Here is a 144,179-nt window from a genome sequence, read left to right on the forward strand (position 1 = left end):
TCAGTGAGCCCTGTGCTGGTGGGGTGGGATTTCTTAAAGAAGCTGCCCAGTGACTTTCTCTGTTTCTTCTGGGTTGGTAGTACTGCAGCAGCTCCACCATCTTCTGTTTCCTCCGTTCCAGCTGAAGTGGACGGGTGCTCAATTTGCCCCAACATCTCAGACACTGCTCTCATTTTGATGGCATCAACGTGTTCTGCATTAATGTATTGTACTACATCTACCAGGGTTGCAACATCAAGCAGTTCATTTGTAATCTGGTGATTGTACTTTTCATCAAGGTATGTCATGACTGTCATCTTAAGGTCTTTTGTAAGTTGTGTTTCATCCTCAGATGGTTTCAGAATCTGTGTTCTGAAAAGGTGAAGCATCGGCTTGAGGTAGGACACACTCACGTAACACTCTCCAGAAAGTGAATCTGTGAATTCCAGTAGTGGGTTCAGGGCCACATGCACAGACTCCAGAACATCTAGATCTTGCCAGGAGGGAACCAAGTGCCTGGTCTTCTTATCTGCACTGAGGACCTGAGAGATAGCTTTATGTTGCTCCAGAACCCTCCCAACCATTTTTTGGCGTGAGCCCCACCTGGTGGGTGACTCTGTCACTAACTTGTGCTGGGGGAGGTGAAGCTCCTCCTGAGCAGCAGCCAATTCCCTTTTCTTCTTACAAGAGAAACTGAAGGCGGCCACCACTCTCTTACACACGGCCACAGCTCGCTCCACCCTCTTGTCTTTGCCGGCTTTTTCTGTGGATAAAAAGGTAAATAATAGCACATATTAACCTCAGAAATTAATTTAAGATTTTTGATTTTTTTTTCAGTCACAAATAAAATTCACTGCCCTGAAAACCCACTTACTTGCTATGATTGTACTTTTTTTTATTGTACTTTTACTTTTTTAAATTTTTCTGACAGACTGTCCAAATTTTTTTTTCTTATATTTAAAAAGGTGACAGAGGCTGGTGTTATCAACATCATTGTTATATTTGACGTTTTCATCACTTGTTCTTTTTGTCTTGAATTGCCCTATTTGGTGGAATCATAATTTAATGTTCTTTATAGGAAAAAGAGCTGAGGTTCTGTATTAGCCAATTGGGATCCTGATAGAATCCCAAAATTCTAAATTTTATTTGGCACATTTTGTCAACTTGATTTACACTGAAGAGTGACTGAATATTTGCCTATTATGCATGCCAACAGCAACTATTACTTCAAATAAATAGGCTGACATGAAGAATATTCTTTCTGATGTTTATTTTTTAACAATAATCATGGAAGTGATTTAGATCTCTAGCTTTTAATATATTTACATGGGCTCAAAAACACAATTAAAAAAGGCATTTTTAATTTTATTCTGCTTCCCAACTTACCGATAGCTGAGTGAAGTCGATGTCCGAAGCACTGCAGCCGGGTCCAGTTATTCAGGGATGTGGCCTTCACTATATTTGTCCCACTATCGGTTGTGATGCAGACTTGTTTGTCTTCACTCAGTCCCCAGGATGCAAGCGCTTCTGACAGTCCTAATGCAATTACTTCACCCGTGTGGTCGTCGGGAAGGTAGGCAGTTTGAAGACATTTGCTTTTCAGATTCCAGTCTTGGTCGATATAGTGGGCAGTAAGGCTAAGGTAAGGTTCTGACGTGCGACTTGACCACATGTCAGATGTAGTAGCGAAGAACGATACAGTTTGTAGCTCCTTCTCAACAGCCTCACGGCGCTCTCTATATAGCTTTGGAAGCGCTGTCTGAGAGAAATGTTTAAGTCCAGGGAGTTGGAAACGAGGATCCAGTACCTTAATTAGCTGCTTGAATCCTTCATTTTCGACCGTGTTTATTGGTAGCATGTCTTTAGCAGGACAGTAGGCTATGGCATTCGTTATGTCGCTATGTCTCTTAGCTTTTTTGTCATATGGTAAGACGCTGGAGAAAGCCGACTCAATTGACTGTTGCTGCTTCGCAGGGATTCCCCTGGTTGTTTTCGATGACAAATTAGCACTTTCAGTCAGAGATTGAGCGTGCTCTAGTGGGTGGCACTGCTTCAGGTGATGAAAAAGGTTTGTTGTATTTCCAGACTTAGTGGGAACATGCTTTCGGCACAACTTACAGTGCGTGCTACTCTGTTTTTTGTCAGACTTCAAATAGCCGAAATATCTCCACACTACGGAACTTTTCTGGCCCTACTTTTCGACAATCTCTTCGGCATTCGAACCGTCATCCGTGTTCTCTTCGGTAACGTGGTCACCCGAGCTCTCGGTCGATTTTTCTCTACTTGGTACACTCATTTTCTCCATTACCCGGTCGACACGGTGGTTAGCTGCTTCGCAAACAAATACGCACGTGCGGCTTGGCACTTGTACGTAACAAGGCACGTGACGTGGATTGGCTCTGTGCTACTTAATTTGGATTGGCTGTTCCTTTTTTTTTTTTTTTTTAAAGAGGAAGAGAGAGAGATGAGGTCTATCGCGATAGTTGTATTTTCCTATCGAGAAGAAGTTATATCGCAATACATATCGTTATCGTTCTATCGCCCAGCTCTACTGCAAACGTTTTGGGTTGTCGGTTAGATAACCCAGGAACTATTTGGCATTGCAAAGCAGCGAATGTCGACCTGAAGTCTGCTGCATGGAAGTTTACTGTTTATTGATAAAGTGGTGGCTAACTGGCAGAACATCCAGACTGTGAGCAGCTAGTTGCCCTGTTTGGACATTTTGGTGGCCTGAAAGTGGACAGCAAACACGCAGTGCCCAAAGTGGCCCAGACACACCCCATATATTCTGCAGCTGTTCTTGAGAGCTTCTGCGCTGCTTCGGAGTTGAGGCCTGCTTGCCAGAGTCTTCTCTGCTGGACACGTGACTTTCCAAAGCTACTACCCCGTTTGTTTACTTCAGATGGAGCGAAGCGACCATTAAGTTTGGGGTCACAACGATCCCCAGCTATGATTCAGTCCTGCGACTTTTACTTTCCCTTATGTTGTTTTAACGGCTTAAAATAAGATAGTTATTGTTAATTGATGAAATTACTCTGAAATTTCAGTTGAACAACTAAACAAAAGTGGACTTTTTTTTTTTTAATTAGAATCAGTGAACAGACACTTTTAAGTTTAAGTACTCAGTAGGTTCATTTTGTTTATGGTGAAAAATATTTGCGTATTGCTATGAGATGTAAGTCATTCAAGCATATGATCCTAGTGCATTATTAATTTGTATTTATTTTCTGGGGGTAATTTAAGTTACATAATCTTGAGTTTCAATTCATACTGTAATAAGAGAAAAGAACCCAGGGCCCCAATCTACGTCATTATAAATATATGGTAGATGGGCCACACACACTTATGGAGTTATAGCATGGAAACAAAGCAAAATTACCAAGCATACACTGCAGGCAGACCGATATAACTTGCAAAGCATGCACAAATTGAAAAACAAAAAGCTTTCCAAAGGTGATAAAATAAAGATGATTTGAAGAAAAAGAGTGATGTAATAAGTCCTTGAAGAGGGGGAAAAAAAACTTAGAAGTCAGAAGAGCTTTAATTGAATGACCTGCATCCAACTTCTTTCAAAAGTCTGGGTTTCATAAAAATGGATATTGCATATGTCTGAGTAAATATATCTATATTTGCTTGACATTTTTATTTAATGTTATTTAATTTTTTTTTGTTTAATGCCACGAATAACCTTTTTTTCTGTCGTGTTGATTCTGAATAAGATTATGAGTGACTCGGGCTGACACTGTAGCAGGGGTTGTCATTAAAGCAACTATCATTTTCATCCATAAACGCGACAAGACCGTTGTGCATTATGTGCCCTTTGTTCTCACCAGGTGACATCACATGTGGAGCACAAGTGCCTGGAACCAACGCTACCTCAGGGCAATCCCCAAAGGCCTTTTGTTTTTTTTAACCTCCAGAAACTCTCCTGCTTGGCCTGACCTACTCCCCCTCAGGTATTATTCATTTTCCTTCCCCCTTTTCCCCCCTCTTTCATATATATAGGCATGTGTATGTACACATAGGGTTTCTATACAGGAACACTTAATACTTGATATACTATATGACTGCATCTAAATATATCTGTCACGGTTTGCCGGGGCAAGCCGTGTGGAATATGAAATAGGACCCAAAATGCGGCAGCTCTGGTGCAGATGAGTGTTTATTTACAGGGGTGTGAGTACAAACAGCGGTGGCGACAAAACATGAAACCGGAAACCTAAACTGGGTAAACTAATAAGACAAACCAGAATGAGGATGCAGGGAGGTCCGGAGAAATACATACGGGGAGACGCAGGGAGACCGAGGGGAAACAACACAGACGAACCAGCGATTACCAAGACAGAAAATACAACTTAAATACACTCAGAGAACACAGGGAGATTACACACAGGTGGGAGACACAGCTGGGAGTGATTAACATGACGAGACCAGGGAGGCAAACTGAAAACACTCACATAAGACGCAGACCTTCACAATAAAACAGGAACACACGGGGGGGAACAGGGTAAACACCAATTAGAGAACAGAACCAAAATCGCGAAGAGAAAACACAAAACGCTGGGTCAAAAGGACCCAGGATCATGACAATATCACTGTGCATGCTGTCATTTTTATAGTTCATGATAGAATCATATGGGTAAATGTTTTACGTAGTTTGTTGTTTGTTTTGATATGGGGAATGTGTTGAATGTTTCACTTTACAAGGATTACAAGAAATTATTTATGGTCCTTTTTATAATTTAATGTAGAGTGGCTCACCAAGTTTATGGATTGTTATAAACGCATTTTTATTAAGACAGTAAGAGATTGCTACTGTAAAATATCAATACATCAGTATGTGCATGTATGTGTTTGCCTCTACAATCCCAAGAAACTATAACTCTCATTAGTACCATAGTGGATATTATTCCTCATTCTGCAGCATAACATGGAACTAAAACTAACGAGGTTGCCGAACGGATGCTAGCCAAAGTGCAGTACCCATTTACATTGACACTCACACAGATACACCTCCACATACGTCTTAGTTATTGTTGACTTTGTATTGTGCTAAAGACAATTTCAAAATGTTTTTTCCCATGTTTTCAATGCACCATGCTGTGTTTTGTCTCTTTGTGCTTGACTTGTGCAGAGTGTCTGGACATGAATGAAGCCATTGAAACACTGTTTATCCGAGACAATAATGGCCACCTTAACTCCCACACAACTGCTTCGGGACAGGAAGCACCCCAGTTCAAGAGTTCTCAGCATGAGAGTCAAATCCCATGTAAATACAGACATTTAATTGGTGCAGATCGCCTCAGAAGTTGTCTGAATGTGAGGGCACATATTTACGACCCTTAGAAAACGGTCACGGGGTTTTTACAGCCTGAAGCAGCCAAGAGGAAGTGACGTAGCGTGAAGAGGACGGGCATGCGCAGTGAGAGAGAAGACGAGCGGAGCAAAAAAAAAACCACACGTGTCCGGACAAGGGAGGATGCTAGGAAAGACCCGAACAAAGTGTAAACGAGGGGTTAGCGAGACAGTGTACGGTACCGCAGCGAGTCTAGGCTGGGTTTCCGTCCGTGTATGAACTCTGATTCCGGCTACAGCGGCCTTACGGGTGCAGCGCCGGGGCGAAGCGTCGGCGGAGATAGCGCTAGCCGAGGGGCTAATCGAGAGCTAAGGGCTAGCGGCCGCTCCCCTCCAATCTGCCTCAGTTTCCCGGCGTTACCGGTAGAGTTTGACGGTGAAGAACGTTTAGAAAGCGAGACAGCACGGCCGGCTGTCTGGCGAAGGACCAGCGAGTTTCCGAGAGAGGAGTTGGGCGGCTTCGCTTCGCCTGGCCTGGGGACTGCCGTAGCTCCGATAGCCCGCGGGACCGCCATTTTGGGCCTCAACGTCGGCGGTGTTTGGAGTACCCTGCCACCCAGACGACGCTCCGGATGTTCACCCTGCTTCAGCGGGCTGTATGTAAAAGCTTCGCCTACCCGTGAGTTCATCACACCCCATTTCAGGAGGGGCAAAGGTACTGTTTCTGTGTTTTTTCTTTGTTTTGTGTGGACCGGAGAATGGACATTCTATTCCGGCTGTGGAAGTTCTGGACAGCCCAACAGACTGTAACTCCGGTTAACGACACCTACCCCTAGAACTATCTGTCCGTCCCACCCCAGAGACAATTTACTGGATTAAACTGTAAAGACTGAAATGTTCTTTTGGTGTGTCAGCCATTTTAGACTGGATAATTGCTGTGTTAACTTTTACTGTTCTTCTGTATTGTGAGTGCTTTCTCTGTGACTAGGGTGGGTTGTGCGGAGTCGAGGACTCCTAACACTGGGTCCCACCAGTCTGTTTTGATTTATTTTACCTCATTTTATTTCTTTCATTTCTTTGGTCCTGGGGAGGCTCCTTGCTGTTTTCCCTTTGCTCTCCAGGGCCCTGTGGACATTGTTAACCAAGTTTGGTTTTTTTTGAGGGCTCTCCAGATAAATAAAAAAAGAGCCACGTGGTTTAAAAAGTCGTTGTTGAATGCTTTTGTCCGACCCAGGTTGCCTTGGAGTAGGGGCACCCGAGTTATTTGGTTAGGCACAGGACGACGGAGTTAAGTGGGACCGTGCTAGTATTCCGTGTGCAGGCGCTGCTATCATTGCAGGTCCGGGCCTGGAGTCCTCCTTTTGTGCCTACTGTTGCCAGGTAACTAACCCCATTCTTACTGAAGTAAGTGTCCGGGTCAATCGCGCTAGAGGGGGTTACGGACTTAGATCCCACCACCCGCTAGTCGTTCAAGGCAGCCTGTGCGCCCTTCTACCCCTACATAGCAGGGCTAGTAGCCCCTCACAATTGGCGTCACGAACAGGATTCACCCATTGGCTCGGGGTCGTTATAGAGGAGGAATAGAGTTAAGGCAAACATGTCTGAACTAGAAGATTTGAAAAGGAGCTTTGATGAACTACAAGGGAGGCTTGCGGAGCAGGCGGGTGCCTTACAGCAGGCACGAGAAGAACAGAGAGAAGCTCTTTCTCTCGCAAGGGCAGTGATTGATCAACAGGCCCAAGCTTTAAAAGCCCCGGCGGTAATCTATGTCCACCGAGACCGCAAACTGGCAGATTTTAGTGGTTGCCCTGGAAAGAGTGGAGATGATTGTGTGGAAGAATGGATCGCGGCAATGCGGTCTGCGTTCCAAGTCATGAAGGTGCCAGAGGCGGACCGTGTAGAGCTGGTCAAACAACACATAAAAGATGAGGCCAGGGCAACTGTTAAGTTCATGTTGGATGGGGCAGGAGAGTCTGTCGAGGGCATATTTGAGGTTCTCCTTCAAACCTATGGAGACAAGGTCCCCATAGGTACCAGGTTGAAGGAGTTCTATGAGAGAAGGCAGATGTCCAGCGAGACGGTCAGAACTTATGCCTATGACCTACAGGAGAAGCTGGCTTTGATTAAGAGGCGAGAACCCAACCGCGTTCCCGACTCAGAGACAGTGTTGAAGGAGCAGCTAGTGCTGGTCTTGCGGGATGACCTTTTGAGGCGAGAGATGAAAAGGAGGGTCAAGGAGGAGAAAGGCCTAACCTTCATCGGGCTGCTGCAAGCCGCAGTTGACTGGTCGGAGGAAGAAGAAGCCCAGTCCCCTCTCGCCTCCCAAAGTAGGCTCAGAACTAGAGGTGCGGTGAACGCTGCAGTACCGGCCGAAGATAAACCATCCCCCCTCACCCTGGAGATGCTCCACGAAGAGGTTAGGAAACTAGCTGCTCGTCAAGCTGTACTTAGCACTACAGAGCAGGGAAAGAGGGAGCAGCCAGCAGAGTGCACAGCGCAGGCGAACACCCCTGAGGGACGGTGAAGGGCGATATATTTGCTACAGCTGTGGGGAGCCTGGCCACACTAGCCGGCATTGTACCAAAAAGCTAGACGCCGGGGCTCTGGCCCCTATTCCCATAGACCCGGCGCAGGTGGCATTTTCTGGCAATCCAAACGCCAAGGGTGTGGCCAAGAAACACCCCACCACACCGGCCATAGGGCGCCAAGCAGCCGAGTGTCTTCTGACAGAGGTGGAGGAGAGCCTCCAAAGGAGTGCTCTTGGGAGGTGTCGCACAGTCCACCTTAAGATAGGGGGGGTGGACACCACCTGCCTCTGGGACACGGGGTCAAATGTGACGGCTATTATGGAGTCCCATTTCCGTAGGTGTTTTGGGCCACAGGAGTTGAAGTCAGCAGACTGGATTGAGCTCACAGCCGCAAACGGGCTCGATATTCCTGTCTTGGGCTGCTTGGAGGCGGAGGTTGAATGCGCCGGGAGAGTGGTTGGTAAGAAGTGCATTTTTGTACTCACCGACACTCACCCTCAGGTAGACAAAGCTAATGGGCTCCCAGGGATTGTGGGGATGAATGTTATAGAAGACCTCGAAGCGCTCTTTATCGCAGATGGGGGTCACGTCCACATGGATCCCCACGCTCCAGACGAGACAGAGGCCACCATCCGTCGGTTGATAGCCCGAGCGAGGAAGGAGTTCCCGCGCACAGGTCCAAGTGGCAAAATCGGGTTTGTCAAGGTGGCTGGCAGGGAACCCGTTATCATCCCCCCGAGGAGCGAGAAAGTGGTGGAGGGCCGTTGCGGGGTCTCACCTAGGGTTGAGTGCCAAGTGCTGGCAGAGGCGGCAAAAGAGATAGAGCTGCCGCGGGGACTGTTAGTTGCCAACACTATTGCGACAACCAGTGGTGGAAGAATCCCTCTCAGAGTGATGAACACAAGCGAGAGGGCTGTCAAGCTGATGCCAAGAGCCAGGCTTGCCGTTGTAAGCAAACCACGAGCTGTGCTCCCCAAAGAGCTTGTACGGGTAGAGGAGAGAGGGGGGGCACTCGTGGTTAAGCCGCTGGGTCAGGGTGAGAGTATAGCGACAGGTGGCGAGGCTGGGCAGTTGCCGGTCCCTGTACAGGCTAACACCCGGGACCTCACGGAGCTACAGCGTCAAAAGCTTTGTCGGCTGTTAGCCCAACACCAAGACGTATTCTCGGCAAGCGAAGTCGATTACGGCTACACCACCACGGTGACACACAGTATCCCCACCGAGGCACCCCCAATCAAACAGAGGCACCGAAGGGTCCCACCCCATGTCTTTCAAGAGTTTAAGAGGCATGTTCAGGAGCTCGTTAGCCAGGGGATCCTTAAAGAGAGCTCCAGTCCATGGGCCTCACCTGCGGTGGTGGTTATTAAGAAAGATGGAAGTGTTCGATTCTGCTGCGATTACAGGCGGCTGAACGAAGTGACGTGCAAAGATGCCTACCCACTTCCCCGCATCGAAGAGTCGTTGGATGCGCTTGGCAATGCGCTGTTATTCTCGACCCTGGACCTGACCGTAGGCTACTTCCAAGTGGCCATGAGCGAAAGGGACAGGGGAAAAACGGCTGTTACAACACCATTTGGCTTGTTTGAATGGACTCGGATGCCATTTGGCTTGTGCAACGCCCCAGCCACTTTTCAGCGGCTGATGGGTATGGTACTGGGGGACCTCAGTTTTGATATACTCCTTGTCTACCTGGATGACATTATAGTCTTCTCCCGGGACTTTGACAGTCACTGCGAGAGGCTTGAGACAGTGTTCGAACGTTTGAAGCAGCACGGGTTGAAGTTGAAGCCGACCAAATGCTTCCTTCTGCGGCCGGAGGTTAAATTCCTTGGCCACGTGATTTCTGCTAAAGGCGTCCAGGTAGATCAAGAAAAGGTCAAGGCCCTGGAGGCATGGCCGGCTCCAAGGAGTGTGCGAGAGGTGAGGCAGGTGCTTGGATTCATGAGCTACTACAGGCGGTTTGTGCCAAGGTTTGCACAGTTGGCCAAGCCTCTGCATGCCCTGGTTGGGAAAGGGTTGAAAAACACGTCGAGGGGCACCCAGACGTTTGTTTGGACCGGTGAGTGCCAGGAGGCACTGGATGAGCTGAAACGGTGCCTGGTATCCCCTCCAATCCTGGCCTATCCCAACTTCGGCCTACCCTTCATATTGACCACAGATGGGAGTCTGCACGGACTCGGGGCTGTGCTCAGTCAAAAACAGGAGGGCGTAGAGCGTGTGGTAGCCTACGCGAGTCGGGGGCTGAGAGGCTCCGAGAAGAATGACAAGAATTACAGCGCATTTAAACTGGAACTTCTGGCGCTTAAATGGGCTGTTACCGAGAAATTCAGGGACTACCTGATGTACGCCAGGTTCACGGTGGTCACGGACCATAACCCGCTGCGCTACCTGGCAACGGCTAACCTGGGGGCTGTCGAACAGCGGTGGGTAGCACAACTCGCTGAGTATGACTTTGAGGTGTGTTACAAGCCCGGGCGGCAAAACACGAATGCAGACGTCCTCTCCAGAATCCCTAACCAAGAGGAACCCGAGCAGGAGGACACGGGCAAGGACTTTATCAAAGTGGGCCCAGAAGAAGTGCGTGCGTGTCTGTGGCCTGCTAGGTTGGAGGAGGATGGTAGGGCTGATCTGAAAGCCAGAGTGCAAGCGACTGCTGGGAAAGCTCTTGGTGGGCACAGCTGGGAGGAGGTCGAAGTGGCTCAGAAAAACGACCCGGTCGTCGGGCCCGTGTATCGGGAGGGGCACGGGGATGAGCCATGCCGATCTCCACGCGTTAACACCTGACGCGAGGCGGCTTCACCAACAGCTTGACCGCCTTAGGCTTTATAAGGGTGTGCTGTATAGGCATGTCAGCAACCCTCGTGATGGGGAGGAGATCAGGCAGCTCATTGTCCCAGGGGCCTTACAACGTAGGGTATATGAGAACCAGCATGAGCATGGGGGGCATTTCAGTGCAAAGAGCACCCTCGCGGTAATGAGAAGGAGCTATTACTGGCCTACCATGAGTAGAGATGTTTAAGATTGGGTTCAGCAATGCAGGCGGTGTGCATTGGCAAAGGATGTCTTTCCCAACCACAGGGCCCCCATGACCTGCAGCAATGTCACCGCACCCCTGGAGGTCCTTGCTATGGACTATACGGTGCTAGAAAAGTCTTGTGGGGGATATGAAAATGTCCTTGTCCTTACAGACATGTTCACCAGGTTCACCGTTGCCGTCCCCACCAGAAACCAAACTGCTGAGACGACAGCAAATGCTTTGCTGAAACATTGGTTTACCTATTACGGGTGCCCGGCCCGGTTGCACTCCGATCAGGGGAGGAGCTTCGAGGCTAGTGTTATAAAAGAGCTGTGCAGGGCCTATGGGATTGCCAAGAGTCGCACCAGCCCTTACCATCCGCAGGGGAACGCGCAGTGTGAGAGGTTTAATAGGACCATGCACGACATGCTCAGGACACTGCCACCAGAGAAGAAGCGGGATTGGAAAACATACTTGCCAGAGTTGGTTATGGCCTATAACTCTCGTGAGCACTCTTCCACGGGTTATGCGCCCTTCTATCTCCTGTTCAGGAGGGACGCCAGAATGCCCTTGGACCTCCTGGGAGGGAAAGACATGAGGGAACCAGAGGCGGACAATCTGGACGACTGGGTCCGGGACCACCATGAGAGGCTGAGGACCACGGTATAGAGTGTTACTGAACATGTGGGTTAATATGTGTTATTCTGTGTTTGTTACAGGGATGAACTGCTTGAGTCGTCGCTGGTGTGGCAGGGTTTAGCTGGGGGGAAATGTGAGGGCACATATTTACGACCCTTAGAAAACGGTCACGGGGTTTTTACAGCCTGAAGCAGCCAAGAGGAAGTGACGTAGCGTGAAGAGGACGGGCATGCGCAGTGAGAGAGAAGACGAGCGGAGCAAAAAAAAAACCACACGTGTCCGGACGAGGGAGGACGCTAGGAAAGACCCGAACAAAGTGTAAACGAGGGGTTAGCGAGACAGTGTACGGTACCGCAGCGAGTCTAGGCTGGGTTTCCGTCCGTGTATGAACTCTGATTCCGGCTACAGCGGCCTTACGGGTGCAGCGCCGGGGCGAAGCGTCGGCGGAGATAGCGCTAGCCGAGGGGCTAATCGAGAGCTAAGGGCTAGCGGCCGCTCCCCTCCAATCTGCCTCAGTTTCCCGGCGTTACCGGTAGAGTTTGACGGTGAAGAACGTTTAGAAAGCGAGACAGCACGGCCGGCTGTCTGGCGAAGGACCAGCGAGTTTCCGAGAGAGGAGTTGGGCGGCTTCGCTTCGCCCGGCCTGGGGACTGCCGTAGCTCCGATAGCCCGCGGGACCGCCATTTTGGGCCTCAACGTCGGCGGTGTTTGGAGTACCCTGCCACCCAGACGACGCTCTGGATGTTCACCCTGCTTCAGTGGGCTGTATGTAAAAGCTTCGCCTACCCGTGAGTTCATCACACCCCATTTCAGGAGGGGCAAAGGTACTGTTTCTATGTTTTTTCTTTGTTTTGTGTGGACCGGAGAATGGACATTCTATTCCGGCTGTGGAAGTTCTGGACAGCCTAACAGACTGTAACTCCGGTTAACGACACCTACGCCTAGAACTATCTGTCTGTCCCACCCCAGAGACAATTTACTGGATTAAACCGCAAAGACTGAAATGTTCTTTTGGTGTGTCGGACATTGTAAATGATGCGTTGAGACTGTGTCAGCCATTTTAGACAGGATAATTGCTGTGTTAACTTTCGCTGTTTTTCTGTATTGTGAGTGCTTTTCCTGTGACTAGGGTGGGTTGTGCGGAGTCGAGGACTCCTAACACTGGGTCTCACCAGTCTGTTTTGATTTATTTTACCTCATTTTATTTCTTTCATTTCTTTGGTCCTGGGGAGGCTCCTTGCTGTTTTCCCTTTGCTCTCCAGGGCCCTGTGGACATTGTTAACCAAGTTTGGTTTTTTTTGAGGGCTCTCCAGATAAATAAAAAAAGAGCCACGTGGTTTAAAAAGTCGTTGTTGAATGCTTTTGTCCGACCCAGGTTGCCTTGGAGTAGGGGCACCCGAGTTATTTGGTTAGGCACAGGACGACGGAGTTAAGTGGGACCGTGCTAGTATTCCGTGTGCAGGCGCTGCTATCATTGCAGGTCCGGGCCTGGAGTCCTCCTTTTGTGCCTACTGTTGCTAGGTAACTAACCCCATTCTTACTGAAGTAAGTGTCCGGGTCAATCGCGCTAGAGGGGGTTACGGACTTAGATCCCACCACCCGCTAGTCGTTCAAGGCAGCCTGTGCGCCCTTCTACCCCTACATAGCAGGGCTAGTAGCCCCTCACATGAACAACCAGGTTCCCACCCACCGTGCAAACTCCTGTTTTCTACAGTTAGAGAAATGGTCCCCAGAACTCCTTTTATCCACATTTGAAAGAGATACACATATTTACACCCAAACACACAAGTTTACAAGTTTAGTGAGTATTTTGTGAGGTTGTATGAAGCCAACTGAAAAGTCTTCTTTGAGCTCAGGCTTCTCTTTGTCAGTGACTCACAGACACTGATATGATAGAGAAAATCTTGGCTGTGCGTATTAGTCTGATTGTGTATGTGTGTGCATGCATGCAAACGTGCATTTGTGTATGTTTGATATGTGTGTTATCTCATTAGGTTGAAAAATGGTAGTAACACATACACACGCTTAGTTCATCCCTGAGGCACAGCACATCTCTCTGTCTCCTACTCTTCTCTCTTGCTCTCTTTCCATCTCCATATACACCCTATTTCAGCATGTGGTTCATCTCCCCTGACTTAAGCTGCTCTTCCGTAAGACTGGTCTGAACATGTGTATTGCACATTCCCTAAAATTTACTTAAACACACACAATCGGACACACGAGAAAAACAGAGAAAAGTCGCATTAGCTCATAAGGCAATGGGTAACCGCTGAGCTAGACAGCACATGTTGACTACCTTAGAAGAGAAAATCTACTTAACTTTGCCAATGCAAATTGAGTCAGAGTCAGGATGCCTGTAATGCAACATACAGCATAAAACATTACTTAAAGGTGCACACATTTATTTACATCTCTCCTTGCAAGACTTCAAGATTCCTTCCTCAGGCCTTAAAATATTAATATTTTAAGCATTATTTTCTTGCTAATAACAACAGAGGTACTGAAATGCAGAATAAAAGATCCAGAATTAAAGAAAAATGCTAAAATATTAATTTTACAACTTCAATTAGACTTCTCTGCAGAACTTGGTTAAAGTTTGTTGCTCCTTGTATTAGTTTAGCTTAACTTAGCTAGATAAAATGTCTGCAATTAATTTTCTTGTATGCCACATTTTTACACTAAAAACAGAATCATGTTTCAAATTGTCTGAGTTACACTATAGTATGATTCCAATTAGAGTCATTGCAACCAAAATACCTACCAGCCTGCACAAGATTGCCAATTCTGGTTTGAGGATAAAAGTGTTATATACCATTAGCCATAATGAGCCCTCAGTCAGCTTCCTTTCTTTCTTTCTTGTTTCTTTTTTTCAGAAAAAAGAAAGAGGCAAGCATTTCAATTAGTCAGAGAAAAATGTTAATGCGAAAGCTGTAAGAACCCGATATATTGTGTTTGTATTATATATGTATGTTTATCTTGTTTGGTTATTTATTATTTATTTAATTATGGAAGTACCTTTATCCTGAATCCCTAAATCTGATGTGTGGCGACTGCACCATGCATAGAACCTATTGTCAGATTAAATCTGTTATCCACTATCGTTGACTAGACTACATATGGTTGTAGTTAGTGTGTGTTATTTCTGGCTCAAGAAAAAGAAAACAATTTTGTTTGTAGAAAAACATTACTTTCTGTAAATACCAGCTATTTCTCCAAATGAACTTGAACTAAGATGAATCATGCAGCACTGGTACAAAAATGATCACAGTTATTTATTCATCTATTCATGTTTAGATATACACAGTTAATTTCTTTGTTGGATCACAGATTCATTTGGCATGTCCTCTAAAGTCCCATAAATAGTGGACATCAAACCCAGCCAAACAGGATATGACCTGACTAATTTGAATAACATTTCAAATTATCAGCCATCCTGCCAACTTTAAACTGTAAATCTCTATTCATGAAAATAAATTGCATAAAAGATAAAAAACAGTTTTAGATTTATTTCACATTTTCTTTTTTATTATACAGCTTCTGTAATCCCTAACTAATTAATTTTGTGTTTACTTTTTTTTTTTACCAGTAAATAAATTTAAAAAATATATAATTCCCTTCAGTATGGTTATCTGTTAAAACAGTTACCAGAGCTACAGGATGGTGTACTTGTTCTCAGTATGTTCATGGATGCCTGTCGCTGGGATCATGTTAACATGATGATTGATGATGCTTTGCATCGGTTATGAACGCCATGCTGCCAGTGGTGCACTTTGCCCCATAGCAGAACTAAGTGCCAGAGCATGACCTCTACCACATGCTTCCTGTAGAGGACCTCAGCCAAAGCTGGCATTCTGTCCACCACGGGTACATGTTAGATCCATTAACTTTCCCAAACAAGCAAGAAAACCCAACTAACTCTCTTACATACACACACATATTTTTGGCAAAGCGAAAGTATTTTGCACAGCAGTGCATTCTGACTGATTCTGCTTGGGGGAAAAAAAGCTTTTTATACTACAAGAAGTGCATAAAATCATTTCTGGGCAGCCATTGTTGGGAATTTTAGCGGGTTACAGTGAAGGTCCCTCTTACAAAGATACAACGTAAAAAGCTGGCTCAATTTTTTTTCTCAACCTTCATTGCTTTTCAGATATAATATACTGTATGCTGGAAGTGAATTGCATACAGTGTAATAAAAATGCATTCGCTCACCCTGACTGGTTTATCAGCTTCCTTCATCTCGTACGTACAGTGGGGCAAAAAAGTATTTAGTCAGCCACCAATTGTGCAAGTTCCCCCACTTAAAATGATGACAGAGGTCAGTAATTTGCACCAGAGGTACACTTCAACTGTGAGAGTCAGAATGTGAAAAAAAAATCCATGAATTCACATGGTAGGATTTGTAAAGAATTTATTCGTAAATTAGGGTGGAAAATAAGTATTTGGTCACCTCAAACAAGGAAAATCTCTGGCTCTCACAGACCTGTAACGTCTTCTGTAAGAAGCTTTTCTGTCCCCCACTCGTTACCTGTATGAATGGCACCTGTTTGAACTCATCATCTGTATAAAAGACACCTGTCCACAGCCTCAAACAGTCAGACTCCAAACTCCGCCATGGCCAAGACCAAAGAGCTTTCGAAGGACACCAGGAAAAGTATTGTAGACCTGCACCAGACTGGGAAGAGTGAATCTACAATAGGCAAGCAGCTTGGTGTGAAAAAATCAACTGTGGGAGCAATCATCAGAAAATGGAAGACATACAAGACCACTGATAATCTCCCTCCATCTGGGGCTCCACGCAAGATCTCATCCCGTGGGGTCAAAATGATCATGAGAACGGTGAGCAAAGATCCCAGAACCACACGGGGGGACCTGGTGAATGACCTGCAGAGAGCTGGGACCAAAGTAACAAAGGTCACCATCAGTAACACACTACAACGGCAGGGAATCAAATCCCGCAGTGCCAGACGTGTTCCGCTGCTGAAGCCAGTGCATGTCCAGGCCCGTCTGAAGTTTGCCAGAGAGCACATGGATGATACAGCAGAGGATTGGGAGAATGTCATGTGGTCAGATGAAACCAAAGTAGAACTTTTTGGTATAAACTCAACTCGTCGTGTTTGGAGGAAGAAGAATAGTGAGTTGCATCCCAAGAACACCATACCTACTGTGAAGCATGGGGGGTGGAAACATCATGCTATGGGGCTGTTTTTCTGCCAAGGGGACAGGACGACTGATCCGTGTTAAGGACAGAATGAATGGGGCCATGTATCGTGAGATTTTGAGCCAAAACCTCCTTCCATCAGTGAGAACTTTGAAGATGAAACGAGGCTGGGTCTTCCAACATGACAATGATCCAAAACACACCGCCCGGGCAACAAAGGAGTGGCTCCATAAGAAGCATTTGAAAGTCCTGGAGTGGCCTAGCCAGTCTCCAGACCTCAACTCCATAGAAAATCTGTGGCGGGAGTTGAAAGTCCGTGTTGCTCGGCGACAGCCCCAAAACATCACTGCTCTCGAGAAGATCTGCATGGAGGAATGGGCCAAAATACCAGCTACTGTGTGTGCAAACCTGGTAAAGACCTATAGTAAACGTTTGACCTCTGTTATTGCCAACAAAGGTTATGTTACAAAGTATTGAGTTGTATTTTTGTTATTGACCAAATACTTATTTTCCACCCTGATTTACGAATAAATTCTTTACAAATCCTACCATGTGGATTCATGGATTTTTTTTCACATTCTGTCTCTCACAGTTGAAGTGTACCTCTGGTGCAAATTACTGACCTCTGTCATCATTTTAAGTGGGGAAACTTGCACAATCGGTGGCTGACTAAATACTTTTTTGCCCCACTTTATGTTTCACTAAATTCATTTATGTCATATACAACAAAATATTCCGAAAAGAGACATTTCACCTTCACATTGGAAGCACAGCACTACTTAATTACTGTAACTTACTGGTTAACGTGTTTACTTAATTTTATAATACAAATGTAATCAGAGGTGGAGAAAAGAGATGTGTAAAAGAGATATAAGAGGTGTGTGAACAGGGATGAGTAGACATGCACATATAGTAACTGGTAATGTTTCACAAATGCAAAAGGAGGAAAAAAAACAAGGTAGATGGTATGTGTTCAGACAGGAGGAGAAATGATGATCATCAAATGATGAAATGTTTCCGCCATGGCTCCCACACACATCAGCAGCCTATTTGTATCACTTAGGGCACGAAGCGCAAAAACAGAAAATACGCCTCTTCAAACACATTAAGTTAACTCACTGCAGCACTGGGGCAGGGGCCAGACACAGGCTGTGTCTGTCACACACACTGCCTCTCCACACCTTACTGATCTGATAACAGCAAGCAGAGACATTATATTCAACATAATATACTGCAACAAAACATCTGCAATAAAAAGCAGCAGTGCAAATGGTAACTGTCACCATTCACCCCTGACTGCTTTAAGGGGAAAATAGTGATTTAAACCTGAGAGAACTTTAACTGCCAGTTTATGAGGTTCTGCCTGACTTCTCATGTGCTATTGCAGTTAGGGTTAGGGTTTTCTTGCTTTGCGGTGCCATTTAAATATACTTTATCAGAACATGTCTGATCAGAAGTGAAATATTGCCATTAAGTAAAATCACTTTCTCATGGTTGTAATTACAGAAACTCCTGAACAGAAGTTTAAGTTAAATGTTTATTTTTTCTTCATTTAGAAACCACAGTCTTTCAATTTAGTTTTAATCATGTGTAATTCCCTCCAACTACGACATGCGATACATGGTTTTCTCATGTATCGCCAACAGCAACATGTGACCTCCTAACCTCCTTTAATAACCTCTTTTCTCCCAATCAGTTCTGTTATGAGCCAAGATTATGCACTAAGAATAACTGTGAATATGCACTGTACTCGTAGTGTTACTATGAGAGCATTTGTTAAGAATAGAATGGAAAAGGATTGAAGGAGTAAATGAGATTATATACCCCATTCACCCTGAAATCAGATTAAGAGCATTTTATTTATATGTTTTATTTTTTTACACACTACACACATATACATGCATTTCCATACTTCTGGATTAAGTTGGAGAGAAGAGAAAGTGGTTGATACGTGAAATAAATGAACATGGATGTAATTATTATTATTTCTATTTTTATTATTCCTTGGTTATAGACAAGGTGAAGTGTAGATTTTAACATAAAAACATCCATGGTTGATTGCCACATCTGTAAGACAATGAGGACGGCTGGTAACACATTTGTGTTACCAGCCATTGTCAGCAATGATGGACAGCACAGCTTGATGTCGGGTAAGCCTTGTGTTCTCACTGGGTTCAATTTGTTTTAATACTGCTGAGAACTGCCATTTGAATGGAAAATGCGTGATTACAGAGATCAGATTAGACTTACTAGGTCATGCAGGTTATTCAAAAGCAAACTACTTCATGAAACATCCACGACAGCAGTGACTTTCAGATCATTGGCTAGAGGCTGGCTTTCCTCATATTCAGGATGCAGTAAGTACTTTTGACTTTTTGCATTCTAAATAATAGAGATGCATTAAGACATTATATTGCATTGCATTTTATTATTGTAAGAAACAATAGTTATTCAAAATACTCAGGTTAGCTTGTATTTATTTAGCTGCAAGTTGCAAAACATTTTATCATAGAACTGTTTAGGACCATATACATACACCTCACTGGAGATGTTAGGTGTGTGGTCTTTATATTGAACTACACTATTAAGCCCACAGAGGTGTGTTCCAGATTACCTGAGACCAACAGTGCCACCAAACAGAGAAAACATTACTCACCAAAACTGTGCAAGCATCCAGTACAACCAAAGTGGCCTGTTCCAGGACAATTTCAGGTAAAGGTTATGGCACTGTGTCTGTCACCTTGGTCTGCTGGCAAATGGAAGGTTGGGGTCCATGTGTTTGTGGTGTGATACAGTGGGGTGCAATTCCAGCCACCTACAGCTGTCTGTATGTGTGCAGTGAAGCCTGAGATTAGATTTGACCAATTTGAACATGTTATCACACTGCTGAGCAGCATTTGGTGTCTGTGTGTTTGTGTGTGTGCTAAGCTGCTGAAAGTCCTGACTAATATCATAGGCAGTAAGGAGATTGGATACTGTCTGACTTTGTTTATTTCCTCCATTCCTTCCTCTTGGGAAATGAGGAAGGCTGCTGAACCATACTGTCTGATGAATGTTTGTTACATGTTCACATATCTGAGTTTAGTTTAACTTATCAGCTCAGGGTGCAGAGAAGGTTCTGGCTCAATTTTGTGTAGTAATCTGAAGCCTGAGCCTAGAAATACTATTCCTAAAACAGGGAATCTTTGAATTTTGCATTGCATCGAACATGAGTTTTGAAATGTCAAAAAATGTCATTTCTTATCTTAAAAAAAAATCTATCAATACTGGCATATGTAAATCAACATGTGGTTCTGGATGTCTCTATTGAAGCTAGGAGCTTGACACAGCAGCAAGTTAATTACTGTATTTTCCGCATTATGAGGCATACTTAAAATCCTTTAATTTTCTCAAAAATCAATAGTGCGCCTTATAACACTGTGCGCCTTTGTGTATGAATTCTGGTTGTGCTTACTGACCTCAAGCCGATTTTATGTGGTCACGGCGCTCAAAAATCTGTCAAAAAATGTTTTAGTACGACTTTGGTAAGCTATGTAGCTGCACTGCTTGATGGATTGTCAGAGCATTACGGCTACCATAGTCAGGAGCGGAGTAATCTGGGTCCAAAACTCTTTCCACTTCAGGTCCCAAAATTAAAACGAACACTGCGGCATCAATGAGAGGTAAAAACTGTCTAAATTCTTTCATCTTTAACAAAATTAGCAAGATTTGAAGTTAGAAGTTAGAAGTTAGCAGGAAGTTAGCTCCCTAGTTTCCACCTAAACTTGATATGGTATGTTCTAAATGAGAGATTTCTGAAAAAAAATAAAACTTACAGCTCTGCTATCACTTCCAACATACATGAAGACAGAAAACTAAACAACAGTGACTTTTGTAAGGTTACTGAAGTTGGACTAGCTGGTATTTAATGATGTGCTATGTCAGTGGTTCCCAAACTTTTTTCGCTGCACACCCCTTTGTTTTACAGAAAAATGTTCGCGCACCCCCCCCCCCCCCCTCGCGCGCGCACACACACACGCACGCTCTAACACATCCTCCAACCACACACACCCATATTTTGCTCAATTGTGGTTTATTTCACACCTCAAACATTTAGTAAACAATTAAGCAAATACAAGTAATCTGCAGGTAGTAAGAAAATAAACTACTAACTCTTTACGCTACACGGGTATTTTTTGAAAACGCAGCTGTTTCGTCCACACGTAAACGGCGTTTCGAATCACCGAAAACGGAGATTTTTTAAAACTAATTTTTTGCGTTTAGGTGTGGATGAGGAATACAGTTCGTCTCGCACCGTCAAAGGTATGTGCCTTTTTTCACGTCAGCTGTGCACCACGTTATTGCTTACATGAGAGGAATTGCAGAATGGCAGCTATTCAGATTAACAGTATTTTGTCTCCATCTTCAGGTTTTACATGCTTACATATAAACACGCAGTTACTGTCCCTCCATTTAGAAAGGCAGAGGCGTCACGGTGTAATTATTTTACATGTAGTTGTTTTTTTCCTGTGTAATAATATTCAACATTGCTATCAATAAATTTTTCAAAAAAAAATGCCTCTCTGTGCAAAATGGGTTTAAAAACATAAACAGCTGTGGGATACTGTTTGTCCATGATTTAGACAGGGGGAACAAATCGTGGCAGGATCAGCCTGATATTATTTGTACCCCACTGTAACTTTACTGTATAAAGAGCTAACATCTCCAAAATGTCAGGAGTAGTTTAGTCATTACAAGAAGTGTTTGTGAACTAAAAATCACGAATGTGGGATGCTGTTTGTCCGTGATTTGGAGAGCCCAGCTTGTGCTCCCAATGAACAATGAAGGGAAAACCAATTCTGCAGGGGAGACCTACCTTGGCACTTGTGCAGGTGAAACCAAAGGGAAGATATGCTTCACCATATTTTCTAGTCTTTGGCTTAGAATGAAGTTGGTTTGGAAACATATTCAGCGATGCTTCATCTCCTGCTTTGCGTTTGTGTGGGCGCCCAATGGTTGTTTTGTTTTTTTCCCCTTTTCATGCTGCGCCCCCCCCCCTGCAATGGCTCTGCGCCCCCCATAGGGGGCGGGCCCCACACTTTCGGAAGGTCTGTGCTATGTGATCGCTAATGACACAGCTAGGATAATGTAATGTTAGCATAACATAAACACAGTGAAGCTGGAGGATGAATGCTAACTTTTTTCGACTCGATAAAAGTTAACATGAGGGTTCCCAATGGTTAGGAACAAATGCAATCACATGGCAGGATGCTGTAAACGAACCAAACTTCAGTTAGGAGAACAACTGAGATAACCCATCCACAATACGAGGTTAGTCATTAATATACTGCAACAACATGGGAATAGAGCAGCTGCAAGAGAATTCAACATTAATGAATTAATGGTAAGGAAATGGAGGAAGTAAGAAGAAAGAGTTGAGTAAAATTTGACTTATCTGACTGTTTTGTTTCCCTTAATGCATCTTATAATCTGCATTATATGTATGAAAACAGACCCGTTAATCTATAGTGCGCCTTATAATCCAAAAAATATGGTACATTTAGATTTGTTCACAGCTTAACCTTTATGCTATGCTGAATGACTCTTGACTTCATGGATCTTACTGCACATGTGAAGCTTCATGATCTCACTGTCATGAAGAAGACATATGCAGTTAGGGTCATACATATTTGGACAATAATAGAATTATTGCAATATTGTCTGTATGACATCACGGTCCAGCAATCAAGCAATTCAAGTCATGCAGTCAAGATGATTGTAGTGCAGACTTTTATGTTTAATTTAAATGATTTAACGAAGATATTAATTGTTTACATTAACTGTTTACAGACATTTTTAAAGAAATTCTCCTATTTTCAGAGGCTAAAAATAATTATAAAATTAACAAAGTTTTTTAGTTTTGATAATTGTGTTTAATGCTAGACTAGGGCTGCCACAAACGATTATTTTGATAGTCGACTAGTCACAGATTATTTTTGCGATTAGTCGACTAATCAGAGCATGCATCTGCTCTTATATAACTATCATTAGCTTACAGCTTTAAGTGTTTAAGGTATGTGCTAATTAAAAATAAAGGCAAGATGATAGTTTATTAAATTTTAATGAAATTTGCAGATTGTTTCGGTGAAGTTTAATAAACTCCTTGCTATCTAAAATATAACAGGACACTGGAGTATATTCTCGAGCATTTCACACTTCTGATAATCAGTTGTCTGCTTGACGTTTATTCAGCTGTGTAAAAACTATAACTTTAATCTCAGCCAAACCGATTTACTCAGGAATAAATAAAATACTAAAAAAAAAGCCAAACAATAACATTTTAAGTTATAACATATGTAGTGACTTACATATCATGTTTAACCCGAGTAGCGAAAGACGGCCGTGGGTTTGAAAACGATTTGCCCGGAGTCCGGGGTTCTCACCGGCTCTAGTCAGCTTTGCCCCCGGCTAGCTATCGAGGTAGTGGGGAACAGACGTTTGAGTGCTTTTCAAAATATGTGGTGTCTTGATAAACTGAGCAGATATTTGAGGTTTGCACAGCTACATTCTCGCTTGAAAATATGTTAAACGTTTATTTTGTGACCCAGAAAGAATAATAAGAGTAATATTAAAACTAACTAGCTACCGCCATTGTTGGAAACTGAGCTGGGCTGCGCTATGAATTCTGGGACAGAGCTACTTCTTTTTCTTCTTCGGGGTTTAACAGCAGCTGGCATCCTTATACATGCAGTGCTGCCATCTTCTGTTTCAGTACGTTATTACACTCTTAAATCCTACTACTTATTCCTGCGTCTTTTGTGATCTTACAAAAGCTTCAAACGACGCGTCGACTATTAAATTAGTCGTCGACGATTTTGATAGTCGACTAATCGTGGCAGCCCTATACTAGACAATGAAGCCTGGAAAATCATCCATTGCTGTGTTACCTTCCTTGTTGGCCTCTGCTAGGCCTTTACTGTAGTTGGCTTCAGTTGCTATTTGTTTGTGGGTCACTCTGCTTCATCATGATTGACTGATATTGTTGTATGCTTTCGATCATGAGGTGTTCTTTCCCTTCTCCATACTTCCCCCAGTCTCAATACTTAGATGTTTGTCTTCTGTGGTCTTTCTTGCCCTTGGCTGTTAATGAGCTACCCAGTGCATGGCTTTTTAAGAATATACCCAGTTTTGCTGTTTTGTCTGATAGATAAGATTTATTTTTCAGGGTAATGATAGCCTTTTTCAGTTGCATCAGCATCTGTCTGGACCTTATTTTAAAAGCACCAACGAAGGGCTACAAAAGTTTAGTATTTGGAATTACCACCTGATTTAAATCTCTGCTTAAATTAAAGCTGAAAGTCTGCACATTAATCACATCTTGGTTTTCTGTTTTTTTAAATCGACTGTTATGGTATACAGAACCCATTATTGGTTGCATTGTTCAAATACTTATGAACCTGATTGTGTGTATATTTTTCTAAATTTTGAACTCTTTTGTTAGAGCTTATTGTGAGAAAAAAAATAATATATTATTCTGTCAGTGAAATATGACATTTTATAAAACTGTGTGAACAATACCATAGAAGTCACTTGTGATTAGGCAGGCATATTAGATGACAAGCTGTCATTTCACTGACTCTTCAGATTGCAAAAAACAACCTAGTAATGACCACTTCCAGTCGGTTCCAGAATTCATCATGACTGATTGAAAATTCTGGTGGTAACATTTTAATCAAACTATATAATTTCATGAATTGTAGCATGTCAGCAAGTGAAATGCCAATAATTATTAGTCACTCCTTTATTTTTCTCAAAATAGTGATGTACACTGAGCATTTATGTACATTATTCAACGTAGAATGACTCTGAATGATACTGAGGCACAGACTACAAAGAATAAGACACTCAAGTAGACCAAAATACAACATTGTCAGTTTAAAAACCATTAAAAGCAACAGACAAATTCAAAAGCATTGCAAAAAGTAAACTGCCACATCCTCATTTTTAGCTATACTTGTCAAAATCATTCAGCAGAATTAAACCTTTAAAAAACTGCAATTCGAGCCTTTAGTGTGTGGGTGAACTTCAATATATTGAATTGTAAATTGCATTGTCTTTTACATTAAACAATTCTTGACATGGTTTTATTTCTTCTAATGCAACCTTTCAATTCATGCCTCATATGAACTATTGCATCTGTATGTTCCAACACGTTGGTAGGTGAGATGGAGCACATTTGTGATACCTTCCCACTTCTATCTGCATGGACATTTGCAGGCATTTCCAATAAATCCCAATAAATGTTTTGTTATCAGATCATCTATGATTGGATTCATATTTAAGCAAATACTGTACAATTTGGAATATGCTAGGACCGTGCACAATTAGAACACTGACCAATATTTAATGGAATTGTTCAACTTGGTAAAAAATGGATTTGTTTCTCTGAGTTAGACAGAAATATGTCAGTCAAGTAAGTTACCATCAGCATGTAGGTAGCTTAAGATAACTCCAGAGCACTGACTATAGCTCCTTTATTACACAGATGTGAAAGTGGTATTCATCTTTTGATCTGTTTGAAACAAATGTCTGCCTGTTCATTTAAAGATTATAAGACTACTCCGTGTTATTTTTAAAAGCATATTTGTGACATTTAAAGCAAGTAAAAACATCAAATCCCTGGTCACAGAAAAGTAGATTTTTGAATGCAGCTTAAGTTCGCACAAAAGAATTGGCAATAAAGCAACACTGTACATTTCATTGGCTTCACCTTTTGCTTCATGTCTATTATGACTGGACATAACAAACTGTTTACAGTGCTTTAGTGGCATAAAAGGTCGACAGCAGTTGGAAGCTGTTTGTCTGTACGTAGTGCATTGATTAACTGTAACAGCATGAATTCCATTTCAGTGAGTATTTCTGCAATCGCTGTGTGGTATACTGTATGGTGTTGCTTCATTCTTCTTTAGTTTCCCCACTTAACACCATTTAAAATATCCAATAGCTTGGTGGAAAAAGGCTGTGAATTTATGTGGGTTTTTAAAATGGGAATTCACTCATGTCTTTTGCCCCCTGGAATCAGAGGACAGTCAGGGGGCGAAAAGAGACAAAGTTGAACAAAAATCTGTTCTATCAAGTCACCCAGTAATTCTTGTTACATGTTGTCACTAGAGATTAGGGAAGAAAAGTGTTTGCCTTTCACTGAGCATTAGAGAGTAAAATACAAAGCACTCACCACTACAAAAGAGTACTAAATGCACATCTCAGAATAGATTTCAAAATATTCTCTTTCTGTATTGTGAGTTTCTGTGTGAGAATACAAAAACATGTCTAGCTCACACAAATAAACAAAGATGAATTTACTACCCAAGGAAAAATTGCACTGTAAGTGAGTGTGAGTGATTTACAAATAGTGCATCATATGCTAACAAAACTATACTGTATTAACACAAGGGATGGATGTAATGAAGTGACACTTTAATAAACTGCCCTGAAAAGTTAAGTTTTCAGTCACAGAAAAGTTCCGGTAGTATTAATTTGTCGCTTTAATGTCATTTCAAAACAGTAATGTTGACTGAGTATTTTTTCCAGTGTCTGGTAAATCATTCCTATAGTTTAAATGAACTGCCACTGACAGACTGGGTTGCTGTGGAGAAGCAGAGATTGGTAAGATTTGGCCTGTAAGGCAGGGTTAGCAGAGGTATATTAACATTTTGGTGCCTACGTATTCTGTGTTCTTCTGTCTGCAGTAAATAAACCTTATAAAGGGCAGGCGATGTATTGCAGGTTTTCTTGATTGCTTAAACACTATAACCAATCTTTTGAACTAAAATTTCAAAACCATAATGCTATTTTTCAAAAAGCACACCCATTTCCTTGAACTATAAACACTATTCCCCTGCTTTAACACATGAGTCAGATGTGGGGAACTGTTACTGCAAAACTCTACACACAAATCCCTACATTTTTCAGTGCTTATACCATGTGGCCATTTAGAAAGCGCTTGCATTCAATAATGTTAACTTAAGTCAGCACAGCTTGAGCTCAATTAGCACACAATTAACCAAGTGGAAACACTACGAGTCAAAATTTATCACACACCAATCGGAAACTCATTCAGGTTTGAAACAATGGATTCAAAGAGATGCAAAGGAAGAGGTTGAGGAGGAAAAGGAGGTCTAGGACACCAAGGAGGAGGTGGAGGAACATAATTGGCCATTGGGCTATTGTAAATGTACCTGGTCAGCGTGGAGGGAATGTCACTCTGTGCGCAGCCATCAGCCAACGAGGGGTACTCCACCGCCATGCCATTCTAGGACCCTATAACACTATGCTTCTCCTTGCTTTTCTTGATGGTCTAAGACAACATATGTTCCAGCGGGACTACAGTGAACCAGCACAGCCAGAGCAGCCTCACTATGCTGTTGTTTGGTGTAATGTCAGCTTCCATCACACTGCTCTGGTTCATGACTGGTTTACCAATAACCCAAGGTTTTCTAACATCTTTCTGCCTGCATACTCTCCCTTTCTAAACCCGATGGAGGAGTTATTTTCGGCGTGGCGGTAGAAAGTGTATGACAGAGAACCTTATGTCCGTGTTCACCTCCTCCGGGTCGTGGAAGAAGCCTGCCTATACATATCAGTAGATGCATGCCAGCGGTGGATCAGGCATGTGAGAGGATTTTACCCCTGCTGCCTGGCCAGGGTCAATATAGCCTGTGATGTGGATGAGATTCCCGGACCTGACCCAGATCACAGACAGGATGCTGCAGGTGGAATAATGTTTTTGCTGTGTGTTGTACTGTATGGTACATGAATAAAAATGTGCCACTGTATTAGGGCTGGGCGATATGACCCAAAATTCATATCTCGATATTTTTTCACTGTCTCAAGAGGGCACGCAGCATCCTACGGGACTGCACACACCCAGGACACCGGGTGTTTAAGCTGCTGCCGTCTGGCAGGAGGTTCAGGCTGCTGAGGTCCCGAACAAATAGACTCAAGGACAGCTTTTACAACAGGGCAATAGCCCTGATCAATGTAAATAGCTGACCTGACTGGATACCTCCCTGGACTTTTTAGGGGGAGTTTACAATGTTTAAAACAATAACAATAATATTTATATTTATAACAAGGTGCAATAATAATTAATGTGCAATAATAACAGTGTGCAATACACATACACTTATTCTTCTTTTTTATACTAAGTTAATATACTGTGTTGTGTTGTTTGTTACGTTGTGATGTGTCATATCGTGTCGTGTTGTGTTATATGTAGTGCCGACGTAGGACAGTTTTTCCAATTTCATTGTACTACTGTACTATGTATGACTGTGCAATGACAATAAAGAGTTATCTCTTATCTCTTATCTCTCTTTTTAGCTGGATGGCGATATAAGATATATATCTCAATATTTTTTTTAAAGTTTTAAGTTTTAAGTTAAGAACAAAAAGAGAGTTCTAGTCACACTGTGTCCCAGATGTCACACGGGCACTTTTATTTACATACAGCGTAGATGTACATGAAGAAATTACTCAAAAATAAATTATCAGCATTTATTAAATAATCATGGTCCATAAATAAAAGAAAACAATGTTGTTTTTGTGCATAACAAAAAGCTCACAATTGTGCAGTCAAAATGTAAACTAATAGACGCTGAGCGTAATAACAAAGAGACAGATTTCACAGCTGCACCACGTCTCTGAACAGGTGCCATTTGTGGTCCTTATACACACACAGTACGTATCACTCCGCGAGGCTCCTCCTCGGTAGCCGTAATCCTCCGACAATCCATCAAGCGGTGCAGCTCCGTAGCTTAGCAAAGTCATATTAAAACATTTTTTGACAGATTGCTGAGCGCTGTGTACCACATAAAATCGGTTCGCGTCAGTAAGCACAACCAGAATTCATACATAAGGCGCACTGTCGGTTTTTGAGAAAATGAAAGGATTTTAGGCCGTGCAGCTCCTCCGGGCTGCATGTCGTTAGCGCGGTTAGCTCGTTAGCGTGGTTAGCTCGCTAACACGTTGACACCGTCCAGCCCCACGCATGGGACGATCCGCGGTAACTCGCTAACGGAGATTTTCCGCTTTCATCTTGTCATTGCCTGCAGGTGAAGCTATGGGGGAGGCGGAGTTGTGTTCAGTGAAGGAGAGGCGAGGCCGAGTGACGTTGCGTAGAGACAAAAGTGGACGAAAGAGAGGCAAACCTGCGGCTCCATAAGTATAATTATAACGTAACATAGACTATATGATATAAACGATATTGTCACATCTTATATCTCGTATGAAAATATATCGATATTTTTCAAAAACTCGATATATCGCCCAGCCCTACACTGTATGTACATTGGATCTTTTGTTTTCATGATGTGAAAAGGTTTTTGAGGGGAAGAACCACAAGCAACATAACTTGACAGTTTTTGAAATATTGTTTTCAATTTATTGCACCAATGTGTAAGACTATGTTGTAGTGTGTGTGTTTTTGAGGCCTTGTGTCTTATGTCTGTGGACAAAGTTTGGTTTTTCAGCAAGAGTGAATGGTTTTGAGTGTAGAGCTTAATTTTGACCTGAAAATACAATTTTCGGGAAATTGAGTGAGACGTTATGGATTTGTGTTTACTGTTTTGAGAATACGAGCCATAGTTTCAAGAAAAGTGTTTAAGCAATCGAGAAAGACTGTAATATATATTAGACTAATAGCTCCATTTGTAAAAGGAAGAGTAAAAATGAAGGTATAAAGAAATTATTTGGCTTTCTTTGTTGTAATGAATCAGATACAGTTGTAAGTCAGGCTGTGGGAAATTATAATGGGCATTTTCACCTTGAGGGGACAACTATATAAATAAAATTGAGTTGAATTGAAATTTTAAATCAAATTTCAGTTAGCGAGGGAAAATGTATATTTATCTAAAATGAAAATACTCAGTAGTTTCACACCTCAGATTAGTGAAATGTATAATTTCAGTAGATCTCAGTGAATTTGCTAACTCATTAAAAAATCAATTTCAGCTTAACCAGATTGCACTGTAAAATGTGGATTTATTTATAAAATACAAAGAACAAATGCATTACAAGAATACACCTGTAAAACCCTGTACTATATATGTAACTGCTGAAGTTGTTTAGGTAAGACATCTCTAGAAAACGGAGTGAAGACAGGATGTGTAAATTCTAAAATTAAGAGAAAAGAAAAGCTGTAAGGGAAAGAGTGAATTCTGATGAGACGTGACGCTCAAATGGTGGCAAGTAAATGATGTGGTGCAGCAGGGATACAGAAGAAAAGTGCATCAGTCTGACTTTCTACATCATTAACTACTACATGTTGCTTCAACTTCCTATGTACCTGTATGTATGTTGTAAGCTAAAGAGGAACCTTCACAGGGAAAAAACACATTACCCCAGCTATATACCAACAAACGTGTAATGAGAGGGGTAAAGGCTGGGTACTGATCTATGGTGATATCAATTCTAAATTAACTTGAGCTTGTGTGTCTTCACATAAAAGTACAAGAGAGGCTTGTGTGGTGCAGGTCTAATTGTGTCAGAATTTCTACTGTTAGTTTTTATCTGTCAGTGATGATAGAGAGCAGCCTTACGTAAAGTCTTTTGACACGGCTTCAATGAAATTGGGAGCTGACATGAGAATAGTGAAGGTGCAGATGATGGAGAACAGCGAGAAGGCCACCAGGCATAACCGGTCCACGACTGCAGCTGCAAATTTCCACTCGCTGCAGATTGCCTCCCCCTCGTCCTGCTCTCTGAAGCGATTCGCAATGTACTGCACTTCTTCCAAAATCCGGCAAATTTCGGGAATCTGCTCCAAAAGCAAAGTCCGTGTCTGGTCTGAGTGGATGTCAAGCTGGGAGGTACCGTTATGATGATTCCCTCCACCTCCATTTCCACCACCGCACACAATCACACCTGAATCAACACTAGGTGGAAACACAGGGTTGTCTGTGCCCATTGAGTGGTAGCTAAAGTATAGGTTCATGTTTCCATTGGTTGTTGTTGCCTGAGTGGATGGCTGCCCTGGTATGGTGCTCATCTGAATGCTGGTGGTGCTAGTGTGGTGAGCAGGAGAATGGGAGTACTTATAAGTTGAAGGACTGGTTGAGCTCACTGGAGTTTTGCTTTCCTCTCCAGGCTTCTTCATACGGAGGAACCAAGCGCACCAGTTGAGAAGAAAGACTCGGACCTGAAAGAAAGAAATAAGAAAGATAAAGATTTAGCTGGAGGAAAGAAGGTGGAAAGATTGGATTGATATGTTAATTTACACTGGAAAGTGTTCCTTAGACTACCATGACCTGGATGACAGAGAATCTACATAGACAGTTTAATTGACACTTACCAAAAAAATAGTCTAAAATCTTCTAAAATGACTAAAGCTAGCAACAGAATTGAAACAACAGTTGGTATGATTTCATCCTGAAAATTTCTATTTCTTGCATTTATTTGGTGGCCTACCAAAAAGGCAAAGCTTCTTAAGAGAATGAGAGCAGGACTAAAAGGAAAAAATCAAAAGATAATAGAAGGATACATCAGAAATGACTTGTTCACAGCCACTCTTAAAATGTTGCCTCAAGTGGTAAAGGGTTTAAGAAAAGTTTTGCAGAGTATAGTTTTAAAAAGTACCTTTAATCATTGTGTAAGATCTTGGTGTCATGTCCTTACACAAACAAACTCGAAAATAAAATGGACTTATACTGGCTCAGCGGCTGTACCTCTATGCATTATGTTAGAGCAGTGGTTGTCAGGTGAAAAATATGATGTGAAACTAAGGAGAGTCAATTTTTTTTTTTATGGTTTTTTTTTTTTACTAAACAAAGAAGGATCTGTTATTGTTATTGTGCTAATGATGCGTACCCTTTTTGTTGCAAGAACTAACCTTTTTCAACTTCTAAAGAGGGGCACATCAAAGCTTGGAAACAGTTTTAGAGAGGTGGTTATTGAAATAATACTGTAATTAAATTGTCTCTTTTTTCCCCTTATTGAACTCACCCATTTAGGCATTTTTCCTCCGTGGGGGTCATGGTGGTGGAATTGCAGAACCAGAACAGTTACCACCACCGACAATCCCACAATCATCATGGTGCTAGCAAAATACTGAGCTGAAGAAGAATACGAACAAATCAGTATATTGCAATTTCAATAAAGGACACATGGCTTGTTAGTAGATATTGTAGTCTGTTACTGAATGATTTATTTATTTAAATATATAAGTGAAATGGTCATTTTAAAATTATTAGATTAGAAAGCATCATCACTGTCACCAAGTAAGGTAGCTGGTTGATTATTCAGTGAAGAAATGATCCCTGTCAACAAATCTAAGGTCATAACACCCCAGGGGCGGTTAAGAGGATGACTAACATCTTTTTTGTTAATGTAAAATGTAGCCAAAAGACATAACAGCCTTGGAGGCACTGGAAGACACACAGGGACATAAAAATGCATATCCTTTCCATGTAGGAAAGCATGTTTTTCAAACACATTCTGATGCAGCTGTGATGTCAGCGATTAAGTAGAAAGGCGGGCTAATGAAATTATACGTTTCCGTGTCACAATATAATTGGAATTGTATGATAACCTCTGATAGTAAATGTCAAAGACATTTTTGTCTTTTATCTATTATCTCTGATATACAGTATCTGTAGTGTGTTAAACATCTACTCTAAAAGGCGTGTTTTCTCTTGGCTTTGTTTTACATCACTGAGCTGCCAGATGATGCAGGGCAGCAGCCCTATCTGCAGCTTCTCCTCCCTTCTTAAAGTCTGCTGCCTTGTCTTCCCCTGTCTGCATCAGTATGGTCTTATGCAACACAACTGTTTATCTCCTACGCTGAATATAATCTTCACATACTGCATCAGCAAGCAAACACCCACCCCACACTCTTTAGAACCCGCCCACAGCCACAACATATCAGTCCATCTGTGCAAAGAATGTTTTCTGCTACAGACTGCCCTGTGATGTGAGTATGAGGCATAACGATCTATTTTGACACTCTAACCTATTGTAGCCAACTGTCTCCTGGGTAAATTATTCTTTTCATCCAGCAACTTTCCATGGTTTTCTCTCTGAACAGTAAATTGAGAAAATAAAATCTCCATACTGACCCACTACCCTCACTGTGGCACTTTATACCTTTTCCACCTTTTGGGCAAGTCATGATATATTATAATTTTCTTACCTATTTATTGTAAAAACAATTCCATCAATTAAAAATAAACTAAAAATAGCACACATTTTAGCTCTTGGATGTTTGAAAATGGAAATATTAGATTGTGATTTAAATAACATTTTCTAGTGTTGGCATCCATAACCAATTTAGAATCACCAGTTAACATCCATGTCTTTAGGTGGACACCAGAGTACAGTCTCTATGCACTACTGTGTAAATGGACTTGGTTAACTGATTATCAACAATTGCAATTGCTTCTATTAAAGCAGAAGTTTTAGCAGTTGACTCAGCAAATGAAGTGGTATGATAAGACCCTAAAAGAACTCCCCATAAACCTTGCAAAGAAGATTTCTTCACAATTATTTTAGAGACTAGTGAAGTCATATAGAAAACCAATCAGTGCTTCAAGTTATTGCTGCTAAATGTTGTTCTACAAGCCACTGAATCGAGGGATGTGCATACTCAGACTGCATAGGTTCCTGTGAAAACCTTCACAATTCACAATTGCTTTAATGTTGTTTTTAAACCAACAATTAAATAATTACCAATAAAAGCATTACGAGGAGCTGAATATTGTCTTACCAATTAGAGGAACTGAGTCTGAAGTGGCAGGCATGATCTCTGCTACCAGTAACATGAACACTGTCAGAGACAGCAGTACCGTTATGCCTAAAAAGGGCAGACACACATTAGATACATTATTTCATCAAACATCTCTATTGCTGTTAAATTGTGACTTGAGAGAACTCAAAATAAATGCAGCTGGTTGTCTTCAAAACAGGTGACAAAAGCTATGAATTTATTTTTGGAATATTTACTATCTTATCCACCGTCAAAGGAGCACTGTCTCATTTCTATTTAGTGCAGCCCTGTCTCACGGAATGGCATTTTGAAACAAGCTGGCATTTTCAGGTCCACATGATTATCTTTGCTGCGTTAACAGTGGTGCTTTTGTTCATCTGCTAAGGAACAGAATTCAAAGCAAATGCTTATTCAAAGCAATAATGTCAGCGCTAGCATAAAGCAAAGACAAATAAATGGGTAAGCAATTGCAGTCTGGTGGGCAGAGATGACCGAAGTAGGGGAGAAAGGCACATTTTTGTCTACATGTATGAATATAATCATGAATCATTGTCCCTCTGCGTGAAACTGTGTATCTGTGTCTTTGTGTGCAAGGATGGCCTGATGTGTATGTGATCCTCTGTACCCAGTGAGATCTTTTCTCCAGAGTCAGCAGGGAGCAGAAAGACCAACAGTGCCAGACCAGAGATGAGCACACAGGGGATGAGCAGGTTTAAGCCATAATAAAGAGTCCTGCGGCGCATAGTGACTGTGAACGTCACATCGGGGTAGGGCTCCTTGCAGCAGTCATAATACAGCTCATTACGCTTTGCTGGTACACCTGGGAGACATATTAAGGGGTAAAAAGGTGTCAGTTTAGAGGTCAAAAACACAGAATTATGAAATAATGGTCCAGTTCTTTCTTCTGCTTGACTGAATATTTTTTTATAAACAGTAAAATAAGCCAATAATGCACATTTCTTCATACTTCATGTATGGCCTTGTTAACAAAAAGGCATTAGTTAAAATGTAAATAAATACAGGCAAAATACTTGTAGAAGTATAATGTTTTACATTTTATGGAAAGCCAACTTGTACTTTTTATAGAAGATGTTGGAAACTTATGAATATGATAATAGTACTTTTTTCTTCTTCTTTCAATTTCTGTATTTCATAAATTTGTAGACTTTAACCAATCAGATTAATATTATTTTGTCCAGACTGGAATTTAGTTAATCATGTTGGGAAGCAGCTTGCTTTGAAAAAAACAAAAACAAAAGAAAATCAACTTGTGCCTAATAATCTCAAATCCATTCCACCTGTTTGTTTAGCAGGAAGTTATAATCAGTATAAAGAATTGCTCATACAGTAGAGACTGAAATAGAAGTTGCAAGTTCATGGCTTTAAAATGACAGCCATTTGTTGAGAGCAGTAATTGGCTTTTGAATCTGTTTGCTGACCAGCTGGCCATCTTTTCATCCTGTTATTGGAATTTGTTTGATCAAAACCAGCTTGATAACTTTCAAATATAAACTATTAAAATTTATGAATACTTCCACATCTATTTTACAGACAAACAACAGTTCCTGTTCCTTACAGCATATTTGAAAGGCACCTTTTGTACACAGTACTAGTTCAACGTATCAAAACAAGTAAGGGTAGACAAAAAATTAAATGAAAACAGTAAAATGACATTAAAAAGCAGTCACTAAAGTTTATTTTATGTTCAAGTTCATTTCATGGTGACTAAAAAGTGAAAATATAGAATATATATCTGAACAGTAACTCTGTTTTTGTAAAAAACAAATAAACAAAAACTAAAAGGAGCGTGTATTTATCTTTAGCTGTAATTTAAATAGTTTCAAATAAAATTATCTTTGGAGATTGTGGAAAGTTAGCTGTAGCTGCAATGCATTGTGCCATGATCATTGGTTGTATTATATGCCGAGCAAGAGTAAAGGACTGCCACAAAATGTTAAAACCTGCAAATGTTAGTAAATGCTTCAGATTACCCAGCTACATCTCCAAAAAGCAGTCATCTGCCATGTTCAACACTATAGTTTTATCTTTGTTGTTGGCATAGATATATTTTGATTTTTAAAAGGTCAGTAACAGAAATCAACATCACATTGGCCTGGCCATAGTCAGAAAAACTACAAGTACAAGAACAATTGTATAGCTAAATGATCAGTAACAATAGCAGATCTATTTCATATGTATAATCATTTTAAGGTGGAATGCAGACAATGTTAGCTTGTCCTCTGGATTAATATCATCAATCAAGGACCCCTGTGTGAGTATGTGTGACTGCCAGGCAGTCATGTGTAGCTTACAATCAACAATCAGTGATGAATAAAAGTCAACCCACAAGAGTGCTGCCTGTGTATGGTTTACCCAGCATTATACCCCTCTAATAGCAATTAATTGATTGTGAAAATGACACAATCAACAATACAGTCAAAATGCACAACTTTTTTCAAGTCAGTAACAGAAAACACTTGATATTATCACTGCGTGTGTGAGCCTTACTTCCTATAGGAATTCAGTTTAAATTGATTGCTCGGATTCAATTTCATTTCATTTAAAACTCTTGTCACCCGCTTGCCGAAGAGAAATAGCCTTTGTTAGTTTCTATTAATTTGATGGATTGTAGACCTGCAGATGCATTTACCAGATCTTGTGTGTGTGTGTGTGTGTGTGTGTGTGTGTGTGTGTGTGTGTGTGTGTGTGTGTGTGTGTGTGTGTGTGTGTGTGTGCGTGCGCGTGCGCGTGTGCGTGCGCTCACTTGTATGGGGTCATGTCCTCCATTCCCTTTAGGGACTTTAACCTGACAGAACACTAACCCATGGGAACGTGTGTCACCCTAGAGACTTAAAAGTGCAGTCCTGAAGGGTCCAGACTGCTTTTTGGGGATAAGAGTTGGTTTTAGGGTAAAGGTTATAAATAGGTGAAGGGTGGGGGTGAGGCATTCAGTTGTGATAGTTCAGATTAGGTTAATGGGCTCAGGAATGGCTTAATTTAATGAGTTACCCCCTGAGACAGTGAAACAATGCGTGTCTGCTTGCTTTTGAGTGTGTGTTTGCACTCTTGCATGAACATGGGCATGTTCTAAGGCACCAGGACAGTGTGTGTTCTTGGCCAGCTAGCTGCCTGGCTGTGCCTGAATTAAGTGAACCATCCCTAGGCCAGCTGTCACCACACACACTCACAACCCCCCATCTATTCCCCCAGCCAGCTGGGTGCACCAACTCTGTGTGTTAGTCAGTTTGTGTCTGGAAATTATTCCATTGGCCTCCGATTAACACCCAAACCTGGATGAGTTCTTTATTTCCATATGGAGACACAAGCAGTGGAATATATACGGTAAAAATATTGATAGGATGAGGGATAAAGTTAGGAGGATGATTTTAAACGGCACTTTGATGGGCAACTTTCCATGTTTTTTGATATGCTTTATCCATTTGAGTCATCAACCCTAACCCTAACTGTAGGCAAAATGCTGGAGTCATTTCCTAGATGCTTCTGAAAGGCTTGAAGGTATGAACTGAGAGAGTTCTTTTTAACTACTTCTGATGGATTTTATTTTTAGCTTTGCTAGCCTACCTGTTGTGATCAGTATTTGAAATTAGCATCACCTGTATTGTACAGAAATGCTGTCAGAAACAGAATTTGTTGAAGATTTATTTAGTACTATAGTAAATAGAAGCTGCATTATTCACACCATCTAAAGACCCCTTCGTTGTGGACTGATTGACTAAGAGAGTGGCATCTTACAAAGAAAGAAACACAGCTGAAACACCTGCTGTGTGTGACACTGATTGGATGTTTCACATAGTTAATGCTGAATCTCAGTGAGAGTCTTATCAGGGTCTTTCTTATTCAGCATCTATGCATGACATTTTGTTTTCGTTCTTACCAACAAGGTCCCACTCCCCATTGGGTATATATGTAGAGACATCGACTTCCATCATCTGGAGATCCAGCAACCAACCATTGTGGGTCCAGGAACCAAATTTCAGGTCACACTTCTGAATATCAAACGGGAACCACCGAACGTCGATGTAGCAGGTACTCTTCAAGATACCTGCAGATAAATTACTTTTAGAAACCAATCAGTTTTTTTATGTAAATATTTATTTTTAAAATAATAAAAAGTTACTTCTACATGACAATTTTTACTTAAACATACTTTAAATAAATGCTTCTCTGATACTAAAATCTAGTATATTCCAAGCCATTTATTATAGGCACTGATATCCTTTTAGAATACAAATAAACATCAGCTTTGCGATTCAAAAAATACTGATCTAGAAACAGATCAAGAGCTTTAGTTAGTGTTATATCAAACATTAGATGGGGTGGGGGGGTGGGGGGGGGGGGGGGAGTATTTGAGTTCAGTGGCCATGGCATCTTTGCTGATGCCAGGCAGGGTAGTTTGAGTGAGTCTGAAATTGCTGATCTCCTGAGATTTTCACCAGAACAATCTCCAGAGTTTACAAAATTTGCTCAGTGAGCAGCAGTTCTGCAAACAGAAAAGTGCATGTAAAAGACTAAAAGAGAATGGTGACACTAGTTAAAGCTGACAGAAAGATGATGGTAAGCCCTTTAGAAAGCATAATAAGTGGAAGACCATGACGCGCTCTTCTCCTGTCAGCCAAGAAGACAATGCTGAGGCTAGAGCTAGCTTGTGTTAATAATCCAAGTTGGTTGTAGTGGTATAACAGTTTTCTCTGCAAACTTGAACTTGTATGTCTGCATGCTATAGTCTGAATATTTTTGCTGACCATATATTTCTTATACCCATAATTTACCATCTTCCAATGGCTGTTGCAGTAAAACAATGCAAGACAGCAATCCAATTCTGTCTTTGTGAACAAGAAAGTGAGTTCAGTGATCTTCCATGGCCCCCCGAGTCACTAGATCTATATCAAATGGAACAACTTTGGTATGTGGAGGAAGTGGAAACAGTCTCTAATGTTCAGTGATTGTAAAATGACATTGTCTTGGGAATCTGAATAGAGATTGTTCACCAGAACAGTGAGGTGAGAATGAGAAGGGTGTTGATGGCAGTGATAACAGTAATGATGATGTTGAGATAATGATGTCCCTAAGATGATGACAATTTGGATTTAGCATGTTGGGAGTAGTGTGGGACGGTAGTGTAAGAATATAGAAATATCTGGGATGTCTCACCTGGTGGAATGTACTGACAAGCTCCTGAAGCATTGACCAGCACATTTGTATGGAACGTGGCATCAAACCTCTCATCAGCACTATAGGGGGACAAGAGTAGTTAAATGGGGCATTTTATCATAACAATTAAATGGAAGAGAAAAACACACAGAAAGAAGAGAATAGAAGTTATTAAGCTGAGTCAGAGTCAACTACAAAAGTAAAGATAGACAAAAAAACATCAAGTGGTAAATGAAGGTGACAGAAGGCAGAGACAAGGGGGATTAGTGAAGATCCAGACAGAGTGTGTTTAATTTTGCTCATCATGTTAAATAAACACGGTCGTCTGTTACCAAGACGTCCTTCAAGCAGACCAGGGATTATCTATTTCGCATGCTCAAAATCTCTGGAACACAAAAACTGATTAATGTTTCTTTCAGAGAGTAAAAATAACCAGAAGAGTATCTGAGAAGTCAGTTGAAGAATACTTTTGCTTTGTTAGGCTGATTTGATTGTGTCATGCTGAAATTGTATCTATTGAGCTTCTGACAACACACATGCTAATAATAAAGTCTTCTACACTGACAGTTTAATATACCAACAACTAATTAACATCTAACAGTCAAATTAAACCATGCCACTGTTAGATAGTGAGCTACCACTGACTCATATTATGTTGAGATTAGTATGTGACATTAACTTCATTCATTGTAGGTGTCTTAACAATTATGGTTGCAATGTGGGATAAAATTAACAATGCCCCAGTCATACAGCTCTACAGACTGGTCAGGACCCATCTGGGAACTGGCAGGTTGCAAGTGGATGATGGAGGTTGATGGAGGGTGTCACTAGGAAAACAGTTGCAGGTGCAGAGACTGGTCAATGACCAGTGGAATAACCATGGAAGTGACAGACTTGTGCAGCTAATCTCTCAGTTGTAGTAAAACTCAAGTGTTACTGTCCCTCAGCTAGTAGTTACCAAGTATTTGAGGTCAAACATGCAAAATCACAGGCAACTGTGAGTAATCAAAGCAATCACTATGACTTTTTGGTGAAGCATGTTCTTTGAAGCCAATTTCACTGTGCGAGCAACAGTGACCTCTATTCATTGTTGTAAAAGTAAGCATGTGAAAAATATAAAAAAGTGTAGCTTTTAATAAATTCTAGACTGAATCTGTGAGTGAATAAGAGTGCGAATGGTTGTCTGTGTCTCTATGTGTTAGCCCTGCGACAGACTGGCGACCTGTCCAGGGTGTACCCCGCCTCTCGCCCTATGACAGCTGGGATATGCTCCAGCGCCCCCCTCGACCCTGGAAAGGATAAGTGGAAGTGAATGGATGGGTAGGGATTAGCTTGAAAAAATCTGTTGACTCATTAAAACACATCTTGATTGAAATATACTTGTCAGATGTCAAAACTTGTCAATGAGGTCATCAAATGGAAAGAACTAAACTAAATTGCCAAGCATCTGAGTATGTTAGCACGGTCATCATGAGTAATTAGCATATAATTTTATCATTTAGCTCAAAGCCTCCTGTGTATAAGTATACCCTATCACGGTTGTAAACACTTTTGAGTTTTGTTTATGCTGGATAATGAGATGGAAAAGAAGGGGAAAAACTACCAAATGGACAAAGCATATGGACTGAAAACAGCCTCCTTGCAAAAGTAATGAACCGGTAAATGGCATACAATTATACCTATTTATCCATGTATTCATAACAAGTATAATATTTAATTCACATATTTCAGTATGCTGTGACCTCTTAAAAAGGAAAACTGAATGAGGTGCACTGGCAACTCAATATATCTCATTTTAAAGGATGAATGAATGTTAATGCAACTCAGACAACAGTTCAAACCGCACTGTTATTTTCCATTAGTAAATATTTACTGCTTGTAGCATGAGACTATATGCAACTGGAGAGTGAGGAACATTTAAACAACATTTCAAATTCTTCTGACAAGCTTTTTGCTTTGTGGGTGGAGTATAGATTTTAGTAAAGTTTTTGGGACTGAATCCAGAAGACGTGTAACAGGACAAAGCTTTAATGGATGCAGATTTATAATGCTACATCCATAATTTATATCTAATCATTTATTTCACTTAAAGGGTGGAAGACAGAGACTGTGAGAATATTTCAGAGTAGCTCTCATCCATTGCCTAGAATAAATGATCTTAGCATTTAGCCTTGTAATGGTATCTGGAATACATCTACCTCACATGGACAAATTAAAGCATTAAAAATTGAAATAAAAACATTTCATTTTTCATTTACTAAACCCTCTCTCAAAATGCCAATATAAATGTTTAATATGAAAGACAATGACTTGAATAATGTACAGCACACAGAGACCCAGGCATTAATGATTCCTTGATGTATAACTTTAACCGCATTTAATTAGATCACATATTAATAAAAGATCACATGAAAACTACAATATGTCTTAAATCCCAATTGACTTTTTATTGAGTTTTTTCTTAATGGGATTCTTCAAAAACTTTACTTTATAGCAATAAATAATTCCAAAAGTGTAATATCCCAGTATTAAAAGTGAAAAAGAAAATGTATAAATCATAAATGGAAGTAAAGTATTACTTAAATTAAATTGGTCATTACTGCACTGTAACTTTAAATATGTTTCTCACATAGCAGTATAGAATATGAAGTCTGGTTTCAATAGTCAGTGGAGAAATGCAATGACACGGTCTGGACTGACATATCATTCTTGTCAAACACTGTTGTAGTGTGTGTCAGCAATTTATCTTTTAGATAACTAGCTATAATATAAAAAAGTAATGCTTCTTTACAGATAAATGGTCTATACTATTTACATGGGAAAAGTAGAAAGCTTAGTCTTTTTGTATTCAAGCTTTCCAGATATCTATAAATGATGAAATATTCAAATCCATGTCTTTGACAGAGAGGAATTGTCATTGTATTCATATTTTATTCATGTGAGGAGATTATTGATTTGTTTATGTGCTGACACAAGCAAATACAAAATTACAACTGTCCCTACTTTCTGGACCTAGTGTTCAAAAATTCTTGACTAAGTCAAAGTCACTAACTTTCTTTAGAAAAAAGAAACAGAAAAAGACTATCCAGGATACAAAAAGTGGTACATTAAAATGCACATTCTCTGAAATAATATCAAAGTCAATCCACTGATCTTTGTCCTAAGGTGTTGTTGTATGAACTACCTTATGATCAAACAGTATCTGATACAAGTCCTGAGCCAGGAATCCTTAATGTCCCACTCAGAGACTCCAATAAGATGAAATTCTTTGAACTGGTTTTTGCTTCATAAGCATAAAAAAATAATCACCCTTTTTGAGAAGTGCAGCTGCATAGGGTTTACCCTTTTTGTTCTCTCAGATAAAAGTCCAACTAAACACCTCTACACCAGTAGAAGGAATATGATCATTGGTATCTTTTCACTTCCTATACTGTCTGCTGCGTCTTCCCCACCAGAGAGGAGACATTCTACATTGCCAGTCAGACTTCATAGTCCCAGACTTACCTTGAGGGTTGAACATGAGCATGGTTGACCTGGGCTTAGACTTTGTAAATCTTAGGGGCTGATGTGAGGCTGATGGGACCAAAGCAAAGATGCTTGATCCAGGTTTTACTCTGACCAGGGTCAGATGAAAGAAAGGTCAAGTGAAGTGTCAACCATGGCTAAAGACTTGGAACTTGTAGCATTTCTGAATATCCACAATCCAGAATATAATCTACTAGAAATGTGCACTTGCATTAGAGTCCACCACTTGGGAAGGAGCGCACTTTACGCTGCCATCATCATCATGCTGTCTGTGATAAAATAAATAAATAAGAATTTATTTTTTGCACAAAGGGCTGAATGGTCTGAAGATTGACTTAAGGTCTATGTATACCATCCATCCATCCATCTTCATCTGCTTTATCCAAGGCCGGGTCGCGGGGGCAGCAGCCTAAGCAGAGAGGCCCAGACCTCCCTCTCCCCAGCCATCTCCTCCAGCTTATCCGGGGGAACACCAAGGCGTTCCCAGGCCAGCTGAGAGATATAATCTCTCCAGCGTGTCCTGGGTCTGCCCCGGGGCCTTCTCCCGGCGGGACATGCCCGGAACACCTCACCCAGGAGGCATCCTTGTCAGATGCCCGAACCACCTCAGCTGGCTCCAGTGTATACCATTGTAGCTTATTGTCAGCTGGCCCAACAGTCCTGATTCCCATGGCTTTCATGTTGTGTTTAAGGGGCATAGTAGTAAAGACAGTAAACATTTGTGACACAAAGTGGGCAGATCCTGACCTAAAAGTATCTTAATTTTGAAAAGATCATTTGATGTGATTCCTTCTGGGAGTGAAGGATACCAATAATTGACATCTGACAAGTTGGTAAATACATTAGATTGTTCCCTATGCAACCAAAACCTGCAATGCCCATTACCTACTAACCCTTAGCAGTGAAGTGGTAAATCTCTCTGACATGGGGGATAGAGGTTTAATGTCGAGATTTGGTGTGGGTGGAATGAGGGTGGTCCTGTCACTTTGAATTTAAAAAAAAATGTGTGTGCTAAAGCCTTGCCACTGCACTGACCTAGTTTCCCATTAGGGATTTGTAAAACTACATCTTCTCATAATTTTAATCTCCTCTCATGCTTGCTTTCTTGATTCATAAAAATAAGAGTAAATGATTTTACTCCAGATTTATGTTGAATCCATGAAGAATGTCATTTACAATCTAGGTCTCTGTCAGGAGCATATTGATCATTATCAGTTATCCCTACTGTAAGCCGCTTAATGTTCTGTATCATCCCTTGTAGACACCCAGAGCTCTTGCTTCCATCCCTCTTTCTCACTCATTCTCTCTCACTCTGTCAGGGTTCCTGGGTCGGTGACCCAGTGTTTTCAGTTCACACTCACTGTTTATCTACTGCCTGTTCCACTTCCTGTTTTATTGTGTTAGCCTTGGTCTGTGTGTATTATGTTCAATCCTCTTCCCATTATCATTAGTTCATTATGTTCAGCTGTGTACTCACCGGTCCCTCATTATCATCATTATCACCAGTCTGTGTATTTAAGCCCTCTGTTCTACCCATTCAGTGTCGGGTCATTGATGATGTTGTTTCTGTCGTGTGTTCCGTCCAGTCAGTCAGTTAGCCAGCCAGCCAGTCTACCAGTCCGCTAAGTCCAGCCAGCCATCCATCCTATCATCTGTTGTCTACATATTCAATAAACCTCGTTCTGCACCACGAGTCCTGCATGTGGGTCATCCCTTCCTCACCTCCGCACACGAGCCCTGACAGAATGACCCGACCCGTGCCAAGAAGACACGCTTTTGACCCAGCGGACTCGGACCTCTACGAGCGGCAGGAGGTAGCGCTCTCCTTGTGGGCTGAAAAACTCAAGGAGAGACAGCGGCTCTTCGCGGAGCGAGAGCACGTCTTCGAGGGCACTCGCTTGGCTCTGGGCGGGCCTCGGAGACGCCGCGTTCCCCCACCTGCTGCCTCACCTGCACCGGAGCATCTGCCGCGGAGAGTGGACGTTTCACGCCGCGCTTCGGCCGCTCCCTCTCTCGCCACTCCGCTCCACGCTCACACATCACCTGCCTCATTCACCGGACCTTCAACCTCGCCACGGCACAGCGGCTCCGTCTTCCACCTCGGCTCAACAGAGGCTCCCGTGCCAGAGGCTCGGACGTGTACCCCGCCCGCTTCCTCCTCCCGGAGAAATCGGCGCACACGCCGCCATAAAACGGACCACTTTCAGCCACTCCCGATGGTGAGCTCCAGTGACTGTTTTTCGCACTCACCATCTGATTATTCACTCAAAACGCACAATAACCCCATCTCTGATTCGTGGGATGTTTCCCTCCTGGAAGATTCTGTGGACTGGGAAGATTTGTTCTGCTCTGCTCTCCCAAAGACTGTAAATAGTGGTGGCAGGAAAACCAGAACAATCCCCAATAAACCTGCTAACATCACACACCCAGTCATTATCTCCACTCCCGTCAGTCAGTCTACCCCCACACCAGTGCCAGCTCCCAGGAGGAGGGCAGCTGCGACCCAGTCTACCGCCACACCCGCTTCGGTTTCTCGAGTGGGGGTGACTGGTGTCCAGCCACCTCCCGTGCCTGTCCCAGCACCTAGGCTGAGGACGGCCAGGATCCAGTCTGACCCCCCTAGAGACTCAGCTGAGGCTCTCCAGCCAGTGCCCTCACGCTCTGGAGGCACGGAAGAGCTAATCAGTCCACCACTTCATCCACCTCCTGACCCAGCCTTTCACGCACTAGCTTTATCCCTGGTTAGGCTGGCTGAAGTGTCCCCTGCTCAGGCACCGGCCTTACTAGCTCAGGCTGTAGCTTTATCTCCCTCATTAGCTCAGTCTGTAGCCCAGCCATTAGCCACACCAACCTCAGCTCCGTCGTCAGCCTCACCTGCTGTTCAGCTTCCAGCCCCGTCAGTTCACTCACCTGCTCTCCAGTCCGCTCCTGTCCAGTCACCCGTAGCTCAGTCTCCTGTCCAGTCACCCGTAGCTCAGTCTCCTGTCCAGTCACCCGTAGCCCAGTCTCCTCCTGTCCAGTCACCCGTAGCCCAGTCTCCTCCTGTCCAGTCACCAGTAGCCCAGTCTCCTCCTGTCCAGTCACCAGTAGCCCAGTCGCCCGTCCACCAACCTGTTCAGTACCCAGAGCCTGCTGTGAGCTACCCTGCTGCCCAGCCAGGGGTTTCCGCACCCGCTGGCCCGGCCGCTCCTCAGCCAGGGGTTTCCGCACCCGCTGGCCCTGTCCTGTGTGTGCCAGGGGCTCCAGTGCCCACTGGTTCTGAGACCGTTTTCGCTGGAGGGCCCGAGGAGCCCGTCCGGCAACCTTCCTCGTCAGCTGGGGGTTCAGGAGAACCGCACCAGCCTCATGCCTCGCTGTCACCTAGCTCTGCTTCGTCCTCGTCTGGCCCGGCCTCGGAGCCTTCGTCCTCGTCTGGCCCGGCCTCGGAGCCTTCGTCCTCGTCTGGCCCGGCCTCGACTTTGGCTTTTATTTCGCCTGCTGCAGCTCCGGCCTGTGCTTCGCCTGATCCTGCCTCGTCTGGTCCTGTGCCCGCCGGGCCATGGCCAGCACGCCTAAAACTGGAGAGCCGCCGCTGCCTTCCGCGCGGCCGGCCCCCTGAACTGCTCCGTCTCCTTCGCCGCCGCCGCTGCCTTCCGCGCGGCCGGCCCCCGGACCGCCTTCGCCTGAGTGGCCGCCGTTGCCTTCCGCACGGTCGGTCCACCGGAACAGTCTCGCCTCGGGCCACGTGGCCGCCCACCCGAACTGTCTCTGTGTGGCCTCCGTCCCTCTGTCCTGGGCCCCCTCCGCCCGCCCTGTTCTGGTTCTTTTTCGTTTGGCCGTCGGGTGCCGGCCTTTGAAGGGGGGGGTCCTGTCAGGGTTCCTGGGTCGGTGACCCAGTGTTTTCAGTTCACACTCACTGTTTATCTACTGCCTGTTCCACTTCCTGTTTTATTGTGTTAGCCTTGGTCTGTGTGTATTATGTTCAATCCTCTTCCCATTATCATTAGTTCATTATGTTCAGCTGTGTACTCACCGGTCCCTCATTATCATCATTATCACCAGTCTGTGTATTTAAGCCCTCTGTTCTACTCATTCAGTGTCGGGTCATTGATGATGTTGTTTCTGTCGTGTGTTCCGTCCAGTCAGTCAGTTAGCCAGCCAGTCTACCAGTCCGCTAAGTCCAGCCAGCCAGCCATCCATCCTATCATCTGTTGTCTACATATTCAATAAACCTCGTTCTGCACCACGAGTCCTGCATGTGGGTCATCCCTTCCTCACCTCCGCACACGAGCCCTGACATACTCAGTCATAGGTAAGCTGTAAATCTGTCACTATCTCTCCCTTATGAAAGAATATTTAATCAACTTAAAGAAGCTGAAACAGAAACATCAGGAGTCAAATCTACCTCTATCTTGTGTCCTGTTGTCTTTTTCCCATCGCAAGTCTACTTCTTTGAAAGCAAGAAGCAGTGTATTGCTGCAAGGAGTTAAGTGAAGCGCTGATGCCCTGTTTAATATCATCTGTTTTGACAGGTTAATAATGATCCACAATTACATAGCTGTCTGTTTTAGTCACATAAACTGGAGCACTATATAAATACCACTTCAGCGTTTCCTCAAGTGGCCTTGCCTTGCACATTTCTTTGATTAATGTTTAGCAAGTGGACATCCTTAAGTAAGAACTAGAACTGTCTTCCACTTTGCAGTTTAAACTGTAACGATTACTTACTATGGCCAATAAAATAAATAAATTTTAAAAAAAAAAACCCTTCCTAAAATTGTCTATGTTGTTGCAACTCCTAAGATATTTTACTGCAATTTTCAAAGGAATTTTAAGTGTTTCAAGACACCTACCAAATTCTTCTCTGAAGTGAATATTATTTCACTATTTATTGACTTTATTTATTTATCTATTTTTCTCAGCAAATGCTTGTAGACAAAATCATGATTGATGTGCCCCACAGAGGCACACTGGGTGTTGCTGTTGATTTTTATTATGTCACAGCTGTTTTGCAAAAGGGTAAATGTTCTGTGTTATTTGTTTACTGTGTAGGCAGCTGTCAGTATATGTTATAAAAGTCTAAAATCAGGTTATGTTTGAGGACAACACTGGTGCCACAGAAAAGGTCAAAATGCAAAGGACTCTGGAAAATGATCAAGTCAGTCACTGGCAGTAATGTGAGGTGCTTGAATTCTTCTTAAATCTGACCAGATCTAGACGATATTGTGAAAGCAGCCCAAGCGCTTTGTATTTCTTCAATCTAGCCAAGCAGGACAATGAGCACAGGAGCCTCATGTCCAGCCAAATATGCTGAAAGAAAAGAGGTTCTGTTCTATTGACCTCTGTATCAGAGAAGCCAGTGAGCCAGTGTTCAAGAGACAGATTATTTCCCCTTTGTGCTATTAAAGCCCAATTCTTTGATAAAGGAAGAAATGAGCTTGTTCAGATGGATGTTTCCAAGAGCCTGTGGTTCATTATTGAATTGAACCTCATCTACAACCACGGTGACAGGGCCTAAAACATGGAATTAAGAGAAGAGAAGAATTCTCCAAATAAATAAAGGTAGTACAGAATATAGCTTAAATTCTCTCTATTCTTCTGAAGCTTGAATCGTTATTAGTTTTCAAACTAACCAAAGCACTGGCAATTTTACCCACTTGGCACAGTGCTTTCAGTAGTCAGAGTCCTATGCTGTTACTGGAAACAGATGCAAAGCCTAAAAGGAGTTATGGTTTATTCCCCAAAGAGGGAATTGGCTCGATCATTTAATTAAATGATACTGTAAGCAGAGTGATATTTCATCTATAGAATCTTTCATTCTGCTGTGTTTTTGGATACACAGATACATGGCAATGTAGTGTAGTGTTGTGTCCACTCACAAAAGAAAGCATATTTTTCTACATAGAAGAAGAATGGCGAAAGAGAGAAAATGTAAAAACCAAAATATATAATGAAATCTAATGAAAAATTAAATGGTAAAAATCAATTTGAGGAAACAGTGTTGATTATTCTAGTGGGCAGTATGATGTAATTAACAGCAAAGTGGAGGTTTTGTAATGTGGGTTGCCTGTCCTTATCATTTGCTTAAAGTCAGTACACTTTATTAAATACCCACTCTAATTCACTACACTTTACCATGTGAACAATTTTAAATACAAAATGGTGAAATACCAAGAACTGTAAGTTGTCATGCCCATGGACTGCAAATTATATAATGGGTAAATTTAGCAACTATTGCCTGAGAAACTATGTTTGAAAAGACATTATGAAATGTTTTACTTAATTTGGTCTGAAATAGTTTGTAAGCTTTTTATATTACTGTTGTAGCCAATTAATTGATGAATAAGTATTTTAACATGGTAAAATAAATTGCTAATTACCAAAATTGGACTAACAAATTCTAGTCATGATTATTGATTTGCTGTCATTTCAAAATTGTGTTTTTTACCCTTCACATTGACATTTTAGCCAGAAGATGGCTTTCAAGTTTTGGCTTCTGCAAGCTCCAAAACAACCCGTTCTCACTCCCAAAGCGTAACATTTTACGCTAGGTGACAAATCGTCACCATATTACGTTTTCGGCTACCCACCACGTTCCTAAATGACGACCTCGGAAAAAGAGGAAATATGAGAACCGTCTGGACTGAACCTACACATGTTCGCTCTTATTCTTCAAATCGCTTAGAAACACGCTATTTAACATCATTAAAGTCCTGGTTAAGGTCAGGAATAAGGTTATGGTCAGGGCCAGGGATAAGGTTAGGTTTAGGGCTGGAATACAGGGCTGGAACGTCTACTCCCGCGGGAGCGTCATTGCACTGGATTCCAGCCATAACCCGCCGCGTACCATAAGGACGCCGAAGGTCTCCTTTCGCGTTCCTCAGGAACGCCGCGGGACGTGACAAAACGTCGACATGTTACGCCTCGGGAGTGAGAACGCTCTGTCCAAAAACACAATTTTCTTTTCTCAGTCCTTTATGACTGATAATGGAAAAAGTATATATCAAATTGTATTCAGTTTTAAGTTGTCAAAAGTCAGAATAGTTTTTTGTTTGTTTGTTTGTTAAAGAAGATTTTTTTCCTGTTTCCGGTTGAAATAGTTAAAAGCCATTTGAGCAAGGCATGTTCTTCTAATGGTATTAGAAGATCTATATATTAACTTATAGTTGGATCTGCTAGATGAGCATGGTTCTAATCAGTAAAATAAATGAACAAATGTTACTGGAAAGCAATGAAGTGACCCAATCACTAGCCTGATAAGACCAACTCAAAAAGATGAGAATGTAACATACCTGTTGTACAGAAGAATATCTGGGACCCACACTAGATTTGAAGGGAAACGGAGATTCTGAACCCCAGGGTAGCTGTCTGGGTTCCATGAGAGGTAAATGTCTGTCCAATGCTGAAAACAAAGTGTCAAATTAGAAAAAATTATGTAAGGCAATGGAAAAGTGGAGGGTCAACAAAAGTGACATGTGAAGGAAACTTTTTCCCACCCTATATATTCGTGGTACAGTTGCATATATATCACATCACTGGTATTTCATAGCATTTTTTACTGAAACTATATCCATGCATATTATTGCTTTACCCTTGAATGACCAAAAGTATCAGAAACTGCAGTAGGAAGAAATCCACTGATAAGCTGGAATTTCCATCTGTTTTATGTGCATTGATATTAATTTATGTTTCACATGGTATTTGAATCCTCATCTCAACTGATCTGAAAAGTTTGGTGATTAACCAAGAATAGTTATTGTAGATAGATTTTCTATAGCAGATCCTAGAGGATGAGGGTGTACAGGATGTTGGAGCCAAGTCCAGGCCAATATTTTACTCAGTTACATCATGCCATATTTAAGTATTTGTCATGATCTTTAAGTTTTTATTATAATCTTGATCATTTTAGGTTATAATGTAATATGCTGTGCTCCATAAATTAATCCTGCTTTGTTAGTCTGTTGTTGTTGTAAAGTGTTGGTAGATGTCGTAAAGGGGGTGTGTATTTGGCCCGCATGCGGAGGGGTGTGGGTAAAAGGTTAGGTAAGCAAGCAGGACGTGGAGCAACAGTTTTCTGATCGTCGCCGTTTTAATGTTATCTTTTGTTGTAACACAAAGGGAATATAAACGGAGCTCCCACCAGAGGCATTTGTTTTGTACCTTTCGATTTGTAAGGAAAATAAATGTTTTGCACCTTCTTTCCTTCGCCTCGTTTTTTGCTATCGGAAGGCATCCAAGAGACTTAACAAGAGCACGAGTCAGAAACTTTACGTTCTGCAGAAGCGGCAAAGAAGGACCGAAGGTTGTCGCTATAATACAGAATTCTACTTTCCACTCAAACATTTTGAATATGATGTTCAAAATGTTTGCTATGGATTTTTTTTTCTTTGTCAAATCACTGTAAAACTACCACAAGATTTTTAAGTACTTCTAGTAAAGTGTTGCTGTATTAGATACTCCTCTGTTTGCAGATAAGAAGCTTTTTAAGTCCTTAACAAGAGGACAGCTTCAACCCATTAGAAGTCAAATATTTCCTCTTCACACAGACTAATACAGCTGTTGGCTCTTCTACTTTGTCTCTAACTCTGATAATGAAGCTTGGCACAGAAACGTTGCCAGGCCAGCAGTTGTTGGCACTAACCATGTGCAGTCCCATTTGAGCCTGCCAGTATTCAGCTAACTGAACACAGCATCAAAGGGTTCAAAAACACAAAGAGTGAGTGTGATATGTGTTGCTTCTGTGCTTATTTTCATTACTTGTAATGCACAGCATGATGATATATGATCCACAGTGGTATAAATACTGGCATTCATCCTGGCATCTAAACGTATGCTAGTATTATGCTTTTTTCTAAATCTGTGTGCAAGCACACGTGTTACCCAGATTAACCACAATATTGAGCATGTCTTTACAATACAATTCACTGTTTGGAAATCTAGTTGTCAGGGTATTCATGTGGACAGACCATTCACCCAAACATTACATGGCAAGCACATTTACTCACGGCGAAGGTGGTTACAGGATAAAGTGCTTCGCCATTATAAAAAAATCGGCTTAGGAGTGGCTTGACCAAGTGTATTCAGACTTAATAAAATCCATAAATTAGTCTGTCACACCCAGTCCATTGAGGTCTTGTCCCACTACTTGCAGCAATCAAAGAATCTGCTGCTAACATCCGAGTGACAGACACTACAAGACATAGTTTTTCCATGCTCCAATGAGTTGGATGTGTTTTTGCTGCATGAAAGCTATATGGTGTGTATATAAATATATGGTGGAGGCATTCAATTGCTGAAAGCACAGGGCAAATTCCTCATGTACCAACAAAAATCCCCAGAGCTAAAGTAGCAACAGTATATTTGGGATCATCTGTTTGTGTGTATGTATATGTGCATGCATGTATTTTTATAGTGTTTTTTTTCTTCCACTTAAAAGGTTTAGTCCTTGTGACTGTCAGCATGTTTCCACACCATCTGTCAGTTAAATATACAATAGAAAATGATTTCAAAGATATTCCATCCATCTCAAATGGGCCTGCTGCATATGTCTGCACTCACGCAGCTAATGACTTAATCACTACACTTGTCATCTGTGGGCCTTGGCGGTTTGGTGCTTCTTTTCATGTTCATTGGCTGGAAACACACAACTAACAGCCAACAGAACTAATCACAGCTCACTAACTTTGTAGTCTGTCAGGAACAGATGAGGAGGACTGAAAGCTATGTAAGGTAACAGCTGTCTAAGAATAGGTATGGAGTTGCATAACATAAATTCAAGACAGCATCACTAATTTGAGAGTATGAAAGGCTGATTTTTTTTCTTCAAATTCATATATGACACATGTGAGTCAACTGCAAATCCAAAGAGGTAACAGAGGTAATTGAAAATGTAGCACTAATCTGATTTTCGTTATTTGCAAGGGTGAATTGATTTTATTTGCACTGCAATGGCCATATTACTATATAAATATTCTACAAAATGTTGGTTTCATAATCAATGGATTGTTAACAATAACACAATTTCAGATACACTATTTTTATTTGTTTATTTGTTTTTTATTTTCAGTGCTGAGTATTTCAGTCACATCTGAATGTAGAACAATCATTGACTGATAAACCTGTAATCCCAAACTTGTCCTTTCTTTGACTGTCTGGCTGACTTTGTATGAGCTGGTTAATGTAAATCTTAGGTCTCTCTCAAAAATTGCAATGTCTGCAAAGCCCCCTTGAGCCACTGAACCATAGTAGATGCCAGTATTAAAGAGGAGGCTTCCTGAATAATTGATTTATTCAACTTGTAAGGTAGGCAGCAGCCAACTCAACGTGACGGCTGTGACATACTTAATGGGATCTTCTGAGTGTGGCTGTTGTTATAATGAGACTGTTGTACCTACCTGGTTTGATGTAACACTTTTCCTAGAGCTACTAAACGCTGCAATCCATATTTTTTATGCTATTTACTTCTTTGCCAGTTTCTATTCTGATATAGAAATTCTATTTAAGTGGATAAGAGATAGGAATTTGTCTGACAACAGCATAGCAACCACACACAGGTTTTGGTGGACTGTGTTGAAGCAATGCAAAGTTTTTAAAGAAATTATGAAAGTAGTGCTTGGAAATATATGCAAACAAAATGACCACAGATAGTGTGGCATTTGCTGCAACCTGCAACCTAAGTCAACAGTCTAATCCATGTTTCCCTTCACACATACAGTCATGCAATGTTTTGACTGGACTGCATAGAGTAATGTGAAAACAAAGTACACCCTTACTGCTTACATGGGAATTAAAAGACAGGTGCTACTTATCAAATAGATTTGAACAGTTTTAGCAGTTTGCTGGTTTAGAGCATTCAGGCATATTCTAACACATGCAGCCTCCCCAGGAATGGATGTGCCTGTAAATTTACCGCAAGGTCAGATCAAGAAATGCTCAGAGAAATTGCAAAAAAACCTAAGAGCTGCATCTCAGATGCTACCGGCCTCAGTTAACATATTAAATGTTAAGGACTTGTAAAAAGCATGTCTTGTTTGGAATGTTTGCCAAGATAAAGCTCTCCTCTCTAAAAAGAACACAGCAGCAGCTTAAGTTTGTGGTTTAAGCCAAATGGCCTTTGTAACAATGTTTTTAGGAAACTTGAGATCAAAGTGGAGATGTGTGACCATAAAGTTCCTAATCCACATTTGGCAAAAAAACCAACACAACATACAGTACAAACACCTCATGCCAGCTGTCAAGCACAGTAGTGGAGGGATACTGATTTGGACTTGTTTTGAAACCAAAGGACTTGGACAACTTGCAGTCATGAAATCCACAATGGGTAATGGCTCAGTCAAAGTCCAGACAACAATCTAAAATGTGGCAGTGCTTAGGATAGATAAGTGGAGTTGTTCTTATGTAGTACCTTTCTAGCCTGTTTGAACACTCAAAGCTCTGTATACAGCATGTCTCATTCAAACGCACATTCATACAACCATTTTTTTCTACATCTTAGTGTTTTCTGTCTTACATTCATATTCCGATGAACTCATCAAGAGCAACTCAGTGTTCAGTAACTCATTCAAGTATACTCTAGCAGACTGGTGCAACCAGGGATCAAACCTACCAACCTTCTTTTTAGTATATGACCTGTCCTACCTCCTGACTAACAGCCACCATGGAGGGTTCAGCATTAACGAATATCTGCAAACCTCAATTAACTAAAAAAAAAAAATAGAATATATCAACAATATCAAATTTGTCCCACAACGACATGAGAGACTAATGAAGTCATACAGGAAACAATTACTTCAACTTAGTGCAAGTTATTTTCAGTAAAGGTGAGTCTCACAGATGGACTTTTAACAGGAATCTACATATTTTGTATTAAATACCTCTACACCACAACAAAGTAAAAACCTGAACTGTTGACTCTCTACAATGAAGATATTGTGTAGCAGTTATGCTTTGGGCAGTATTTAGTTAGCATGGATTGGTCCACTTACCTCCTTAGGGAACACGATAAATACAGATCAATACAAAGTTGTTCTGAGTGGTCAAATTTATGATGACATTTTTCTGTGCTGACGGCAGTGATCCTGGACAAGCTGACAACGAACCTATCCACAAGACACTAGGGGTTTATGGTTCAGTGGTTTGATGTGTATGAAATGGATGTGAGTCACTTCACAGTCACTAGAACTCAACCCAGCTGAACACCTATGGGAGATTTTGGATTGATGTGTTAGACAGACGCCGCCTACCATTATCAAAATATAAAGTGGGAGAATATCTTTGGGAATATGGGAATGCTGATAAGTCCAGGAATATCCCAGAGACTGGCATGTAGTGGCCTAAAAACTTAAAAAGTAATGTCTTTCTTTGTCACCTGTCTGTAGGAACGGCACTATTTTTTTGTATTTTAGTGTGTGACTGTATTAGTTGAGGAGGATGTTGATTTTTCTGTGGCTTTAGGAACCAAGATTTAAAATTTGTATTTTAAATGTTGAGAATGTCAAATCAGATATAATTTTTAAGAGTAAAACAAAGGTAAAATAGAAAAGCTTAAACAGCAAAATAAAGTAACCCAGTGTTTTAAATCTTGAGTCCTGAAAGAATATCTTTGAAAATATATTTCTATCACCTTCCCCTGCTATATTGCTGACAATAAATAGCCTTATGATACCATGCTATTATTAAATATTATATAATATCATATTATCCTTTGTGATCCATCTTAACATAATTTTTCCTTTATACTTGGCAGTTAAAGATGTCTGCCATAAAACTGCATCGTGCTGTTTCTTGTTTGTTCCCAGAAATTGTTTTTGTTAAAAACAAAAGGTTATTGGTTGTAGCTTGTGCTATGCCTTCAAGAGCAGTCAGATGTGTACACTTATTGAAAATATGAATGACACAGCCCACATATGGCTTCCAAAAATATACTAAACGACAATTATTGTGCAGTGATCACACAAAAAAGGACTTAAAAGTGAGACGTACCAGCTGCAGCCAGGCATTTGTTATCAACACTTGGTTCTTTTCATCCTGGAGGGGAACAAAAGGAGACGGAGAGAATAATCAGCAGTGAGTTGACATGGGTGCAGGCAGATAGTAAATGACAATATTCTACAGGGCAAGAGTAAAAAAAAAAGAAAGAAAGAAATTATTCAATTCTGGTAAACATAAGGCACAATAATGAGACAGATCGGCAATGAAGTCAAACAGCATCTCATACGAGTCTGAGCTGCCGGCTAACTGAATGACAATGATGTACTTTTTCAGCATTCTCTTATTTACAAGGTTTTTCCATTGCCACGTCAAAGAAGTAACATATATCAATATTTTAAACAGAAGTAAAAATAATAAAGAAACAGGGTCAAGCAACAATTTCCATTGACAATAGACAGGGTGAGTGCTTTTCAAGAAAGAGATGAGCATACAGCCATTTCTATCCATATTGTGAAAGTATAAATACACAGAAGCTCCTAAAGTCCAACTCATGGTCAAATGTTCAGATGGAGAAAAACAGAGAGGATGGCTGTTGATTCTTTTATGATTCTAGAAGTAGTGAGATGAGAGTGAGAGCAATAAATGCAAAAAATATTCAGAGAAAACTGATTTCAGAGATGCTTCAACAAAGCAAGTCATAGAAGAAATAGTAGTAGTAGTATTGGATAAAGAGAGACAGGAACAATGCAGGGGGGAAACTGAGATGTGAATGAACTAGAGTCTGTTTTGTGAAATCCTACATGACAGCAGCACATTTTGCTCCTTGTGTTATTACTGATACATTGGGTTCATGTTTTATCACTGCCTTGGATCTGAAACACTTGCAAGCTGCTTGTGGGTAACTGGATGATCTCGTGCTGTGTTTCTTCATTGAATAGCCCCTTTTTAACATTCATGGATTCATTGAAGTGACTTATCACATTATCTTCTACCCATGACTGAAGCTGGAATAATACAGTTATTTCAACCCTTTCAAAACTTTCCCTTTAAAGTTACTGAGATAAAATCATGAAATCAATTTACTGTACTCTCTATTTTTCTCTGTTTGTCAGAACTAAGCTTCTGAACAGTTTTCTGTCTTATCAGACTCTTTCACGCTGTTACTTTTATTTTTCTCCCTCTGGATGTTCAGGATTTCTTATTTTGTGAAACAGTCCAAGTGGTGAAGTATGGTTAGATATGACCTTACAGGTCACCTTCAGATGTTTTTAAGACTATCTTTAAACATTAGTTGGGAGACCACGTGTACACTGAAATATTTGCTTGGAATGATTCTTGATTTTTATTGAGATGTTAGGAAAACCCTTCTTTAAGATGTATACAGTAGCTTGTAAACTTTGATTCTATATTTTACTGCTAAATAGATTTGAAATACTAGAAATGAATCACTGTCACATACAGTGGGGCAAAAAAGTATTTAGTCAGCCACCGATTGTGCAAGTTCCCCCACCTAAAATGATGACAGAGGTCAGTAATTTGCACCAGAGGTACACTTCAACTGTGAGAGACAGAATGTGAAAAAAAAATCCATGAATCCACATGGTAGGATTTGTAAAGAATTTATTCGTAAATCAGGGTGGAAAATAAGTATTTGGTCAATAACAAAAATACAACTCAATACTTTGTATCATAACCTTTGTTGGCAATAACAGAGGTCAAATGTTTACTATAGGTCTTTACCAGGTTTGCACACACAGTAGCTGGTATTTTGGCCCATTCCTCCATGCAGATCTTCTCGAGAGCAGTGATGTTTTGGGGTTGTCGCCGAGCAACACGGACTTTCAACTCCCGCCACAGATTTTCTATGGGGTTGAGGTCTGGAGACTGGCTAGGCCACTCCAGGACTTTCAAATGCTTCTTACGGAGCCACTCCTTTGTTGCCCGGGCGGTGTGTTTTGGATCATTGTCATGTTGGAAGACCCAGCCTCATTTCATCTTCAAAGTTCTCACTGATGGAAGGAGGTTTTGGCTCAAAATCTCACGATACATGGCCCCATTCATTCTGTCCTTAACACGGATCAGTCGTCCTGTCCCCTTGGCAGAAAAACAGCCCCATAGCATGATGTTTCCACCCCCATGCTTCACAGTAGGTATGGTGTTCTTGGGATGCAACTCAGTATTCTTCTTCCTCCAAACACGACGAGTTGAGTTTATACCAAAAAGTTCTACTTTGGTTTCATCTGACCACATGACATTCTCCCAATCCTCTGCTGTATCATCCATGTGCTCTCTGGCAAACTTCAGACGGGCCTGGACATGCACTGGCTTCAGCAGCGGAACACGTCTGGCACTGCGGGATTTGATTCCCTGCCGTTGTAGTGTGTTACTGATGGTGACCTTTGTTACTTTGGTCCCAGCTCTCTGCAGGTCATTCACCAGGTCCCCCCGTGTGGTTCTGGGATCTTTGCTCACCGTTCTCATGATCATTTTGACCCCACGGGATGAGATCTTGCGTGGAGCCCCAGATCGAGGGAGATTATCAGTGGTCTTGTATGTCTTCCATTTTCTGATGATTGCTCCCACAGTTGATTTTTTCACACCAAGCTGCTTGCCTATTGTAGATTCACTCTTCCCAGTCTGGTGCAGGTCTACAATACTTTTCCTGGTGTCCTTCGAAAGCTCTTTGGTCTTGGCCATGGCGGCGTTTGGAGTCTGACTGTTTGAGGCTGTGGACAGGTGTCTTTTATACAGATGATGAGTTCAAACAGGTGCCATTCATACAGGTAACGAGTGGGGGACAGAAAAGCTTCTTACAGAAGACGTTACAGGTCTGTGAGAGCCAGAGATTTTCCTTGTTTGAGGTGACCAAATACTTATTTTCCACCCTAATTTACGAATAAATTCTTTACAAATCCTACCATGTGGATTCATGGATTTTTTTTTTCACATTCTGTCTCTCACAGTTGAAGTGTACCTCTGGTGCAAATTACTGACCTCTGTCATCATTTTAAGTGGGGGAACTTGCACAATCGGTGGCTGACTAAATACTTTTTTGCCCCACTGTATATCCCCTCTGTTGAATATTGCTTGCCTAATAGTATAATCTAAAAACGGTAGTCAAACAGTAAATAGTACTTTGATAATGTTTCCATTAAATTGTTTTAGAGAGGCGTTGACATATTCTTCACAATAATTTTGGAGGATGTTTGAGGGTATTTTAAGTCCTTTATTTGAGCAAAACTGTCCTTTGTCACTGATCCTGTTCACAACTTTTGTGTACAGACTTTCTATTTGCAGGCAAGTAGAGCAAGGTTTCTGGTTTGGTGGCCTCAGGATCTCCTCTCTGTAGGATTAAAATATAACAAAAACAAGTCTGAGGCCATGGTTCTCAGCCAGAAATGGGTAATGCACCTAGAAGGATGAGTTGTTACCCCAAGAGTGGAGTCAGAGACTGACAGACTGATTGTTGTAGTGTCAGCACTGACGTGGCTGCTGTACAGATCTGTTTGTTGTGAAGAGTGACTTGAGCGTGAAAGGAAAGCTGCCAGCTTACCAGACAATCTATGTTCCTACTCTCACCTATGGCCATGAGTTTCCTCTGGGCTCAGACTATGAGATTGGTTGAGGAGCTCAGCCAGAAAGGGGTCATAGTAGAGCAGCTACTTCTCAGTATCCAAAGGATCCAGCTAAAGTGGTTCAGGGATCTGACTAGGATGCCTACTGGGCACCTACTAGGTGAAGTGTTTCAGGCATATCCTAACAGAGAGACACCCCAGGGCAATCACAGGACGTGTTGAAAATTATACCTGTCACTTGGCCCTCCAAAATCTAACTCAAAATTTAAAAGCTACTGCCAGTGCACTTAATATTGGCAACCATGATTTTCTATTTTCAATAAAAAGGCACAATAAATGTATTAACAAAGCATTTACAGATGCTCATTTACACTAGAACTAAAGTAAATTAAAGTAAATATACCATATAAAATAGGCAACTGACAAAGAAGAGAATCGTGTCTTTGTGTTTACCAATATAAATCAATTAAAACATATTTTGCATATAAAGAATCCTGCAAGGAGCAAGCAAATGCATGCAGTGATTCACCTATTCTCATATGCAGTACAATCATATATTACACAGACTTTCTACTAAGGGGCTGATGGCAAAACTGTCTAATATCTGATCTGATAAGGTTGGACACTTGCTTTTTTACACGCAGCTACATTCTGTAATATCTTGAAAAAGGTCAGGGCACAAGTGCATTTGTGAAAATGCACTTACATAGGAATTCATGAGAAGAGATTTTAACAAAAACTATAACTAAACCTAAGTCATACGCAAAAAAAGGAAGTTATAATGTGTAGGATACTGGTCTTGACAAAATACAATTCTGTAGACTATGCTACCCTGTCTCTACATGTTTTTTTTTCAGTCTTTCACTAAAAAGAGGATTTTTTTTCACATAGGTATATAATGGAAATTCTGAACATACTTACTATACATAGACACACACACTCAGGATTGTGGTCACCTCAATTAAAAAAAAACAATGTAAGTAAATGAGATTTTTTTTTACAGTTACCAGTTTTATTCTTATTCTAAATTGTAAATGTAGCAGCACACACCATACAACATCGAATTTCATTAACATTCTCCGTCATGATTATCAGGATGTATAATCAACTACCACAGTTTTCCAAAGGTTTAACTTTGTGTCATCAGCGACAAGCCAAGCAAAGCACTGCTTTTACTTCTCTTTGTAGTGAAAATCGATTCTCACAGTTTACATCCCCCTATCCCTCTGCCTCCTCAATTCCTCCCTAACTCCCCCCAAACTACAATCTTATCTCCACCTGTCCTTTCTAATCTCTGCTTCTTTTAAACAGGCTTCCTTCTCCACAGTTGAAATGGAACAGCCTTCTATTGTATACATTACAAAGAAACATTTTATGTCCCTCTGGTGTGCAACCTAATGTACAGTTTTGGAGACCTGGCTTTGCTTTAAGGTTGCTGTGTTTTTGCTCTATTTTGTGGCTGACCTCTCTTTTTTTGGTGTTTTGTGAGATTTCACTGAGCTGCAATATCAGCTCTGTGACACCCGCTATAAACACTCTAATCTTTTCATAAATCTACTGTGATTGGTTTTTGTAGGCTGTGCTTGATGGACACTTGCATTTAATAACAGCTATTTATCTGTATTTCACTGCAAGCGATATAGCATTCAAGGCTGAAAAATGTAATACACATATGAAATAGTTCTTTGTTTGAAATCTTCATGTGCATTTTCCCCCAGAAAGAGGATTTCATCTGTGGAATTCATTCAGTTATATCCCCAGCTTGGAACAATAGGATAACTTCCTACCTCTTTTTCTTCCAATCCAGATGAAAGGATCAATATTTCAAAGATAGAGAATCACCAAACAGGGAAGACAACAAATTCTAAAATCTGAAATAAATAATATCTTCTTAGAAAACTCTATTGTGCTTCATGTACTTGCATTGACTTTATATTTCCCATCAGTTTCTTTGAATAATAGAGCTTCATCGGGTCAAAGAATAGTGAAAATTCGTTCTTTTATATACAGGTCAATGGATACGGTCATGCTTCTGCTGCAATGCATCAGTTTATCTGAAAGAGGAGCATTTCTCTGCAGATACTTTATATCTCAGGGTTGATTGAATCAAACATGAGCAGAAGCAAAGAAGTGCCTGCTCTTGTGCAAAGAAACATCTGTTACAAGCATTTTTTCTGACTATTTTAATCTTCCTCAAGAGTCAAGAATCTTCCTCCAGAGTTGTTAAGTAATACTATTATCCCAAAGCAAACAGACTTCCATCTTACTTTGAATGTAGCATGAGCATACTTGGCAACTGAAGAAGTAGTATTCAAAATGGTTTACTTAAGCATTTATGACTAGTATTAATATTTTTTAAAATTATCACCACAGCAAATTCTCATTGTGTGAAAGTATGTTTTTATAACAAAAACTTGTTGAGAATGTGTCTTCAATGAAGCGTTTTTGGCAAAAATCCTGCAGATGAGTTTTTAACAGTGGAATTGGCCATGGTACATCAAAATTGTGACTGTTATATTTTATCACTGAATCATCTTCATTGAGGCAATACGATGATTGTGCAAATTTAATGTTGATAGCCGGATTAGAGCTCATTATTTATTTGATTTCATATTTAAATTTATAATAATGTCATAGTACATGTTTTTTTTAAATTAATTTTATTTATTTTTTAATGTAAAACCCTAATCAGTTAAGAACGCAACACCTATAGTATTCAAGTATAAATGTGCGGTAAAGTAAAATTGCAAATATTTATTTCTCATTCATAGTTGTTCACTCAGAGGTAAAAGAGAAACTCAAAAGAATGACAGGGTATATATGTGTTGTCCTCAATTAAATATACTTTGTTACATATCTGCAATGAACTTTACTGGTTTCCTAATAAGGTGCATGAGACACATGGTGGCACTTTAAACTATATGGTTACCAGTTGTCCATCAGTCTGTCTGTGTATGGCATTATTCATGGCAGTGGACCCAGTGGGCATCAACCTGCCCTATTTCCATGGTTAGAGAGTTACCCAGGAGCAGATGGAGGAATCAAAGGCCATATTACACACACATTGCAATTATACTCACATACATATACACAGACACAGCAAGGTTTACATTATTTACAGATGCCCAGTAAGCATTAATTCATCTGGTTTTGCCAGCTTATTCATTATTTATCAAGCCATCTAACAGCACAACAATACATAAACAACCAACACACAAACACACATACATGCACATACATGCACACTATACATATTTACATAACATAAACTACAATAACTATAAAATAGTTTTAAAAGAAAAGAAATTTGTAGTCATGTAACTATGTGACGAGTTCTTCAGAGATTCCATGTGGAAGCTGCTTGGTTCTGATTCTCCATATGGAAGCTCAAGATCTAAAATGCATTAAAATGTTTTTAGTGTGCGCTGTTTGAGACTTCATATTAACAATAGAATTAGAATAGGAGTCTAGTGTATGAGATTTACTGTACCACCATGTAGTTATCATGAGGAAACCTCATGTCTTGTCACAGGGCTGACTCTGGGAAGTGACAGGGTGTCGGCTTGGCTTTTTTGGTTGAGTGCCCTGGCTGTGTGGTAGGGCCAGAAGGCAGGAGGTTTGTGTGTTTTTGTGCAAGAGTAGGTGTATGAGATGGGGAACAGGAGGAAACACTTGACTGAGTGTAGAGCAAACACTGAAGGAGCAAAATATGAGATGTGACAGAAAATCTACTCAAACCACAGAAGTGTCAATTTAAGAGTTGTGGGTTTAACATTAAAAAGAGTGAAGAATGTCAGAGAAAGGGAGGATTGTGCCTTGTTGAGCTAAATGGTGTGTGTATGGGTGTGTGTTTGTGGGTATAAAATGTAGGACACAAAAATAAGAATGGATGCTTTAAGTCAAGCTTTTCTCTCAGGGTACCACTTCAAATGATATCCATAAAATGAAGAAGACAAACACAGGTATTGTATTGTGTTGTGCAGGAAGTGTTTAAAGGAGTGGCAACCAGCTAATGTTAGGTGGCTAATTAAGTATTCAGGCTGGCAAATGTTGTCTGGGATCGAAATATGCAGTCAAAAATAACTAAATCTGTCTGTTGAGCACTCGAATTATATTTTTCCATATGCCTTAGCTTGTTGACTAGTTAGGAAGACATGATGACATTGTTAATCAGCTCTAATTTAATATAATGATGCTTTGGGGTAATAAGTGTTTGAGGTGACAAAACAATTTTAAAAATTGTCAAGTAATAATATATTCTTAGGCTGAGTCACCATTATGAAACCTTCTAACCTCTGTTTTAGAGGTTATTTCTCCTATTTCTGGTGACAAATATAAGCAGCAATTTAGCATAGCATAGAAGAGCAGAGTTCTTTAAAGAGAAAATAGCTGAAGACGAAATTAAAATATCTTACAATATTTGATCTTTATTGTTGTTTTCAAAAACAACAAACTGAAAACTGACAGTGTTTGACACTGTAGATAAGTTTTACCTTGAAAACCTTCTACAGGAATTTCTAGAGAGGCACTCTATACTGCCTTTGGTTAGGATATGGTTAGCATTTTCAGCATGTCAATCTTTAATTTTTCCCCCTTGACTGAGTTTGACACTGTGGGAATAATAGTTTGAAATTCAACTTCACAGTTTTAAAGAAGTACAAAAGATGCATAAAGAAAGATGAAATACCTTCAATATAAAAAAGCCTAAAAGACATGCCTCAAGTTTCACAAAGTAAGACAGCATTATAAGCCCAAAACACATATAACGCTGGGCAAGGGAGGTATGGAAAGAAAGTGACAAATAGATGAGAAAACGTTTTTAGTTAATCAAGGAATGCTATTGCTTCATTTTCAAGTATAAGTTGGAAAAGATTCACGTAATCAATCTTTTGGGATAAATATTTAGCACATTTGCACCGACCTGCATGCAGCCTGTTGCTATTACCCCTGTTTTTTTCCCCATTCTGTTATTTTTCATTATTTTGGATTGGGATTAATGAAGTATTCTGATTCTAATAAGAGATAAGAACCATTATTAGAAGACCAACACCTTTTTGTAATCCTGTTATTAGGGTAGGCAATAAACCTCAAGCTTGTTTTCAGTAAAAGTAATCATCCTCTCAAACTGAACTAACAGCAGTGGCTTCTATGTGCCACTGGCTGCGAGATGAGTGTTTGTTGCAGGCAGTGTGCTGCTGTACAACTTGTCTTAAAAAAACCCTCATCCTCTTTCAACTGTCTTCAGATATTCTCGGCACTTCACAACACACACAGACTCACCACATCAATAATCTGTAGCAAAGTGAGGCCCAGTTCGACCACAATGGGTGCAGAGTCGTTTTGGACTGGTCTCTCAAGTCGATTGTAGTTTACCATCAGATCACGATACAGCTTTCTCTGGTACACTCCACCATGACAAACTGCAGGGAATAAATTGAGAATTATAACCAAAATGAAGCAAGATAGTCACTCACTTTTTAACTTGTACAGATTTGCCCTATGGTAAAAGAGGAAAATGAACTAGCAAAGGAAACCAAAGGAACAATGGTGCAAGGAGCTGATCAATTTAAATTCTGCTGTGCACATCCTTTTTCTTTTTCACTCAATCCAGTAACTTTATTGTCAGGGTCCCTGTGCCTACCCGGTCGGCTCAGTACGGCTACATATGTTTTGTATTCCTTTTTTTATTTTTTTCCTGCTCTCTCCTTTCCCCTCTTTCCCTCCTCCCTCTGCCTGGGCGGAGCTCACCTGCGGGCTCCTGCCCTTGGCCCACGCACCTGTGGCTCATCACGAGTGATCCAGCTCCTTTATAAGACGGCAGCCCTGTGTTTCTCATCGCTGGACCGTTGCCGACCCTCGTCAGTGTAACCCCAGCTCAATGACTTCAGAAGTGTTTCATAGCGATTTACCTAACTACCCATTCGTGTCTCTGTGTACAGATTCCCTGGACCTACCCCTGTGTTACCCGAGTGAGTGGAGTGTGAGGAGGAGTGGACGGAGAGTGTGCGAGTGTGAAGAGGAGTGGACGGAGAGTGTGCGTGTCTTTCCCGTTCGTGTGTGGACCCCCGGAGCCCGGCTTTCCCCTCACTTTTGTAAATAATCACCTGGTGCATCATAATAAAGACTCTTGTGCTTTCAAGACCTAGAGCCTGCGCGTGAGTCCGTTCAGTCCCGTTGTGACATTTATAAAACAATCAAACAGTTACTCCACCCATATTAAATCTAATCAGCACTGTTATTGCAGTTACAACCAACATTGTTCATGCAGTGTCAAATTCTGCAATAAATACTGATTAAGTCGCACTAAGGTGAATGTGATGAGCACATTAAATCATTGAACTTTAATTGTGTTGACTGTGTTTCCCTTTTTTCTCTCCTGTATTCATTATGCCTCATCAAGAGGTTTACACTGAACAATTACAAGTATTACAGCACAGTCCCTCAAGCAAAAGCAAGCCCAGGCAGCCACGAGGGTATCGCACATCCACAATGCTAAAATTCTTTTTTATCAGTGCTGCTGTCGTAATTTGAAATATAATTACTTTGAGTGGCGGTCAAAGCAGTGACTTTAACCAAGTTGCTGTTAAGGCCCTTTCACAGCAGGCAGGGTGAGCAGGGTAAGCAGAGTGATGATGGATGGTCAAATCGATGGAGCTGTCATGTCACACAGCTGTTGAGTCCACATTTCAAACAGTTTTTGTGTTCAAGTGTGACTCTGGTGGTTGCAGCTCTAAGTGTGTATCTGTTAGTGTAACCAGACAAAAACAAAAAACCCACTATTGTTATCAAACTAGTCTTTACAGTCAAAGCTTAAACTGAAGTAAACCTGTGTTGAACATTATTATATACTTGTTAGAATTTTTAATCTGAATCTCACAGTTCAGCTGTATTATTTAGAATATGTGAATATTTTGTGCTATAATGCCTTGCAGTGTTGCTTTTGAAAAAGACAGCAACTGATATAAATATAGAACAAGGGGGGATTTACACAATCAAGGCTCTGGTAAAACGAATGGAAGAGAGCCATAACTTTAGGTTCAGTGAACACCAAGACATAAAAATCTGATGAAAAAACTTTAATAATGTTTGGTGACTTTGGATTATGTCACAATGACATAAATTATACAGAGTACCAATATAATTACTGTTTCGGGCTCCTACCATAGCATTTGAATAAATGCCATGCAACATACAATGAAAATCCTGACTGTGTTCTTCCTATATTAACATGTAGAAATGTGTGCGCAACACAGATGTGAACATCAAGTGTATACTTTCTTCTCCAGAACAACAACACTGGCTTCCCATTTCAGCTGTTTTAAAGCTTCTGATTGGCTCTTTTGAGTTATTGGTGGAAGAATATATGGACTTCATATATTTTATTTTAGGATTCCTGGTTGGTTGCATATCTCTCACAGTCTCTCTGAGTTCCCCAAAACCTTAGAGCAGCAGCTTCTCTCATTAAAGGATGACATTAGATAATTTTCTAAACTTCTCTACTTCAGTGTCATTTTCAGTCACAGTTGAAAAGGTCTCAGTCTGCCTCTCCCCAGTGATCCATGTCCAAATTAGATGTTGTCTTAACATATTCCAGCAATTACCAAGTGACAGCCAAGACGTGAGTGCACCGACAATGACTGAGTGAATGACTAATTAGCTAATGAGGCAAAAATAAACAAAGGCATCTAGCTGTTCATTTGTGAGTGAGGGTGTTGGCGAGTGATAGGCCACTCCTAAATCTTGGGGTGACAGGAAATCTGCATAATGGCTGAAAGTGGCAGCCAGCAAAAGTGTTGAGAGTCAGTAAAATGAAGTGAGCCAAGAAAAAAACAAGCTGAACAGTAAAGAGACCTGTCAAAGAGCCACTACAAATAATATACATCTCTAAATGGGTGTCAACATGGCAATTAATGAAATCTGTCTTGCTATAAACCTTCACAATAAGACAGAAATATCATGCGTATGTGTATGTGTGTACTTGCGATGTGTTATTGTACAGCAAACTTAAGAAAGCAGACTTCAGAAAAATAATGAAATGGTAATAGCTGCATGCCATCTACAAATTTAGAACATTTAGGACTGTTGCTTCTCCTTCAAGGAATGGGCATCCTGCAAACATGAAATCTCCACAACAAAACTATAGGTTCATATTTACATTATAAGAAAAACCCTGAAAAATGTTGTGTTAAAAAGCAACAAAGATCCTGAACATAGCACGAGCTAAATTGTGTGTTATAATTGGCTATAGTTTATTTAGCTGTAGCTGTTTGTAATTGTTTCTGTTTCCTGCACAACTGTAGTGAGAGCTTAGTTTGCACTAGCAGCAAAAAATCTTGTTCTCAGTGCCTGTTGGTCTGCCGTTTACCACCAATTCTGTTCATAATATTTATGGACAGAATTTCTAGGAACAGCTAAGGGTGGAGAGTTTGGTAGAGCTGCTACTCCTCCACATCAAAAGGAGCCATTTAAGGTGGTTTGAGCATCGGACCAAGATGCCTCCTAGGCACTTTCTAGGTAAAGTGTTTCAGTCATGTAATGGAGATCTAATCTCTCCAGAACACACTAGAGAGATTACTAGGCTGACTGGTTGACTAAAATACAAATAATGCTCACTTTAAGTTATGAAATGCCTCTTTGTTGTCCTTCTTTTTCTTCAAATACACAACTGCACATACAGTAAAACCTATAGTAAGATCTTAGAAATGCTTGATGTTGTACATGTGTTAATTATTGTAATCTAATAATGTTTACACTCTTTCTAGTGTTGCTGCAGCATACAAATCTAATTAATTATGTTAATTCTTAACATAGGGAGAATTAAAAGGCAGCAGTTTTCAAGGAGCGTAAAACGTCTATGTTGTATATTAACCTCCCTGAACTGCTACAAAGCTTTAGCTGAAGATTCAAAAAAGTCATGTTGTTCATTTTTCTCTATGGTAACTTCATAATTCCTTAAATATGTTTTTTTTAGTATCTTTACAGAATTACATTTTTAGATCTGATGTTTACTTCTATTATCACGATAAATCCAAAAATACAGTCCAAAAAAGTCGATCATTACCCACTGAGAGAACAATGCCAAAAAACACTTTGGAAAGAATATTAACTTAAAATAAGAAATATTTTAGGTTAGTTTTGCTTTTAAAAGCAAAAGCTAGGGAAATATTTTCTCATGCTCTGTGGGTGGTCTTATCCTCAATTTTTTTTTTTACACAAATAGCTACATCCTCAAAATATTCATCTTACCCTCAGGTCCTGCCACTGACATACAGGATTCTGCCCCAGTTTTCCATCGTCAAGTCATACTTCCATCACCCAGATTGCAACTGTAGCTCTTTTTCAGTTTTAATTAATTAATTCTGAACTGAATGATACAGATGCACAGGACATACCAGTACAGTGTAGTTAACGGCAATGAAAATATTTTTTTTCTTTTTTATTGTCTGGATTCTACAGCAGTAGACAGAAAGACAATTTAGTTTATAAGTGGTTCACCCTTGAAGTTGTATGCTGCCTTTAAAATACTACACATACTGGCATCTGTACTGTTGTCATTCTTCTTGGCAAAGAAAACAAATCATAATCTCTCAGTTACACACAAACCTGATGCATGTTGGACATTATTCATTTTCATGTACTTAAAATTAGGCTTAAAGTAACACAGCTGACAGTAGAACTGCTGGATCTACCTTATGAATGTAATATCTACATATTACATTCATAAGGTGGAAATCCAGCAATTAAGTACAGCATGTCATTTCCTAAAGTTTGCCCCAAAATCTATTCCTGTCATTGTGTCCAAAATCTTGTAATTGCCATAGCTGAACTGAAAACCACATATTCTTCGCTCCTTAAACGACACTAAAAACTTTGTTTTACAAACTGAAAATATATTGGGGGAAAAATGAAACTATACTTCCTGAAGCAAATTCTTATCTGGGTTTCTCATCTTACTGTACACCATATTGCTTTTGCCAGCCAAAGGGAAACCCTAACAGCTTTTGGCTTCCAGCAATAAAAGGGACACTTGAGGACAGCAGGCCAAAGACGGGCTTGAGCAGAGGAGAGTCAATCTTTAATGCCTGCAAAAGGTAGGTTGGTTTACACAGAGTAGTAAAAAGTGAAATTCACAGGACAATGAATAAAAGACTATTGTACCACTTTAAGTGTGACCGTCAGCGAGATTGCAATGAAAACAATCTGTTGTCAGTGTTTACAACAACCGACAGGGAAAATTGAACCTTGTTTAAAAAGCTGATAGCTGGTGGAATAAAGGCCCTCATACCAACTATCAGTGGTCCTTCTTGTGAGGTATGAGCTCTGCCCAGAAAATTGTCACTCGCATTTTGAGCCCTGACTTCTAAAACTTGTGCTCCCAAACTGCATTTCCATGTTATCAGACATTACATTTGTTTTTGGCATTGTACAAATAGGTTTGTATTCAATATATCTTTGTTCAAGTGGTTGCCTTTCTTCTGTCAGTTCTTGTCAGGCGACCAGTCACATATTAAATAGGGTGTTACTTGTCACTTCTGTGTAACCCAGAAAATAGACAATTAAATGTGGTTACTTTGTGAAAGTAAAAGGGTTTTCCTGCACCGAACAGTAAGTAAATACAAAACTAAGCAGTGAATAAAAAACAAAACCTAAAACTCATTAAAGTGAAAAATTATGCTTCCACATATTACTCTCCTACATCAAAGTTTTTTTTCCCTTTGAGTGGAATTTGTGGACCTTTGGAATTCTGTTGTAGTGATATTACACTTCCCTGCTAATGTATCTGAGCACTTACTTTAGTGGTATTGGGTCAATGTTGCCTCACAACAAGAAGGTCTTGGGTTCAAATCCACAGACTGGCTAGGGCCTTTCTGTGTGGACTTATGTGTTCCTCTGCAGCTTCCTCCAACAGTCCAAAGACATGTTTGGAGTTAGGCTAATTGGTGATTCTGAATTGGCTGTAGATGCAAGTATGAATATTTTCTGTTTTACTGTGTTAGCTACCTGATGAGGGTGTATCCTTCCTCTTGTACTTAACCATGAACTGGGTAAGTAGAAAATTTATGGAAGGATTTTATTATTTCCCAGAAGCATATTTTTGGTATAACTAAATATCTACATATCTAGCATATAACACATATGTAGATCAAACACAAACAGTTTTTCCTTGTTGGGTGTTTTATTTAATTTTACTTCAGTGTTTATTGTAGAAATACACATTAATATTGTACATTTTGCTGTGTGTTATTATAGTTTTCCTCTTAAATACTCCTACAGAGTTAGGATCACAACTGCAAGCACATGAAGGAATGTACATGAAAGCAGATACCATTCAACTAAAGAACAGATATCATGACAATTACCACACCACAAAGACAGATTAAATATTGATTAGTCTTGGCGAGTCTGAACATCGAGGAAGGCTGGCCAAGTTTAAAATCGAATCACATTAAAGCAGATGGTTTGCAAACATCTGCAAAAGATCAATACATATCCAGAATTTGAAAAGCAAGAAAGACAGCCCAACTGTGTCTGAGTGTTACAAGTAAGTTTCCTTGAGAATATGAAGTCACTTTGCTGGGAAGTGGAAATATGTTTTTAAGGAGGTTTTGCCATTGTCAATACAAAAACATGATTTAATAATTCCAAAAAAAAGTTGTCTCATACTTTTTTTTTTGTAAGCAACATTGATTTGTGCATTGGATCTGCATTATTTATTATAAGAAATGTTCTTTAACCTCCTAAGACCCGAACTCTTCCATGGCATGCATTTTTAATTTCTCTTTGATATTTGGGCTGATGACCCGATGAATGTAAAAACAAAGAATTAGAAGATTTTTTCTTTTTACCTAATTTTTCTTTCTAAGAAAAATGAGAGCCACATATGAGGATATTCGTTTAAAATTTCGATAGAACGGTAGTAGTATAATGTCCTCGTAAGTGGATATCAGGCGCTTGTAGAGCAAAATTGAGTATTTTGGTCTAAATAACCCAAAATGTGATGTTCACATATGTGGACGCCAGGTCCTAGGAGGTCAAAGCTGCATCAATTTTTTTCTAGCCACTTGGTGATGGTGTAACAACCTGTAAATAAAACAGACAAACTTTCAAAATAAAACTAATGAGGGATTTAAATGTTATCATCCAGGACCAACATTTTTCATTTGGCGTGGTGTGTGACCACCAACAGTTTACTTTGTATTCTGATCCCCAGTAAGTCCAGAGGGAAATGTCTCATGGCCTGCTAACTATTCCACTATGGTCAGCATCTAGGTACCACTCTTTTTTTTTTTTTTTAATTTAACAGCGCTAATCAACCTAGAAACAGGTTTGATGCTGCTGCTGTATACTGTAGATATACTAGAATTGAAATGAAGTAGTATTTTTTTCTTTTATTTATTTTTTTTACTTTTTAATAGTTTTTTATATCTTATGTATGTTTATTGTTTAATTCTAATGTACAGCACTTTGTGTAAGCTGTGGTTATTTTAAAATATTTCATAAATAAAGATGGTATGGTATGGTATGGTATGGTAGTTAAACCCAACTCAAAAAGGAAAGATGTGGGCTGAAGAATAAACTGAAAATTGCAAAATTCAGACAAATACTCAGTTTTCAGCAGCCATTAACATTTGTCTGAGTCACTCTGAACACAGGCCCATGAGTCATCCCAGTTTTGTTTTCAGTCTTAATCATTTATATCTAACTATTCAAAGAGAAATTGTCCTTTGAACTGTTTTCATCATGGCCGACTCTGAATCAGCTGCATATGCCTAAATGTTGTCAAACACAACAACAAAAATGGCTACCCATTTAGGGTGTATACATAGATTTTTCAGAATAATAAGCAATCATGCTACACTGTCTCATTAGCAGCCTTAATTTTATGGTAAGTCCACTGCAAATAATCATGTTCAGTGAGCTATGAAAGGACTAGATCCTGGCCATATTTTACAGACTATACTGAGAGTAACTACTGTATGATCTGAAAGGACTGTGTGACTCAGTGTTGCTGGTAGAAATGCACATTATTAAGAAAAAAAACAACAACAACTCAATGATGCTCATTCATTGGGAATAAGTGCCAGTATCAATGAATAAGCATCTTTTCATTTCAGGACAGCTTAAATCCCCCTTCAAAAGGTGTCTTATGAATTATGACCAACGTTTTGTGCAGCATTGTAGAGCTCAGAAGACAAATCCCTTAATTCATTGAGTAATGAAAAGGGTTTGATGCACTACACTCGAGACAATTTCCTTGAAGATTCACAGACTCATCTCGTGAACAACATTTAACTTCACACTTGTCTCTTAGAAACTGCTCTTGAACATTCTCCAGGAAATGCCCCTCCTCCAGCCACTTTATTATACAGAATGTATGTTTGCCTGCTTTTGTAATAGCAATGTGGCTTCTTAGAGCTGCAAGCAACCTGTTGGGAGAAGCTGAGAGGACACATAAGCATACAGCACCCTCCTTACTTGAAGTCCTACCATGTTGGGATATTAATCTTGGAGCAATTAAAACGTAAAGAAATCACTTTTTGAAACTGGCTGTTCAACACCCCCCTCCACCTCCGCACCCTCTCAACAGCATCAAAATAAAAAAAGACTACTGCACAAAGACAGAATAAAACGAGGGATTCAGACATAGACTTTTAACCTCGTCTGAGGGTTCTCTTGCTCAGTTCCACTGTCGCGCATTTAACAATCCTTTAATTGCAGATTACACTGAAGGGATGAATGGCCCCATGAAATTCGTGCATCACCGCCGGGACGCCCTCCTTATTGTGGGCCAGCTGTCGCCACTCTATTAAAGAAGGTTCACTCACTATCGTGTACGCGCAGACACATGCAGCCACTGAGCCATGCGCTGCAAGCATGGAAATCCAGTAATACAGCACTCTTAACCGTGGCAATCTTTAGGGATTCACTCTTTGCGCATATAATAATATCAAGCATTATTATTATTATTTTTATAAAAGTCTCTACAGTATGTACAACTCATGTGCTTGGCTTTTTTAAACACACTGGATACAAATCTCATGACCGATAAACATCCGAAGTAATCCGAAGTCTGTCTTAAAACATGTCAATCCATTGCTCCTCTCTCGGTCTTTTTGGCCATCTTTTCACGCACGCATACAGAATACAGACTGAAGGCTCCGGTGACCCACCTTGACAGCAGAATGTTGCCCACAGGTAAACTCCAACCAGTACAAAACCAGTGCGTTTCCGAGGCTCCATGGTCGCGGCGGAGCACAACTCTTTCTGTAGCCGCTGGAGATGTCAAACTTTGAGGGAGTGCAGCTTTGTCAGACTGCTGGTGCTGCTCTCTCTCGCTCTGTTTCTCTCTCGCTCTCTCTCTCTTTCCCCTTGCCGGATGCTGGAGGAGACGCGCGGGCACGCACGCACACACCCAACGTGTCTTTTTGCGTTTGGGTCTGTTCAAAAGTCACATCGAATTCAGCTCTCTTGTACTCTTTCTGCTGCTCTCACGCGTATTTTTATATCAAACGTCTCGAGCCTGACCCTCGCGCGTTTCCGGTCGATTGCGCGTGCGGTGACGATGACAGCCACCTGTCCGCTAGCTGCTGCTGCGCAATACTTCGTCAAGGTTTGTCCCCTCCAGTCATTTCAGGCTCATCCTCATCTTCTTTATGGATGATGACTAAGGAACCGATGAACGCATAATCTCAACATGCACACATTTCCAAAAGAGGACAGCACGCCCCCACCCAACTTTAAAAAAAAACTTTTTACACACTTTTTTTTTTTGTAATTGATTGACTAAGCGGCTTAGCGTGATTTCACACCCAGTGTAATAAAAGATCTCCTCCTGCATGCCACAGGGATCTAAAACAACTGAGAAACAAATAAACAAGTATAGAAAAGAGCACACATTGAGCAGAGAGCCAAATCTTCTCCTTTTGTCACACTTCCTACAGCTCCTCCTTATTTCTTCTAACACACTGCTCCTTTGCCAGGAACCTGCCACTGAGAAAGTAATACTTTTAGATTGCACCTATGTCGCTGCTGTTTTTATTATTATTACTGTGCGTATTTCATGGCAGGGGAAAGCTTAAATATTCTAATTTAATTGTGAGATTCTTGGTAATACTAGTTCTTCACTGTGCAATACTTTTTGTTTATAGAGTGTTACCAAATAAATGCCAAATAAACAGCTTTAAATGCTTTAAGCTTTAAGTTTAATATAGATCTTTCTAGTTATGTAGCTCTCAATGTGATTCAGTCTATATTCAGTCTATATATCTGTATCCATAAAGTTCTGTCTAGCTCCAAATGGCCATGCCTACACCATCTTTACCCTTTCATTGTCATAGGTCTCAAATTGTCCTCCATAGCACAAGTAGGTGCAAGGTCATATTAGCATAGCGTTCTACATCACAATACAACACATGTCTGAGGGACCCCTTTGAAGTAATCTGTGAAATGACAAAAAGAAGACAGTGAAATTTGAGTTGGAAATAAAGGTAATGAGAGGCAAAGTTGACTTTGAGCTTTGATGCATTAAAAATAATAAGACTACAAACATGTGTACATGAATGAAAACCCAGAAACCTTTTGAAAATTGAATTTCACAGTAAAACAGACATGGCTCAGATCATGTGGAATCATGTGGCTTTTGTTCCCCTATGACTTACTCTGAAATTGTCAGTAATAATTTCAAAGAATATGCAGACTTGTTAGCATTGTTTCAAGGTACAATGAATAATGCAATCTGAGGGTTAGGTTTTAGACCGCAACCACCTGAAAATCATCTTAGACTTGTACTTCAAGCTTGGAGGAGGATCATTGGTCAATAAAACCACCACAAACCATCCTCTGTAGAGTAATTATTGATGTCTGTTCTAGGCTACTGTTCTCGTGCAAAATCATGGACCCCATGAAGAAGGACAGGGACCAAAAAATTTACTCCATTTGTTTTTTCAAGGTTATTACACATCTATTACAACATATTTTTGGATGATTCTGGTCTGTAGATTCTGTTAACTCCTCACACATGGAGCCATGCTGAGTCTTTAAGACATTCTTTAAAAAGGTATCTCAGCACCTACCAAAAGTTACTTGGCTTTCATTGTTCACTGCTCATTTAGATTTGTTCTAGTGAGTGTCAGTGTTAGGTCTCTCAGTTATACCTTCTTGCACATTACTCTTTTTTAGATTGGAAGAATACGGTTCTCCCTGTTTTACCAATCAATGTTAATTTAAAAATAATAATAATAATTTTAGTGTTAGTCACTAACCAACATTTTATACCAAGAACATCATCCATGGCATGTCTTTGCAGCAGTGGTGCAGATGATGAATTAGGTTAGATGAACACAGTTTCATTTCAGCATGCACCACTGGTTATGTCTTTAATCAGCATGGCAGCTGTCCAGTGAGGTAAGTCTGGTGCATGTGGCCAATTGTTAAAGCATATTCCATCACGTAATTACTTCTAACGAGGCAGTTGCCTGAGCTTCAGTGTGGTGCTGTCAGTAGGGAGAATAACATCTTCAGGGCACAGGCAGCACACCTTGCATGGCACGACTGTTGTGTTGGGTTGCATGTACGTGCACTTTGTGTTGCAGCTTGCGTGCAGCATTGCCACCCTGTATAGAGACCTTTCAAGTTGTTGTTTGGTTTGGTGTGATGCACATATGATTGGTTTCCACATCAGTTAGCTTAGTCATTTATGCTACCCCTGCGTTCACTATATTATAGTTCTTTCTTTCCTATTCTTTTCTTCTTAGTCACCCTTTCACCCACCCTCATGTCCTCCAATTTTTTTCATTCTTTTTCCCGCTGCTAATCTGCTATTCCCACTCAATCCCTCTTTAAGCGTGATGTTGTCTTTTTTTCCTAAACAAACTGCAGTCTCTGTCTTCTTCCTCTCTGCTTCCGCTTGTCTCTGTTTTGTACTCTTGAAGCACTGAATGTGAACATCAGATACAGTGATATCCTCAGACCATTACAAGAGAGCCTGCAGCGTTTTTCTTGCTCTCACTATTTACCACACTCTCTCACTGGATTGCCTTATCCACAGTGTAAAAAAATTCCCTTCTTCCCATGCCTCCCCATCGTCGCTTTCTGTCTCCCTAAGGCTTCAATCTGGACACAGTTCTGTGCATATATGATGAGTGCTATCAACTCAAATTAAACACAGGTCCCTTTGGCTGAGCCTGGAGGGTTTGTTACTGGTACTCTGCTCCTATTTGTGTGCTATTCTGTTTCTTTAAAATGCATTGCACTGTAAATAATCAGGTTTCACTGAAGACACAACACATACTGAATACAGTCCTGCATGTGTCTTATAGCTTTAGCAGCTAAAAGTCTGGATATTTACCTCAAGAGCTGGTTCACGAGTTTATTTATACAACTGTTTCGTAACACGATCAACATATTTGCTTAAAACGACCAGTGGTCCCATTGTTGTTTTCTCATTTTTTTAATTGCACCTTAATAAACCATAAAATCTTTTCCATCCAGGATTAGGAAAATGTTTTGTTATATCTTATGTACCCGGTAAAAAAAATGTCATAATTACTTCTTAAAGTTACATTTTGACCTTTTTCAAGTTTAATAGACCTTAAATAATAGAGACAGCAAACATGTTAGCAAATACTTGTGTATATTTAGCAGGTCTGGAAAAACATTAATTTGCAATTCCTGTGCTCACTCTCCTTCTCACTCTGTTTTGTTCTTCACTAACTCCCAAGGAAAATATCCTATTTGTTGCCCGGAGTGGAAGAGATTAGGTTTTTTTTGTTTGTTTGTTTTCCTTCTTTGTTACAGTTGGAAATGTGGTTTAGAAAGGGCAAATTCACATGTAGAAGAAACTTTAATTACACCTAACCTAACTGCTCCTTGGCGACAAAAAATGAACTGAAAGTTGCTGAAATACTCTACAAAGGACATGCGATGAATATGAGTTATCTTTACATCACTTCTCACTAAATACTTTTAGAAATTAAATATATTAATTTTTGTATAAATGACTTTCACACACAGACAATCTCTTTTACGAATGCAGCATTTTAGCATGACCTTTTCCATATCTAGTACTGATTTATTTAACAGTGAGTAAATGTACCTCTGTGTCATGGTCTACTCCTTGTCATGTCTCTGTGTCTGTCTCCATGTTCTTCTCCCTCTCTGTCATCCTTTATCTTCCCCAGTCTGTTGTGTGTTTCCATGTTTGTATACCCCTGTCTTGGTGTCAAGCCTGTGTGTCCTTGTCTGACTCTTGGTGTGCATGTTACTTCCTGTTTTATTTTGGCAGTCCTTTGTGTCATGTGCATTGTGTTCAGTTTTTGCTTCCCCTGTCTCCTTATGCCTGATTTGTCCTGCGTATGTTTCCATGTGTCTCCACTTAAATCACCCTCATGTGTATATATTGTGTCAGTTACTCCATGTATCCATGTGTCCAGTTCTTAGTGTTTTGTTTAGTTAGTAAAGTGTCTCTTTTTGCCTTTTGTAATCTTGTTGGTTTTTCTCCCAGCCTAAATAAACGGCTTGCTTTTTGTTAAGTCCACTCCTGTCTCTACGCTTCTGCTTTTGAACCCTCTCTCCAACACGATCTGCACACACAGATCATGACACCTCTGTGTGAAGTCCATAACTAATAGCAACCTATTCACCTTCTCACAGCTAACCCCTCTTGAGAAACCTACCTCGTTGCCATGATTTTTCTATAAATTTCTTCACTTTCATATCTCAGTGAGCAGAAAACAGCAAATGCCCTTCACTCAGACTGTCAGTTTTCATGACAGAAGACATGAAAGGTAAAGGTCACATCGAAATAGGTCTGTGTTTTCTTTGAAAGGTAGGATCACACCTTTAAATGAAGAGGCTGAGGAGTGCAATAGAGTATGTTTTGCAGTCCTTACAAGCTTTTCGTAGTGCTGTAAGTGCTACTGACAGTTTATGTCATGAATTCACAAGGCTTGTGTACACACTTACACACACACACACACATGCACACACACAGTAGATGTGATGAAAATATAAGGTCAGCAAGTGGATGGATGAACAGGTCTTTTCCAATACTTTCACCCACAGTGCCAGGGCAACAACCCTGTAATTTCTCAGTGATGTACAACCTGGAATTGTTCCATTAAGAATGGTTGTGAGACTGACCTTGTAGAGAACCTTGTGTGTTTCTGCCTTTTCATTCAGATAAGCTGCAGTTCCCAGTGGTGATAACAGATATAAAGCTGAAAATTGAGTCTTTCTTTATGCCAGGAAATTCCCTAGCGTGCCTCTATGATCACCTTTTCAATCTTTTCTTTTTCATTCCTACTGGAATTGTATGTCGGTGTCACAGAAAATAAACTATGCATATCCCAAGTCAGTACTAAGCAGAAAAGAAACCATGAATGTTTCTCAACGAGAGCTTTAATCGTGTATTTCTAAACCTGTCTCACAGTAAAGCAGTGCCTATTGCCTTGAAATGAAATGAAAATACCTGACACATAAAGGTAGGTAAAGCTGAATTTTACTTGTACGGTGTCTGGCTTAGCAATGAATGTTCATTCAGATGGAACGAACCGAGTCGGGATCCCTATGAATATAAAATACTGCATGACAACTTTAGTGAGTCCAAGTGACCTGTGTCCACGAATGTATGTCCGACATTTGTAATTTATCCAACACAGCGGACAAAAGTGAGACTTGTTTATCATTCTCTCATTTCCCTGTTTGGCAATTTTCACCCTAGCTTATTGATTTGTGTCTGATTGCTTTCACCTGTGTAAAATCTGTGCTATAGAGTCTTGCCTGTCCTCTTGTCGACTGTCAGATCATTAGTTTGTTAAACACTGCCTGGTAAACATTAACGAGTTAATTCTGCCACTAAGATGAATCTGTTCCTTGCTTTCTGCTACATGGTCAAAGTTACCTTTGGCTGTTTCCTTTGTTACAAGGGGTCATCACCATGAGTAGCTTTGCATATTTGATTTGGCAATTTTCTTTATGCCAGATGCCCTTACTAAAGCAACCCTCAAGAGATTTGTGTCTCCTCCTGGGATCAAATGAGAGATTTTTGACTTTTATTTAATCAACTAAACTTTTCGTCATATGTGTTTTTCACCATTTGTATAAACAACTTATCAAATTGCTCATTTTCAGCTGGGTTTTTCTGTCTTATTCAACTTGTGTCTTGTGGTATTAGTATAGCCAGTTTCCTTAATATTAGCTATACTGACAAAGACAGAGACACAGAGCTCTCCCTAAACACAGACATTTAGAACTTTCTGTTTGTGACAGGCAGCCAATCACAAGATAGTTGGCTGAGAGTGAGGTTTTCCTAAAAGGGAGACAAGCTCAAACACTTTCTTTCTGACAAAGGATGAACTCAGACTTCAGCTGTTGCCAATAAAAAAAGTTAAAAAGGATCATGCAGGGAACTACAAATCATTCAATGTGCTATTCAACAAAGACAATAATCATAATAATATGGAGTTAGAATAAAGCATATTGAGTACCCTTTACGTGCCTTCTTTTCTGTGGCGATCGTGGCTCAAGAGTTGGCAGTTCGTCTTGTAATTGGAACGTTGCCGGTTCGAGCCCCAGATTGGACAGTCTCGGTCGTTGTGTCCTTGGGCAAGACACTTCACCCACCGCCTACTGGTGATGGCCAGAGGGGCCGATGGCGCGACATGGCAGCCTCGCTTCTGTCAGTCTGCCCCAGGGCAGCTGTGGCTACAACTGTAGCTTGCCTCTACCAGTGTGTGAATATGAGAGTGAATGAATAGTGGAATTGTAAAGCACTTTGAGGTTCTCAAAAAGCGCTATATAAATGCAATCCATTATTATTCTTTTCAGTTAACTTTTGTTCACATGATTTGTCTAAATTATAACAACAAAAAATGATGTTTCAATCATCCATCCTTTACTATTTATTGATGCTGCTTTTTTTGTTTTTTATATTTTCTATATTCTTCGAGGTTTTGGTACTTGCAGTATAGATGTAGACAGTATGCCCAGAGAAGGGGGTATGATGTGACAAGCCATCCATGTTAATGCCACAGCAATAAACTGTAAAATGGGTGTGATGATTTGTGGTATGTGCCGTAGCGTATTGATATAAATATTTGGTGTTGCTAATAGCAACTTCAAGTCAATACACTGAACTTCCATTCAGTTTCAGATTCATAGAAACTGACTCAAAATGTGCATAACACAGGCAGTGTCATGGACAGAGCAAGCCTGGGATTAATTGCTCAAGTCCCAAACCATTGTTTTTTTTTTTTGTTTTTTTTTTTTGCATGATTCATTGTTGATAATAATCCTTTATTACCACAAGATTGGCCACGTTTCTCATTGGCTTTAAGATTGGCTGTCCCTTGCAAATAGAAAATTTAAACAAGTGGTTGGAGATGCAATGCTAACAGCCAGAACTATATGCTTAAAATGACCATGTTAAGGTCATCTGCTTTTGGTGATATCATGCAGATCCAGAAGTACAGAAAATAAGGAAAGACAAAGGTATATTTTAAAGTGCTTTGGTGGGTTTCAGTTTTTTAAACACAAATAACTGACGCCACCTCTCATACAGTTTAGTTGTCTTGAATTATTAATTTCCCAGCAGCTCTAAAGAAAGCAAGTACATGAAATATGTTTTTGGCTGGAAAGAAGAGCTCCGTTCAAAATATTTTGGGTGTCTCGCATACGGTCAAAGATTTTTCTCCATTGAAAGAGCTGAAAGCTTGTTTATTTGTATGCAATCCTGAGGGGCTTGCACCCTCCTCTGTCACAGTCTATCTGTGTCACACACACACACACCTGTCTTCCTGAGTCAGATCTGTAGCTATGAATAATGGAAGAGTGGGCTGAGGTCAGACTGTTCAAGTGCAGGGGAAAGAGGGGAGACTCTTGCTTAAGCATCCCAGTCATATTTAATAAGTCAGAGAACAAACTCATCTTACAAAAACTAGGCCAAATCACGCAACAATACGATATCGCCTTAGACTGCCACTTGTAACATCTGGGTGACTAAAAATGTAAGAAAGTTACCACCATTATAAAGTTACAGTTGGTGGTTCAAATACACACCCAGTCAGCTGGGAGAACAAGTTCTGGGGAGATTTAAGGTCACTGTCTCCTCGTGTAATTACTAATGATGACGATGGTGATGATAATATGCCCTTGTGCAGAGCTCATCTGATGAGGACTGACACAGCACCTCACCATTTTTTCTTGGGGGGTGAGGGGGTCTCTAGGGTTGATGCTAAACCATGGCATCAACCCATCCATCCAGCTATCCTTTTCCTCCTGCTTATCTAGGGTTTGGTCGAGGTGGCAACACCCTAAGCAGCTATCAGACATCCCTCTATATTATATCAAGTGATTTTATTTTACTAACTTATTATAGTCTATGTACAGTGTCTTAAATTGTAAATTGTATCTGTTGCATTATTATGTAGGCAAATTGGAAAGCAAAAAATGAACCCTTTTAGAAACTGTTTCTCAGCCATTGTTGCTCAACGCTAATTCCACCACATTGTTGAACAAAGACTACTGCTGTTCTGCAGAGACCGTCATGTGTGCCTTTGTGACAAAAAATGGATGTCTGCTGCCACTTAGTGTATATACTGTGTCATTACAACCAATAACACATTCTAGTGCACACTGAAGCTGTTGGGTGCAGTTTACAGTGCTAGATTACCATCTAGCGGACACTATGGGTACCAGACATCTATTTTTATTATTATTATTATCATTACTACTACTAATCATTTTACCATATTTATATATATATCAATTTAACACTTTATTCTACCTGTTCAGCATGTGTGGGTGTCGCAAAAAAGGACGTAGAAATAGTGGTATTCAATTTTTTCTTTATTCTGATCATCATTACAGAACATACAATAATCAACAAAGTGCATGTGACACATAAAACAGCTCAATATTCATGGAGTGACATTGTGCATTTTGTTGCATGTATAATTACTTTTACATTTATACAAACAAAGATGTTCAAATCATACATGCTACCTTAACCTGTTTATTGCTTATACTCCTCTGCACCCCTCTACATGCATTTCACAGCAAAGGACAAGTTGCATCTAGAGCATTACAGTCTCCAGTAGTTATTACAGGCTGCAAACCATGTTGTAGGGAGGTAAAAGTTTGTTGCCCGGGCTTGTCTCTACAATAGAAAGATACAATATGAATGTTTCATTGAGCTTTATCAATAAATCATAGTTAAAGACAGACTGGAAACCAAGAACGAACTGTTGGATAGTATTCATGAGTTTGAGTGTGCGCCTTCATGAAGGTGTGCTGAGGTACATCTGCAAAGCAGGGGTGAAGATAAGGATAGTTCCCAGGATTGACACTGTTAGGAAGGCCCACAGGAAAATTCTGTCCAGCACCTGAGCCACAAATTTCCAGTCTTGTACAACCTGATGAAACAAAGAGAGACACAGAAACACAAAAGTACACAGGTGTGAGTCTGTGTTGGCGCCAAACATTTTTTTCACAGTAAAACAACCCTCATTAGGGACATGTAAATGACTCTGTGCCACTTCTGTAACAGTAAACAGATGATGTAACACGCATCCAACCCAATTCGTCCCACATCTAGTCTCCCGTTTGGCCACGCCCACCTCTCTTATAAAGTGCTCCTTTTTGATATGACGGCTGATGTAGCGAACGGAATTTGTGGCTTTCTCCAGCATTGCCAACCAAGCTTGGTTTTCATCCTCCTTCCCTCCATGGGGGCCTCTCTGCTGACCGCCACAGTGCCCAGGAACGCCCCTCCTACCCGCACCTCGACGGGGCTTCAGCTCTGGGCTTAGCATCTCAATGTCTGGGAAGTGGTATCTGCAGATAATGACACTAAATCTGTTATTTTATTTCTTTTATTTTGCATGTGTAGCTGCTAACTGAAACTGTTAGGCTTCGAAGGTTAGTTGGAAATTTTATAACTAACTCTCTTAACTAATATTTGTTTAACTAAAGCTGATCTTTGTTACCTGTCTGTGTGTCCCCTCATGCAAAGGAGTCTGGGCAGTCTCTGAAGAAAGAGGCTCTTTACCCAGGGTGCCATGGGGTGATAGGTGGCAGAGGAGCGATGGTGGACGTTAATCACAAAGACAGTGACAATAATGGAGAATGTGACAAAGATCATGATGAAGAGCAGGTACTCTCCAATTAGTGGGATCACCTGTAAATGTAAAGATGAGACAGGTATTCAGCTGTGTACAAACATCAGTAATACTTCCATGCATCCAGCTATCTTTTTTCTTCCACTTATCTGGGGCTCTGTCAAGGTGGCAACAGCCTAAGCAGATACCAGACCTCCCTCTCCCGAACCACCTCCTCCAGCTTATCCAGGGGAGCACCAAAGTATATCCTGGGTCTACCCCGGGTCCGTCCCCAGTAGGACATCCCCAGCTGTAAATGTCATTCTTTCGATCACTAACCAAAGCTCGTGACCATAGGTGAGGGTGTGGACGCAGGTCGATCAGTAAATCAAGAGCGCCCCTAAACTATCTTTTCACCACTTTGGACTGGTGCAGCATCCATATAACTGCAGCAGTGGCCCCAATCTGTCCGTTACTTCCCCATTATCATTACTCATGAACAAGACTGTAGGATAGTTCCTCCACTCACTAATCAGCAAAATTTGGAATATTAGCCAAATTTAAAGAAAAATTTATGTCATGTAGTAGTGGTTTAAGAGACCTGAGTTTGTTTCACTGGCTTTTTAGGATGCACTGTATATAACATAAATAAATTCTTTTGATTCCTTGTGGTAGAATTTACTTTTTCTCATGTACTCTGCAGAAGATTACAAGTCTTTTGTGCATTATGTTTGAAAAGACCTCTGCTCAGGCTCGTGGCTACTAAATGACTGGAATTACGTGACATCATATAACTCAGTGTACCTCCTAGACTCCAAGATGTATAAGTCGTTTCACCTTAGCAACTCTATCAGGAGATTCAAGGAGCTGTTAATGAAGCAGAGACTGTACCCACCCACATGTTTCAGAGAAGAGCTATAGTTTAACACTGTAAGATGCCAGTGTAGATGTTTAAAATACAATTTCATGCCTTTTTTTTTCTTTTTTTTGCTGTCATGGATGAAATTTGTTTATATTTAACAAAAATTGCTTTAAAAATATTTAATGATGAACAAAGTGCATTTCTGATGTGTTTCAAAGCTTGTTAAATATAGATTTTATTCATTTGCAAAAAAATACTAATTAGTCTAATACATTTAAAAAGCATGGTACACATTTTAAGAACTTTTATAGCATTTCTACTTACTTCTTGTTTAAACTATCCTCTGTAATAACATATTAACCCTGAATAAAACATTCAGGCAACATTATAATAGTCTATGAAATATGCCTCGTAGTGGGCTACAGACTGAAAAGTCATCGATTCTGTCATTGCCTTTGAAAGTAGTTTTTTCTGAAGGCTTTTTTGTTTTTCTCTGCTGCTTGGTTAATAGAGCTGACATGCAGTTCAAACAGCAGGTAATTGAGAAGGTTGGGGTTGTGCTCCATTTTAATTAGAGCATGCTGTAATTAAGATTGTAGTTAGGATAACTGAACACAGAAGAAAGAAAAATGGATTCAAAAATAAATAAATAATAATCATAATATAGCCCAGTAAAAACTTGACTATGGAGAAACACTGACATAGATTACCCACCTTTGAGGATGAAGGGATAATTTCTTCTATGACCAGCAGGAACACAGTGAGCGATACCAGCACCGATGTTGAAAGTGAAAGTTTCTCTCCTTCGTCTGATGGCAAATAGAATACCAGCACAGTAAGGAAGGACAGGCCAAGGCAGGGGATGATGAGGAAGAGGGTGTAGAACAAGGGCAACCTTTTAAGGATGAAGGAGTATGTGACAAATGGATACCAGTAAACCCCATCCCTCCTACTTCCCTTTACTCCAGTGGCATTGAGGATCTCCCATTCGCCATTATCAAAGAAGTCTTTACGATCCACGTAGTGGTCCACCAGGACAAGATCCACCATATTTCCATCATAAGTCCAGGAACCGAACTTCATGGAGCAGTTCTGTCGGTCAAAGGGGAAGAAGGTGACATCCATGGTGCAGGACGACTTATAGCTGGCGGGTGGAGTCCATGTTATGGTGCCATCCCAGCGCACAATGGCTTTAGTCATCAGTGAACCTTCAAAGCGACCATCAGCACTGGGAGAAAATGGAAAGAAATGGAAAAGAGAGAGGAAAAAAGGCTGAAGTCACAAAAGTGAGGCAAGGGAGGCAAAAAACAAAGCCACTGAGCAATGCCTCAGAATGTGGTACCAATGTGTGTAGAGTGTTGTGCAACTCACTTTTCATACAGAACAATATCAGGCAGCCATATTGTCTCCGAAGGCACTCTGATAGAGGTAATGCCCCCATAATCATCAGGGTTCCACTTCAGCTTCACATCAACCCACTCCTATAAAAACACAAACAATACCACAATGACCCACTGATACATTAAGCCTACAAGCTAAGTGCATGCAGTTTCTGCACACATGGTACTGTCCATGGTACCATCCATGCGCAGCACCATGGACAGCACCAGGCAGGTCGCTCAGCAGGAATGGAACGGACACTAGAATATGTTTTCCACCAGTATACTTCTCCTTATTTTTAAGGAGAAGTATACTGGTGATTTTACTTGCAAATACAATCTAAGATTATTTATTTTTTGCCCTTGTCATTGTGGTTTAAAAAAACGACTTTCTATTTCTATCAAGAGCTCACTCACAGAATTTTTACTAAATAATTTATAATTAGAATAATTAACACTAAAGAAACTGTACAATGCGGCAGATATAAAGTAATGTTTACAATCAGGTGTAAACAGTAATAAGAATGGGACCAATTCTTAATACTTTTTTGCTGTTCTTTTGCTGATCTGACGTCTGATATCTCTTGTAGAAAGTAACACTAGTGTGAGACATTTTAAAGGATGGATTGGGAATCATTAAAAGGTTATTACTGAAAGGCTGAAAATAAAAAAAAAGGCAAAAGCAGTATGTAAAGGTTAAAGCTACCCCCATCTATTATATATCTATGCATGTTTATTATCTTTATCTATTATACATCTTGTGTCAGCCATTTTACTATTGACCAAGGCCAGAGATGTATTGTTCCGTGAGTCCGACACAGGTTTCAAAAGATCATCTCTTGCTGTAGTGCAGTCATTCAGGATCCAGCCTCCTCTTAAATGGACTTTGAACCTCTCCAAATGTAATAAAATATACAAAAGCAAAATTTAACAGTGTGTTAAAGATGGGCACATTTCTTGCCTCTCCTCACAATGTGCCTCTGGAAATATGCGTAAATGGAAAATGTTTTATTGAGATTCATGTGCTCAAGTTTTATTGTCTTTTAAAAATAATAATAATAAATCGATAATTACTCCATAATAATCATTATTTTATATATACACAATGGTACATTTATGCCTTTATTTAATCATGTAGTCTCATTCATTTATATCTTCTTGTCCATGGACACCAAAAAAAACCCTTATCAAAATGTGAATAATAACAGTAAAAATTAGCTTACTGAAAATTAAAGATCCTATAATTTGTAAGCAGTAGAGCTAGTATTCACCTGCCAGAGCCAAACATTTGTAGTCATTAGCTGGTTCTTTTCATCCTGCAAGACAAAAAAAGAATAAAATACCAAGTTCATTATTTATAAATCTACTTACTTGAAATGATAAGTGAAGCTAATGAGGAGGTGAGCAGCAAACCCAAAGCTGGAGACAAATAGCTGAGTGGCATTGAAGAAAGGACATAAGCCTAAAAAGGTTGATGGGTTAATTGCTTCTTCAGCTTCCTACTTAATAAGTGCAGTGGAACAGCTTTTGGGGTCTCGCACATATTTTAGAGTTTCTCACTTTTGAGTACAAACAATATTAGACAAAAAAAAAAAAGAGATAGGTTACTCCAAATGACACTTTCACTTGGAAAATAGTATATAATAAAGACATGGTTTACTATTCCTGCAATCTTACTCCTATCTTGTGCTATACAAAATAATGAAACCCACTGTATAAAAACACATTTGAGAGGGTGGTAGAGGATTACCAGGAGAAGGTCAAAGACAGAATACATTCCATGTGGAGTTTGAGAGCAGAAAAAGTATAAAGTATTAAGAAAGATGAAAATCTATGAAATCGATTTTGTCTACCCTCGTGAGCTTGTGAGGCATACCTGACTGCAACATTTAATTAATTTGGTATAAATATTTGCAGTTTAGACAGAAAACCAGAAGATGGCACTCTTCTAAATGTTATCTTTTCAGGGAGAAGTACAAATGTGAAATGCTGATGTAGTAAAACTGTTGCCTTCTTTAGACTTGGGACAAGCAGCTTTGTGAGCACATACTTGTGTGAATAATAAATGAAATCTGATTCCTCTCAGCTTGATGGCCTCATTACTTCCTCTCCCACTGCATGTACAAGTCCACTTTGGACTTCACTTTTAGTCTTTCTTCTTCTCTCTTTGTTGTTACTCTCTCTTCCTTTTGAGGTCCTTTAAATCCCTCTCGACACCCTTCTCCTTGTTTATCCTCACTGAAGGCTTCATCTCTACAATAATTTGTTTTTTACCTCCATATATAACATTTACACCTATTGTAAGCTCCATCTGTCTATTGCCTTGCTTACCTATCTTCTAGTTCTCCTGCTGCTGTCTCTCCTCTTTTCTTATTTCCACACACTCCTCTCTCTTGTTCCTGTGAATAACCCATTTCTCCTCAGACGATTATAACAGGATTGTATTAACCATATTACATATTAATCTATGTTAATTTATGCAGAGTCACAGACACAGCTGTGTATTCACCTGAATCTACTTTGCTCAAGAATTTGATCAATACCAACTGACAAAATTACCCAAATCCTTGTAATTGTGACCTAATATTATATAAAAATATTGGGTAGAGTAAGCAGTGTCAACAAGCAGAGGCAATGTATAGAGCAATTTAACTAACTTGGCATTACTATACACACTGTATACCTCCTGCAGGTTTATGGATGTGCATGTTATTTCCTCACCACATCAACCAGCTGTGAGATCTTTAGTCCAAAGCGTACAGTGATGGTGTCATTGGCGTGCTGAACAGGCCGCACCCACTTCTGGTAACCTCTGAAAAGGTTCCTCAGCAGAGAATCCTCCAACTCTGCCAGCGACACAAAATCTTCCTGGACTGGAAGGAGGGGGAGAAGGTAGTAGGGATAAGGCCAGAAAGGAAAAATGTAAGACTGTTGTACGTCGTAAAAAGCAGGAGCAGCTGCCACACACTTGTAAAGGAATAGATGTGCTTCTGGAATCAATGCAGATCACTACACACATCACATAAACCTTTTGTGTCACTATTTATGGGGTAAAACTGTGGAATAGTTTTACTATAGATCTACAGCAATGCTCACGAATTAGTAAGTTCATGAAAATACTTCGAAAACTGATTTTGGAAGAATATGATACCGATAAAGATGATCACCCATTGTATGTATAAAAATATCAAATTATATCCAAATTATATCAATCACGGTAGCCATGTTTATATAGGTTCTCCTCGTGTATTGTGTGGAGTATGTGATGATGGGAATTAGGTGAATTATGTGGGATCAATAAGATGTTGAGCAGGGGTAGGAATTAATAAGTATGTTCATACTTCTTCCTACTCCTTTTCAGACCAAACAGTGTTACATTATGTCAGACGATTTTGTTTTATTTCATTATATTTTTTTTGTTTATCTGAACACATACGTGTGTGTGTGTATATCTACATATATATTCGTATCTGTAAATGAAAATATATGTAGTGTGTATATATTGTTTTTTTGTTTTATATGTCTGAAACAAATAAAGATACAATACAATACAACAATAATTACTCATATTTCACACAGACTGTACCTGAACTTAACATTTGACCCCCCCCCCCCCCCTCTCCTTTTGATGTGTGTAAGTACAATGATTAAACTCAGCTCTTTATTTACCTAAATTAAGGTCATTTACACTCAGTGATTTCACATTCTTTTGACCATTGTGGCTTTCAATGCTGCTCTTCTAACATGCTGTTTCATTACTGTGCAGCTGTGCAAACCTTTTACTGTATAAGACACCGCCACACTAGCAGCTTAGTAAGGCTCAAAATGATGGTGGTAATATGATGATATTTAACAGGTTTCATTTTTACAGTGTTCACATTTACACACTAACACGTCATAGCAAGTTTAGCACTTGGAATCATTTCCAGATATTTTATTTCCTTAATTGTCAAATTACTTTTGAGCCTCTGAAAATAGAGGCCTATGTGTAAAAATGGCTGTCATGGGCTAGCAAGTTAATTTAACACTTGTGTGAGACCCTCTGAATTAATCCACTGTGGTGGCAAAATTATATATAAAAATGTCAAAGGCCCAAACTTTGTTGACCTGATTGTACATCATAAAGTGCATTACTTAAAAGTAAAACTAGTTGAACCTCTAAACAGATGGCTACTTACCTCATATACACTCAACATTCATGTGCAAAACAGATCTGCACATAACTGTCACACTTTTCCAAGTTTTACATGTTTAAGTTATGCATGAACGAGCTCTACCACATGTCTCCGGAGTCTCAAAAATAAGTGGGATAAAAAATTAAGTCAGGGCCTTAGAGTCAGGCATGAACACACAGTCAGCCTCGGACTGACAGCTGGTCATGGCCGAGCGAATGCATCTAAGCTCCCAAGGCTGACAAGATGATCATACTGACATGATCACCTCAGACAGAACAATCGCCAGGGGAAACAAAAAGAGCTCAGAGCGCTTTGTGCAGTCAGGCACAAGACATAATAGTCAGTTAAAGAGTGACGCTCATGCTGAACAGGAAACAGTGCAATGAAGGAACAGTGCATTCATTTCAACAAGCCGGGAGATGTTTTTTTTTTTTTAGGTAAACAGTTATAGAGGAGAACATGCAAGATTATGATGTGAATTTCAGTTTAGTTCATCTTTGCTAAAATATACATGTATGAGTTTGAAACCTAGACTGAGTAGAAAAAAACTACTCTTTGTGTGTAACTAAGATGCAAATGACAGCAGCATCCGTTGGACGCTCAGAGCATTATGTGGTATTTGTACTTGAGAGTCACACAAGAGCCTCCCACAGTAACTCTGTGGCTTTATCAGCTCAAAGCTTGGAGCAATTGTCTGCATAAGAGCCCGATATTTGGCACAGCCTATGGTAGTGTTGCAACAGAAGCTGATAGACAGAAAAGAGAAGTTTGAATCAACAGCCTCTAAAATGAGAGGAATGCTGCAGAGGAGTGGAGAGTGCTGATAAGAGAAAGAGTGAGACAGAGTGACCCAAAGCAATTCCCTCTAGAATATAAGAGAGACAGAAACAGGGGGAAGGGGAGAGGTTGCTACAGAAGGGTACACTAACTGGGGCAAGGGGAATGAGAACAGGCAGAAAAAAAGATAGAAGTGAGAAAACAAACTCCCACTTCCACTTGCATCTTAATGCAGCGACATTGCTCTCTGCTAAGCAATGCAATCTTCTTTTCGTCCTACATTTTGGTATACAGTCGTGATATAATATTTTAGCTGGAGAGGGAGATAAGAAGGGCATCCCTATTTATATAATTATTAATAAATAATATAGGAAACTAGGTTTATTTTAGATTGCATTTAAAATGTAATCTGCAATAATTTATTCTGTTTTTGGCTTTTTGGGAGGGCTATGGTAAATAATGATCTAGTGGCCACAATAATTCGAGCCAAAATGACTTAGCAAGCAAGAACAGCCTTGTAATGAAAGATGACTAGAGACCTGACAGTTGCAATAACAAAAGTTCAGAAGTCCTGAAGTGAAGAGAAAACCTGCCAGAATGACAACGCTTTCAACAGCTCAAGCTTTTATGGTAGAATACCTAGACAGAAGTCACTTGAGTAAAAGAGACTTGTGAGACTGCCAACTCTTTTTATTTTATTTGGTCTTACAAACTTGGTTTCTAACCAGATACTTACTCTAGATTTCATTACATTGGCCTCTAGTAATTCTCTGCAGAATCTTGGAGTCCATTTTGACCGGGACATGTCCTTCAACATGCATATTAAGCTAATATGTAGGACTGCTTTCTTGTATTTGTGCAATATCTATAAAAGAAACAGACTGAGTGGGTCTGAAAGACAAACGGAACTATTTCAGCAGAACTCCAAGCTCCAAGCTCACTCCATGCTTTATTGACTCCCTTGTTGATTCCTTATCAATCATCTCTGAGCCAGAACACAATAAAGAAAATGAGGAAAATGAAAGGCTTGTATATGACTATGCATGCTGGCACTGGTAAAAATAATAAAAGCTTGGAGTCATATCATTCAGATTAATTAGAAAATCTGGAAATGGTTTTCTACTCCCATCCCTACTCATTATCTGGTGGGTACAATCCATGCAATTAACTGTACTGTAGGAATGTGTCTCTGTGTCACGGACAGAGAAATGGGTGAAAGAATAGCAATGATTGCAGCCAAATGCAGAGAGGTCCTTGAAGAAGTTCTGAAATGTAAATACCTCATGAAGTGGTGATGCTGAAACTTAAAGCATGACAGTGAAGTGAAGCATCCAGCTAGGTCAACACTTGCATGGCTTCAGGACAGGTTTCTCATCATTAACCCTACCAAGAGTCTAAACCTAACCCTATGCAATATTTGTAGAAAGACTAAAAGATGAGAGTTTACAGATGCTTCCCATTTAATATAATGGTGCCTGAGAAGAACACCTTGGAAGTATTTCAATAAATTGCCCCAGTTCAGACATGTCCTGTAGAGACTTACCTGTACAGACTCAAAGCTGCCATTGAATCTATAAGGATATGAATGAACATTCTGAATGTTTGTACATATAACAGATATAAATTTGCTTTTTTTTAAAAAAAATTGTGCAAACATTTGATAGTTATTGGTCATCAATTGAGGGAAAAAACATGCAAAGGACAAAAAAAATACAGTGTGGGTAAAATGTGAAGGGTGTGTGTGCGTGCATGCATGTGTGTGTGTGTGTGTGTGTGTGTGCATGGACACAAATATACCGTGTATTTTTTTCATTTTTAGATTCCTCTTGTTCTCTGTTGGGTGTGCTGCCATAAGTTAAAGCACATGCTGTGTTCATACGCAGACAGATTACCTACTATTGCATCAGATCCGCTCTCAGTTTGTAAAGACTTGAAATGGGGCAACAACACACTCAGCTGAATCCATCTATCTCCCATCACAACAGGAAGCAGCCCATCTCGAGATTCTCATCAACAAAAACCCAGGAGCCCCTGTAGTCAAACACCACAGGGATGGATTCCTCTACAAGGGCCAACGCCCTCCCTCAGAGAGACGCTTACTGACCCTGCACTATGTGAGTGTGTGCATATTTGACTGAGCAAAGGTAAAGAGGAAAGTATTGATCAGAACACACACACTGTGATGGTTGGAAGGATGCGGTTGCTTCTCTGTGGGGAAATTATAATGCATTAGGTCGAATGTGTGTGTGTGTGTGTGTGTGTGTGTGTGTGTGTGTGTGTGTGTGTGTGTGTGTGTGTGTGTGTGTGTCTGAGAGAGTAAAAGAGATTTGTTGATGATTGATAGAGACAAAGGAGTGACCCAGCATGCAAACATGCACCCTGCCTCCTCCTCAATTTGAAGCACCCCATGGGTGACAACTGGTATGATCACCTTGACGTGACTACCATCTGTTCACATAGAGCGACAGCAGGATGCACCACTGCGAGGGGTAATATGAGAGAAGGAAACTGGAGGGGAACACCTTTTTTGGTCACACACCAGTGCATATGAACAACACTTTAACTTTATATTCTAACTCCACTGTCACTGTTTCAGTCTCAGCAAGTTGACAGAGGTTTTGATGTTTATTGGTCTGTCTGTGTGTCAACAGAATTATGCAAAAACAGTCAAGCTGAACCTCTTAACATTCACCAGGTCACTCATGACATATATGGTAATCACTAGGATTTTCGGGGGGGGGGGGGGGGGGGTAATTCACATACTAAAGAATCATATTTAAAGAAACTACAGGTTGTATCACTTAACCACTAGGGGACTAATGAAGTATTATCTTTTCATTGTTATAATAATGGAAAAGTAGGAAGCGAGCTTTGAATGCTGAGGGGTAATTTCAGCATTTCCCCTTATCCATGAAAAGTGATTTAAGTGACTCTAAATGTGGCATGGCTGTTGGTGCCAGACAGGCAGGTCTGAGTAGTTCAGAAACTGCTGATCTACAGGGAAGGTTTACAGAGGATGGTATGAAAAAGATAAAATATCCCGTGAGCAGCAGTTCTCGGAGTAAAACTGCCAAGCTGACAGGAAAGCAACAGTAACTCAACTAACCATTCATTACAACCAAAGTATGCAAAGAGCATCTTATAATATACTTTCTTGGCACACTTTGAGCATCATTTAAACACTGTCCTTCCTGAACATTGTTGCTGACTGCATTCATACCTCTATCGCCACAGTGTACCCATTTTCTGATGGTTTCTTCCAGCAGGATAATGTGCCACGTCACAAAGTTCATACATCGGATCTCATTCCACCTTTGTTATATAATGGAATGGGAGATTCACATTTTTGATGCGCAACTGACATATCTGCAGCATGTAATAGATGCTATAATGTCAGTATGAGCCAAAATCTCTGAAGAAAGCTTCCAGCACCTTGTCCGTCTAAACCATGAAGTATTAAGGCAAAAGGTCAAGGCCACTGAGATGAAGTGGATTTACACAGGCATGTGCACAAACACACAAACAGATAAACAACTTTAGATTGTTAATTTGTGTCTGCGTGTTAAAGTAATATCTGCCCACGCTCACACACACACATGACAGCAGGAAGAAGAGACAGCAGTTTGATCGTGGACTTCTGTTCTGCCATCTCTGTGTCACAGTATTTTGCTCAATATATTTCATATCAAATTCTATGAGGCATAGCCCGCTCACGGCTTTATTATGTAAGGGAATTCTTCTCTCCCATTGCTGTGAATATGTATTGTATTTATACCGTCCCTTATTGTTCTACTGTAGTGTTATAAAGCCCATTCTTAGTCACACATCCCAAGGGGGGGCGCTGTGAACTCACTCTTTAATAAATCATAAACATGCTCTTTCACCTGACCCCATCGTTTTGTCCTGCGCCCTGATTAAAAACTATAATCATATTTAAACTACATAGCATGATCGCCTCTTTTTAAAACACCTTTCTCACTGGGCAGAGCCGTGGCACGTTAGCCAATTAGTGTGAATATTGAGGATATAACGTGTTTCGATTTAACTAGACGCAATTCTCCTGCTCAATCTTCTGTCAGTTTGAGCTTTTGTTTTGTACAAATTAGATTTTCTGTCCTGACAGTTGTGCAGCTTCAACAGTTTAAAGACGAGTGTTTCCAGATTCTTACCTTGCATCGTAGCTTTCCCAAGAGCCACGCAGAACCACAACACCGCAACCGCAAACTTCATCTTTCCTCCTGTCATCAACGAGACCGAGTGGATATTTCCACAGCGAAGATCAAATTATCTGACTGTTCATCCCTGCATGCATCTCAGCAGCCAAGTGAGACCTCCGGAGTGTCACCGCCGTGATGTGCAGTTTAAATAATGAAGGACGGTCGGTTGTTGGTGGCTTTGTACAACACGCACCGCCTTCACGCTGCGAAACACCACCTTGTGTCGAATATGTGTGTGTGTGTGTGTGTTTGTTTTGTTTTTTTCCTTGTCTTGGTTCTGTCGCCTGTTGGGTTTCTCTGCACCTTCTTTTCGTGCGTGTCCCGTCGCAGAGATGGATCCTGCCCGAGCCGAGATGGGCTGAGGGCGGGACAGAAGAGGGCTGGCTTGTCATACTGTGGGATGTAGGGGGGAGGACAGATCTGGTCCCCAATCAGAGAAAAAAATAAAGAAATAAAAAATAAAATACATTTCTGTGTGAGCAGTACTAGCCTCTATGATTAGGAAATTACATGCATGGTCTTATTATTAATGTTAAATATTCCAAAGTAGTGCAGCTCAGTGCAATTCGACACTCGTCAAATACGAATGATGCCAAAAAAAAAAAAAAAAAGCATAATGAAAAAGAAGATTAAACTTGGCTGTGTTGTCTCCAGTTCAGAGTTACAGGTTGTTACATGTTTTATTCAGTGATGAGTGTGGTGGGGAGATGCTCGCTTGAATCTGTTACCCCACCACAAAGTGATGGCATGCTGCACGGACTGCACTTCATCGTCACTTACACGAATATTGCAAGTGTAAGAAAGAGCGGTGGTTTGCATATTCAACAAGTAAGGTAACTCTAAAAACGTTATATAAACCACAAAACTTGAAATAAATACCAAGTAGGTTGTTCCAGAGCTGAATTTCTAGTACATAAAATCCTGTTTGAGTTTTAACAGACAGTGTTTGCTTGCTAAGCCATGACAGGAATAGTACAACAAAGAAGGAATTTAATAATGAGAAGACTAACTTTAAAAGATACACGCTAAGATACACACCAGCTGCTGAAGCGACCCACTTTTTTTTCCTTTCCTCAACCCTTCTGAAGTTACATGTTCACACAAGGAGCAAATAATTGTGATGGACTGCAGTACTTATTGCTTTACTTGCAATAGTGCTGATGTGGTGAAGCACTTTGGTTTATGATTAATGGCTTAAGATAATCTTTCAGGAAGCAGTGACCTGTAAGTTTCCAAGAAGCGCATTACACAGTTTTATAGGTAGTGCATTATCATTACTCATCAGAGAGCGGAACTGATGCTTCATTCATTCGACTAGACAGAAAAAGACACTTACGCTATGCAAGCCATGTTATGTCCATATACATATGCATGCCGTGCTCCGATCTTTTTGGCTGGGTGTGGTTGTATAACACAAAGAAACGGAATCAATCATAATAATATAAATACACTGAGCAGGGGATGATAAAAGCATCCAGTGACTGGAACTATGCTGTAGACTCTGGCACATCACTTCCTGAAACTAAATCTGATTAGAGGTTATAATGTATGTGGGCATCGTAGACCTTGATTAGAGCCTGAATCCACAAGGCTGAAGATACTCACGCAATTATTTTTATGTATTTTTTTATTCCAAAGCTATCACCTTTCACTTATAAAAGGTAAAGTAGGAGAAAAGCACTTACTGCAGCACAATCTATCTAATTACTTGCAGTACAAGCTGAGCAGATGAGATGATCTAACTATCGATTTTTAAAATGTTCCATACAGTATTTGGATACTGTGAAATATCTATCGCCTTCAGTTATAATCACATCACTACCAGTTGTCAGCAGTGTAACAGACAGAGAATTTGACCAACTGACAATGACCAGGCTTCCCAATCGGTCAAGCAACTTTACCTTTCTCATATGTAATATAAAATGCATCGTGTCACTGTTTAAAAGACAACTAGTAGAAAACAAATAGAGTGTGAAGAATGGGGTTGATTTATTGAGGCACAACAGGCCAGCAGCCAGCCCATCTGACACAGAGCAGACAGTTCAGATTCATTTGCTTTGTGTCATTTATGCAGGCAATCAAATGAGCAGTCGGTTGACTCGTAAACAACTCATGGCGATTTAGTGAAGAAGATGGAATCCCACTCTCTCTGCTAATTAAGTTTGAGCTAACAGCAGCTGGAAGAAGAACTGTAAGGTGAATCATCCTGCACCTACACACAAACACACATGCAGGTCACATGCTTGAAAATCTGCCACTCGGCTGCTTTTGTTGGCTTTGTGTGTCTCATTAAATGCCATCTTATGCCAGCACCTGATCACTGCTCTGGTATTGCCAAGATTTGCCCAGGGGGACAGCCCAGCCTATCTGTCTCAAACACACATAGATAAACACATTCCTGTCAAGTAAGGAAAACCTTCATGTTTATCTAACACACAAACAACCTATGCCTCTTCTGTGTCAATGTAAACAAACTGAAAGTGGATGCTTTTAGAGTCTTGTTATCCAACGATGGTTGTAAATGTAGATTCTGGATGGACTTAAAATTGCAGACTACTTCAGTAATTAGTCTCATTCACTCCCAATCCAAGTTAATTAAGAAAATGAGTTCACATTAAGGTCATGAGTGCTGAGGGAAGGTCGGTAGAGCAGTTTGTGCCTTAATTATACAAGAAATTATCAAAATTCTTGAGGATCTGGAATACACAGATGAGTCCACAGTTTTTTTCTCTTCTTTTTTTTTCTCTGTCGCTTAATATCAGCTTTATATCTGTTATTTCTATCTTCCCCTCTTTTGATGAGTAAATGAATGGTTGACTGTAGTGGAAAATCCATCACATTAAATGATGGTATTCATCCCTGACTGCAATGCATTAAGTACATGTTTTTTTCTTATGAATGAGTATATCACTTTATGTTGCTTGACTGCTAAGTCACCGTGGAATCAGTGCTGCCCTTTAAGCCAGAGGTAATAGACCAAAACTTAATGCACGGCACGTATATCTGACTACTCACACTTACAGACAAATTCGCTAACAAATATCAATCCTCTTTGTCAAACTGGAGTCATTTTCACATCCATTTAGCAGCTTCGCTTTGGTGTGTGTTCAGTGACCTTTTCACTCCAAACAGCAAGAGAGTTAAAATAAGAACATTTGCCCCTGGCTGTGTACCCATGAGTTTCTTTCTTTATCTTTACATCGACAAAAAAAAAAGAAAAGAAAAAAAGCTCCTTCTAGAGTTTTGGGGGCAAATATTGAATTTGCCCAAGAATTAAATTACCTTAGAGTATGTTTTAGCTATAAGCTATTCTTTTTAGAGTTATTCCACATCATTAGCTAGCTTAATATCTGACCAAACAGGTTATAACCAGATTCATTGCACCTAAGCAAACTGGATCAATAAAACTAGAAATCTCTGTATGTCTCCTTTTTATATGTATTTTTTTCTATTTATTTATGCTTTTTTGTTTTATGGTAACTAATGTTTCATTCAATGTACATAAAACACAAAAGTCACATAATGAAGTCACTAAAGAGTGTGACAAATGAAATGGTTTTCAAATAGGCTTCCAAAGACCGTGACATCTCCTTTGTTGATGCCAACATGCCTCCGACTCATAGTAGCACTAGTATAGAAAAATCTGACCTAATGATGACTTCATGTTGCATGAGGTAATAGAACTGCCCCACCTTTTCATATTTTTTTTCATAAAACAGTAAATATTAAGGACATTTCTTATTTTTATTTTCTACTTGTATTGGACTACATCACTAGCAATTCATGCACATATAACTCTTTCTGTCTTGAGATTACTTATAGGGTTTCATCTTTGAAAATTGAACATGAGGTCTATAGTCACCCACGGACACACAGACACACGGGGTAAAGAAGCATCCAAGTAAAAACTTAAGCAAAAGGGTGACATTGAAAGGCTGGTGCACAATCTCACACGCCAGCAATTACCCAGTGTGGCTGAATGAAGGAAGTAGCGTTCCTCAGTAGCTATTGTTAATGGAGATAAAAATGAGACACAAAAACGGATAGGAGGTGGGACATTAAGCGAAAGAACTAAATGGCTAATAAAGGGTGAGTTGTAAATATCAAAGAGAAATGTTCTGAGACATGCTAAATCCATTTTTTTTTTTTTTGTAATTCTATGGTCAGGTTGTGTATTGTGATGCCAGTATAAATTCCCTGGTCTCAGAAATGTAAAACAGAATACTACATGGAAATTATTTTAATGACAGAGCAGCAATTGTCTATTTGTTTCTCATGCAAAAGGTCTTGCCAGACTGAGTTTACAGAATAGATCTTAGATGCAAAAAAAGGGACACAGTTTTTAAAGACCCAAACACTAAAACCACTTACAAAGTTCTTTAGTGCTAAAGACTCAGGGTTCCTGCAAGGGATGGTGGACTTAGTATGTTTGCACAGGAAGGCTCAGGTGCTTAAAAGGAACAGGCTTTTCACTGGAAAAGTCTATTTGACAAGGAAAAAAAGAAAGGATGGAAGACACAAAGGTTTGGGTAGATTGGAAACCAGAATGTTGATTATGACAAAGCGATAGCTCCGATTTTCTGCCCCAGTTGCCCTGGCAGCCAGGAGCAGCTGCAGTAGCAGGAAAGCATTTGCTCTGCCATTCCACTCCTTCATTCCCTGAGCCAGTCAATTATCAATGATATGGAAATGCAAGGAAAATCCTGCTGGGCCCACTGCCTTACACAAGCTGGGGCCACAGGAGGGGGAAGAAGTATACACACACAGAGAATAAAACAGGTTGTCTGGTTGGCCTATAGCTGATGTTAAAATCATGGACAGATTAGAAAGGGAAGAAAAAATGATCATAAATACACAGATGCACTCTCACACTTGCTTTTTTCCCTCAGGAAGTAATCAAATTATGTAGCATTCATTCCCTGGAGACTTGTACTAACATTAACCACACACCAATCACGCATTAAAATCACCAACAGGTGAAACAAATACAGTAACGTTGATTGACAGTAGCCTGCTTCTTGACAGTAGCACCTCTCAGGATATGTTATCTGACAGGTGACAATGAGTTCTTAAAAGAGATGAATCTAAAGAAAATGGGTAAGCATAAAGATGAGAGTGATGTTTAACTGTGGTGGCCGAACGACTGAGACTATGTTTCACCAAAACAGCAGTTCTGTGAGGACCACTATTGTCATAGAACATTGTTATTTCCCAGGAACTCGTGTCATACCACACGCATATGTGGAAAGCACAATGTGTTGCAAAGCAGCTTGCAAATGTGCAGCTAAACAGAAGGCTGGCTAAAGTACTGTTTATAGCACTGTTTGAATTGTTGCAGTTTTACATGTAGAAGGCTGTACGGATCCATATCCACTGCCTAAATGTACGTGTACATGTTAAATGTAAGCTTCAAACATGGATCATGGATAAGTGAAAGAAGGTGGTCTGAACTGAATCACAAAAGGGGAAAAAAGGCAGCAGGATTCACTATGTGCATATACAGGCAGTGTGATGCTTGGGACAACATCTGCTCAAATGGTTGTTGTCACTGCTGTATCACCCTATTCTATTCTATTCTATTCTATTCTATTCTATTCAGTTCATTTTTTAAAATATATAACGTAATATATTACATATTATACATTTCCCACATTTCACATATCATACTGATTGAGGATTTGTAGGAATTTATGGGAAACTATGTCTAATTCACTGCCTCACCTTGCAACTAACTTGTGCACTCTTTGTTTTGAAAGGGTAAATATATTTTGGTGATATGAGGGGGATGAATTCACGTGATCTGCAGTATGCTCTGGAGCAAAGATTTTAGAATTGTATCTTTTGTCGTCAGTAATGACTCAGCATGGTGCTCTGAGAGCGCTGTGACATCATAATGTTTCTTTAATGACCCACACATTAGCAATCTCATTAAAGTGCTCTTCAGAGAACAGAAGCAGGCAAGAGAAACGTTTTTATAATAACAGTGATCATCTCTGAGTGTCTTCTCTTCCTCTTTTTATATTTCAGAATAAGTGTTACACTGCCTCTGCTATTTAAGCTGAAATGAAAAGCGGTGTTCACTACACTCTTTGATACGTATTTTATTGCTTCAGTCATGACATCTGCTAGGACTTACCAGATAGATTTACAGCGAACAAGGTTTATTTCCCAAAGTGTTCACTATAAATTCTCTGTTTGCTTACTGGAACAAAAACTTCTAATGCAAGATATTAAAGTGGAATTCCCTACATGCAATACTGTCGATAAACTAATCATACAAAACTCCTTGGTCTGAATCTCTACAAATCAAGTGCTACTTTCTATTTTCAGCATACATGCAGTACTACGGTGTGTGTGGGAAAGTATATAGAAAAGAATATATTAAGGGAGCCTTGGTGAATCATTATTCTTTGATAGCTGCCACAGTTATCCACCCAGAGGGCTTCAGAAGTTTCAGATACTGGAGCGTTCAGGGTGGTATTATGGGGGTTTTGTGTGTGGATTCATGTATGTGTGTCTGTGTGTGTGACAGAGAGAGAGAGAAAGAGAGAGATTAATTTCAAAAGAGGTCACATGGTGACAGGGATACAGGCTAGGTGAGTCGGATGTAAAGGTATTTGTTACAATGTAACTTTAACATTTCTTGCATGGGTGTCTAGAGGGGTGTGGAGGAGAACACACACACACACACACACACACACACACACACACACACACACACACACACACACACACACATATGTATATAAACACTTTGTTATACATGTGCGTAATGCAGTGAGCAGAGAGAGAAAAATAAGGAAGAGTGAAGGAGTCTGACTGAGTCATACCTTAAACTCTCCATCCAGAACATTTTTGTGGCAACTTTAGTGGTAGGAGAGCAGAAGGAGTGTGTATGTTTGTGTTCATATGTGTGTGTGTAAATGCGTACACATATCAGGGTATACACCATCCACGGAGGCAGACAGTGAGTCGCACTGAGTCAGATCTCTGTCTCTCTATTAGAATATTTTTGTGACAGCTTCTGTAGAAAAGAGACAGCGAGCTAGAGATGAAATGACAGTCTTGGTTTTACTTATTGCAAGCTCCTGTCCTGTTAGTTGTGTGCGTGACTGTCTTTGTGGGTGTGTGTGGGTTTGTGTGTAGTTGGCTGTTTTTGCATGTCTTCTTGTGTTGCTTTTACATTTTCTTAAGAGGTACTTTAGTTAGACAAAAATGTTTGACAGTCAAAGGGTCACTTCATCCTTCAATATACATACTCAAGTTCATATGCAGCTGAACAATGAGCGAATACTTTTGGCAATAAAGAGTATATTTACACACGCATCAACCACATTCAAGGCTACTCAGATCTTCTGATATGTGCATATTTTAATCTTTTGTAATCTTCATATCTTACTTTTCTGCTCTACATATTTAAACTCATCATTGGTGCACTGGTGTTTTGGTAGGTGGTATACCCAAACCCTGACAGCTAATTATAGTGAATTGAAGTAAATAAATATATTGCTTTTTGAGGGTGTGTATTGTTATTTATGTGCAGGAATACCTTGACTTTACTTTTATACAGTGCTGTAACTTACAAAATCTAAAGAAATCCTCTACCATTTCTCACCACCCACTCATTTGCTGGTGTAATGTTCCTAACACTAAATCAGTTGCATTATCTCCTTCTGGAGATTCAGCTCCCATCTGCTTGTGGCAATCATCTGTATAAGTACTGGCAGATGTTTATTTTTCTCATTGACAAATTTCATCCTGCACTTCTCCCAAAACTCATGGCTGTTTCTTGTGTTGCCTAAGAGGAAGACTGTCTGCTGTCTCACACTGCAAGATGTCCAGTGATACATAGCCTACTGTATCAGTGACTTTTTAAGTAAGTATACATTAGCCTTCACTGTATACACTGTATATATCCATGCATATACCACTGCACCTACCTCTATATAAGACCAGTCACCCAATCAGCTTGACTGACATATTGTTGAGATTTTTGCAGTCCCTTTGCTCTTCTGCAGTTTTTTGGGACTTACTGTTACCCGGGATAGTTTATTCTGCATAGACTCACAGCATTTGTGAGTATTATTCCAAAATAAAAATATAGATCAAACTAATAAACATTTCAGTCTTGTTGGTTGTTTTGCTAAAAATATAAAGTACTTCTCTAGTAAAGCCACTTCAATAGGTTTTTCAGTGGGAAACATCAGAGTGTTTACTGTGTAGTAATTAAGAGGCTTGAGTTAGATTTCTTTCATGTCACATGAGAAACTTATTTAAGACTTGAAGATTGTGTCCAAGTAGCAACAAAAAAAGTTGTTGGTCTAAAAAACCTAATATGGCCAACATGGGACTTAACGAACATGCCTGAAAGAAACAAACGTGTAAACAGTGCAAAGTATTTACAAGTCAGTAACATGAGCATATTATTTCGCCATCAGTTACTCAAAATATTTTACAATTACTGAAAGAGTATATTTGTAAATGTAAAATAACATCTCACATAATCCAACTGATATAATCAACTACCCTCTCCATGTTCTTAATAAGACTGAGAAAAACAAAGAAACAGGTGCTCAGAGGTGTTGGTCTGCAGGGGGAATCCAGCAATACAGAAAGTTTCAGATCAGGATTTCAGATTATCTCATGACTCTAGCAAACATACTAAAACCACGAGAACAGATGTAACCAGGTGCTGACAGAAAGCCATATAAATAATAAAACATATATAGTGATCTTTAAAACATACACTAATGTCCAAAATAGATCAAGTTAGTTAATCAAATGAGTCACTTCTCAACAAGGAAAAAAATAAAGTGCACATTGTATAGCCTACAAAATCTGAAGATTTCCTCCACCGTGATGTAGAGTTATAACACAATCATTCATTTGAACTCATGTTTCAGGAAATCTAATGAATTTTAGTTTCATATCACACAATAACAAAGATAAGCACTTTATCTAGTTACTTAATTTGGAAGCAGCAGTTTTTAATCTCTACAACTGTTTCATTGGTTTGCAATTGTCCGTTACGAAACAGCAGTATAATATAATTTTGCTAACACCAATAGACAGTGTTTTTGTACATCTCCCTCCCACTGCTCTGTCTGAAGTGTGCCTGTGAGAGTTATGCAGTTTAACATCGAACGTTAAATCTTGTGATTTCCTGCCTCCGCTAGCCATCAAAGGAACACCTCTCTGCTACCATGGACCACATCTCTGTCTTTTTTTCCCTTTTCCTCCTCCAGTATCCCACAAGCAAACTCTTTTCTCAAAGAGGGAATGTCAGCAACGCCCTCATAAGTGCAGCTAAAAAAAAGTTGAACGATTTCCACACACACGTCAGTGCCAATTTTAAAACATGTGTTGTGAAGCTTCAGAAATAGAAATGTAATGTTTTTTTTTATTTCATCTGCATCAAGATCTCAGAGATCTCATGTATTTGTGTGAATCCATGTTTATGTAAACAACAGGCATGTGTGTTTGTGTGCATTATAGACACAAGAAACTGAACTGAACTGAAGAATAGTTCAGTATTTCTATCTCCAACTTATTACCACATTACTGTAATATTTGCAAGATTAAATCAACTGTTGAAAATGAACTTAAAACTGAAACTGAGCTGTTTTATGCTCAGTACCAGCCCAACTATCAGTGTGAGCAATCACTCTCAAAGCGGTAAGGCCTCAGATAACATGATTTAGTGCTACAATTGGTGAAGATGTTTTATTACAATGGTAAATTTAGAGCATTTTACATAATTTTCAACACTTTCATCGTCTCTCTCATACAGTTTACCGAGTATGCTTCTTCTGCCCTCTGCATACTATTCCTAAAATAAAATCTTTCACATATATCATAAATCCTTGGCAGCGTTTGCAGCATAAAAAACTAATTATGTATATGAATATTGCACCAGCCACATTGAACCTAGCTCAGGGTTTCTTTGCTTCATACATTCCCACAACCAGGCTTTTCAGTAAGTCGTGCCATGATTTAATGTGCCAGCACTGTACAGAAAGGAAAAAATTTCTAGAGGGACTTGGATGTAAATTTGTATTACACATCATAATATTTCCTATTAGGATTGAGCTCCATTCCCTTTTGCAAATCCCTCTGAAAGATAGAGCATGAATCACCCCACACAATGTAATTCCAACTCTGCTTGACATCCCAATTTCATTTGACCTCCATTACTAAGAGCTTCCTGTTGTAGAAGGCACTTCATAGTAGTGTGTTAAGCTGCTCCATTAATGTTTTTCATTTCTCTTTCTTCTGCCTTTAAGCATTGAGCTAAACTGTTATGAATTAAATCTAAATCAAATTTTATGCAAATAGGGAAATCAAATGGCACCGAACCTGAAAATATTGCCAGCTCCAAAGCATGGGTTATTGATACTTTGCGGCTAGATGACTCAATACACTGCATCAGAGTCCACAAAGAGTGACTGACTTATGCATGACACCTTACAAAAAAATCAGTAACTGAGGATTTGTGCATGTTCTGTATATCAAATCATATCATATCTGCCTATTATGTTGTTGTGTTGCTATGACCTGATCACAAACCGGATTGTGACCATTTTCATCATGCTAAAAGCGTTTTTCTTTCTTTGATAAACAGATTATGAGGCTCCTGCGACAAATTCTTGATTTCTGATAATGCTTCTGATAAAGCTGGCATTTTCCCAGAACCACCACTACGTGCATGAAATTTGCAAACCTAGACTGAAAATGAAACATAAATCTCGAGTTTGATTTCCTGTGCTGCCAACTGTTCCTTGTGACCAGAGGGGCGGTTTGTTAGTGTGCTTCACACTAACAAAACCCAAACAACTACACTGGATCTGTCATGAATCGATGTGTGCAGGCAGGAGAGGAGGACCCAAACGCAGACTTCACAGAGGCAAAATGTGAACTCAAAAACACTGCTTTATTGCAGGCTCAGAAGTAATACAAAACAATATCAAAACTAAACTGGGAGAATTCTAAGTATACGGGGAGACACTGGGAAACACACAGCATGAGGGTACGATGCAACGATGAGTAGGAGCAGACACGGACACTAAATACACACACTCGGCAACAAGGAAGTTGTGCACAGGAGGGAGACACACCTGAATCTAATTGGCCAAAACGAGACAAGGGAAGCGAGACATAATACACTAACCTGAGACACGGACCTTCAAAGTAAAATAGGAAACACACAGACAGAACTTACAGACAGACTAAGACACACGATACAGATATTGTACATCAAAAACATAAAGATAGGGATGACTAGACAGGAAAGGCGGGACCAGGGCACGTACAGAGACACCCACCAGACACTAAACAGAGGGAGCACTGAGCACAGGAACCAAAACCTAAGAGCTAGAAATACAAAACAGAAATCAAACCTTAATATATCCAAAACACTGGGTCACTGACGACCGTGACAGGATCAATGTGCCAACTCAAATTTCCTTTAATCGCAATGTTTTACCTTTATTTTTCATGCACAACATCATATATTTAATGTTACTAACATCCAGAGAAACCACACAAGCACAGGCTTGAAGTGTTACCTGCGGCATAATTATGTGATAAAATAAAGTCACATAATTTAGATGAAATAGCTGCTCAGTAGAAGTGTTTACAGATATGTAAGATTTCCAAAGGAAGTAAATTGACTGTGACTATAAAAACCATAAAAAGATACCAAAATTAAATTTGCCCACCACCTTCATCAACACTGTCTTCTTAAAAGATATACATTTTGAACCAGTGGCAAGTCATGTGCCTAGCCTATAGGCTGAGAAGTTGTCAGATTGGGTTAGATTTTTAAAACTGGCACACTGCTGCATTCCTTAAAGTGCAGTCTCTTTATTTTCTTTCTGAAAATGTGCAGTTACGTGTGCAGATTTGTGATCTCACCATGGCCACGATGTGTCACAGTTCATTAAAAACCAGAATTTTTAACCACCTACCCTGCAGGCCAGATTTGGCTCCATGTGACCGTTTACTCTTCCCCCAAATGAAAGTCAAGCGGAAGGGGCCTTTTTTTGACATACTATAGAGTGAGCTTCATACAAATGTGTAACTGCAAGTTGTCAGAAGTGGAAGTGGTGCAGCACTGCCCACGGAAGGGGATGGTGAGGAAATTACTTCAATATGTGAAGTCATTGAAATATCAGCCCTACTGCACATCTGTTTTTACAGTGGAAAACGATGGATCTCATGTGTGGAGTACAATGCAGATCAAGCTTACCTATGATTTTTCTCTGAACCAATCATCCACTTTTGGAAATGAAGACGCATTATAATCCTTAAATAGCATTATGTTTTCTTTTACATGCAAAAAGAAGAAATAAATATGATCACGTTAATCAATAGCAGTAAAACTTTATATCACCACGTTTCCATCATCACCAGCTGCCCTGCCTCTGTCTCTCATTTTGTCTCATTTATTTAAAAAAATTCAGTGAACTTTGCGTGAATACAACCGCAGGGAGCAGTTCAGGCTGTTGTCCTATCTCCTTTGGCCATTTATCGCCTTTGTGGTTCTATGAGTCATTTGATTGTTTGGATGCATGTGTTTGTATATTTTGCTTGTTTAATTAAAATGTCTGCTTGATTTCTTGATTGATTTAGATTATTATCAACAATACATAGTTTTTTTTTAATCTTTTTTTCTGTCAGAAAAGTTATTGAACAAGTACTTAGTGACGAATAAGTTGAAGTTTGTATTTTGTTACATAGTTTTGCTGGACAGTGTACAAAAAGATCAACTCTAGATCCAACTTGGTCACGATCCTTTAACAATAACAGCCTTGCACAACATAATACGAGCATCTGACTGACTGTAGGCAAATCTAAACACTAAGGATGATGTCTTTAACATAGATATGCAAACAATATACCGGCCAAATAATCTTTAATTTTTCTGTAGCACTTAGTTAATCTCTATAAACATTTGTTCAATCTTTTTGTGCCACTCACTATGTACAGTATGTTCCAGACAAGCCTTTGCATGCCCAGAGCTCTGTCCCTAGCTGCTGGCCTCACTGAGGCTTCTGCAACCTCTGAACTACGGTCATGTGTTTCATGCTCTGATGGCACCAGAAGAGTAAGTCAAACTGCACTAGGATCTCTTGTAAGGCTGCATGTTAGTGTGAGTGTGCTGCAAGTTCCCTCATGCATTATGCTTATATAGAAATGTTGTGCTTTACACATTCCTGTACAGCAATGCAGAAAATCAGTGAAATTGGTGAAGTACAGTTTAGGGTAGAGCTTGTTGTGCCTGCTTTCTAGTTAAAAGACTTAAAATATGTCACAAACAAAATGTGGTGCATGGAAAATATTATATCTTATTGTGATTGTTGAACATGTCAATGCAAAATCATGTTCATTAATCAGCATTGTTAACAGCATCGATTCTTTTGAGGTTTTCTCCCATTCAGCTACAAAGGCTCTAGTAATATTAGAAGGATGGGCAGTCATACCATAGATATTCCACAAATATAACAAACACTTGACTAGTAAGAAACTTGGGGTTTGATAACATACATTATTTAATCTTGGGTCCTGCCTCTTAGTGGACTGTGGCTGTTTGCGCTTATATTATACTTAGGTGAAAATATTAGAAAATAACTGAAATAAGCAGGAGAACTTTCAAATATTTTCATGTTTACCACAACTTCCTTAAATATTCCAGGCAGAATGCCAGTCCAAGCATTTCACAAGGTGACACATGTCAAAAACAATAATAGTACTATTAGATTCACATTCTTTACATTCTCACAAGTGGGCCAAGAAGCTAAAGTAGAGTCAGGCAGTAAATGAGGCTCTGCGCACCCAGATTGAGGTTTCAAAGATTAAAATGCAGGATACAGAAAAATATATTGCCTGTCATGGTGAGTTCACCTAGATCTCTATAGGTAGTGCAAATGACCAGTGGTCTACAAAAAGAGCTAGCTGCAGACTAGAGCTGAATAATTAGTTTGAAAAGGAGAAAGATACCCAGTAGGAACAAACAGAGAAAGATTGTCACACTGAAAGGGAGAAAGAAGACCAGGAGATAATCCAAAGCCTGAAGGATGATGGCACTGTCAATAACAATAATATTAATAATAATAACTCAGATTTATATAGTGCTTTTCAAGGAACCCAAGGTCACTTTACAAACACACACACACACACACACACACACACACACACACACACACACACACACACACACACACACACACACACACACACACACACAAAAAGACAAACAAAAAAAAAAAAAACCCCACAGTCAAAGGCCAAAGGCTTCAGTGAATACATGACAGTGTATCTGTTTTTGAAAAATGCCCAGAGACAGGGCAGAGTGGATCTCAGAGGGAAGCATGTTGTACAGAGTGGGGGGAACAGTGCTGAAGGGTCTGTCCTTGAAAGACTTTGGTCTGATGTGGGGGATGGAGACTAAGCCTTTAGTTGAGGAATGTTGAGGAATGAGGAGCAGGGAAGGAGAAGGTCCAATAGGTGAGGTGGAGAAAGAGCATGAAAGGGTTTGTAGAATCCTTTCTAATTATAATTTAATTTACAAAAAACCCCAATAAACATAAAGACAATACAAAAATACTCATATCATGATTGAATAATCATCACTAAACAATAAAGCATTTTTTAGAAAAAATATACGTTTTATCTTTTAGTTTTAAGTTAAAAGACAATTACAAACAACATGCAATGGTTAGTGTAGACTGCAGAATTTTCTGAGGTGAACCATCCAAATGTGTTTGACATATGAAGCAGGTTTTTCATAATTTAGAATATGACACTTATTATCACAATTATTTTGCAATGTATTTATTTAAAGGTCATAACTACGTGAAATGTATGCACTAAGTAGTACTCTCCAGTTCTTCCCAGCTGAGAGCAAAAGGCAGGATATCACTTCTTGCTAACAGTCCCAAAGAGGTGTTTCACTTTATGTTGTAGAAGAAAAAACACAGCTGTGAAAATGTCTGCAAATGAATGTGTTCTGTAAGGAACATTAAGTATAGAATTACTGACTCATTGCAATATTCAAACAATGACTGCTATGTGCAGCTGGGAGATTGACCCTCTGATAATCATGATTATATGGCAATGTCATGTGTAATTATGCATTTTACCCTAACACTAAAATTATGTCTGAATAGCACAAAACAACATGCTCTTCCATACGACATAACAACGGGCTTGATTATACCTCTGGTGGCTTTTTGTTAGAGTAATGACACACATATGCAACAGTGTAAGTCAGTGTATATTTTAAAAATGGTTTAATTAAGTCATAGATTTTTTTTTTTAGCATCATCGCAAACCTTTTCTGTTAAATGCAACCCCTTTTATTTGAAGAAATGCTCGTTTTATTTTGAAATTCAGACAGTCTGACAAAGAATGGCAAAGCTCCTTTGCAAAAACAATATTTGCTTCTTTCAGCAAAGGCTGTCTGTTTCAGGTACATTAAAATATAATATAATATGATGTGAAAAAGAAGGATAAATTAAATTCAACATATTAAATTAAATTAAGCTTATATTGCTGTACAATTCATATATAAATATATATATATAGAGAGAGAGAGATAAAAATGGAGCTGTGCAGTAAAGCCAGAGCAATTAAATCTTGATTTTTATGAATATTAAACCATTCATCTCACAATGTGCAAAACCAAAATTCAGATTAATATATCATTAGCCATAGGTCAAAGCCATCAAAACTTCTGTGATACATGTTTCTTTCATCACGTTTGTGTTTCATAATAATCAAAAGTGACAAGAAAAAAGAAGATTAAATTAGTCGCCATGGAATTGGATGATAGAATCCTCTCATGAATTAATAGATGTAATGCTATTTCAGGAGCAACTAATCAAATACCATTTAATCCAATATTTACCAGGCCAACCAATTACCTCGTGGAACATTTATAAACGTATGGTTTCTGATTACAAATAGAAGAACAGCCTGCCCTTATCTGTAAAAGCACTGCCAAGCATGCCAGTAGTCTCAACTGTAATTGGAAATGGCACAAAAAAGCAGCAAGCATGATGACTCTGACAGTGGAATTCTTGATGAATCAGACTGGGTAACGGGTATGACAGTTATCAGTCAGCTGAGAGGAGGAATCTTGCAGGGTTAAGTTCAGGTTTTGTATCATCTCTGCTGGAAGTACAAAGTTCCAAGCATCTGCTGAATGTCCGAGTTCCAGTCCTAAAGGAATATTCAGTGTGCCGAGTTTTGAGCTGAGCCAGACTGTTACAGAAATCTATTACAATACAAAAAACAATCAATTACATATTTTGGCAAAATAAGGATGAGGCATGAATCTGAGTTTCTGACTTCTTTATCACATTTATTTTTTGCCAGAGGCAGAAATTTTATGAAAGCAGTATACAAAATTTCCCAAAAGGAAAAGATAGGTCAAAATTAAGCTGTGTGAATTTCGTTGCCCCTATGGACTATAAAAGTTGGACGTCACGATTGTAAGATCACTCACTGGTTAGAAAAGCCCAGTTCCGATGAGCCAATTTTAGCGATATAGATGTTAGCATGTATGTTTTGAGAGCTAAATGGATCTGAGTAATAAGGTAGACTGGTTTTGCTTTTTAGGAGGGTGCAAATGCTAGAATTTTACCCACAAAGCTCGGTCTCTGAGGCTGTTAACAAATTTAGCTACACAGGAAATCATTATGTGTCCAATATTTGTATTAAAGATACTTTAAAAGTACAAATGAATAAACATGGTCAAGAGGTAAAAAAGGAGTTATAGAAAAATCTGTTTTACCATGAAAGATGAGCTTATGTGTCGAGAACATTTTAGACTTCACTGTTTCTTTATTTCTATTTGCTGCAAAGGGAAAAAACACAAAAAACCAGCAAAACCAGAATACCAGATAGTGCTTAGGACTTAAACTGTCTTTTGATTTGTCGGAAGAGAACTGAGAGTCCATTAGTTACTTGTTTGAGATTGGTCTATGCACAGGGTGACTGAGGACCCTGACGGGCTAGCAGTTATGAGAAAAAGCCAAAAAGAGGCTGGATGAACAGGCCCATAGTTCCCAGGACGCACACGGTCACAAATACCCAAAGGAAGATTCTATCAATCACCATGGCGACGTACTTCCAGTCATCCTCCACCTGTAAGTAAGGGAGGGGACAAAATAAGAGGTGTAAAAAGACAGTGTCAGTGGTTAGAAATGAGAGATAAACATGAACAGAGATCATTTAAAAGCAGGTGAAAAGGCATGCATGGTGAGAGAGACGCACGTGATTCAATATCTCAGTGTGTTTGAGGTTACAGGAGTCAATGAGGTGAAGTGTAACACAGAGAAAGTGTGGGGGGAAAGGAAGACGGAAATAATAGAAGAGAGAACAGCTGAAAATTTCTCGTAAGTCAACAGAAAACTGATACATAATTTACACAGGGAGAAATTACTATGATAATCACATTCAAACCACAACGTCAAAAATAAATAAATAAGCAACAGGCGTTTTGACAAAGCTGATTGAGGCATGAGTTTTGCATATCAAAGGCTCCTTTTTGCCTTGTGGGAGATTTCACCCACTTTATTTATAACTGACAGAGAGAGGAGGGAGATTGTTCAGTGCAAATCTAAAATTATTTGCTTCTAACTTACATTGTTGTAAACTTATAGAGCAGGTTACACTCTGCAACAATACAACAGCTCTCCCTGCCAGCATATTTTTTTGTCAGTATGGAGTGGTTTTGCATAAATACATTATGGATGCTTACTATGTATTTGCTTTCCATGAACGTCTGTACATTTATATAAAGTACAGAATTACTGGAACAATGTATCTTCTGTGTGACAAATGTATGCCTAGTATTTGCTTACTAAAATAGAAAAGCCAAAGTCAAACTGTGTTTTAGTCAAATGGAAACACAATGTGCATATAAACTGGAGTTAAATTCAACATCATACTGTGAGAATAACCAACAAAAAACAGCTGCAAGTTATCTTATTTGATGGAGCAATGTTTCCGTTTTAGTTTACTGGAGCTAGAGCCAAGGCACAGACCTTCTTTCACAAACAAAAGAATCAGAAATGCAATGAGAAATGGTAATGATGGATTTAGATTTCATCACACTGGGACTTCTTTTATAATCTCAGTGCACAGAAAGAGGATAGATAAGCTAAACTAAATTTGATGTATATGAATTTTGCAACCTTGCTGACCTTTATTTTAGTAAAATTCTACTTGGATGTTTTAGATGACAGCAGTTACCCCTTTCCCCACTGTCCTATCAACTACTTTGAAACCCAAAGAGGGCAAAGGAAATGCACATGCTATGTTTTTCTTTTTAAATACATTTTTTTATTTTGTTAATATAAGTCTTAAATGGAAACCTGAGTGAGTTGTTGTGAGTGTGTTTTGCTATAGGAACATCTATTTGATTTGTTTAACTCTTACTGTCCACGGACAAATGATGAGAATGCCTCACCTCTTTGGCCTTGTTGCGGCTCCTCATGTTTTCAGCAATGTACTTGACGCTCTCGATGGCCTGTTTAATCTCAGGTGACACCACAGAAAAGGCCACGACTGTGTTGATGCTTTGGTGACTCAGCTGACGTGTCATCTTCCCAGGGTCTGGGGTTTCTGGGGTTTCCTTCCCATGCTGGCAAGGGCAGGGGCATTTCTTTCCAGTGCAGCCCTCCATAGTTGAGAGCTTGCTTTCACCAAACTCCAGACAGTTAAGTGATCCTCCTCCAAACTGTTGGGAATCATAATCAATTAAGATTAACTTATACGCCCTCCTTTATTTCCAAATAGACATTGGCTTGTTTCATATGTAGATATTTAAGTGAGCTAAGCAGTCAAGCATCAACTGATATTAAGGAAGGACTTGTTCCTTTTCACTGAAGCTTAGTGTTCAAGTAGTACAAAAAAACTAACCAAAAAAACAAGAAAACACCCACAAATATTTCCAAAAATGTAGTGTTTTGTTTCTTTTTTTATTTCAAATATTGTATAACAAGACAAAACTGCACATTCTCAATCTTAACTAACTGAAGCTATTTAGTTCATTTAACTACCAAATAAACAAATTGGTACTCTCTTTCCGGGCAGACACGTCTGCTATACTTTTGTTCGTATTTAACAAAATAAAAATGCAGACATAAGTGTACACCTTACTCAATAAATGGGCCACAAGTAGGGGTGACGTGGGATGCAAGTGGCCCGCAGGGTTTGAGACCCCTGAACTAAGCTCTCTTTCCATGATCGGTGACAGAACTGTTTTGTAAGAGTGTAAGGCTTTGTTTGTCACGGAGACCGTGAACTTTGCAGCAGAGCTAACTAAGCATTATTGGACCTGCTACAGAGTCATAACCTGAGTGCAAATAACGGAACGACAGCTGTCACTGACACTGACCTACATCACTTGTGATAAACCGAATCAAAAAAGTTTATCATTAAACTATTTTTGTCGGCTAGGATTAGGGATGGGAATCAAGACACTGTTCTTGTGAAGAACCACTTCCCAGTAGTTTAGTTTATTGGAATTGTTGGTCTGTTTGCCTATTGATCCAGCTTATCGATTCCACTTGCACTGGCCCTGAAATCAGCTGATTTCAGTTCATGTGCCGGAGAACAAAAATATGGACATTACATTTAAATTTTTATTATTTTCATTGCACAAAAGGACAAGAGTTCAACAATAAAGTGGAAACTTCATCCAGAACAGAAACAACCGCATTATGCTGCTAACACAACTTTGGGTCTTTGCAAGCATCTGCACAAACAGCATGCTAACATGAGCAGTCAGGCTGCAGCCTCTGGTTTCTACCTGTTCGTGTTTCTACAGTAGAATCACTGTGACGATCACTTTAAAGTCTCTTTATGCTGGTTTTCATCTTTGCTTTGTGTTGTCAGCTTTGTGTTCATACCTAAAAGATCACGTGTGTCCTCATTAGGACAGGGATTTGTGTTGGTGTGCGGGGCTGTAGCCTGTAGGTTTATATTGTTAATTTGTAATTATGAGATGGTGTATTTCAGATCATTCATCAGTAACATGAAAGTAACGTAACGAGTACCATAACAAATATCTTTCTCCTGAGAGTAATTAAGTAACATACTGCACAACTTTTAAGAAACGTGTTCTGTGTAATACATGACTGTATTGAGTAATGACCCCAACACCAAGGGAAAATACTTCCAATACATTCAACAACCAGATGTTTTGTGAGCAAAACCACTTACCTGCATTAAGCTATTCTTCCGTTTTCTCCCTCCTTTTCCTCCTCCGCCTCCTCCTCCCCCTCCACCTCCTCCTGCCTCCCCACTGCTGTCCAGCCCCCCAACTTTGCTGTTCTCATCAATCGGTCTCCGCATTAGCATAATCCTCGGTAGCACTTTGAGAAACACCGAGCGCACCCAGCCCGGCATAGTGTGGGTCATTGGTGTGCGATAATGTACATTCAGCACAAAAACAGTGATGACAATGCTGAGTGTGACGAAGATCATTGTGAAGAGCAGGTACTCTCCAATGAGCGGGATGACCAGCGATGTGGAGGGGATGGTCTCTGTGATAACAAGTAGGAACACAGTGAGGGAGAGCAGGACGGAGATACAGAGCGTGACCTTCTCTCCACAGTCAGATGGGAGATAGAAAACCAGCACTGTGAGGAAAGAGATGAGGAGGCAGGGGATGATGAGGTTGATGGTATAGAAGAGTGGCAGACGCCGGATGTAGAAGGAGTAGGTGATGTCTGGATAGATCTCCTCACAGCAGTTGTACTTGATGTCATGTTTGTAGCCTGGAGCATCAATGATTTCCCACTCGCCACTTTCCCAGAAGTCTTTCAGGTTCACCTAATACATGGATAAAGATCTTAAAAATCACAAAATCTGAAGAAAAAAAATCATATTTAGAATCAACAAGCTATATTAAAAAGGCTCCCTTTTCTGTTAGTATAACCCGCATTATTTTCTTCAGGTAAATATGATGAATGGGGATTTGCAAGAAGTTGCAAACCAATTTTGAATTTAAAAAATGTCATGGAGCCACTGATTATCCACTGGACCTCCCCTAGGTCCAAGCAAAGTGGTTAATGCATGAAACAGTTACATTCTAAATGCTAATCTTAAAATTCACCTGTTTTCTGTATCTGTTTGAATAGCAGATGAATAAATTAAACAAACTTGCTATATCCAGTTACCAATGACTGTTGCATTTTCAGGAAGTTAATTAAAATAAGTGTTTAAGCAGCACCAACTTTTAGTTCCCTATGTGGTCTTCTGCATGCTTGATTTTATATTCCTAATAATGGAACTCACACTGTTTCCTAGATGCTCAGGTCTTTAAAACTCTGTCTTTTTACCAGTGAGCAGAATTTTTTTTTTTGCAGAACTCTTTTTCTAAGGAAATTGTTCCCACGTAGACATATTTTAATAGTTTACGCCACTAAAACTTAAAAACAAAAGTATCTATAACTCGAAATTTCAACTTAATTTTCTCAAACTTTTGAGTTAATAACTCAAAATTTCGAGTTAGCGCTGCCAATTAGTAATCTACATAAATGACGTCATTTCGTTGTTACCCGGAAGCTGAAGCCCTCAGCTACAAGTGCTACAGCTAAGCTACCAGTATTACAGCCAGTCATGAATGCACAAATTGCTGATTATTTTTAGTGTGGCTTCACAAATTATGAAATCCTTGTGTTATTAGCTGAATTACATGGTGTTACTATCAGCGAACGTACTCTTGAAAGCGGCAATTTGTTGTGATCTGGTTTTGAGTGCACATTCCACATAGATTACTGATTGGCAGAGCTAACTCGAAATTTCAAGTTACTTTTCTCAAAATTTCGAGTTAATAAGTCGACATTTCAAGAAAAAATCTCGAAATTTTGAGTTAATAACTCGAGTTATGGTTACTTTTTTTTGTGGCGGAAACGGGCTTGCATATAACAGCAACCCATTCTTGACCACCATTAAAACTGTAGTTATTTTATCAGCTTCATCCACATTTTTTTTAAAAAGAACACATTATAGCAACCATCCCAGATATTTTCCTCAACTAAGGATTTCATTTAAATGATTATTATTTGAGACTCCAGGCTATACTTCTATATGGCCGTCATGCCTGAGAAATTACTACTTTGGCCTACAGCAATTTGCCACATATCACTTTTTTGTCGAACCCCATTGAAGTTATGGTTCTCTGACTGTGCCACTGGCTGCAGAAGACATTATACAGCTTGTTTTACAGACCCAATAGAGCTCTTCATTACTTGCAAAGTGACCTTTTGTGTAAAATTGATGGAGGTGCCCTTTAATAAAATAAACAGTGAATTAAAAAAAAAACTAATGGGTTTGAAATGCCTGTTGTATCTAACTGGAATGAAGTCTGTACTAGGCAGAAAGAGATAAAAATGAAATAGATAGTTTATTGTTATACGAGGCTTAAATGCAGTTACAAAGACTGACCTTGGACCCAATAAGTACCAGGTCAATCTTGGCTTTGTCATAAGTCCAGGACCCAAACTTCATAGAGCAGTTCTGATAGTCAAAGGGGAAGTAGGTGATGTCCATTGGGCAAGATGATTTAAAAATTGCTGGAGGAACCCATGTGATAGTTCCATCAAACTTCAGCAAGGCCTTGGTCTTATCCTCCACCAGAAAATCTCCTACAGCACTGTGTAAGACAAACGTGAATGTATAACAAGGCGTACAATGCATTTCCATGGCAAACAGTGCATGAGAACGTAGACGTGTGGTGTGAATAGGACACAGAGGTTAGGTGGAAGGTAGAGATGTCAAACAATGAGAGAATACGCAAGGAGAAAACAAAGGCACAGAAGAAAGGGGAGAAGATAAAACCAGCAGTTATGGAACAAAGGATTATTAGGATTAAATAGTAGAGAACAATAAAGCTGCATTATGTATTATTGTGAAACACAAAACGACCTTTGATTAACAATATGAACCTTTGTTGTAAGTAGAAAGAAGTAATGAGTCTACAATTAACTGAGCTAAAACTGAGAGAATACAATGCAGCACAAACTGACCCTGAACAATAGGGAGTCCCATTAGCATATTTCACGGAATTTTCTGTTGGAAACTCTGAAGGTATAAAAGACATTTGTGCTTCAGAGAATATGGCCATTAATGCAATATTGTAATAAGGCTATTCTCATGCTGAAATGACATAGAGGGTTCTTTGTCAGTGCTTTTTTTAAAATTACCCGCAAGATTCATGAGCAAGGGGAAAATGTTAGGTGTTGCGCAAAAGCGACATTAGCATTCATTTGGAACATCTCTTCTGCTGACTTGTGATAAATACATATCAACAGTTTATTTTTATTTCACTTCTTCACCTTTCACAGTTAGCTGCTCTTCTACCACCATTAGAGCAGCTAAATGATCTGTTTGTTGTTTGGCGTTGGTCAGTACACTGAGTTTAGGAGTTATTTTAACAAAAACATCTGCCTGCTGCTGGAAACAGGGCTGATAAACCTAGGACGAAACCTGCAAACCCACATTAAAATTGCAGGCCAAAACAATGAAGAAGAGGAATATAAAACACTTCTAATATTATACTGAAAAGTCTGAGTGGTTTTACCTCTATGTAAGATCTATTGGTAATAAAACATTTACTAGTACAAGTTTAAAATTTCCAACATATTCTGGTCTGGGTGTAAAGAAACGGACACTTACAAGCAGGAAAATATAAATCACAATAATAATAAATCAATATAATCATTCACCTTTGCATTTTATAAAGAATTCTTTTAAATAGTTATTTTTATTTTGGCCATTATTATGGCTTTAATTGTTATGTTATAATCACTGATTGCATCGCATACTGTTGCCATAACAGAGATCCCAGCTAAGCTATATAATTTATGAGTGTTATGATGTTGACAGCCTCACTTGTTGTAGAGCACAATGTCGGGTCTCCAAATCTTGTTCGATGGGACTCTAATGAACTCAATCCCGTCAAACTCTGCAGGCTTCCATCGGAGCTTGTAGTCATTCCAAATCTGACGGAAGGGAAGGGAAAAACAGTTTTACCAGACTCGGGATTCAACCATCTGCTTTATATTTTGCATTGTGTGCTGCAGACATTATTAGTCACTGGAGACATCCCCCTTCTTGGGAATATTTTGAAAAACATATTTATACTGCAGGCAGAACTTTCTTTGATCTTTTACAGTAGTGCTAAATAAGGGTATTATAGAGAAAACAAATCTGAAGGCTTTCATTTGCTTCTACATTAGCTCGTGAGTGACAAAATAACACTATGTGATATCAACAATAGCCTGCATAAAGAGCAGCGCATAGAGACGGGGCGTATGAATAAATAGCTCCCTGACAGAAATAAAGGAAGAGTGCATTCAACATATCCGTAGGCAGCATTTCATGAGCTGTATATCCATTAGTCTTGGCTATCTGCATGTCATTCAAGATGAATTCATTCATTAGAAAGGCAGATTAATACCCAGTTATGACCTGGAAGCTGTTTAATTAACCACTTCATGCAACACTGCCTTTTTCATTTGAGAGTTTGCATTGTGATTGGCTAACGATGTAATTCATGATAGGCTCAGTTGTGCAGCTTGTTGTGACCGTAAAATTTCAGCATAAAAAATAGAAAGAAGAAGGAAAATATAAGTCTATTTAGCCTCAGTAAACAGGTACAGAGCAGTTTGTTTACAACAATAGGCTTGCCAGTGTAATTATGGTTATATTGTGGCTATGCCACTGGACGTCCAGCGTTCTGGGAAAGCACAGTTTTTTCTCCTCGTCACAATTAAAGGAATAGTGAGAATATTAACCCAAACTATGGTTCAAAGAATGCAAAATGTCTGTGTACTCTATATACTTTTCATGTATTTTCCACACATTTAGCAAATGGGATTACATGTTTGTTTTAAAGAAATATGTAATACATTGGCTTAGTTATAAATAGCAACATGTTGTGCCAAACCTATGTTTTTGGATATTTGGGAGATGCTCAGTTGTCTGAATCTTTATTGATTTTTGTTGAGGAAATGAGTAACCATCATAATTACTGATCACTCACTCAAGACTGATTAATATGCAGGTATCATCCTGAAAACTGAGGCTTTTTCAGGGCAGACCAAGTCAAAGATGTTATCACTGCTTAATTAGGAAATAGGTTTTATTATTTGCTCTACTTGTTTCATTGCCTACTTAATAAACTTAAAGGAGAAATGCTATTTGTTCATTTTGATGCATATTTAACTCAACATGTATTTCACTGTTTATTTATTTGTTTAGAGTTAGATTTTTTAATAGACTGATGGCATCTCTAGTCTTTGATAGAAGCTTACTTTGAACCATGAGGTTAAGCCCGTGTGCCCACCTGAATGTGTCTACATATCTACAGTACTCAAAGAACCTGTATGTATATGTATTACATTAAAGTTTTCCTCCCACTTACATAAAGTAGTCAGTGGAGCTAGATTTCAAAGAGTACACAGCTAGGATGTTTAAAAATATTGTGTTAAGGCTATTGAATAAAGAATCCCCTGCAGTCAAACTGCAGAACAGTTGCAATAAATACATCAAGGGGCAGATTTCTAAAGTGGCTTCCACTGTAAACCCACTGCTGTGATCCAGTGTCTTTGTCAGTGATTGTGGTGTTGGCACTGCTTGTCATTAGCAAGGACTTGTTGTAAACAAAACAGCCACGCCATTACAAACAATATATGAGATTGTACTATACAGGCATTTCAATATATTTTAATTGGAAAGCTCGGGGATAGCAGCACCACTGAATCACATCAGATTCTACAAAATGTTTGGCTTTGTAGAGCAATTAGCCACCAATTTAAGAAAGATAAAAATAAATCAATAATGCTTACAAGAAGTATTTGTAATCTTTTAAGCACAGATTAATAGTGGAGGGAAAAGGGAAGAGGAAACAAAATGTTATCAACGAGGTGAAAGAGAGAAAATGTTATTGGTTGGCAATGTGAGGTCAAGAGTTCAGGGTCTGTAGCTATAGATCTGCTGAGCTGCAGAGCGTGACTAGCAATAATGCTAACATTGATCACTGGGCTGATTCCATTTCCGTGTTTATGTGAGCTGTCTTTGTTTTCTTATCCACTCGTGTTCTCCTGTTTATTCCAACTAAATGTAACATTAAGTCACAGCTAAAAGACAGACTGCAGCATCCCATACTGCTTAGTACGTGTAAACAATGTGTTAGAACATATGAACCTCGTCGGGCTTCACTTACCCGGCTCTTTGCAGACCTCAACTGTAAGGTAGGTCAGTGAAATTGTTAATGCATGCTGTGTGTGATGTGTTTATCTGTGTTTGTGTGTGTACATGGTTACTCACATGCCTGAGCCATAAATTTGTTTCCATGATTTGATTCACCTCATCCTGCAGAGACACAGAGTAGGAAAAGAGCTCATTAGCCAGCAGATGTGGGTGTGTTTGTGTCTGTCTGCTTGTGCATGTGTGAGACAGACTGTGTTGCTGCTTCAGCCTACTGGAGGGACTACAAGAAACGTGCACATCTTAGTCCTCTGTTATATATGATTAACCGACAGGATCAATAGTGAGCAAGTAATAAATGAAAAGGTTACATAGTTTACATCCTCTACGCCTTGTCCTTATTCAGTTCTGATTTGCAGTCTTAATGTTTTTACATTATACAGAATCGACTTAAAGAACTTTGTAAAAGCCATGTCTTGAAGACAAAAAGACAGGTGAAAATGTGTGCATAAACACACACATAATGACACATTCATGCAGTGCCACCACACCCTGACATTCACATCCAGGCGCTCACCTTTAAATTAATCTCACCTCGCTGAGCAAGCAGATAGAGGTACCTCACAATCCAGTCTGGAAAAAGGCCCCTGCTGGCAATTTCCTCTTAATCTCAGGATTTCCACTCTGAGGTGAAAACCTCTTTTCACTGGGGATTGCACAGCACCCCCACCTCCATCGCCAGTTTTGAACTTAACATTGCCAAAGCACAGCAGCATTGTATAAAAACACTGTGAGGCATTTTTGGAATCTGTGAAATTGAACAGACTAAATAAAGTCTGCATTCACTTTACGCTTTCATTTCTCTCGTTCCACGGCTTATCTTCTTGCTCTTCAGTTTCAAAGGTAGGAAATGTGATCAAGATGTTCTTGGAATGACAACTCACTGTTCACACAGACTATCATAAAATGTTGAGAAGTTGCTATGAGTGACAAATGCATAGATACATTTGGACAAATACATAAAACAAGACAGTTGCAGAATGTAGAAAAATGCTTAAAACACTTTCAGCATTACATTACAGTCTTTAAAAACCCAAAAACCCGTGTGTGTGTGTGTGTGTGTGTGTGTGTGTGTGTGTGTGTGTGTGTGTGTGTGTGTGTGTGTGTGTGTGTGTGTGTGTGTGTGTGTGCATAAAGCTTACAACTTTAACCAGCTGGGAGATGGAGACCTCAAACTCCACAGTGACTGGGTCAGAGACATTCTCCACTGGTCTGATGAACTGATTATATCGTCTAAACAGCTTCCTGAAAAGTCGGTCCTCAGCCTTTGATGAGAGGCAGTCTGAGGGTGAAACAAAGATGTAACAGGAGAAATTCATCTAAGATAGGGATTTAAAAAAAAACACTGAGAACGCAACAAAGAAGGAACTAAAATAAAATAGAAAAGAAAAATGATATATATATATCAGACTCTTCTGAAATTCAACGCACCAAACATCAATAAGTCTTTTCAGTTTATAAAATTTATGAAGAACTCTCTTTAGATTACAACTTTTCTGCTTAGATCATCATAGTAAAGAAAGTGCTTTGAACAAGTCTGTGCCGTGAGATAACCTTTAGGGTGCTTTTCAGTATGTTTGAAATGATGAAAATTGAAGAATGATAAGTAAGGAAGCCAAGAGCAGTAATGTCAAGTTTCAATTCTGGCATGCTGCAAAAAAAACATAATAATAATGATGATGATAATTACAACAAAACATGTTGTTTTTCTAGTTTATTTGGATTTTTTTTTTTATTTCCTTTACATTTCTTTCTGATCATTTCTTTAACTGAAAATCTGCAAAAGAGGAAAATAAGGTCATCATTTCATTGAGGACACAGTTGCCTCACACCCACCTTCCACCTTAACCTCTTGAGCAACATTTGCAGTCTCACTGCTTCTGTTCATTTCTCAACACCTTCTTTCTGGACTGCCTAAAATCTTACTAGACCTGTTATTGTTTAGCTCAGTCACTGTTCATCTGTCTGACCCAAGACTCCGCAGTTCCAGTTCAGAATCCACTGTAATCCAGGTGTGTGGCACCAGTTGGCAGACAGAGTGAACAGCTACCTGCTACAATGTAGCTACCTAGTAGCATTGTTTCCTGTGGTTTCTTGAAAGACAACGTACTTATGTACATATCAGTATTTCCTGTAGGTTAGCTACAGCTGAGCCCTGAAGTCACGGATAATGCATAGTGGAGTTTCAAGCTTTGCAGTGCAACACGGTGACAGTGGATTTAGCATGCTTCAGTACAGTCTAAACAGGTATTGTTGAAAATCCATTGACTTGACATGAATCTAGTAATGAACTAAGCACCGCAGTAATTCATCATGAGGGAAGAATATTTTACTTCTGCCTGTTTGCATAGCACTGTGGACGGGTGTTACCATACTGAAGACAGCATGGAATATAAACTAAGTTAAACTCAAATAAACATGTGATATCTAAATGTAAATAAATCACTGTGACATGCATGTCCTCTTCTCTTCTCCTGAATAATGGTAACTATAGTTTGGTAGGTGTTGGAAGCTGTCAGTGTTCACCCATATGAGAGCATGAGTTATTATAATTTATCTATATATAGGTGTTTGTCAGGACTGCAGCTTAAGGGGTGTGTACGTAACCAAAATATGAAGAGCTTATTTACTTCCAGGAAGGAACCTTGAAGGCTTCAGGCCGAGTATCTGTCTATTTAGTGGGAAATGCACAGCAAGCTATTTTAACATAGTGCAGAGGAGCTGCAGACTGCAGCCTGAGGACAGGAGATGAGGTGCTGAAAGTTTTTTATGTGTGAGGAGTGAGGGGAGCTGCTATTTCTTTAAGCTTGTTCCCCATTCAGGATTCAGATTTCAAACTTTTGGCTTCACTGTGGGGTAACGTGAAAACTCTGGACTCTCATGGAGTGTCCAAAACACACATGCCAGTATCATGGAAAGTGATGTCAGTACAGAAGTACCTTAAACCTGCATTCCTAATAATGGTCACCATGGGCAATTACTGTGGTTACAAAAAGACTTCAGGTCCTATGCAAAATAGAAAAAGGATTTCTGACTTGACCTCTATTAACACTTGTTATTACACAAGTATGTCATTACAGTAGCCAGTGAACGTGTAGCTTTACAGTCAGATTCCACTGCTCTTATGTCACATCTGATTTCTGATTCTAAAACACCAAGAAATATCAAAACAGGACATTACAAATCAGTGGAACACATCACAGCAGCAGTTAACAACTACTTGGTACAGGTCTATGTGGCATACCATCTATGTGGACTCTCCTGGATACTAGTAACAACAGTATAATTGCACTATATATTGCCTCTTATCTTATAAGTTAAGGTTATAACGCTAACCAGAACTGCCACAAAATAAAAACACCTTAAAATTATTGCAGCATTTAGGACCAGCTGACCAACTGTCCAAAAATCATTAGCCATTGCTGCATCTTCACCAAGTGAAACACTGGGTGAGTTTTATTGTGAGGTCACAGGAAAATATTTGACACCACAATCCATAATTACAAGTAATAGCAGCTGTTGATTTTATGTACAAAAACAAACAAGTTGTTAAGGTGGTTTAGAAGAGAATAATTGATGAACGGGAATGGAAGAAGGTTATGAGCCAGGTTAACAACTTTCCTGTGCCATCACAGCAAAGCTGCTTAGCTGTGCTGTTGGCACAGAGTTACTGGCATGAGACAAAGTCAGATCACATTTGTTCTTGGCGTGATGAAAAGAGACCAAATATTGAATGAACATAAATGTGTCTGGTTGTGCTATAAACAGAAACACTAGTTGTGTCTGTTTTAGTCCAGGCTCAAGAAGTGTTTGTTTCCTCCAGGATTCTGTGACTATTAGACCACATTTACTGTTACCACCAGCAACTACATCCATCGCCTAATCCAGCAGAGCTAGAATCTTCAATATTACATTTGATCTAGAATTTATTCTAAAGAAGACTGAAACTACATTCAGGACCAAGATAAATCAGTTACTGGGGTTGTGTAAGCTGTGCAAGTTTTCAAAGTGAGCTGTATCAAAGCAATACGTTTAAAGTTCCCCACACAGCTTGCTGCCTTGAAGCCAACTGAGTCACATCATTTACACTCCTGCAGTTTGTGAGGCTGATCACCCACTTTTCATCCTTCAAGACCCCCCAGTGCTCTTGGAGTTGTCACGCAGAAATCCCGCTCACGCTCCCCATCACGCTCTATAAATATATCTAGATCAATACCACATTCGTCTCTGCAGGGCAGCTTGAATGGAGGAGAGAAGATGCAGGACAGAGTATTTTGCAAGGAGAATGAGGACACAAAATAAGGGACAAAAGAAACAGCTAAAACAGCAGGTACACAAAAACACAACAATTAAGAGACAGAAGACAAAGAGACATCTAATGTTCAGGAGAACTTCTTCACCTCAAAGACACAAGCAGATTTTACCTTCGGGTGTTTCATTATTTATTTCCCAAACTTTTTTGTTTTTTGTTTTAATAAACGCTATTCTTACTTGACTAACAGCAGTCAAATTGAGTTTGGGATACATGAGAGCAAAATGTTTTAATTAAAACGGACTTCTTTGGAGAAGTCCTTGAAATCCTGATGATGAAATATTGCTGACCCTATTACATCAAGATGCTTCGCTCAAAGGCAGAAGTCTTTATGCACAGAACAATGACACCAGAAACATAGCTTGTGTTGAACTTCTGATGACAGCCCTCTAGAGAAAACAACAAGAGAGGAAAAAAGGAAAGAAACACCAAGACAAGAAGTGGAGGGAGAGAAGAAGGGAGTAAGGGAGAGGAGAGACAGACTGGAAGCAAAGCCTTCTTGAGATGTCACTCAGAAGATTATGACTCCAGACTTCATAGCCTGCTGTCTGGTAGCTACTTAGCATGTGCTAATGCTGTGCTAAATAGAGTTTAAAGGGAGTATGGTAACAGACACTTCACATCTGATCCAAAAAAGGAAACAGTCCGTTGCACAATGACTATATTTTTCAGGATACAAACGATAGACTGAAAAAGACAAAACAGAAAAGAATGAAATTTGAATTAAAATATAAAAGAAATGAAGTAGAAAAAAATGTTTGACTAAAACGAGCTGTCACGGTGCTTCATCTACTTGTTAGTATAATTACAAAGACAGAGCTGCTCCCTGCTACATGTCCAGTGACTAAACCAATTCTTTGATCAAAACCTGGCATTTATACACACACTCGCTCTCTCTCACAAACACACACATATGTATGCCTACATTTAGCTTGGTCAGATGCATTCCCCATTGAGACTTTAAAAAAAACATGTTAAAGTGAAATGATCTACTCACTTTGATCTGTATTTATCACATTTACCCTCACTTGCCAATTATTAGTCCACCAGTCAGAACTTCCAAATTTTTAATGGACACTTTCATCATAGTAGGATTAATGCATCAAATTGGGTAAAGAGTGGGAAAAAATAATTATGTAGATAGGAACATATTTCACACACTTGTGAAAATTAAAATGAGATTTGTGAAAAGGTGCATAAGAACAGAATCACGGTCACACATGCGACTTTCTCTGTACTCAAAACTCTAACTAGAATCTTAGGTTTTGCTGTTGATAGTTCATTAAGCTCTCTCTCATATCTTACCAAGCACATGAGTCTGTCAAGCTTAGCTTGATCCCCAAATATGGATGTGCTGTATATAGAGCTATACTAAAGAACAGCATTTAAAAAAAAGAAGAAGAAAGATTCAGTAAGTAATCCCTAGCAGTTACACTAGAATTGTAATTTTAGCATGATTGGAGCTGAAGGAACTGTTAGCATAACTAAAAATACGTTATGATGTGCAATTCGTCAAATCCGTCTTTTGTTTATCAGGACACCTTTTTTTTGGATTTGATTAATCTATATGTTTTTCAACTATCCTACAAACTGTACTTCTGGTTTGGACCCAGGAACTGTCAATCACTGCTGCTTATTTTGGACTCCATATAACATAAAATCCCTCAGGGGATATGCCAGGGATGGTATGAAGGATGGGATTTTGATGATTTAGGGACAATGTGTTGATTTTAAGCATTCTGTAGTTAGGATTATTCCCTTAATATCCATCCATCCATCCATTTTCTATAGAAGTCTGTGGTCCCCACATGCTTCAAAAGATCCACCATCATCCCTGTGCCCAAGAACAGCAAACCCTCATCCCTGAACGATCACCGGCCAGTTGCACTGACCTCGGTAGTAATGAAAGTGTTTGAGAGGCTGCTGAAGAACATCATCTCCTCCTCCATCCCAGACACCACAGATCCGCTGCAGTTCGCCTACAGATCCAACAGATCCACAGAGGATGCCATCGCCCACGTCCTACACACCACTCTCAGCCACGTGGACAAGAAACAGGGTAACTATGTGCGAATGCTGTTTGTTGATTACAGTTCAGCGTTTAACACAATAGTGCCCTGCAGACTGTTCACAAAGCTCAGGGATCTGGGACTTAACAGCCGTCTGTGTGCATGGGTGTTGGACTTCCTCACTGGCAGAACTCAGGTGGTGAGGGTGGGCAGGTGCTTCTCCAACAGCATCACCATCAACACAGGAACACCTCAGGGATGTGTCCTCTCGCCACTGCTCTACTCCCTCTACACTTCAGACTGTGTGGCCACCCATGGCTCCAACACCATTGTGAAGTTTGCTGACGACACAGTGGTGTTGGGTGCCATCTCCAACAACGATGAGGCGGCCTACATGGATGAAGTGAAGAATCTGGCATCGTGGTGCCAGGACAACCACCTCCAGCTGAACGTCGGCAAGACCAAGGAGCTGGTGGTGGACTTCAGAAGGAGTCAGCACAGAGACTACAAGCCCATTATCATCAATGGAGCTCCAGTGGAGAGGGTGCAGTCCTTCAAGTATCTTGGTGTCCACATCTCCTCAGACCTGACATGGGCTGCCCACATTCAGGTCCAGACCAAAAAGGCTAGGCAGTGCCTGTATCACCTACGACAACTGAGGAAGTTCAGGGTCTCTCCAAAGATCCTCAGGATTTTCTATACAGGCGCTGTGGAGAGCATCCTCACACAGAACATGACATCGTGGTTTGGGAACAGCTGTGTGAAGGACCAAAAAGCTCTCCAGAGAGTGATCCGTACAGCAGAACGCTGCTGCAGGATTGCTCTCCCCCCGCTTCAGGACACCTACACCAGGAGATGCCGGCCTAGAGCAGCGCAGATACTGAAGGACCCGTCCCATCCTGGCAACAAACTGTTCCAACTTCTGCAATCTGGTAGAAGGTTCCGCATCTTCCGGGCAAGGACAGAGAGACTCAAGAGGAGCTTCTATCCCCAAGCCATCCGTGCCCTAAACACACACACCCGCCCTCCCACATCCTCTATAATTGACAGACAGGACTCTTCCAGACACTAAACCAAGGCACAATGTACATTTCAATTCCTTTAATTTAAAATATGTTTATATTGTCTATCCTGTAAAATAGTCAGATGTCTATTCATATTACAGTTTTTCTCGATTGCTTAAACACTGTAACCAGGCCTCTAAACTAAAATTTCAAAACCGTAACGCTATTGTTCAAAAAGCTCACCCATTTCCCTGAACTATAAACACTATTCCCTGCTTTGACACATGACTCAAATTTGGTGAACTGTTACTGCAAAACTCTACACACAAATCCCTACATTTTACAGTGCTTACACCATGTAGTCATTTAGAAAGCACTAGCATTCAATAATGTTAACTTACAGTTTTTTCTGAATGCTTAAACCCTAACTGTGATTCCTGTAGCACAATCTCTAAAACTATTCAGACTTATAGCAAAACCACTCACTGAGTTTGCGAAACTAAAAGCACAAAAACTGCTTTGCACTCAGTTTGCAATTTTGTAACACACACTTTGCAAAACTGTAGGCACAATTCACTGCACAACACTCAATTACCAAATTTCCAACACACTCCTAGCAAAAGTATACACATGTATGGCTATCATTAACACTAATTTGCCAACTGTCTGGCACACTTTCACATGTGAAAACTTTTTTAGATAATTAGTTCACTTTGCAATCAGCCTAAGCACTATAATACAGGTAAGCTGTGTGTGCGGAGTACAATGGAGGGAGCAGAAAGAGTGAGAAGTAGAGGAGGCCGAGGAAGAGGACGTGGAGGTGAAGAAGTAGGATGAAGAGGACGACAAGGACAAGGAGGAGCAAGAGGAAGACGAGGAGGGGGGAGAGGAAGATGAGGAGGGGGGAGAGGAAGGGTAGGAAGAGTAAGAAATAGAATTGCTGATGACATCAGAGCTACAATAGTGGACCATGTAATCAACCGTGGAATGACCCTGAGGGTAGCTGGCCAACGGGTCCAGCCTAACTCGAGCCGCTACACTGTAGAAAGTACCATAAGGACATCTTGAAATGAGAATCGGTGAGTACAGTCACTTCGCACAAAGATTTGTAGCACTGCCATATGCCAATGAGAAACACACCAATACCATTGATGTGAAAATACTGAAATTGTTACTTTACAGAATTGCTAGATGACCAGATGCTGGGGCAGAGGAAGCATGTTCACTGCAGACCAAGTAACCCATATAGTCATTATGGCGACTGCAAATAATCCTATACTTGGAAATAAACACTTGTGTTTGTTTTGATGTACTTGAAGTTTGGATCCCTCTATGCTTATGGATCTATGACAGAAGTATGAGCTCAAACTGACATAGCCTACCTTGTGCACAGAGAAAGCAAAAGCCAGATGTGTTTTGTATTCATACCATCAGTGTGCAGTTGGCGCATTGTGTGCTTAGTAGATGATGGCTTGTGTGTACTGTTTGATACGGAAACACCATTTTTACGAAGGTGTGAAGAGTTAATCTAGCTGTGTTTGCTTTTGCAAGAGAACTACAATGTTTTGATTATTGGGTGACAGGTTTTCTTATTTGTGTGAAGAGTTTTGCAAAATTAGCCAATAGTTACAAAAAATGTGCTTAAGCAATCAGAAAAAACTGTAAGTCAGCATAGCTTGAGCTCAATTAGCACACAATTAACCAGGTGGAAACACTAGGAGTCAAAATTTATCACACACCAATCAGAACCTGCGATGGATAGATAAAAGGGCCAAAGTCAGCTCATTCAGGTTTGAAACAATGGATCCAAAGAGATGCAAAGGAAGAGGACGTGGTGGAGAAAGAGGACATGGTGAAAGAGGAGGACGTGGTGGAAGAGGAGGAGGAGGTGGTCTAGGACAACAGGAAGGTGGTGGAGGAGGAGGGAGAGGTGGAGGAGGAGGAGGACGTGGTGAAGGAGGTGGAGGTGGAGAACAACGGCGACAAGGAAGGGGAAGAGCAAGGGCAAGAAGACAGTCAGTCTCGGATGAAATTCGAGCCACTTTAGTTGACCATGTCCTTGTCCATGGGATGACTATGAGGGAGGCTGGGCAATGAGTACAACCAAATTTGAGTCGCTTCACTGTTGCCTCCATCATCAGAACCTTCAGGGAGGAAAACAGGTAGGTGTACTTGCAGTAAGACTGCTTTGTACAGTAACGTTTAAGTTACTGAACTTATGTGTCTTGAGTTTCAGTATGTTTCCATTATTTGCCTGTAAAATGAATGTGTGACAGTTACAGTAATGAGTGCTTCTATTTTTGTAGGACACAGAGACGACCACCTGGTGGAGGCAGGTTAAGGCTTTTGTCAGAGGAGCAAGAGAGGGAACTTGTAAACATGGTAATTGCAAATAATGTAATCCGCCTGCAAGAGATTCAAAGGAGAGTGATTGAGGATGATCATCTTTTTCGAGGCATAAATGCCATCAGCCTCTCCACAATTGACCGCATCCTCCGAAAGAATCAATTCCGGATGAAACAGGCATACCGAGTCCCTTTCGAACGAAACTCTGACAGAGTGAAAAACCAACGTGTGGAATATGTTCAGGTATGAGTTTTGATACTGTATAAAGTATTGTGTACCATCACAGCATGGCAGTTTATGCTGCCATTTCAGCACTCTTGAACTGTGGTTCAGGGTACCGACTGACTCTACTGTGTTATGTGTCTTGCAGAGAATCTTTGAGATTGAAGGACGGCCTGTTCCCCATGAAATAATCTTTGTGGATGAGGCAGGTTTTAACCTGACCAAAAGAAGGAAAAGGGGGAGGAACATAATTGGCCATCGGGCTATTGTAAATGTCCCTGGTCAGCGTGGGGGGAATGTCACTATGTGCGCAGCCATCAGCCAACGAGGGGTACTCCACCGCCATGCCGTACTAGGACCCTATAACACTATGCTTCTCCTTGCTTTTCTTGATGGTTTAAGACAACATATGTTCCAGCTGGACTACAGGGAACCAGCACAGCCAGAGCAGCCTCACTACGTTGTTGTGTGGGATAACGTCAGCTTCCATCGCGCTGCTCTGGTTCGTGACTGGTTTACCAATAACCCAAGGTTTTCTAATATCTTTCTGCCTGCATACTCTCCCTTTCTAAACCCGATAGAGGAGTTATTTTCGGCATGGCGGTGGAAAGTGTATGACCGAGAACCTTATGTCCGTGTTCACCTCCTTCAGGCCATGGAAGAGGCCTGCCTAGACATATCAGTAGATGCATGCCAGGGGTGGATCAGGCATGCAAGAGGATTTTACCCCCGCTGCCTGGCCAGGGCCAATATAGCCTGTGATGTGGATGAGATTCTCTGGCCTGACCCAGACCAAAGACAAGATGCTGAGGTGGGATAATGTTTCTGGTGTGTGTTGTACTGTATAGTACATGAATGACAATGTGCCACTGTACATACATTGGTTGCGTCTTTTGTGTTTATCATGTGACAAGGGTTTTGAAGGGGAGAACCATAAGCAACCTATTTGTTTTGGAACTATTGTTTTGAATTAATTGTACCAGTGTGCAAAACTCTATTGTAGTGTGTGTGTTTTTGAGGGCTTGTGTTTGATGTCTGAGGGCAAAGTTTGGTTTTTCAGCAGGAGTGAATAGTTTTGGGTGTAGAGCTTCATTTTGACCTGGAAATAGGATGTTTGGGAAATTGAGTGAGATGTTATGGATTTGTGTTTACTGTTGTGAGGATATGAGGCGTAGTTTCAAGAAATGTGTTTTAGCAATCGAGAAAAACTGTAATGTACAGAATTCACCTGCTTGCTGCTACTACTGCACATTCACCCAATGTATATACTACATATATATATATATATATATATATATATATATATATATATATATATATATATATGTTCTTCCTCTACACCCCCCCCCCCCCCCCTCCCCAATTTTTTTGCACATGTCGAGGAGCGTGTCAGGCTACATTTCACTGTGTGTTATACTTGTATAACTATGCATGTGACAAATAAAGAACCTTGAACCTTGAACCTTGAATATATTGGGCCATGCTGAGAACAATGGCCTCGGACTTGGAGGTTCTAATTGTCATTACTGCCACTTCATACTTGGGTGGGAACTGCTCCAATGCGAGCTACAGGTCACCACCTGATGAGACAAACAGAACCACATCATCTGCACAAAATCACCAAGGTGAAGGTCCACTTAGAAATTCTGCCCATTAAAATCTCCGAACAGAATCGGTGACAAAGTCCAACACCTCTTGGCAACAACTCCAACTTATTGCCAGCAATACACACCAAGATGTCGTTCTACTTGTACAGGGGCCAATGACTTGTAACAGCAAGGCAGACACCCTATACTGAACAGCTCCCATGGGATATCCCGAGGGTAACCTTTTTCCAACATTAATTTAAAACAGTTGCATTTTCCAACAAGTGCACTTTTTACAGTTGCCTAATTATTTCCTTGAGTGGGAGGAGTTACATATTGTCTCGAGATAAGCTTTGAATTATCATATTTATATTGCAGATTCCTAGTTAATTTCTCTTTTTTCCCTCTAATTGGATTATTTTCCTTAGCTTGGGCATGTCTTTAGTTTGGCCACCTTAACCTGCACTGCAAATATGGTGCACTAATCCACTGCTGTGATGAAAAATGGGGGAAAGAGAAGATTCTAAGGCCCTTTTATTTCTGCCTGCACTGCTTAGCTATCTTTCCTACAGAGATGTTCTAGTGACTTAAAGGAAGCATCTCAGTTTGTCTTTTGACACCACTGCACAGCTCTGTTCTTTACCGTTTAAGCGGATCATCTTTTTGATGGGACTCAAAAAATAAGACAGCTACAGTGTATGATACAGGGGGAGGGGGGGGGGGGGGGGGGGGGATATCCTGGTTTGAGTTAACAACATATACACTTAATGGACTCAAAAGTAGAGAAGCAGGAAACAGGAGACAAGCTGGTGTAGAGGAATACCAGACAGATAATGCTTATTGTTAAAGAAGAGACAGTTTTATTGGCCGTGTGAGAGGCTGGTGTAAGAGTAAGCCATTTAGCCTTTAGCCTCCCCTGAGCATGCAAATGCTTTTAAAGGAGAGTGAGAAAGAATGAAACAGAAAGGAATGGAGATAGACGAGGGTTCTTTTTTATGTACAATGCTTATATGGTAAACACTGTATAAAGCTGAAGTGTTTATTTTTCCTGTGTGCCTGTAAACTGAGCTGAAATGCATTGAATTTAAGTGACAGAGATTAAGTGGGAGTGGAAAAGGAGAGAGAGGAAAACAAGAGAAAAGACCGATGAGAGGAAAAGAACCTGAGAGATTAGTGAGTGAGAAAGAGGCGAAGTCACAGAAAAGTGAGAGACAGGTGCAAAAAGCCCAGGAAGATAGGATCGTGGAGCAGTGAGTGTGTGTGTATGTGTGTCCAGTTAATGGAATACCATGAGATGTGACTGATGCCTTTAACAGCAAAGGCTCCACACTTGTATTCAGGCAAAATCTACAAACAGCTTTGTTTGATTTGTCTTTTTTATTGTATTCTTTTTGTCCCGACGTTCTCAGCAGATGCTAATATTGGTCAAGCATAGCTCTTTTTGAAGGACTTATGACATTCATGCTCGACTGCACGCATTTCGCAGTTCTCATCCATTTTTAACTTTTTTCACCTTTGAAATGAGCAGATCTAATAGAAATTTCCCTGAAGGCATGCTCACAAAAAAACTGGGTTACATGAATTTGAATATGTTTCATGGAAGAAAAGCGCTCAGCCTTTGTAGTTCAATATCTCAGTGGTCCTTTGCTCATTTTAGCATGTGCATTTTGTCATTATTAGGTGCGAATGTGACCCTGACCAGGAATGTAAGTGCCCATATATTCCTTTCTCTGGATGTGGGAGAAATATCATTTTGACTTTGGGCCATGCCAGAGTGAGAAATATTTTACATGCAAACTGAGAAGCCCTTGTTTGATGTTGACAGGAAGTATCTTTAGCTCAATATTCCATTAGAAAAACTGTAAAACTGTAACATAAAGGATCGCATTTATCCACAAAATAAGTTTTAACAACTGACAATGGACACATTTTCACAAACATCACCCGAAGCCTTCTACTCTAAAAACTGAACTCCAACAAACAGGTTCAGCCTTTATGAAAACCGGCGGATGTGAAGCGAGGGATGCAACATGAGGTCCTCTCAACACATTTATCTGTGACTCAGTTCATATTTAGCCACGCCCCCTCTGCTCTGTGTTCTGCGCTATAAATGTTACCGTGATATAAGCCTCGTTACCACACAGCTGCCGTCATGCAGGCACACACAGACACAAACACACACCTTATCACCACAGTTCACTGACCGGATCATCAGTCATGCATTCAATTACATTATGAGAATAGCCTTTATTTGAATACAAGGGACAGTGCTGTGACTATATGCAAGTTAAAGTAACACACAATAGTAGCACTTCTGAAATCACCAGAGGCAAACTAAGCATTGCTTGCTTAATTGGTGTTTACAGTTTGTGTGTTATCCAAATATATGGACACAACTGCAGCTAACGGTATGGTTACATAAGTTTTTCCACGTTTTGCACATTCACAGCTTTCAAAAAGGATGAATCCATGCGAGTAATATTAATCAGTGTCACAAATCACTAAAGACCATTACCACTGCTAATTTGAGATTAGGTGCAGCTGTGGCTCAGCTGGTAGAGCAGGCCATTTACTATTTGGAAAGTTTGTGGTTCATTCCAAGGTTCCTCCAGTTCACGTTGGACAATATACTGAACCTTCTCAAGTGAGATGTATCCATCAGAGTGTGAGTGAGTGTGTATGAGACAGATAAAAAGTGCTTAAAGTGCATAGAATAAAGCACTGCATGAATGTGTGTAAATGGGTGAATTTGGCTTGTAGTGCAGAAACGCTTTGAGTGCTCAGAAAAAGCAGAAAAGTGCTATATATATATATATATACCCGTCCATTTACCAGTACAGAAGTTTGTATTCTGATAGTGTCTCCAAACTTAGTGCAGACTTTGTGCAGGCTGACTGAACACAGGGTCAGAAGTGAATGTTGAACTGCCCATGAGCCAGTTTTGGCTGTAGATTGTGCTGAAACAGAAAAAGAAGACGAGTGCTTTAAAATGTCCCTTTCTGAAGTGATGGAGTAAATGTTTGCATGCCCAGCTCATCCAACTCATCACTTGGTCAGAGGGGAGTAGTACAAAGCAAGTTTTATGGGTCAGGAAGCTATGTCGAGCTTAAAGTCAGAGTTTTGTGTGTCATGAAAGAGGCTCTATTTTTTTTTTTTAACCTGGTTAAATCACCATGGTAACTTGTGCTGAATGCATAACCTGCTCAAGAGCAGAGTTTCAGTGTAAAATTGGAAGTGCCATGTTTTTATTTATTTTTTATGTGCAGTATGTATTTTGTCCTGTTGAATGTATTTGTGCAACTTGTTAAGCAGGAACTACAGTACCATCACAAATGAAACCCAGCTGTAAAGTTACAGCCTACAGCTTTACTGTGCAGTGCACATTCACTGAAATGTGCACATATTCAGCTGGTGATGCAGAAAATATAAATATAAATATATATAAATATTTTTTATATATATTTATATTTTTAGACTGGATTCTAAGCTTAGAATTGTGCTGCCAAGTCTTTCTTGTTTACTCAGCTGGAATTTCAACTACTAGAACACGTACCAAGAATGCCTTTTCCAGCAATAAAATGAATTTCGCTTTGATCTGCAGACAAACTAAAGGAATTTCCACGTCTCTGTTTTCAGGCTATGGCACAGTAACCTTTAATGTTTAATTGTATCCAATTTAAAGTTCAGAGCTCTAATCTGCAGCAGCTCCTCTTAGAAACAAACAGTGCATTCTGCATTCAAATAATTAACTGGAATAAAAATTGGGGTTTTTTTTTACCGCCCTGTGCACTAAATCCCAAGATTAACAATTTTCGACAGCATTAATCTTGTCTTATTTGCAACAGGATTTTATGATACTGTTATGTTTATGTTCCTTATAGAGTTTCTCTCAATTATATCATCATCTCTGATTGGAGGAACCAGCACTCAGTGGTCTCAGTTTTGGGACTTTGTAAAAACATGGGATTTGGTCATTAAATTATCACCAGGGAACGTGACATTTAATCTGATTATTAGAATTAATTTGTGTTCCTAAATTTATTTAAATGCCCCACATTGAAATTTTCCTACACTGTGAAGGATGAAAATCAGCATCATCTTAGCAATCTTGTGAGATACCTGGTCAAAATGCTTCAGCTTCTTTCTTAGAAGCTCACTGTCTTTAGAAGTGTTTATTAAATTTAGTTACAACAACAGATGAAGGGTCAAGTTTAGTTTTTTTCCAAAATTCATGTGACGTGATTCAGGTACAGGCGTGATATGGACTTGGAATAAAGAATGTGTATAAAGGCTGATACACCATAAGAAAGTCTGCCTGCCACCATGCATAAATCAGATAGCTGCTATTTATACCCTTGGAGCAAATGTTTACATTGAAGCTTGGAAATGCTGCAGCATAATTACTGTCGCTGAATTTATTTCACATAGTGGCTCCAGGTCAGATCCAGGCTCTCTGCTCAGCTGCGGTCAATGATTAAGATACTGGCTGCATATCAATAATCACAAATTCTTCCTTCCCTTTCATCATTCCAAGTTGGATGGCATCCTTATCTCCTTTCCTTGAGCCTCATCTCAATGCCTTTCCTTCTTTCTGCCCTGCCTACCCCTTTCTCTTCTTTCCTACTCTCTTTCATCCTTTATCCTGGCTTCCTACTATTTCTTCCTTCCATTCTCATTTCCTCCATTCCTCCTCCTCGCCTTGATTTCCTTCTTATCTTTGACATTTCATTCCTATTCCCTTCTACCCCAGCTATCTTTCCTTCTTTCTTCTATGAATCTTTTTGCACCAGATCTTCCCTCTTTTCCAATCTTTCTTCTATCTCCCCTCCCTTCTTTGTTTTCATCTTTATCTTCTTCCCCCCTCTCTCTCTCTCATGGCCCTTCATCCATTCCTATCTTCAACCCTTCATTACCCGATTTCCTCGCTTCCTCACTGTCTAGCTTTCTTTCCTCCTTCTATCAGTCATTTCTTGCGTCCTCCCTCTTTTCCTACCTTTCTATATATATTTTATGAATCTTCTCTGGACAAAGCTGCTCTTGTCTGAAAAAAAAACATACACTTTTGTATGTTTTAGTTTAGTCGATTATTTTTACTGCTAGTTGAAAATACCTTAATGATTATAAGTTTAACTTTATTACAACAATCAAACGAGCCTTCAACAAGATAACTTTAAAAGTATCTCGTGCTAAATATGTAATGTTTTGTACCTATCCTTTGCTACAAACTATAAGAACAAACAAGAAATGAATACAACTTTTAATTAGTGTCGTAATTGGGGTGAAACGAAATAAGGTCATCAGATTCATCCGAAGACACGCATTGCTAGGAGGGTTTTTATCAAATGCCTGCAGCAGACCAAGCCCCCTCCTCCCGACTAAAACCTTTATATCTTCTTTCTGTGTGAATAAACAAAATTGGCACAGGCCTCGTATAACCTCCAAAAGTCTCGCTACCTGTAAACGGGGAAACGGAACTGTAATCTGTTTTGCTTAGTGAAATCACATCGACCCTTCAAAACAAAATTAGCATTCATCAAAATTCATTTGCCTTTCTCCAGATTTTTCCGCATTTCGTTTTTGTTGACCTAGTGTTAGAGTCGTAAGAAAAGAAGTTTTAGTGCAAAAACCTAAAATTAATGTTTTGGCAGGAAATCTTTTGCATATTTTGACGATATTTTTGCTAATTATTCAAATGATAAAAACGAGAAAAAGTTTGGAGTCGACATAGCGATGACCACAAAGCACTGGAGGATGGCAGAAAAAGACAAAGTTACTAAAAGACGCCTCGGAGAATGCACAGTAATTCAGCCTAATCACCCCAGAATCACCAAGTTAACTATCAAGACACTGACGCGCAGAGAGGCTCCAGTGTCCTGGAGCCTTGAAAACCATGCAGCCAAAAATCCTCATGCGTCTGTAATCTGCAGAATATACTATATAACTCTACCTTGAATAAACGCCACTCACCTTGCGCCTTCAAACCCACGAGTAAAAGCAGCAAAGTCCATCTCTCCACAGACTGCATCTCTCCCTCGTGTCGTTTGGGGATCCTGTTCACTTTTTTCCTGAAGGAAGCCTGTCTCTTTAATCGATGAGACGAGAAATAATGTGAGAGGGCGTGAAAATGTGCCTCTCTCCCCTGGTGTCGTCTATCTCGCTTTGTCGGTGCGCTCCTTCCTGATATGATCCCAACTTGACTTCATACGTCCCTCCCCTACGAGCGCAAAAATCTCCTCTGGCGCATCCATACGGATCAGCACAGGGAGGGAAAACCGTCCCAACATGCGCAAAGTGATCCCAACACTGAAATGTCAAAGATCGAAGAGGATATGAACCTAAACTTAAAAGTATGACACATTCAAACTTAAGTGCCACACGCATAATATGCTGTAATGGTTTTTGGGGGGCGCTCAGTGTGACATTGTCTGATCTGATCCAGGTCCAACAGTAAAATCTGCGGATACTTTATCTCATTCCAGCTGCTACATATTGGTTAGAAAGTTGCACGGCACACGCAGGACAGAATGATTTGTTTGTGAGACGGTCAGTGAGTTTTAGTGTGCGCTCTCCGTGGTGCTGAAGTGTCCACACAACAGCCAGTTTACTTTATTTGACTCATTTTTAGCCTTCACGGCGTTTTCTTGTTTGAAATAACGTTTTGGAGCACGTCCGCATAAACCAGCGAGTTCGAGAACAAGTACTGCATTAATCCAGCGAGTTTGCTGAATTCCAAAAACTGGAGCTAGACCCCTTTGCATGCTGTGTCTTCACCCGACCACTGAAGTGCAGCACTGCGCTGTTCTGAGGAGGAAAGTTTATCTGCTCGGAAGCATGCTTCCTGCCGCTTTGAAACACGCTGTTCGCATTATAAGCTCCCCAGGTTTCTGTTTACCAGCGCTGATTAAGTTTAATTTTAGCCCATGATTTTACACGCTTGGTTTGACGTCATCAAAGAAAGTCATTAAGGAGAGGAGGCTTAGCGGAGCAGTGCTGAAGTGAACTGAGCCGACACAAAAGCCTAAGGTGAGTGGCGAGAAAGGGAGTGACACATGACTCTGAGACATGTCCGGGTGCTGCACACGCGAGCTGTCCACACCTGCTTGGGGACACAGACACAAACACACAATGGCGAACAGATGCTTCCTTCAGTCAATATATAGACAGAATGAAATATAGTTTGACTTAAAGTAGAGCATCATTTCCACATCAGCCCCAAATATACTGAAAGTATATCCTACTAAGATGTGTCGTTTGCTCAGAGGACACCGTCACTGGCTGTCAGGACAGTCTTTTCTACCTTACTTTTAAAGAAATAACTAAAAACTTACCTTTTTGTTTGTTTGGTTGTTTGTGATAAGAAATAAGTTACCCTTTAAAGGATGATGAGTAATATTAAAAAGATCTGGAGTCTTTTGTAGCTTTAAGGGCCCTTAAAGCAGCAGTTCTGTTTTAGTATCAGAGCATGCTTAATGCTCGTAGTTTAATATGATTTCAAAACAGACTGCACGTGTGTTATAATGTGTAAACTTTTAATGCCCTTTGACCTTCTGACATTTTAAAAGCAAGATCTTTTGGTCAAGGTTTTTGTATTGATATGTGGCTGTAGGCTATTGAGTACCAAACCAAAAGTCTTTATTAACAAAAAACTATTGAGCCAATGTATAGATCAAAAAGTTTATTAATATTACTTTATTTAACCCAAAATTACAGAGAGGTGAGTTTGCAAGACACAGTTACCTTCTAAAGCAAAACTAGAGATGACCCATGTGTAACATGTTTAAAATTGTGTCCTCCCTTTTAGTCAAACTCATCCATGTGATCTAAATAATCTGCAAGTCCATAAATCACAGGTGCATGCCTAAGTTATTGCTTATGCAAACACATAAACACACTTTGTCAGGACCAGCCTCTCACCCCGAGGCCATATCATATCATTAATAGTGTTAAAATTCTAAACAATGACTTTCCTATTTGGGAGCTGTCACAGCAGTCAGTATCCCTTCATTTCAACACAAGCAGTTGTCAAAACACTGTGCAATTCTCCTTCTTTTGCTTTCTTCTGCAGTTGGAAGGAGTTTACTGAGTCTAATCCCTCCAGACAAGCTCCACATAAAAAAGGACAGATGAAGAAAAAGAGAATAAGCACAACGGGGATAATGTGCTTTTGCTGTTGCTGGTGTCACCATCTGACAACTGCTGAGCTCACAGTGTGGCGTCATGACACACTTGTCTTCGCCAGTCTTATTAGTGAAGCAGTTTGGAGGAGGAACTAGGTGCGAGTCAGTGTTTCTGCCAGGATTGTTTAGCGTGACGCACCACAGCTTGTTCCAGTGTTCTGCCCAAGGCAATGTTTAATTCATGTGTTTCCTAAAAGCTGGATGCAGACGTCTACAAGCCATTAGTGTCATCCTCTTGTGTCCGCTCAGCGTCATCCATCCATTTTCACTTCCTCTCTTTCAGTCACCATCTCAATTCACCAACTTTCAATCAGTCATTTTCTGGCCTTCCCTTCATGCTTTTCTTCTCCCTCAGTCCTCTTACCATACTTGATTTTCTTTACTTCTCTCATTCACCCATCTCCTTTCACCTCGTGCTTTTTTCCTCTGCACTTGCTCTCATTCATATAACGTACACTGGTGCCATCTCTCATCCTCCAGTGAAACATAACACAAAAATATCTATCTCCCTCGCTACAACTTTTAGACCATGTTGAATTATTCACATTCACATATCTGCGCCAAATCCCTTCAACCTGAGAAAAGTGCTTTTATTTTCAACCCTAAGTAATGAAATCTGGATTGCCCTTTTCTACTCTCTCTGGCGTGGTCGTCTTGCAGAGGTGGGTTTAATGGAGCAGAGATGATCAGAGTTTCTGGAAGCTGCCCAGACGCAGGGAGGTGGATATCATGTCTTCCCTATATTGTGAGAAAGAAAGAGCAGTATAGTATGGTACAGTAAAGAGGTCAGGGCTGCAGAGAGTACAGTTTCTAAGAAGTTCAGTTCTGCTAAAGAAACAGCAATAGCCTTTCCTGCAATGGCCTGCATGCTAAAATAATGCATAACACATGTACATTGTGATGTTGTAATGCAATAGATGCAGTGAGTCAGTTAAAAAATGACTAAAAGTGGAAAATTGTTTACATTTTGGACTATCCAAAATCTTTTATATGCACTACGTGAAGTTACTCTTCTTTTCATGTGTCTGAACTATTATAGCAATATGGCTTCTTTTTTTTATTTCCACATCAACAGTTCTGCAATTGTGCTGTTTTATATCGGTTTGCCAGTTTGTTAGGTACACTTGTATCACAAAAGTACAAGAAGTTCTGATCAAATATTTGCATCTAACAATATATAAGAAGATAAGAACTGTGGCCTATCCATAGATTTACTGACTCATTGGACACTTAGTTAGGTATACTTGTCCGAATACTTGTTAAGGGAAATAACTAGTCAGCCAGTCACAGCAACTCAAAGCATTTAAGTATGTAGGTATAGTCATGACAACCTACTGCAGTTCAAAGCAAGCATCAGAATGAGAAATGAGATGTAAGTGACTCTAAATGAGGTTTGTGTGTTGTTGTCTGATGGGCTGGGGGTAGTATGTCAGAAACTCCTGATCGACTGGGCTTTTCTTGCCATCTTTAGGGTTTATACAGGATGGTCCAACAAAAACAAATATCCAGTGAGTGGAGTTTATTGAGCAAAAATTACTTATTGATGTCAGAGATCAGAGGAGAATTGCAAGACTGCTTCAACCTTATAGAAAGGCAACACTCACTCAAATAACCACTTGGTATAGCCATGTGCCACTCATGTTAGCTAAGAGAAGGAAATTGAGGGTTTTTACATGGCCTCACCAAAATTGGATGGTAGAAGATTGGAAAAACATTGCTTGGTCTGATGAGTCTCAGTTTCTGCTGAGACGTTCAGACGGTGTGGTAAGAATTTGCCCTAAATAACATGAAATTTTGACTCTATCCTAGTTTGTACCAATGGTTCAAGCGGCCAGTGATGTTAATGGTGTGGGGGATATTTTCTTGACACACTTTGTCTCCCTTAATGTCATATTAATGTCATTTAAATACCACAGCCTGCTTCAATACTCAGAAGATGGGTACATTTTGTGACATGGCACATTATCCTTCTGGAAATAACCATCAGAAGATGGGCACACTGTGGTCATAAAGTTCAAATGATCTCAAACTGGTTTCTTGAACATGACAGTGCATTTAAATAGCCTCCAGATTCACCAGACCTCCATCGAATTGAGCACTTTAGGAATATGGTGGAGCTATATGTGGAGAAAACAAATCAGCAGCAACTGTGTGATAGTATCATGTCAACATCGAACAAAATCTCTGAGGAACCATTTCAGTACCTTTTCAAATTAAAGGCAGTTCAGAAGGCAAAGGCAGGGGCTCCAACCTGGTACTAGTAAGGTGTACCAAATAAAGTGTCAGTAAATGTATGTACAAATATTAAATAAGAATTAAAAAAGAATTTCTTGAAAGTGAACCCTTTTTTTATATTATGTTCAGCAATTTTTTCTGCATTCCTTAATTATCTCTTTATATAATCAGAATCAGAATATAGAAAGATACAGAATGTAGACTAAAGTAGATTTTGTTGAGACTGAAATCACAGTGCTGAAATATTCTGTGCAATTTTTAAAAAGCCCCATTATTTAGCGGTTTCCCATGAAATTGTGTTAAAGCTGAATTAAGTTACTTCTTGTGTGCAAACAGAACATTTCCTACTACTGAAACAGACTTCCACACTGCTGCTGTGTAAATGAAATAAAACCAAAAAATGCCGCGTGAACAAACTTGTTCATGGTTGTTATCCTTAATTATTTCTAACCGATTTTTTAAAAAAAAATTATTCATGCAATCTTTTGCATCCTGTTTTATCTGAAACGTATAAAATAAATATACAAATGTTCAACTACATCAAGCGGTTTTAAGAAGATGTTTACCTGTAATCTATCAAAACAACTGGCTGCATCTTAATCAAATTTCACTACCAGTGCCAATGAAAGCAATCTCATATTCGAATAAAAGATTAAAGGCTTAATGCATACACCTACACATACCTACAAACGAACATCTGTTCATTTGTCTTCAGTCATTTGATTGACTTACACAGATGTAGAGCTTTACATGGTGAGTGTGCTGTTATGTAGCTGTGTGGTGTTTAATAGACCTGCATAGGGAGACTTCATGCCATCTGCAGAAGTCATACTGTATGCTGGAGCCAAACGTTTGCTGGACAGAAACATGTTCATACTCCTGTGGTTTTGTGCTGTTTTTGCAAAACTAATTTCCCCAAGGACAGTAAAATGTCATGTGGTCTGGTACATTATGTCAAAAAAAAAGGGGTTGCATATACTGAGCGTAATTGCAGTGAATCAAATTAAGGGCAGTCATTTTTGCCCCAGTTTATCCATGTAAAAACTGAGCTTTCCAATTTAAAAGTGATATTCTTTCCACAGTGTGATACTCTTCAAGTGGGCACGCGTAAACACACACACACGTCTTTGTGTGATGGGATAACAGTTCAGAGAATGTAAACTGATTGGAACAAGTTTGAAATAAGTGTGGCAGCTCACCAGTTGGCCAACAATTTGAATGTTACAGCTTGTGATTGCGAAGAAAAAAGTATCTGACACTCACTTGTACTCAAGCCACAGGCAAGAGGAATGCTTAAACAAGCTCAAACCTCTGTTAGTACATCATAAGTGCTGTCTAACAGCACGGCACTCATTACCAACTGCAGAGCTGGGTATCTTTTATTCATCGCTGTGGCTGCAAAAGGGGATAGGAGTATAATTAGAGCTCAAATGTACTGTCAACACTGGGGATGTTTTCATATGTGCTGGTTATCCAAAATGAACCGGAAAGCTAAAATTAAAACTTGGCTGCCAAGTACAGAGATGCAGACTGTGAAGTATCACGATGGATATGTCTTTTAAATATTCCGATTATGCTCTGGCATTTGTTCTAACACAGAACAACTGGGCGTCCAGTTTTCACCATGAATTTACTGCTCAGTGGGGTGTTTTCTGTGTTTGTGTCCTTTTGGTCATCTCCAGCCAGCACAACCATACTCACATGCACAACCACAAGCATGCAAGCTGACACATAGGCCGATCAAATATTGTGCGCTGCTGGAAGCGGGTTATCCGGTGCGACAAGCTGACTTAAGCCATCAAGCTTAGGATGCGATATGTAGTGGAGTCACAAAGACACAGAGAAAACACTAAAAATATTATACTGCAGGGTCATCTGGGAGTGACCCATTGTTGCACTGGCACAAGTTGATTGTGCTGGCTGTTCTCCAGCTAACATTTGCACTAAATTGTAGAATATG

The 144,179-nt window shown here is 40.0% G+C and overlaps 4 protein-coding genes across 4 annotated transcripts in view; all 4 read right to left on the reverse strand.

Annotated features, from left to right (window-relative positions):
- The window catches only part of LOC113023396 (zinc finger BED domain-containing protein 1-like), a 2,549-nt gene extending 265 nt beyond the window's left edge, over nucleotides 1-2,284 (reverse strand). Inside the window, exons 1-3 of the mRNA XM_026169399.1 lie at nucleotides 2,175-2,284; nucleotides 1,366-1,961; nucleotides 1-742 (exon numbers count right to left, since the gene is read on the reverse strand). The exon at nucleotides 1-742 is cut by the window's left edge and continues 265 nt beyond it. Of these exons, the coding sequence (XP_026025184.1) occupies nucleotides 1-742; nucleotides 1,366-1,961; nucleotides 2,175-2,284 (1,448 nt within the window). The remainder of the gene's footprint in view (nucleotides 743-1,365; nucleotides 1,962-2,174) is intronic.
- A 26,633-nt stretch (nucleotides 2,285-28,917) lies between these two features.
- On the reverse strand, nucleotides 28,918-73,174 carry LOC113023674 (neuronal acetylcholine receptor subunit alpha-7-like). The gene is made up of 10 exons (XM_026169929.1): nucleotides 72,709-73,174; nucleotides 63,818-63,957; nucleotides 55,014-55,058; nucleotides 49,325-49,434; nucleotides 38,529-38,608; nucleotides 37,252-37,419; nucleotides 33,982-34,176; nucleotides 33,357-33,443; nucleotides 31,598-31,707; nucleotides 28,918-30,794 (listed from the first exon to the last, which is right to left on the reverse strand). The coding sequence occupies exons 1-10, from the start codon at nucleotides 72,776-72,778 to the stop codon at nucleotides 30,192-30,194; spliced, it is 1,608 nt and encodes a 535-aa protein (XP_026025714.1). The 5' UTR covers nucleotides 72,779-73,174; the 3' UTR covers nucleotides 28,918-30,191.
- Nucleotides 73,175-81,364: 8,190 nt separating this feature from the next.
- chrnb3a (cholinergic receptor nicotinic beta 3 subunit a) lies at nucleotides 81,365-94,426 on the reverse strand. Its single transcript, XM_026169930.1, has 8 exons — nucleotides 93,995-94,426; nucleotides 87,595-87,746; nucleotides 86,145-86,189; nucleotides 84,866-84,975; nucleotides 84,209-84,722; nucleotides 82,522-82,712; nucleotides 82,153-82,369; nucleotides 81,365-81,948 (listed from the first exon to the last, which is right to left on the reverse strand). Exons 1-8 carry the CDS (start codon nucleotides 94,068-94,070, stop codon nucleotides 81,814-81,816), a joined length of 1,440 nt encoding a protein of 479 aa, XP_026025715.1. The 5' UTR covers nucleotides 94,071-94,426; the 3' UTR covers nucleotides 81,365-81,813.
- A 14,612-nt stretch (nucleotides 94,427-109,038) lies between these two features.
- On the reverse strand, nucleotides 109,039-138,025 carry LOC113023676 (neuronal acetylcholine receptor subunit alpha-3-like). The gene is made up of 8 exons (XM_026169931.1): nucleotides 137,775-138,025; nucleotides 121,471-121,610; nucleotides 120,389-120,433; nucleotides 117,950-118,059; nucleotides 116,504-116,711; nucleotides 114,275-114,886; nucleotides 112,518-112,787; nucleotides 109,039-111,190 (listed from the first exon to the last, which is right to left on the reverse strand). The coding sequence occupies exons 1-8, from the start codon at nucleotides 137,830-137,832 to the stop codon at nucleotides 111,065-111,067; spliced, it is 1,569 nt and encodes a 522-aa protein (XP_026025716.1). The 5' UTR covers nucleotides 137,833-138,025; the 3' UTR covers nucleotides 109,039-111,064.
- Nucleotides 138,026-144,179: the final 6,154 nt, after the last annotated feature.

The sequence above is a fragment of the Astatotilapia calliptera genome, chromosome 6, assembly GCF_900246225.1.
Source record: "Astatotilapia calliptera chromosome 6, fAstCal1.2, whole genome shotgun sequence".
Taxonomy (NCBI): Eukaryota; Metazoa; Chordata; class Actinopteri; order Cichliformes; family Cichlidae; genus Astatotilapia; species Astatotilapia calliptera.

Coding starts and splice junctions, on each gene's coding strand:
- LOC113023676 (XM_026169931.1), bottom strand. CDS start 137,832: ATGCAGTCTGTGGAGAGATGGACTTTGCTGCTTTTACTCGTGGGTTTG. Junction 114,887..116,503: donor TGGTACTTATTGGGTCCAAG/GTCAGTCTTTGT, acceptor TCCATGTATTAG/GTGAACCTGAAAGACTTCTG. Junction 111,191..112,517: donor GCCGCAACAAGGCCAAAGAG/GTGAGGCATTCT, acceptor CCTTACTTACAG/GTGGAGGATGACTGGAAGTA.
- LOC113023674 (XM_026169929.1), bottom strand. CDS start 72,778: ATGGAGCCTCGGAAACGCACTGGTTTTGTACTGGTTGGAGTTTACCTG. Junction 38,609..49,324: donor GATATTCTTCTGTACAACAG/GTATGTTACATT, acceptor GTCCCCCTATAG/TGCTGATGAGAGGTTTGATG. Junction 31,708..33,356: donor AGACTCAGTTCCTCTAATTG/GTAAGACAATAT, acceptor ATTCTTCTTCAG/CTCAGTATTTTGCTAGCACC.
- chrnb3a (XM_026169930.1), bottom strand. CDS start 94,070: ATGACAGGAGGAAAGATGAAGTTTGCGGTTGCGGTGTTGTGGTTCTGC. Junction 82,713..84,208: donor TTATCCCTTCATCCTCAAAG/GTGGGTAATCTA, acceptor TTACATTTACAG/GTGATCCCACTAATTGGAGA. Junction 82,370..82,521: donor ATGAGGGGACACACAGACAG/GTAACAAAGATC, acceptor CATTATCTGCAG/ATACCACTTCCCAGACATTG.